Here is a 144179-nt window from a genome sequence, read left to right as displayed (position 1 = left end):
GTTCTTAAGTTCAGTCAATAAGGAGAGTTTTAGATTCGTTTTGAAAACCGTTATTCTCATAATGAGATTAGTAACGTTATGTTATGTTACAGCATATGTTTAAAAAGACAATACAACAAAAAAGGTTTCATGGTGCTGAAAACACAAAAGCAAGAGACACTCAAACCTTAGCCATACTTCTTTCTAAAGAACCAGGCTTTTAACAACCTAAAACTCATATAGGAAGTCGTGGCTCTGATTTTAGGGGGAAAGGAATTTCAGACACCTGGGGCAAACACAGACAAGCATTGGCATTGCCAATAGGTCTCGCTTGTGGGACCTTATAAGTATTTAGTTTTGCAGCACAATATCCTTGGTGCAACAAGGATATTGTGCTGCAAAACTAAATACTTATAAGGTCCCACAAGCGAGACCTATTGGCAATGCCAATGCTTGTTTTAGAATAAGGGTGTTTTACGGGCGCACCTATGCGGCCTCGAAAGATGAATTGCTTCGTGTAGTTTAATGTTAATTAAGTGGTAAAGTGTTTGACTGATATAACCAGAAATTCGTGTGGGACTCTGTTGTAATATTTACAACACTTAATTCAACCTACTAGCCTAACAAAGTCAGTACATGACGTGCCATTTTAGATGACAGGGAAGAACTGTAAGACTGCATAATGCGCTGCACCGATGTACACCATAACAAGTGTTTTTCAACCGAGTGCATGCAACGCGCACGCAGCCACTTTGCATTACCCTTCAATTGGGAATAAGATGTTAAAGAATGAAAAAAACAAGAAGACAGAAAGTCTGGTACACTGTGAAGTGTCAGCTTGATGTACCAGCTGAGAAACGAAACCAGGCCATGATAATTAAGTGCTTGAAGATCGGCACTAAAGATAGTAATCTCTTCGTTCCCAGCATCAATGAGATGCGAATAATCAAACAGCATGACGCGAAAACTCTTTGTTTCATTCGTTAAAAAAACAAGGAGGGCGTGGGAGAATGGAGGGGGGAGTGAGAGCAGAGATCGGGGTGGAGGAACATGGAGAGAGACAACAATGAAAACATTAAAGCATGGCGCTCGTGAAAGGGCTTCATGCTGATATTGTATGTATGCGTGTAAATTAAATAAAGAAGCATTTGCAAAAAATTACTGGTGGCACGCAATGTAAAAAAATAAGAGTGTCAGGGAAACTGAATATTTAATTGTTGTTGATGGTCCCAAGGCAACAGCGTGAGCAAGGAAGTCACCGCAGCTGCGGCCGGGAAACTGAAAGTACGGGAATGGAGGGGGGAGTGAGAGCAGAGATCGGGGTGGAGGAACATGGAGAGAGACAACAATGAAAACATTAAAGCATGGCGCTCGTGAAAGGGCTTCATGCTGATATTGTATGTATGCGTGTTAACTAAATAAAGAAGCATTTGCAAAAAATTACTGGTGGCACGTAATGTAAAAAAATAAGAGTGTCAGGGATACTGAATATTTAATTGTTGTTGATGGTCCCAAGGCAACAGCGTGAGCAAGGAAGTCACCGCAGCTGCGGCCGGGAAACTGAAAGTACGGCTGGCCGGCCAGCCATGATTAATTAGTTAGGGGAGGAGAAGCCGCAGAGCGCACGCTGGGCGAAGCCCTTTGATGTGCTCTGCGGCCGTGAATGCGCGTGCTTGTTTGCTCACGTGATTCACGTGAACTTAATGGAAACCGCAGCGCAAGAAGCCCTTGGTTTCACTAGGATTTCGAGCACTTGAATTCTCGCTCCGCTCGATGCGCTTGCGCGCATCGATAGGTCGCGAGACCTAAAAAACTAGCTGAAACAATAAATAATAAATTGACTTCTGTAGTTTAGTATATTGTTTTGAGATTCAAATCGTAGAAATTGCTTAGGCCAGGCCCCAGACATCCAGTTTTGATTCAATGATGGTCAATAGGAGTCAAAAGTTTAAGAACCGCTGTTCTAGCTCACTTGAAACGTGACAAAGGCACTGAGCAGTCATGTTATTTTTACCCTCACTGACCCATAGTTGCCAACTGTCAGTGTCCTGGCAAGTTGGATACTGTCCCGGGTAATATTGTTGTAGAAACTGTTCCTATGTATTACACACAGGTACGCAAAGAAGAATTTTCTTTCTGCATCAGGCCTGTGTCACAAACTGTCCCAGTAAATTGTTTTCAAATGTTGGCTACTATGCTGACCAAGACATGCATATACATCCACGGGTATAACACGGTTCTACCAACAGTACGTATCTCAGGAGAAGTCCCGAGCTTTACTGAAGAAGTGTCATTGGCACATGACATATTCCAAAACACGCCATTTGCATGCAAAGTTCGATGCATTGGCATATTTAATTATTATGATGGGCCCTAACACATCGAGCTATGGAAGGTTCTGCCAAGTTGGAAATGTTTGGCTTAGGTGAAACTGGGTCTGGGAGAAGGAGTGAGAGGGAGTTTGTGGTCCATGATTTACAAGGAAGGATGGGGACTTTTCACAAATAGTTACACTGTGATGATTGATAATATTGTGTGTTAAAAATGTTGTTTATAATATATTGCTCATGTTTTGTTGCTGTTCGTAGGTTTGGCCAAATGTTTATTTTGTTCTGTTTTTATTGTGTATAATGGGGGAGAAGTGTGATGTATCGACATGTTTAAATAATATGGTGGGTGGTTACACATGCAGCTATGTAAAGTTCTGCCAAACTTGACATGTTTGGATTTAAGCTGTGGGGGCTGTTGGAGATGGAGCCTGGATGGACGGGGTGATACATAAAGTGCTCTAAATTACATTATCTTATGATGAAATTTGGTGGCGAACCCAACACTACCCGAGCCCTTTCCATCTCACATTACACTGTATCAACTCAAAACTTTCCTTGGTCTCCCTATCACCTGCCAGCTGTTAAATGTAACGTTGCAGGCATGGGCGAAATGACCCACCAATCATAATGTCAGCACATGGAGGGAGGCCACAAAGTATCTGTAGCATGACAATTCTAATATGGGGACTTTAAATGATTGAGTTTGCAGGGCATTGGCTGAACATATGGGAAAACAGGATGTCATGCAAGAGGTGGACTCCAGCAAGAGGGCCAGGAGCCGGCTGCGGAGGAGCAGCACACAGGCATCCATGGCCCTTTTGAGGAAGCACTGTGCCTAGTGGTCAAGGTGTGAAGGCAGGGGCCACAGAAGCTCTAGATGTGGATGAAGGCATAAAGAGTGATGGCATGCCAGCACGCCCTAGAAGAGTGTGTGGAACTAAGCAAAGGGGTAGATTCAAAGAAAATGCTGAATACTGTTACACCCATGTCCATGTGTACCACATGTTTGTCTCAAATTGGCAGGGAGGTCAAAAGAAGCAGAATATGCACCATTTCATGAGAGAGATACATCAGATTGGCATGCAAGGAAGTGAAGGTTTAGGGCATGAGTAATGGCCATGACGTTGCCAGTGCAACATCATGGCTGTGTTGGAGGAGCTCTATGATGCCATATGTAGTTGCATTTATATGGTGCTTATTTTTCCTGATGAGGAGCCAAAGTACTTTATGCTGGGCAGCACTCTCCTCCAGAACCCAAAGGCTAGTGGTTAGTCCAATGTTGTCAGTTATGATGTGTTATTGGAATTAATATTGTACTCTCAAGGAAACAATTCCATGTTTTTACTTAAGTTTCTTTGTGGTAGATGAAATTAATATGACTTGGCTGTAACCATTTGTAGGTGGTTTGTGAACTCATGCAGATGGTCGGTGGCACTGGCGTAATGGAACTTGAGGGGGGCCCCCTGCAAGGTACGTGTAGGGCCCCCCTCTGGACTCATTCAGGAGCTCTCTGGCCAGTGTACTGTGCTGAGGGGCCCCGGTATCTTGGGGGCCCCACACCGCAGGTTGGTGGAATTAGAAAGTGAGCTAGAGGGGATTCAAAGGTATTACTTACAAAGTAGTTTGTTATGATCTTTAAAAGACGGTGTGAACAATTTGCAGAAATGCAATAATAGAGATTAAGGCAAGCACACATGACAGAGTAGGCTGTGTTCTGAGAGAGGAGGTGTGCAAGTATGTAAAGTAGGAACGTGTCATTGAAGGAAAAAAGAAATGTGATTTTCAGATGTTTTGAGAGAAGATCAGTTTTCATGCTGTTTTTTAGGAGTATAGAAGGTTTTTTTCAGATAGCATGCAATCTGATGATGTAACATTGTAGAAAGAAATACAATTGTTTACATGTAATGTAGTGATCTTTTAGCTACTTTGACTGCCACTACATTTAAACGAACAGTATGATCACTGCTCAAATACCACTGCACCTACTGCTTCAGCAAGTGTAGGGGTTGGAAGTGTAAAGTAATGACTGGATGTATATATTGGGAAATATCAGGAGATTTAGTCAGGCTTGAAAAAGTTGGCACCTCGAGGGTGGAGCCATGTGAGAACATAAAGGGGTACATAATGCACATTTTGAAAGTAGTCTCACATGTTGAATCAGATGTATTTAAATGTTCACCCTTATAATTAGGCTCACTATTAAAGGGTATACATTTGGATGCCCCTATGTTAGCATAGCACAAGATGAGTGCGAGAAGAGACCTCTCAGTCATGGAAGTGTATTGCCTGCATTCCTGTGGGTGGGAGGTGGCGCTCAAGACACTGAATAGTTTGGCGAAGCCACATGGGCAGAAGTGAGTAAGGTCTTATGCAATTGTTAGGAGACATGTCTCCATGAAATCGATGGTCAAGGCGCAAGTAGAGGCAGGATTGTTTGTGGGTCTGTTCTATCTCCCTCAAGAAAAATATGACTAGTCTCTCTGACTTAGGGCCTGAAAAGAGTATGGTTGTGACACTGATAGCAAGTACCCTGACCTTCTAACCTGGCATCTACAGTTGTATCGGTTCCTGTTAGTCAGAGCTGTCCTGTACCTATTGTATCTCCCTTTGTCCTCCTTCCCATCCCTGTTCATGTTGAACTGAGTGTGAATATGTTTTGTGATAGTGTGTTAGAAGCGGTAGGTTGCACTTTCACATGACAGCACTCCAACAATACACAGTCAATGGCATGGGCACGGGCATATTCTAGTGGCTGAAGTCTCCAAATTAGCATTTTCAGCATTTCATCATAGTTATTGTTGTCAATATAATTGAGTAATGAATCTATTGACATGTTTTGCAGTCTGTACTGATCATCAGAGGAGCGGAAATATACCTTTGACAAGATGTGCGCAAAAAAGCAACTTTGAACACTACTTTGCCTGATTCACAAACGTACAACTGCACTATTAGATTTACACATGAGTAAATCTACATATGTAAACCTACTACAAGGCATAAATCTACACTTAATTGTTACTACCGCATTTCTGAGTGTAGATTTAATTAAATAATTAACATATATATTTATGATTTTTGTTTTCAATGAAAAATTCGAAAACAAATCCCACCTACAGTAACAAAGTTATATTTTTTATTTCTTATTGTTCAATTTTGTTAAAATGTTATGCTGTGGAAATGGTAAAAGACTATGTCCATTTCTATATTGGCGTGGCTGGCATTGTGCTATTCCTACGCTTAAAGACATTGATAGAAAAGCTGACATTTGAGGTGAACAAATTTAGTGTGTCGCTGGTGTTGAGAGTGCTCTATACTGGAACTGCTTTCCACCTAAACTTGAGAACTACCCAGAGTTCTCTGCTTCTTTTTTTGCATAATTTATGTGTCACTCTATGCCTCAAAGTGTATTCTTTTTACTTATACTTGGTGCTCCCTTGTGACTATACAATGCTAAACCTCCCTGAAGAGCTCTAACTAGAGTAAAACACGTGTCAGGAGTTGTTTTATTCATTTCAGGTTGGCTTGCATGGTATTTTACCAATCCAAAGCTATAATACAGTGCCCGGAGTGGTAAAAGGCATCTGCCATTTTACAGCTCGGCATGGATAGCACTGTGCTAATCCTATGCTTAAAGACTTTGCTGTGGAAATGGTAAAAGACTTTGTCCCTTTCTATCTCGGTGTGGATGGCACAGTGCTAATCTAATGCTTAAAGAGGGATATTCTCAAGAACGTGTGATAACCATCGCAAAAGTAACATAACGCAAAATTCAACATCACAGTCTATTGCGGGAACATTATGCATTGTTAACTAAGTATTCATAACAAGGCGGTACCATGTGATAGTCTCACAAGAACGCGTCAAATGACCGCGTTAAAACCAACGCGACGCCGCCAAAATGCGAGACATGAACGCAAAAAAAGCTGCAATGAGGTCAATCGCGATATAAAAATCTGCGAAAACCAGTGACAGGCCTGTAATTCACATGCGTCAGGTGGGAAAAATCACCATAAAATTAGGAAAAAAACCCAGACAAACAAATACCAAACAACAACGAAGCACAATGGATGTTGCTGGAGCAAGAACGGAGGAGAACCAGAACCCCACAAGCCCCACGGAGGACCTGCCTGGGACCTAGGGGTCAGGGAAGGGCAAGGAGAAGAAGAGTAGGAAGAAGCGGTTCAGTCCGCAGGAAAACAGGATCCTGATAACGGAGGTGGTAGAACACCATCAACAACTGTTCATCACCTCCACTGTGTCATTGACAACTAAAAATGGACTATGGGAGTCCATTGTGGACAAGGTGAATGGAGTGGGAGTACTGAAGAAAACAGTGGAAGAGGTCAAGAGACGCTGGAATTATGTCAACAGCAAAACCAAGCTGAAACTCGCCAACAACCGGAAGGCAGCAATGCAGACTGGAGGTGGGAGTCCTGCGCCACAGGAGGAGCTGGACGATATGGAGGAAACGGTGTCCACAGTCATCAGTGGGGAGATGGTGGCAGGAGTTGGGGGACCGGACACTGCTCAACATGACCAGACACAACAGCAACAGGGTGAGTAACGACCAGGGACTGGGGCGACGGGGGGGAGATGGGCACAATGGCACAGATGTACACTTAGGTCGAGCACATCTGTGGACAAACCATGCCCCAGCGCCCAACTCCCACCAGGAGACCAATGCACCCAAGTATACAACATCGCAGCACTGCATCAGCACAGAAGTCAAAGGCACTTAGCATAAATAGAGAAGGGCCAGCAAAATCAGAGCTGCAGGGGCGACTCCCCCAAAATGCAGCACACACACATAACATGCAGCGCAAATTAACAGTGACAACAATGTGGTACAAACCGCAGCACGTCCACAACAGAACACAAGACACAACTGGTGCCGACTGGGTGTAGACACTGGCCAATCATATTTGGCATTGTAGGGAAATGTGAGTTGATAATGTACAAGTACAAACACACACACACGCCATGTTGTCGAAATGTCCACTGTCTCCCATCAAATAAGCAGCTCCTCCCAAACAACCACAATGTACATGGTCATGCAGTCTGTATGAAAACATGTACAATGCAACAACATACATGTGAACACATTGTTTAACTGCATCTCCTCTTCACATTGCAGAGGGAGAATCAACACCTCCTGCAGAGCAGCCTGACCCTCTCTTCTCTGATGACGAAGAGGACCACCACAGCTTCGACTCAGATGCCCTCCAACAGCTAGTGGACAGCCTCCGCAACCCACTTCCAGGATCTGGGCAGCCCAGCTGCATCGAGGGGGACCCCACCCCCTGCACAGACCACACAGCAGGTAGCACCCACCACCACGCTGCCTCCCAGGACCTCCGCCTAGAGCACATGGCCTTCAAACGCTGTGTGTTGGGATGCCAGGAGAATCGGGCTGAACAGGTGCAGGTGGGCTACGACTGCATGGCAGACAAAGTAGATGCCATACGTGGGTGTCTAAGTCCCATCAGGGACCACTCGCGGTCCCTAATGGACACCCACAGTCCGCTTCATGCTCTCCAATGGACAATGGCTGATATCGCTGGAGCCCTGACTCAGAGAATAGAACAAATGTCCAGTCAGAGTGAATCTAGAGTTGTAACACAGGAGTTGGGAAACATGCAGAGGTTAATGGAGACCATGGAGCGGGCGAATGCGGAAAGAGCGGCTGCACACCAGCAAGTGGTAGTTGGGTTCCTCAATGACCTCAAGACCATCCTCATGGCATTGCTGCAACAAGGCCTGGGGCTGATGCATGCTGCTGCTACGACTAAATCCACATCTCCATACCCTGAAGTGTCAGTACCACACAGTGCGGCGGACATTCCACCTCCGACCCCTGAGGTGTCACTGCCACACAGTGCAGGAGACAGAACACCTCCACCCACACGTGAGGCACATGCAACAGCAGTGGACGAAGATGCAGATGAACCTGCCTGCGTGGTACAGAGTGCAAAAACAACAATTGATGGACAGAATGCAGAACAATGTCGTAAATTCACCTCAGTACAAAGATCTGGGCCTTAATCCATCGTTTTTTTGCTCACCATGCCATTTCAGTTTGGACCTAGCCATTTGCAAATCAGTCTTGACTCTGCTCCAAATTGGAACAGACCAGCCCGAACTGCCTGTCCAAGTCCTCCCTGGACTGGAAACAAGCATCCTAGGACCAGTTTCAGGCTTTCAGCCCTCACCAGCCAGAATAGCTTGACTCCAGTGCCATGGAGAGCCCGGGGCCCACATCTGGGCATACCCGCCCCACTCTGGGTGACAAATGCAAAAACAACAATTGATGGATAGAATGCAGAACAATGACGTACAATCACCCCAGTACAGAGATCTGGGCCTTAATCCATCGTTTTTTTGCTCACCGTGCCATTCCAGTTTGGACCCGGCCATTTGCAAATCAGTCTTGACCCTGCTCCCAATGGGAACAGTCCAGCCTGAACTGCCAGGCCAGGTCCTCCCTGGACTGGAAACAAGCAACCTAGGACCGGTTTCAGGCTTTCAGCCCTCATCAGCCAGGATAGCTTGACTCCAGTGGCATGGAGAACCCGGGACCCACATCTGGGCAAACCTGTCCCACTCGGGGTGACAAATGCAAAAACAACAATTTATGGACAGAATGCACAACAATGTCGTACATTCACCCCAGTACAGAGTTCTGGGCCTCAATCCATCATTTTTTGGTACGGAGGACGCAGTAGCATTCTTCTCCGCAACATGTCTGGTTTCTGCTTGGTTCTGCCCTCTGCATCATCACCTTCCACTGTCCCCCGATGCCATCTGCGACACTCACCTTCGACCTCGACATGGACTGCCATATTCTCTTTGATTCCCAATGACACAGCAATCAGACTGCGCACTGAACTTTTCCCTTTTCCTTTGGGCTTGTCATTCCTTGAAGGACTGTGGCTGGCCCTCCACGGGCCAACTTCGTCATGTGGGGTTTGCACGGCCCTGTATTGCTCCAGATGCACTACTCCAATGAATGTGCATTAAACATTCCTAATCACACAGATGTGTCATGTCTATGGTCTTTGAAGTGTGGAAGTATGGATGAATGTAGGCTCAGTGAATTGCTCTTAAGTCCATGTGGCTCATGTCGTTGGACTTGGGTCACAGGGTGACACATTGCTGAATGAGGTCCGGGTGGCGTAGATACAACAACAGGGACACACGCATTAGTAACTTCCATGTCCAGCCCCATACGGAACCACTCCCAGAGCCCCGGGGTCACTGTTCACACCCTTACACTGGACTGGCATACGCCAGGCCAGCACACTCCCCTTATGCTCACAGGGGGGGAAGGCAACGCTACATGTCCCAGGTCTACCCTGTAGTGATCTGCTGATCACAGGTCTAGTTGTCAGCATGCCACAGCCACTCCCTCACGGCTGGTTTACACCCACACCACACCCATCCAGCACATGCGTCACAGGACATGTGACCCTGCCAATAAAAAGGGCCGGGCGCACGTGCTCGACGCCATTTCCAACACCTCTCTGGGTGTATCCATGTGGTGTTCATGTAGGCATGAGGTCTCAGGGCCCTGCAACATCATATTCCCCCGGCCCGGAGGTGACATGATGGCGTCCGCACCACGATACCCAATCATACAGGGTCCATGACGTACGGGCCACAGACTTGGTGGCACCGGATACACTGTGGCCAGCACAGGCACACCGCCACGGGACGGTGACTTTCGGTGCACTGAGGTAGTAGCACCTTAAGTGCTGAGTGGGTGTGCAGCCTGATATGATGCCCCGTCCCGGCAGTCCGACTGCTCAGGATTTGGGTACCCTGCTGTAGCACAATGTAGGCCAGAGCCAGCGGGCAGCGCGGGCCTACCGCCTCGTGGCATTGTCTCCTGGATCACAGAGTTAGCGGCACCTCAAGAGCTGAGTGGGTGTGCAGCCTGCGATGATGCCGGGTGCACTGGTATGTCATCTTCCATCTCTTCCTTGGCGAAATCAAGACCCAGAATCAAATGTGAGATCTGGTGGCCTGTGGAGCAGGGCAGCATGATGTGGAGGGTGCCCCAGGCTTGCACCGGCACGTGGTGTGCCCTCACTGCGACATGCTGGTGGTGGAAGGTGAGCAATGAGTCCTGGGTGCGCAGGGGCGGCATGCACTGCTGGGCGGCGGGACGGGCTGGGGTGCATCTGCCTAGGTGCACAGGGGCGGGCATGCACCGCTAGGCGGCGGGAGGGGCTGGGTTGCATCTGCATGGGTGCACAGGGGCGGCAGACGATGATGTTCTGTGTAATTGTATGTACTTTGCCATTCATGTATCTGGACTCTGTTTCAGATGACGGATCTGTTGCAGATGTGGGACGTGGTAAACTGCACTACATACCGGCATATGGTTGGAGACACACCAGTGTCAGCAGGTGAGCAGTGAGGCCTGGGTGCCCAGTGTTGTCACTCTCTCTCCCTGTCCATGGCTTCTGTTATCTGTGTCTCTCTCCACCTCTCTGTCAGTCTTTCTCGCTCTCCCCTTCTCTGTCCATCTTTCTTTCTTTCCCCCTCTCTGTCCATCTTTCTCTCTCCCCCTCTCTATCCATCCGTCTCTCTCTCCGCCTCTCTGTCCGTTTTTCTCTCTCTCCCCCCTCTCTGTCCGTCTTTCTCTTTCTCTCTCTCTGTATCTCTCTCTCCTTCGCTCTCTCTCTGTCCTTTGATAAGCACAAATCACATCTTCTCATCTGGATTTTTGTCTTGCAGGCTGTGACCTTCAGATTGTCCAGAGGAGAGCCGCCATGTGTCTTCATTTCTGTTCTGTGTTTATTTGAATAAATTTTCGATTGTTAATTTGAAGGTGAATCTGTGATGCTCATTTTTGTGATGACACATGCATGTCACCAAATGTGATTGTGCAACATCAGGCTGATTATTTGGTACGTGTTTCATGTAGTTGATTTGGCATGTCTTTGCCCGGGGGAGGTGAAGGCCCAGGGAGGGGGGATCCTGGGGGTGGTGGCGGTAGGTGTTGTGGCCCTGTAGGGGCTCCCAGCTGCATGATCGTTTGCTCCATGGCATCTGTTGCCCATCAGGTGTGGCTCTGGGCTGGGCTCCCTTTTGTGGTGCAGGCTGCCATTCGACTTTACACCAGGTCAGAGCAGGTGTTAGTTTCCTGCTGATAACGCGCCTTATCACCTGTTTTGGGTTCTTATCGCCAATCTGGCTGGTGCTGAGAATGTTGCGGAGTGGTGTTGTTGCGTCATTTGGCACAGGAATGCCTACTCTGCAATTCATTAGCGATAGTTGTGGGAGTCATCTGTGGTGATGTTTATTGCGGTTGCCATCGCAGGTAAACTGGTGATATGGGCTGTTAACACCAGCTTGTGAATGGGGCGATACATTTATCGGCACTTTGGCTGCGATAAAATGCCGTTAACTCAGCGATAAGTCCTTGAGAATATGTCCAAAAGACGTTGATAGAAAAGCAGACATTTGGGGTGAGCAAATTTAGAGTGTCGCTTGTGTTGAGAGTGCTCTGTACTGGAGCTGCTTTCCACCTAAATTTGAGAACTACCCACAGTTCTCTGCTTCTTTTTTTGCATAATGTATGCGTCACTCCATGCCTGATAGGGTATTCTTTTGACTTATACTGGGTGCTCCCTTGTGTCTGGACAAAGCTATACCTCTCTGAAGTGCTATAATGAGAGTAAAACACATGTCAGGGGTTGCTTTTATTCATTTCAGGATGGCTTGGATGGTACTTTACCAATCCATAGCTATAATACTGTGCCTGGAGTGGTAAAAGGCTTTGGTAATTTTACAGCTTGGCATGGATAGCACTGTGGTAATCCTATGCTTAAAGACTTTGCTTTTGAAATGGTAAAAGACTTCGTCCCTTTCTATCTCCTCGTGGATGGCCCGGTGCTAATCCTACTCTTAAAGACTTTGATAGAAAAGCATACATTTGAGGTGAGTGAATTTAGGGTGTCGCTGGTGTTGAGAGTGCTCTATACTGGAGCTGCTTTCCACCTAAACTTGAGAACTACCCAGAGTTCTCTGCTTCTTTTTTTGCATATATTTATTTTCAAATCTCACATAGATGAAATTTCAGAGAAATGGAAAAATTGGGAAAATGTGATATGTGCATTTCTCTGTTTAAATTGATTATAGCATATATTTATGTGGATGTGAGTTATACGTTTGAGTAATTTATTATGTGGAACTGGCTTGTGCCTGATTTGTGTAAATAAAGTTTTTGTTGAGGTATGGGTGTGGACTTTTTCCCCTTTAAAAGGTACACTCTTTCTGACTTCTTTATGGTCCTGTCGGAGTCTATGGCCGAAACGCGTAGGCAATTTCACCTTGGCTCTGTCCATGTGTAAATAAATCACGTTTTTTTCTGAAGAATTACCTCCTTGTTGGTGCCATGTCCTTTTGTGCGTGATGGAGTGGATGCTGTGTGTAGAGCTCTGATCACTGTCTCAAGGGACGTTTTCTACAGATGATATGCGATTTTTGCATCGCATGAACGAGCACCGGAAGAGAGGCTAAGAGGTTTTTCCGGGATCATGGAATGAGTTTGGCGTTATCTCGGGCCTCTGCCCTCCACCCGACTGAACTATTTACTGCCGTATGGGTCAAGAAACTACAGAGTTCAGCTGGAGTGCCAAGAATTGGAATACAATGCATTACACAAACATGACGGTGAGTGAATGCTGGCAGTGGGAGGAGGAGGTTTTGACCGCCGTGAGTGTCTCGGAGGAGGCGGGTGGGCAGATCGTAAATCCCTCCCGGATTTTCCCTGCTGACACCACTTATTGTTTGGGTGCGGAACACGGAGGCACACTGTTTTAATGTATGGTATTTTCCACTGAAGACTAGTTCACCATCCGATTCAGGGCTGTATACGGCTATCAGCATTAGCCCCTGGGCATTACAAGTGAACAATTCTGAAGTAAACGGGGTAATTTGAGGATAGGGGTCATTTGATTGGAATAATACAGCACCAAGATTTTAGGACAATAACAAGCCAGATAATCTAACGGAATAAATAAGAGAAAGAAATAATTTTATAACTCGCCATCTGTGCAGTTTGTAACACATGCCTTTGGAGGGTCTACAATCCCCGTATGGGGAAACTTATCAAAGAAATAGTGAGGAATTGAAACAGTAATTCTGAGATCCATTATTCCAGTTTGTAAAAAATTTGGCAGTTCATTTTGTGAATAAATCAAGCTGGAATTGGATTTCACTTTGATTAGCAGTATATCAATGAATGTGTCATTTTGGATTGGATTATGCAACATATAAACTTCTAGTAAGCAACATAATATTTTAACTTCGAACTGAATACACACAGTTATCATCTCTGCGGTCCACTTTGAGTGTATAATCACCCAAAAAGAAACTTTGAATCATGCTAATCATTTTAGTAAACGGGAACAAACAGCGAATTAAATGTTTAGAGGAAGGGAGACATATGAACAAACAAGAAGTGTGTCACATGATTTTAGAAGGGAACATGAAAGTGGTAAAAGAATTAGAAAAATTAAGAGTTGCAGAAACAAACAAATGGTGGAAGAGTGCAACACTAAAGAGATACATAGAATGCCAGTAAGTACCCAAGGGCCTGCGAATATTAGTCCTACCTACTTTGATTGAAATGGATCCAGACCTGCTGGCACAATAGCAAAGGTATACAACAGAATGTTCAACAAAACTTATGAAAACACTTACAATACATGCAGAGAGGAAATTGTCAAATATATTGGACAAAGTGAAAGAACTTGAGAAAATATTGAAGAAATTTGCTGATACTGAAGAAGGGAAGAAATAGTTTTATGAGTAAGAAGGAAAATGGATAAACATGAGAAAGATTTGCAGATGAAAAAACATACGAAGTTCAACAGAGATAAAACTGACTATGCAGTAGGAAGGGTATATACATTTGCAAGACAATATGATGCCCCCCACACAAGACAAAGAATGGATCAAATCAGGGAAAGAGTGGACCCCTGTCCTGTGTGAAAAGCTGGGAAGTGAGCTCCAGAGAGGAGGGTCCATCTGGAAACTTACCAAAATTGGGTTTTCCCCGGGGAACTTGATTACTCCAAATGACAACGAGGGGAGAGGCAGAGGTCCAAATGAAACAAATACAAAAGTACAAATTCCAACATGGACCTTGCCAATGGTAGGATCGACCTTTATAAGTTCTGCCGTAAGTTGAAACTGAGGAAGTACTTTGCAACTACAACAAAAACGCTTTGTAAACCTGTAAGGAAAAAATAACTGGAATCATCCCTTTTAACAGCAAGAGATCTACCACACCTACAAACTCACACGAGCTTGGATAAACAATCAGCCAATAAAAATGAGCTAAGTGACAGGGAATTGTGTGTGACCTTCAATATTGCTACTGATATGTCAATAAGTAGTGGGATACGAACAGCTCCAAGTTTTGTCCCCAATTGCCATCTGGAAACAAAGTGGATCTTTTTCAAGAATTGGGTACGGATGGTTTGAGGAAATTAGCAATGAAGCCTGTAAAAGGCCAATCCAGGAGGAGCAGTGACAATATGTTTCAGGTGATTGGGCAGCACTGAATGAACTACAAGAGAATAATGACATAATCATCAAACCTTATGATAAGGGGGGAATATTGTAATCATGGACAGAAGTAAGTATTTATTGGAAGCAAGGAGACAACTGAATATTCGGACCCACTATGAAAGGCTGCCAGCGGATCCTTCAAAATAAGTAATGAGGACCTTTCATAACAAAATGAAGGAATGGCGAGACCAGGAATTATTGGATGACAATTAATTCTTCTATTTAAAAAAGGATTGTCCAATTCTGCCAACTATTTACTTTTTACCAAAGGTTCATAAACATTTAGATAATCCCCCAGGACAGCCAATTGTGAGTTCCTGTGATTCCCTCCTAGAGAATGCCTCAAGATTTGTTGACATTTTCCTCTTTCCATGTGTCTCCAGCATCCCCCCTTACATTAAGGATTCTACAGATTTTTCATTTAGAATTAATGACATTCCCTGGAAACACAACTACATCATGGCTACAGTGGATGTTGTTTCCCTATACACGACAATAGAACATGAGGTTGGCCAAGCAGAAAGTAAACATTACTTAAGGTCCATATCGCTGAGTCTGCTGAGCCACACTGATATGCAGTCAGAGATGATGGAATTTCGTTTGCTGAACAACATCTTCATTTTTGATGGAAAATGTTTGTACAGAAGCAAGGGACAGTAATGGGGGCTTCTTTTGCCATAACATATGCAAATTTTGAAATGGGTTTCTGGGAGACGGAAACAGTGGGGGCAGGAGAACATGCTGAGAGCTTGAAAAATGTTGTAATGTGGCTGTTTCACTTATGATCTGTTTTTGCTGTGGGAAGGAAGGAAGCTGAACTAACCACTTTCTGTGACACATTGAACACTAATTCCCAAGGTTTTAAATTCACCTACACTATTAGCAAGACAGAGCTAACTTTTCTTGGTATCTAACTCTACAAATCCAAAGACAACATTTGCACTAAAGTCTTTAGAAAACCCAACAGCTGGAACCATTTATTGTTCGCAAATAGTGCACACCCAAAAGCTCTAAAATGGAGCATTTCATCTGGCCTGCTCCTCAAAGTGAAAAGGAACTGCTCAGAGGAAGTCGTTTTTGAGGAATAAACATCCAAGATGATACAGAGGTTTTCGAGACGTGGATATCCAGCATCAGTTTTGAAGGATGCCCTAATGAGGTCACAAGAAAAGAAAAGGAGTGACCTCTTATTGTCAAAGAGAAAGAGTCGAGTGGATGGGGATGGATAGAGTATAATCAGATATATTATGGACTTCAGTAAATCTGAGAAAGAAGTAAAGATGCTCATTAAAGATAACTGGAAGATCTTGGAGCAAGATGGAGATCTGAGAAGGTATTGTACAAAATCATCCGAGCATTACCTATCTAAAAATGTACTCTCTTGGTGATCATTTGCTTCGAAGTTTTATGCCAAAAGGAGAAAAATCTAGTGGTTGGACACTCCCTAAAAATGTGGGTTTCATAAATGTAGCAAGTGCAAAGCCTGTAAATGGGGAGATAACAGGACAGAAGTCAAATTGGTTGATGGAAGATTGAAGAGGATCAAAGAACATATCCACTGTGAAAGCACCCATGTTGTGTATGCACATGGAATGCGAATGTGGCGTGATGCATGTGGGAAGTACAATCAACAAACTTAAGCTACAAGACTTCCAGCATATCCGGGCTGTCAAAAAGAAAAATTTCAAATAAGTCATTGCAAAACACATTTGAGGGCATCAAAATGGTGATATTGAAAAATGTGTATATTATTGAATCCAACAGATATATGTTAATCCAAGAGGAGGTGACAGGGAGCTGAAATTATGGAGAGCTGAATCAAAATGAATACTCTCCATGGAGTTTGAACACAGATGCAGAGTTATATGTACATCTTGACTGAATTTTTGGTGGACATATGGAACATTATGCAATGTAATATAAGGAATCATATTCTTCCCTTTCCTCTATCTTCCCGCATAATGTGTATTTGAGAAACAGAAAAGGCTTTCTGTTATGAGGTTAATGTTCACCCTTGCACACAAAAGAGGAGTATCCTGATCTCCGCGAGTGAATGATGGCAGCAATGAGCTCTTTGAACATTTTGTTGTTTCTTTTTAGAATATTGGTGCAATGCAAAGTTATTTCTTTCAAAGTATATATTGCTTTACACTTTTTTGATTCTGCTGGTTTACCTTTTGGACATTGCACTTTGTATTGTGGAAGTCGATATTTAAGGTCTAAAAAAGGCCTGAGCATTATGCACTTTAGTGAGATATTTCAGAATGCATTTTATTAAACTTCAAGAGCAGCTCATGTATGGAAGAACATGTAGTTCGGATTGGGCAATATGCAATGACTGCATTGTAAAAATTGGTATTCAATGTCTAAGAATGGTCTGAGCATTATGCACTTTAGTGAAATATTTCAGAAAGCACTTTATATACCTTAAGGAGAGCTACACCAGATTTTGGTAGCAATCATCTGCTTACTAAAAGTGATGCTCCAAGGTAATAGAGATCGATCTTTCCGGGCTCCTAGCTGTGAGGAGTTTAAAATTCAAATGTAGAGAATTTAGGTATGAATATTAATGCACTTTGAATTAAGAGAGGAACGTTGAAAATATTGAAAAAATTGTTGAAGAAATTATGAATGAGCATGACGGACGAGAATGATCTGTCACTCTTTAAAGGACTAGGTTACTTCACCATTTCCTTGCTCAAATCTTTTCTTCTTTCCTTTTTTTCCTTTTTTCTTGACTCAACTCTGCTGTGTCTGGACAAAGCTATACCTCTCTGAAGAGCTCTAATGAGAGCGAAACTGATGTCAGGGGTTGCTTTTATTCATTTGAGGATGGCTTGGATGGTATTTTATCAATCCAAAGCTATAATACTGTGCCTGGAGTGGTAAAAGGCTTTGGTCATTTTACAGCTTGGCATGGATAGCACTGTGGTAATCCTATGCTTAAAGACTTTGCTTTGGAAATGGTAAAAGACATTGTCCCTTTCTATCTCGGCGTGGATGGCACTCTGCTAATTCTATGCTTAAAGACTTTCATAGAAAAGCAGACATTTAGTGCTTTATACTGGATCTACTTTCCACCTAAACTTGAGAACTACCCAGAGTTCTCTGTTTCTTTTTTTGCAAATATATATTTTCAACTCTCACATAGATGAAATTTCATAAAAATGAAAAAGATTATTGCATATATTTATGTGGATGTGAGTTATAAGTTTGAATAATTTATTATGTGGAAGTGGCTTGTGTCTCATTTGTGTAAATGAAGTTTTTGTTGAGGTATGGATGGGGGCTACTGCCCCTTTAAAAAGTACACTCTTTAGGACTTCTCTATGGTCCTGTCGACGGCTACGGCCGAAACGCGTAGGCCATTTTACCTTGGTGCTATCCATGTGTAAATAAATCACTTTTTTTCTGAAGAATTACCTCCTTGGTGGTGCTGTGTCCTTTTGTGAGTGACGGAGTGGATGCTGTGTGAGGAGCTCCGACTGCTTGCCTCAAGGGACGTTTTCTACACACACACACACATATATATATATACATATATATTTTTTATCTGCGACCAAAATGGCATTAGCTGATATGTAATGAATTATAGTATATATTTATATGCACGTAACATGGTTTATTTTTAAACTATATTTACATTGTTACTATGACTAAATTACCAATTTAAAAAGTCTGTTGTCAATTTCCAATAATCCAATTATGTGCACTGTCACTTTAAAAGAGGCGATCTGTAGAGCCAGCGATGTCATGTGATCAAGGCCGGCAACAGCCGAACCGCGTTATGGAGGACAGAGATAAATAAAAATGTATATACCTGCACAGAACTGTGGTCCACACTTGTGTTTCTCCATCAAGGAGTCAAATTGGCGAGTAGTTTTGCGATATATATATATATATATATATATATATATACATATATAAAATCCCTCCCGCTGATGATTCCTTCACCTGCTTGTAAAGGCGACCGTGATGGGGTGGCAACCCCTAAATCAAAGAATAGTCTTTGTCCTCATTTACGAAAGAGACAGCCAGGGCACGAATTCCATAAAGCTTGAAAGTGTTAATTAAATCAGGACAAAGACTGTTGTGTTATAATATAGATATATATAGGTAAAACAAAGTCCTGACCCTCCGATCCCAAGGAGGGAATACAAACAGGTAGAGACCTCAGCAGAGTCGATTTCCAAAATGACAAGAAGACGGGTTTCATTTTCAATGCTTGTGCTTTATTCACCGATAGTGATTCAGACAAGCGTCCGCCTCAGACGCGTTTCGATCGCCTCCGCGATCTTGTTCACATGACGCGCTGATGCCGGACCACCATTTTTAAATTATGTGCATCCAATCAAACAAAGGGAAATGATAATTGTCTAAAATAGACATAAAAGAAACACATATCATTGCGAGAGCACTAAGTTATAAACCAGACTTATGTAAAACAAACAAAATGGAATGTTTGTCTAAAAAGCAGCCCCTAAATTTAGTTTTGAAAAAGTAGGCAACTAGATCCATATGAGTGTTGTTTTTTTCCTTCTTCTCCCTCTGAAATGGCAGGTTGGTAAGAGTAAAGATGTTGCAAGACTAATGTGTATGGGTTAGTCAAGGTTAAAAATAATGGCAAGTACCTAATTAAACCATATGACGGTTCACCCGTGGCTAATATAAATATGCAATAGTATAAACTGATACCAATAATGGCCAACTACAAAAACATTTAAACGTTGATATATATTGGGCAGCTTATATATAAATAGGTACAACAAATGCTCCTTAAAGACAAGTGTCAAGTACTGTGCAAATAGTGATACATAAAAACACCCCAATAAATAGAGATAAAAAACACATACAAGTGGTGGGGCAAGTGCAAAAAGTAGCTGAATTGTGTAAACAATTTGCAATAAAGTGCCAATATTTAGGGGGCGTGGCTTAGCCAGCGAACATGGCGGTCGTGTAGAGCCGGAGCTCCGACCAGCCGATCATCATCCTTGCTTAAATATCCTAGCCCTGGTCGATTAACGAGGCTCCCTACGCTTTGTCCTCATCCCGAATCCCGGGACACTTGAAATCCGCAGCCGGGGCCTCCTGCGTTGTATCCTGTGGTGGTGAGGCGCCCCGGAGAAGAACCGCGAGCCGAGCTGGTCGGTGCGGCCTGTGACGCCGGGGCCTCGATTTTTGGAGTGTCCCGCCGGGCAGGAGGGGCCGCGCAGAGAGTTGCTGAGGTGCCTGGGCCAAGTGCTGCTGGAGTGCCGGTACTACTGAGGATCGACGGCTCCGGGCCCCTGGGGTGGCGATCCCCGCCGGACGACGCTGCGGGCGGCTGCGGCGGAGTGGGCTCGGCGGATCCCTGCAGTGAGGAGAACCGGGGAGCGCAGCCGCCATTTTCGCTGCGAGGAGAGCCGCCATTGACATGGAGAGAGCTGCGCTACTCTGACGGGTGACTGTCTTGGGCCCGGCGAGGGATTGCTGCAGAGCCACGTCAGAGTGGTGCCCGGGGGAAGGTGTGCGGGGAGATCGCAGTGCCACATTGCCCTGTCGGGGGTCGGGTCGGGCCCCGGGCTCTCCTCCGCCCGTATTCCTGAACGGTCCGCCGCGAGGCCCAGGCCCACCTAGGAGGAAGGCGCTACCGGAGCCTGCAGGCCGCCGCGGAGGGTCTTGTGTGACCCGGGGTCCACATATCGCTGATTGGAGCTCCTAGGGAGCTGGCTTGGGGACGAGGCTGTTCTTCACGAATCGCAGAGAGTGAACTATTCCCGTGAGTCGCCATTTTATCGAGAGGTACCCGGTGGCGTGTGGCACCGTCTGAGTGGCCTCAACCGAAAGCGGCAGGCGACAGGCCCCGCGTCACGCCACCATGACACGGGGTGGAAGTGGGAGCCAGGGCAAACAGGGCCCCATCGACAAGTTTACTGAAGCCGCTGGCGCGAAGGGGGCGCCATCTCCAGTGCCGGACAATGCTGCACTCTTAGCCGCGATCACACAGTCCAGGGACGTCCTAGATGCCAAGATTGGGGCGGTGGGCTCCGATGTTATGCTCCTTCGGCAGGACCTGCGAAACGCCGTGGAACGCATAACGGGCGCGGAAACGCGCATTTCAGCCGTAGAAGACGACATGACTGCCATAAAGAAGAGGGTTGTTGCCCTTGAGAGGACGCAGAAAGGGTTGGTGGCGAGAGCGGAGGAGGCGGAGGGTCGTGCCAGGCGCAGTAACCTTCGCTTCCTGGGATTTCCTGAGGACTGTGAACAGGGTAATGCTGAACGTTTCCTAACACAATGGCTGGAGGGGTGGATGCCGGCCTACACTCTCTCACGCTGCTTTGTGGTAGAGAGGGCCCATCGGGCCTTGACCCAGAAACCTCCAGTGGGAGAACGCCCTCGCCCCATGATCGCCAAACTGCTGAACTATGCTGACAGGGACGCTATCCTGAAACAGGCGAGGTTGAAAGGCCAACTTATGTTTGAGAACTCTCATATCCTTATCTTTCCAGATTACACGAAGTTGGTGCAGCAGCAGAGACAATCCTTCGCCGCGGCAAAGGCCCGCCTTCGGGGCCTGAAACTACCCTATGCATTGCTATACCCGGCTCGATTGCGGGTTGTCTTCCAGTCCCGAACTTTCTTCTTTGACACCCCGGAAGCCGTTTTTCAGTGGACGGACGAGACTGTCAGAGTGCGGGTCAACACGGCAAGAGGCGGAGAATCTGACTCCTTGACCGGGGGCCCCTCGGGTACGGGTCCTGAAGACCAGCGTAGGCGCCGAGGCAGATCCCGATCGACTCGCAGTTCACAATCGCGGTCCAAAACACGCAAGAACAAGGAGTCGCAGGAGGCTACCGACGATGTGCCCTGACTGTGGGGGGAAGTGCCCTGACTGTGGGGGGAAAGGAACAATTGCCCATCCATTTGACTGTTATCGTTGACTAGGGCGCTTTAGCTTGGCTGGGAGCCACGCTTGCTCTGGGTTGGGAGGGGGTCACAGCCTAGTTTGGCATGGGTTGTGCTAAGGGGATCCATTGGAGGGGGTGCTCCCAGTTGGGGCCGGGAGCACACCGCGACCACGACAGGTGCTTCCATGTTTGGGAGGTGCGTCGTGGGGGGGGTGGAGGGGGGATTGTTGGGATTAGGGGTTGTTCTGGTTCAAGGGAAGGGTCTGTGCCTATTGTACTGCTTCCAATCTGTGATGAGTGCTGTTGTTGTTGCCAGTGACGCACCAGGCCTAAGCTATATGCCTTTACACAAATGTCATCTGATACTGGGGGTTCACGACTAGGTCCCTGCGGGACACGCATACTGAGCTGGAATGTACGAGGAATGTTGGACAAGGTGAAGAGAGGGGCTGTTTTTGCCTGGGCTAAGAGAAGGGGAACTGGCATACTACTACTTCAGGAAACCCACCTGTTGGGCACTAGGGCCTTATGCCTTCAGCGCAAAGGCTTCACGCAGGCCTTCCATTCAGGCTTTACTAGGGGGTCGCGAGGGGTGGCCATTCTGATACATCGTAGAGTCCCCTTTACTCATAGACGTACGTGGCTGGATGCGCAGGGCAGGTATGTGTTTGTGCAGGGTGAGATTGGAGGTGAGGTGGTAATCATAGGTAGTGTATATGCGCCGCCCCCACTGCAATGGGCCCTAGTGGAGAATCTGATGTCCCTATGGGTGGATATGCCTACAGCTTTATCTATTGTGGGGGGGGACTGGAATGACGTCATGGACGTATCGAGGGATAGATGGCGGAGCGCTACAGGCGAGGCGACTGGGAGGGAGGGGCAGGTGTCTCGACTGAAAGCTATGGTCATGGGATTGGATTGGATTGACTCCTGGAGATACAAACGAGGGGCGAGCAGGGAATTCACTTATTTTTCCTCTGCGCGAGACTCGTTCTCGCCCCTGGACTACATCTTCCTTCCGCGGGCAATGGCCAATAGGATCATGTCAGCGGAGATCTTGCCCCGGGCACTGTCAGACCACTCTCCGATCTCTGTCTTGATCGACACGGGGCGCTCCAGGCAGCCATTTAGGTGGCACCTGTCGCCTTGGCAGTTAATGCAGCCCTCCTATCGCGCCCACATTACATGCGAACTCACGCACTTCCTATCCACTAATGTGGGTTCGGTGGCATCCCCGGCAGTACTGTGGGAGGCTATGAAGCCCACTATGCGGGGCATTGACATGTCGTGGTGCTCAGCGGCTCGAAGGGAGAAGCGTAGAGACCTGGTGCGGCGGGAGGCGGAATTGGTGGATCTTGAGCGTAGGAGTCGGGGGGCGGACGGCGAACGAGAGAGACGCCAGCTAGTGTTGGCGCAACAGCAATATACCTCGATACTGCTGGACGAGGCCCGCCAGGCTTGGCTAGCCACGCGAAGCCGCATATACCAATGGGGCGACAAGTCCTGTAAAATGCTTCATCGCCTGTGCCAGGGCATTATGCACGCACAACCACTACCCCAGATTGTTGCCCCGGACGGGGAGTCGCTGTTGGAACCCAGTGCGATAGCAGGTAGCTTTGCCTCCTACTATTAGAATTTGTATGCGCCCCGGGAGTGCCTGGATGCCGAAATGGTACAACGGTTCATAGATAATCTTCCATCGAGGGCCGTTACGGATGAGGTTTGCGATATACTGGACCGGCCGCTGACGGACGACGAGCTGGCCACGGCCCTGGGCGAACTGAACCCGGGCAAGGCACCGGGTCCGAACGGGTTTCCGAGCGAATTCTTTCGGCAATATGCGACACAGTTGACACCACACTTTCGAGCAGTTATCGAAGAGGCACGCAAGAGGGGTAAGCTGCCTCCGGACTGGAGACATGCGGAGGTAGTAGTCTTTTTGAAGCCAGGGCGGCCTCCGGAGAGACACGAGTCCTACCGACCTATTTCGCTGCTTAATACCGTGGCCAAGATACTGGCTCAAGCACCATATCACGGACCTGGTCCACCCTGACCAGGCCGGCTTTATGCCCCAGCGAGCCACTCGGCATAACATTAGGCGAGCTCAAGTTGCGATTTCAGCCTGGCGGGGTCTAGAGGAACGAGCTGCGCTGCTGCTGGCGGACATGGATAGGGCGTTCGACTCTTTGAGCTGGACGTATTTATTCGCCCTTTTGGGCCGTCTGAACTTGGGCCCCCGCTTCCTGGCATATATACGGCTCCTGTACACGGATCTAACAGCAGCGGTACGTGTGGGCGGAGGAATCTCCTGTTCTTTTAGTATTCAGCGGGGAACTAGGCAGGGGTGCCCCCTCTCCCCGTACCTTTTTGCACTCGCAATGGAACCCCTCGCGGCATGGGTGCGGATCGATGCCCAATTGAGGGGTTTTCAGTGGTCGACTGGTGTGGCGGATAGGATAGCCCTATATGCCGATGATGTGCTATTTTTTCTCACCGACTTGGATCGATCAGGGCCTCGCATTCTGCGGATCCTCCAAATTTTTGGAGAAACATCTGGGCTTTACATGAAACCCGGGAAGTCCACCCTCTGGACTCTGGGGGGCCCGCAACCAATTGGTTAGTGGGCCGACGGGATTCCAGTGGCTGTAGATGGAGTGAAATATCTGGGGGTGTACCTCACGGAGGATGCATCCGTGGCCATGGAGCGTAATATTGCCCCTGTCTGGGAACGCACACGAGAAGATTTTAAAGCATGGGCCAGGATGCCGCTCTCCATTCAGGGCCGATCTGCCATTTTTAAGATGGTCGCGCTCCCGCGCCTGTTATATCAATTTCAGAATCACCCGGCGTTGGTTCCACAATCTTGGTTCCGGCGCCTGAACGTGGCATTGAGTGGCTTTCTGTGGGAGGGGGGCGCGGTGCGGGTCGCGCTGCGGACCTGCTTTCGCTCCACTTATACCGGAGGCCTTGCTACGTCGGACATATTGTCCTACTACCAGGCATCCCACCTTCTGGTACTGAACGACTGGTGGTACGCGGACAGGGGAGATCCTGCTTATGCGGTAGAACGAGCCCTCATGGGCTCTGCTTCCTTACACATGCTGTTATACTCTGCATCTCTTCGGAGAGCCCTGCCATCCGTCACACAGGTGGTCTTTCAGATATGGCGACAGGCCCTGCACAGGGTAGGTTGGTGGAATGTCCTGACGCTGGAGACCCCTTGTGGCAAAATGGTAGGTTACCTCAACTAGCGACCCTGGGTGGCTTCCGGGGTTGGGGTGCGATGGGCATCTCCACACTGGGTGATGTCATATCGGGGGGTGTGCTCAAGTCCTTTGCCATGTTGCGGTAGGAGTTTGAAATGCCACACACTCAATTCTATAGATACCTCCAATTCCGTCACGCTCTGGCCCCGTATCTCCAGGGAGTGGAAGACATACCAGAATTTAGTCCTATTGAGGCCAAAGTCTTTATGGGAGCACTGCCAGATAAAAAGATATCTCGCATATACCAAACCCTTGTACGACACAGTGCTTCAGACCTTGCCCATCTCAGGACCCAGTGGGAGCAGGATGTCGGGGAGCTAGACAAGGAGGATTGGGTGGAGGCGTTGAAGGGACCCAGGGGAGCGGCCATCTCCACGCGCTTGCGACTGATACAATTCAGGTACCTTCATCGCACCTACTACACTAGACAGCGCTTGTGGAGGGCGGGATTGATAGCATCTCCCGATTGTATTAGATGCAGCACAGAGGTGGGGACGCTATTGCATACAGTATGGGACTGCAGGGTTATCCAGAGGTTCTGGGACAGAGTGTTTCGATGTTTGAATGAGGTTCTGGCCTGGGAGTTACAGAAAGACCCTAAATTGGCTCTCCTTCATGTGCTGGCTGGAGTGGGGGGTAATCGATATAAGCGCCACTTGCTGCTGTTGGGGCTGACCTTGGCCAAAAGGGACATTGCGAGATCTTGGAAGGCGCCCCGTGCCCCTTCTTTCATTGCTTGGCAGAACGGCCTGGACTTTTGCATGGGCCTGGAACAGCCTGTGTATGTAGCAAGGGGGTGCCCGCTCAAACACTACAAAATATGGAAGCGGTGGGCGGACTATCGGGGCCTGGACCTGGACCCGCCTCCAGAGGAGGATGTATCACAACTACTCTAACAGCCGAATGGCCTATGGTATAGCGGACGTTGCAATGCGCCTTGCACGACACGGACGGAGTGAGCAGCGGCACGGGCGGGAGGGAGGGGGGAGTTGAGGGTAGGTGGGGGAGGGCGGGGGGGGTTGTACAATACTGTATTTCTTTGTTTCTTAACTCGACTGACTATTTGCATATGGAAATGTCTGCATGTCAAAGCCCGTGATAACTTGTTCTAGTGATTGCCTCTGGATGTCAGAGGATTACTTGATGTGTTCCTATCATGCGACAAATAAAATCTGTTTTCAAAAAATAAAGTGCCAATATTTATAATGAAGCTGCCAAAGTGCAAAAATATATATATATTCCCAAACGTGACCTCCACTGCACTTGGTCTCAAATCAAGGCGCACACCAGAGATATTACTTTTTAAATATTTATTACACCACACACTTACTCGGACAGACGCGTTTCGGCTTGCATGCCTTTCTCAATGTCCCAAAAATTGTTTAAAAAAAAAATATATATATATACACACACATATATATATATACATACATATATATATATATATATATACATACATATATATATATATATATATATATATATATATATATATATATAAATTCAAAATATATATACATAAGCTGGTGTGAATAACGATGAAAGTTTATTCACTCATCAAAATGGTCCAACATGACGCGTTTCGGCTGCCAGACTTGTAGCCTTGATCACATAATATATATATATCAGTAAAAATGGTTTTATTAAACATGATTTCAATTGGAGGTGTTATTGAAATGAGAGTGCAACAACCATTGTTAGAAGACAGTATCTCGGACATATCCAAGATGAGGTAATGTGCCATTCTACATATGGTTTGAGTGTATTCCTGATTTGCCATGGTGACTTAAAGATGGATGGTTGTGGTTGGCTAATTGTACCTCTGCGAACCTTTTGAACCAATAATGAGTGTTCTGGGGGCATCATAGGCAGCCTCAGACTGGTTGATTTTGCGTACACATTTTTTATACTAGAGTTATTGTCAGTAATGCAATCTGAGCACATTGCCCACTGCATTTCTTTAGAGCGCCTACCCTAATAGTAAAATCCTTTACTTTAATAAATCATAAATAGAAGTTTCAGCAGCTTATGCTTATGGATACTGCTCTTACTTTAGTAGCAAACAATACTTCTTCTCCGATGTATACTTGGAAACTGCAAAATAACAGTCAAAAGTGGGTGTGCTGCAGAGGGGTTGGGCCTACTTGTCCTGTGAACAAAAAAAACATGGCAACTCTTTGACCCTATACAAAATGTGTTGGGTGCTTAGAATTCCACACCTCTGGAGACCACTGTAGGTAGTACCTTTTCTCATGCCTTTAGGCAGGGTTCTTACGTTTTAGTTAGCCAAAGAGAAAAGTTGTCCATTCACTAAAGTCTTAAAATATGAGGTTATTCCTCGCCAATGAGTGCCAATATCCAGCTAGTCCATGTGCTATCAATTGGCCTAAATCCCGATCAAGAAAAGCTAACCACAGTTTCAAATCAGTTGTAGAAGGTTTATTGCTAAGGAGTCTTCCTCATCTTCAAAATGCCACCATTTTGGTTTCTTTTGTGTGCACAGTGATTCTTGGGTTTCCTCATCTTGAACCACAGTAGATGTTTTAGATAAGAGTGGGCTAAGTTATGTAATTTTGTCCCCGTGTAAAACACACTATTTTGCACAAAAGGTATGAATTTTCCCCAAATCATTATTGGACGACTGTCTGCCTGAAAATTGTACGCGAAGTATGACCTCAAGTACAAAATGCATGTGACATACCAACTTAGTGCACGGAGTGCTTGTGTGCATGAAAATTCTACAAATGCCATGTAAGATACCTGCTCAATAAATTGGGTTGTCAAATGCATTACATTTTAAACTCAAACCAGATTCCTGCATGTAAAAAAAGAGACAAATAGCATAAAGGTAAGAAAAAACAAAACTATATGCAAAAACACAAGAAACCAACCATCAAGATTCGTGTGAGATTGCCTTTACATAAAAATGTTTCACCAATGCCTAGTTTTAGTGTCAATGCGCAATCAAATTGGCATCGCCTGTATTTTTACGAGTAACAATCATCAGTCGAACATATATCTACCATGATCACATGCTCAATTATAAATGTATTTACTTAGCTATCTGTAGTCTCTATTGGTTACTTTCCTCGTTTACCGTGTTACCTGTGCAATGTATGAGGAGTGCAGAATTCTCATGCATGGTATTTGCTGCAGACACAAAAGCATGTCATGACCCCACCATAACCTATTGAGATCCAAGCACAATCCCAATAGCGCTGACCACAGGAAGGAGTGGCAGAAGAGTTTAAGCATCAATACACTGGTGAGGGAACAAATATGGCATAGTACTATGTATGTTATTTGTTGGTAGCACACAAACTTGCATGTGTTATATTGCATGACGATATTATTGTACCCATGTCATCAACCATAGTACTACATCACAGGGTGAGTAGATATGAGGTAAAGCATAGTAAGTATAAACTTAGACTGTAATAAAGTATTTAAGTCTATGTAGGGGATGTAATATTATTATGTCAATATTATCCATCTCGAACTATGTCCCTATATCTTGGTACCATCCACTATTGTGAACAGACATATTTAACTACTGGTACACACTGCAATCATACCAAAGAAATGAAAAATAAAACTTGCTTTCCACTGCGTATGATGTAACAATGGTCACTGTCTATGCACAGCTTTAGGATTAATTTATTCTATTGGATGATTGTGGGAACCACATTCAACAAAAACGTTTTATGTGTGTAACTGTGAATGAAGGGAAATTTTTCAACCTTGGGGTTTCGAGTGACATTATGAATAACATAGGCTTCACTTTAGCTGTCTATTTCATGTCACTCAGAATATCCACAGTATTCACAGTTACCTATCTATAAATCTACATATTGTGTGATGTCAATTGTTGACGCTCAGATATTGCTGTTTATTCTGCTGTGGAATTATTTTCATTTCACGTTGCATTTGCTTATGTTTTATTGGAAATGTTACTTCTACGTGGGGCAGTTAGAGTCATTGACTGCCAGGGCTAGCTTTGTATGGTAATATACAATGTGGGCCTGATTGACAAAGGTAAACTTACACTTTTGTGGAAGCTTACAATTGTCTGCTGTTCACATCGATACTTTACAAGTTGTATTTTCACGACTACGGAGTCTCTGCACATAAAACAGATATGGCTGTCCTACCTTTTTATGTGCGTAGACTCCATAGTCCTTAAGATACCACTAGTAAAATACTTTTCAGAATAGCAAACAGTTTGTGTTTACCTTTGTGAATCGGGCCCTTTGTAAGTAAAATCTTCCATCATATAGGCCCAATTATTTGGAAACAATTGCTTGCGAGTATGCTTGGAACACTAATGGCTTAATGCCTTTTGATATTAAACATGTGGATAACATAGTATCACATTAGGCCTGATATTTCAGTGGAGGGTGCATATTCAGGCCCTCACTACGAGTGTCTAGGTATGTGGGCCAACGTTTCCGGGACCTGATAAAATCTGAATCTGGCACCCGGCCTTTATGGACCTATCTTCCACATTTGATTGCGTTAATCGGAGCAAACTGTGGTTGAGTTTAATTAATCTAGGGGTTGTCCCCCTAGTTAATTGCCTACACTCCCTGCATGAAAACCTAGGAGCTAGTGTACATTATGGCCGGTCAGGTGAACTCTCTGATGTTTTTCCATTAGCTAGCTGGGTGTGTTTTGGCACCCTTGTTGGTCATCCTCTTCATTAACGATCTCAGTATCCATTTGTTCATTTCTACAAGGGACATGCCTAAAATTGCTAACTCCTTTGTTCTGGCACTATTATATTCAGATAGCGCCGTCCAAATGGCAAAGACAACCCGTGCCCTATGCACTCTGGTTGAATCTTTTGTAGCTTTTATAAGTAATCTGGATATGATGTTTAATTTTGTGAAATCACACGTAATGGCATGTGGACCCTGTAGAAAATCCCTGTAGTCCCTGGAGCTACATCTGAGTGAATTCGGTACAGAATATGTGTTACTTGGGTGTTACTTTTGAAGCTGGCAACTCATGGCAAACCCAAGAGAATGCAGCACATCTAAAATTGGGAAGGACAGCAGGATCTTTGTTTAACCTAGTCCAGAAGGACGGAAGGGGTACTATCTCTTCCTACCTTACGATTTATAGACTGCAGTGTGTCCCTACAGCAATCAACGATGTGGGGTTATCACAGTGCCTCTCCCATGCAGGTAGAGGAAAATTGAATTTTTAGGAGGCTGTTGAATCTTCTGCCCTCCAGACCCAAATTTATTCTGCATTCTGAACTCAATCTGGAATATGTCACAGGTACCATTAAGCTGGCCCCCCCTCTTGCTCTGGGTGAGCATGTGGACCAATAACAAATCAAGTTTTAATAAAGATGTTATTTTAGATTGTCTCAGTCAGGACAAGGGTCTTTCCATCCCCTGGCTCAAATACATCAGTAAGTCATTCTCTGACATTATTTATTTATTTTTGGAGGTATGATATAGCACTGGCTAGACCCGGAGGTATCAGAGCGCTTTACATAGCTGAGAGCGAGGAAGTTGCCCAAGATACAAATAAGTAAAAACAGACATCAATGTACAATAAGTAAGGAGAAGCAACGGAGCAATGGGCATACACCAAATAAACGTAACATAGTAACGTAACATAGAGTAGAGGGGGATAGGAGATTGGGCAGACAGCCAATTAGATCAAAATACAAATCCCGCAGACTGGCACCAACTAATGTAGAACACAAGGCCAGTCCATCACCACCGGTGCGAAACAAAGGCAGGCCCAGTTCGAGTCAGGAGTAAAGCCCGCAGCCGGGGTGGGGTCGCAGCGCCGAGAGTAGCGGGAACGACTTTGCTCAAAGACCATTAGACTAGCAAACAGCCGAGAAGATCAGGGGGTAAGATCGCCGCCTCAAAACCGCCATCTTCAAAGGACCGGATGTAGACTGGAGGCAATTGGGGAGCAGGAGAGAAACTTGGTAGTCCGTCGCAATGCACATAACCGGTTGCCGAAACAAAGTGCCATGGACAGGACAGTTTGCAAATGGTGATACCGCCAAAGACCACCCACCGCATAGGATGGAGGACTCCATCCGTGGATGCCAATCCCAAGAACCTCAGCCAATTCCAATGTGGAGTGGAGACCCCTTGGACCCCAAACATCTCACCAGTGGAATAAGGCAGTCCCGACTCCTGGATCACAAGAGGGGCAGTCCTGGGGAAAGAGAGGGCCGCAGACAGAGAATCAGTGCTCTCACTCCATTCCGACCGTGAAAAACATCTAGGGGCCAGGGCAGCCGCAACAGGAAACAAGCAGGCAGTCACCTCAAGGTAATCCGTTTATTTTTGCCAGAGAGAAGTTGATTGTAACGGGATGCAGAGTAGTAGTGGCAGTGTCCGGAAGGTTGGTGAAGGCAGAAGGTTGACACCCACAGGGCGAACCCGAGCCTGTCTCCTCTCAGCTGCATTAAGCAGCTACACCATGCAATCGGCAATTTTCCTCGGATTCCCTAGGCGGTGGATTATTGTTGCTGTGAAAGGATTATTCTCTACTGGAGATCGAATGGGAAGAAGTCCTAGAGGATCGCTGAATAATTGCTTTCAATCCACAGGGTATGGCTGGTTCGATGGGGGGGAGATTTCCAAGGATTTTTGCCAAGACGGCGATCCTCGGCGAACCATCTGCCATCACAGTCATCATCTTGATCATCGCCCTGTCCATGTCGTTTTCTTGAGTCATCCTCCACTCTCCCCCCGAAGTGCCTGGTAAGACCCGGACAGCCATAAGGGGGTTGGGGGCTAACAGAGCACATACACAAGTAGAGCTGTGCCCTGACACAGAGAAGTCAGGGAGAGTGAAGAGGAAAGTGGGAAGTGTCCTGCTCTGGACATTGGTCTCCCTGAAATGTTTTTCACTCTAGATACTATTAGCAAGTCTGATAAGAGGCTAGTCAAGTTCTGTCATGCAGAGTTCACCTCCTCTCAAAGAACTGAGGAAATGTTTAGAAAACTCTCCACTTGTAACTACTTTCTTTCATTATCAGCAGGAGACCTACACCTCTATCTAACAGTGGAGCTTACACTCTAGGAAAGTCACTTCTTTTTAGATTTAGGGAGGCTTTGTGTGGCACTTAATGTGCTTCTCTGAAGGAGGAAAGGTATAGGATAGTAATTCACCTGCTTGTCCCTGTGATGGGATGGCAGAGCAACACTTACTGCGCTTCATTTTTTCTGTAAAGTCTTGTAATGTTGTCTTAAGCACATCATGGAATTATTGGCTATGAAGTAGTGCACAGAGGCTCATAACCAACACATCAGTTTCAGTGTTTGTTACTTTCTTAAAATGTCTATTCATATCAGGAAAACTATGGAGGGGTAATGAAGGCAAAGTCAGTTTAATATTTTGTAAATGCACTTTATTTATGCCTTTTTTTGCACTGATTTTTGTCTATTATTGAACATACATTGATGTTTTAAAGTTACTTATAACCTTGATATGTACAGTGTGTATGTGATGTACTGTATTTTATGTATTCGTATGCACTGAGCTGGATACTCAGAGAAATGTATTGATGGCGACGGCAGGCATAAAATATGTCAATGCAATATGATGGTGCTGCCTTCTTTGTATCAACATCTTGTTCTCATTTATAAGTGTGCCATTTTTAAAATGTTACTTCGAATTTTGCAGCAATGTCTTCACTTTGTACTTTTATCATCTTTATCTAAAGGTCAAATAAAGATTTTGAAACTGAAACTATTAATAAGTCTGCAAAAGTAATATCTATGAACAAGACCTAATTCTGAAAGACTTTACTCTTCACCACCCGATTTCCTTTAAATGAAAGGAGAGTCTAGTTTGCAAGATGTCTTTTAATGAAAAATACTTTTGAATTTGTGATACTAACAATAAAAACAATATATAAAAGCAAATACAAGTATTTAAAAATATTTCTTTCCAAGGGGTTCAAACAGTCAATTCTCACTATATGTCTTGTTGCATAGTTCCCAAAGTGCAACACGCGAAGAGTGCAATTCTCGATTCTCCCATTTCCAGTGTACTACACTGGGCAATGAAGTCAATTCACTTTTCAACCAAAGGCCATACAATATTTCCTACTGAGAACAGGAGTTACATTGAAATGTTCTTTTTGTCCTGTTCCACTTTTCTTATTTGATAGTCCATTGTCAACATACTGTAAACATTTCACAATCTCTACATCACGATTTGCTATGTGAACCAGCTACCATACTTCATTAAAACACATACATTTTTCACCTACTATGTCTCAGTCTCTGCTTGCATTCTTCAGCAACACTTGGAAAAAAACGTACTGTGTTACATTCCAGTTTCAAAAAGGAAAAAAATGAGTTCCATTTAAAATCACACTTAAGCAAAAGTAGGCACCTTGAGCTGAATACAAATATTGTTTTTAAGAATGAATATAACAAGCCTGACATTCACACAAAAAAGACCTGATACTTGTAAAAAATATAGCCGTCAACGTTTCATGTCTTCATTTTAAATAATGAATCTAATATGAGCCAATAAAAAGTTGTTTACTCATGTTAAAAAGTTTGCAAGAGTGCAAAGAGTTTACTAATGTTAAAAAGAGCATAAACACTATGCAACTCTGTTTCAATAGGTTCAGTCTTCTAGAGTGCAAGATCTGGCAGTCCTTTCTTTTTGTCAGTAGAAAGTGTTTCAGGTATGCACAAACTAAGGAAACTAAACTGAAAAAACAGACAACATATCATCTAGTCAAAAATATAAACCTTGACTTTATATAAATAACTATCACTAAACAAAAAAATGACATTCACCCAAATCACTATCAAGCACTTGTCACCAAACATAGAATAAGTGGAATTAGAATAGTGAAAACAATTCCATGCTACATTATGTAGGAAGAGAGCTTGGATGAATTTAGTAGCTTAAAACATGTCAAATAGTCTGCAGGGAGATGTTTAAGTAAAGTCAAGATTTAGGTAGTTTTTTTAGTAGATGTTTTTACAAATTCTGCAGTTTTAGTGTACATTTTTACATGAAGTATTTTCAAGCACAAAGAAAGTAAAATATATATACTAATTGCCTGTAGAGAGCTAAACATTATTCTTTCAGTTTCTCTCTCTCTGGGTTTGATTCACAAGTATTTTTCATACTTAAGAGTCACATTAGTTCCAAGAAAAAGTTGTTTGCATTTGTCAGTGCTACATTCACAGTAACATAACAACAAATGGGAAGGATTAGTAGAATTTTAAGAAAAAAATTGTACTGACAATGGCAGAACATCTGACGGTAGTGCAGATGTTAATCCATTAGACAGAGTGTGAGAGGTGGCCATGCAAATATTTAGGGATGTTTGGAGAACATTTGAGGGCCCACTGAACATTAGCAGGTAGTTTCCCACTCTCACATGTGCAGACCACATTACATAAATAAGAAAGAATATTAAAAGTACTGAAATACATCAGTTATGGTGCTTTGTAAAAACATGACATCGAGTGCAATCCGAAAACTTTAACTCACCTTGAACAGTGCAGTAACTCATGATTTGGGTTAGTGTGCTCATAATTGTTCTGGGTTTTTGGATAGTGCTCTAACGTGATTTCTCTTTAGAGCAGACCGTAACTGATATGTTACATGATTGAGACTTCATCACATTTTACATTTTGTCGGCTGCAACCATTGCAGACTTAAATTTCATTTAAAAATTGTATTCTCACATAGTTTCACATTCATGAAAGTGAGAGAAAATGATTGAGTACAGTTTATGAGGTTTTGTGAGATCAACAATCAACTAAGTATATTTAATGAGTATTTATACATACAGATGCATACATAGTTATGTATGTAGAATATCTGCAGATGTACAGAATGCAATATTCTTTTCACTACTATTGTTGATTCAGGGGAGTTGGGCATGATCCATGAGAGCTGTAGGTTTAAGTGGATCATGTTGCCTCTCCCTCATCAGGCTCAGTGAATAATTAGCTGGAGGGAAGGGCCTCAGAATGAATATAGGTCTCCCATTGGAAATTGGATGAATTCCATATTTTACTGGAATTATGTCATATCCTAAAAACAAAATCTCTGTCTTCATGGGTTTTTTCATCATGACGCCCCTTAGCCACACTACAGAGCTCTCCCATGTTGGGCCTCTATGATGATGTGTAAAAGTGATTTATATGACACTTTATATAAATAAGAAACATGAAAAGGCAAATTAAGTGGCACATTCTCTGGCACTTTTTTTATTTGAAATCACTGAAGTAAAAAAGCAATTGTTTCTATTGAAATCTCAAAATGATGTGGCACGTTGTGTGCTAAGTGTGGAAAATACAAAATTAAACGGTACATGCTGCAACTACAGAATAGCATATTTACACTATCCATGACTATTGTCCATTGATTTAGTAACAATCTATCGATAACGTTAACAGTTACTAAACATTAAAATTCCAATGAGTGGTCACTGTTAACTGTCCCTGCAAGAGAACACGTTCAATAATGTATAATATGGACCTTTTTTGTCATAATCGGATTCTGGTGAAATTTGCAAACCACTCATCATTCAGCCTTGTGGTTTATGATTTCATCAGAAGATCGCAATGGCAACACTGGACAATATTATATGGTTAACCGTTATGTATCCTATGCGTATCCTATATAGAACCATTATGTGTAATATGTTCTCAACCCCAATGAGGCACTTAGCACCTAACAACAGCTCTGAATCTACCTCAGTAAATGCTGGCTTGAAAAATATTATTCTATTTTGTTTGTGCCTTATTAAATTCAGCGAGATCATAGGCCTCTAGGGCGTAACTGCATGCTCCCGATATTAAAATAGACTTAAGAATCTAATTTGAAAAATTATTTTAAAATAATGGCTTATTGCATTGATAATGTGAGTGTTAGTGTAATGCTTAATGTAAGAAAGAATTCCCAAAACTTTACATCACTTGCTCTTGACTCCCTCTCTCATACCTGTTCAAAGTACTTTTGTATTATGTACAACAACATTAAAGCACAAGAGTGCAGATTGAAAAATATCTTTACAAGCAGCAGTGGAAATGCTTTTAAGCAGAAACTTAATTAGATAAACACGAAAGAAAATCTATATGTCATTAGGCTGGTTGAGTTTTCATAAAGTGAGGTACACATTCCCTTCAACATCTGCATTCATAGCTCCTCTTAAGTTGTCTCCCCTGAGAAATACAATACTGCACCAAACATTTTGTCATTCATTACAGGTTTGTTTTTCAGTTACAGAAATAGGCAATCTGAATACAATAGACACAAAAGCTGCTTCTTCTTAGGACATTGTAAAACCTGCAAACCCTGAGAGAGTTCATTGTGCAAACCAACAGTTTGTAAACTTTAACATGAACCTCCTCTCGGAGTAGTAAAATAGTCAAACACGTACAGTATCTCATTACTATATTTTACACAGATGCCAATAAAATGTATGCACCATACACTTGCATTCATTAAATGGCCATAACAACATTTCTTTGGTGCTTATGTCATCCTACAGTTCAATGCACGTATCATAAAAAAGAGAACACATATTTATTCCACACTCAAAATTGAACAAAAAATTAAAAAAACAATTGTTGTTCAGTAATAAATTTAACAGAAAAGCGAGTATTTGTCCAATTCTAAAATAGTACATTTAAGGAGGAATACATATGACAAGCAATCACCAGCTCTTCATCAAGAAGTATGAGATGTTGGTGCATACGTAAATGAAAAAGAATTCTTCCATCCAGTTCCGAAGAAGGTGAGTCAGTCATAAAAAAGTAAAAACACACATTGAACATAATTATAGCTGTATACTTGCAGTGCACTTAATCTTGAGGATATCTGAATCTGCACCTGTAACAGAACACATTCTAGTCAATCACACATTTCAAATGTACATACAGCTGTACATGAACAAAGTCAAAATAAAATTCACACCACATGCTTTGACATCGTTTACCCTAAACATGTTGATTCCTGCCTTTCTTTTTAATGTTAAAAGTACTTAAGAAAACAGTGGTAAATAAGAATTACAGTTGCTGTCCTCGCTATTGGTTTTTATTTTGAGGTAGAACTGTATGTTCTGGAGAGACCAAACAGCCACTTCACTACTCTAATATGATCAGCTATATTTGTATTTGAAAAATTTGCAATACACTTTTTATTAATTTCAAAAACATCACATAATACAAAGAAAAAGTGAGATCTGCATAAAGAACCCAGAGCAGATCAGAAGCAATACAAAACCCTATATTCATGTTTTGCAATTGTAAAACGAAAGCTAAATTGTACTAGAAAGAGCTCTCAGACTCGTACCAAATCTCCAAGTGTTCAGTGAGCTATGGAAGTCTCCCCCTAACTGATTGATCAGGTTTTTAATATTGATCTGATTACTTACCGATAAATCTTCATTTCAATGAGGCTTTTTCCTCAACCCAGTCCTTATAAATTAGGGTGATAAACCCTTGGAGATATGCACGTTGTTGCTATAAAATACAAAAGAGTGCATTTTCCCTCTCCTCGTCTCAGAAATAGCATAAACGGCAGCATCCTGCCACCAAAAAAATATACGAAGGTGGTGAGATTCAAGCAACAATGGATGTCTAGAGTTTCCAATAGCTCTCAGAGCTGCCAACTGTTTCGACAGGTAAATAGTTACCCCCAGCCTTGATTTGCTGGAGTTGTGGAGACAACCATGAGGCTTCAGAAGGCGCTACGCTTTCCACTTCACCAATAACATCTGATAAAGACTTTCCAAATTCACCAGCCAGTCATCCAAGTAAAGGTGACTAAAAAAAGTAGCAACTGAAAATGGTTGCCTAGGAGAGTGAAGAACTGGTAACTCTTGTGGATGACATGATCCTAATGTGAAAGGACGCATGTGAATGAAGGAAAGATACAAAGCTCAATAATGGGATGATTCTATTTCAAGGTCTTTATTTTGAACCTGGTAGAAGTAACATACATGTTCACACTACTCCAAGTTTCCAATGGAGCAAAATTCAGTGGACTGCTTTTGCAACAAACAAAAAAGCTACTGCAGATTATCTTCTCCATCTCATTCTAGGAAACTGGAATGAGTGTCCCTTTGCTTCGATGGTCTTTAATACCTACTCCAACATTTCACTGGGTCACCTGGTTAAAGGTTGGTCTGCTTTTAAGAGGCAGGAGAACACGATCGAGTAACTCCTGAAGTTCACATCCAAGAACCAGACATATGTCATCCTTCTCCCACAATTTAAGGACATTGTTCAGCTTGATCGCTGATGCTCTTTTTAGCTTGTGAGTCGATTGCAAAGGAGTGGAGTAGTCAGGGGTGCTTCAGGGGGTGTAGGAATATGACTTGACTGACCTCGAGTAGAGAAAATAAAAGCAATGTGAGGCCTAAGTCCACCTTTTTGTCCCCTGAATAAGAAACAAAGTCTGGTGAATTTGTAAAAAACAGCAGATAATTAGGCACCTATGTACATCAGGAGGCTATCAGGTGCCCGGCCCTCAACCTGACTGGCAATGTATTGCCCACTGCTGCTTTTTTCATTAACTCTCCGAAAAATAGTCTATAAAGCCATTGTCCAGTGAAGGGTATATTTTTTTAACCATAACACTCTGTGATTGATTGGCATTCCAAGAAAACAGCCAAAAATGAAGAGTGACTGTTCTTCATCCCAGATCCCAGCCAAAGTAGAAGGTGGAAGGAAAGTAGAGGCTCCATGAGTTTAGAATAGTACTTCAATTATAAATCAATATTGTCTCTAAGGATAGGCATTCTCCTTAGTCACTACAATGTATACCAAGAAGGCAGGGAGGAGCGTAACCTCTTTGAAGGGAGCCTAGAATTTTGTTTTGAAGCCCTAGAGGGACACATTTTCTGCCAGTAGCAAGAAATTAAGAAACTCCGTCCTTGAGAGACCACTTTTTGGATACTTTGGGGAAACTGAGTCTGACCTGGAGGAAGAATTATAGTGACCTAAAATATACATCTCTCTCTAAGTCCAATCAGAGATGGTCAGAAGGTCATGGACTCAGAAGCCCATGTTGTCAAGAAAACGGTTAATCCATTTACCAAGCCTCTCGCTCTTAAAGCACTGTTCCTGTTTTTCCAAATTTGGCTCTGGTATAAAGTCAAACATGGACTCCATATATTGCTGTTGGTGTGGGCCCTTAGACTCAATTTCCAAAGTAAAGCACCTACTGAATACAGTCAACACAACCTCCTGACTCATAGTTCGTAGCTGTTTCCTAGATAATGCCTGGCTTGACATTAGGATTAATATCTTATGACAGACTAGCAGGTGCCTTGAGCAGAGTCACAGGCATTACAACCAACGAGGCTGGTGATATGTGCACTTACAAAGATTTCTGTTGGGTAGCACAATTCTTTGAGAATCGTGAAGAATGTTGAACTTTCAACATCAGTGACAAAGGCTCAAGAAACGATCCCTTTAGAAAAAACAAATAGAGGGGTGAATTGTTTCCCGTTCTACAAATGAGATACCACAAGTACTAACTTGTTGTGAAAACAAATAAAACCAGCATTTGCAATGCAATAGGTATCTCATTTACGCGAGTCTGAGCTATTGACATTGCAAATAAAAACGCCTTTTATTTTTGTATTCATTTTTAAAACGTAAATAAAAGGCATTGTCATTTACAATGCCAGTAGCTTAAACTTGCGTAAATGCGAGACCAAAGAGTAGGCAGTGGACCGTGGGACTACTGCCTGCTCTTAAAAAATATTATTGCATACATTCACAAAGGGGAAGGGGTCACATGGGGACCCCTTCCCATTTGCCAGTGGCTTACCACCTACTTCAAGTAGGTGGTAAACTGTGAGTGTTTTGTGGACACGATTGCGGCCTCAAAACTATTTTACATTGAAGTGCAAGTCGCTATTAGGAAGGGACGCCCCGTGACACACCCCTTCCTAATAGCGAGTCGCAAACCCTATTTTGCGAGTCAGTGATAGGTTACCGACTCTCAAAATAGGGTTTGTACAAGGGGCAGACCTATTTTGTGGTCAACGGGCCGATTTCCCGTTTGTGCCGCAAAAAAAGGTCGTACATTTGGCCCCTAGTCCCTAACCCACCTCCTGTGAGTAAGCCTTGTCTGCTCACCCACAGTTGCCGAAGGAGAGTCAAGGTATTGTATTGTATTGTATTGTAATTACATTTATATAGCGCTTACTACCCCCGACAAGGTGTTTTAGTGCTTTGTCGGCGAGTAGCCCGCTACTCCGGAACCCATAGAGGATTAGTGTTGAATTAGTATAGTGAAATATTAAAGTAATTTTAATTGGTGGATAGGTTAGTTAGTTATTTGGATTCTGAAGGATAGCAGGAGGATAGAGGAGGGAAAAAAGGTTTGTATTTATATAGCGCTTGTAACCCTGATGGGTTGTTGAAACGCTTTATGGGTGAGTAGCACGCTACTCTGGAACACATAGAGGATTAGCGGTGAATTAGTATAGTGGAATATGGAATTTGAGAAGTGACCATGTTAGTCTATTATTTTAACGACTAGTGGAAACCTGTGCATAGAATCGCACATTAAATAGAATGTAGAGTAAAATTGCTCACAAAGATCACTCTGGTGCATTATTCCCCTTGCACAGGGTGAAATTCGTAACTAGGTGCAGAAAAATGACCCAATATCATATGCAAATAGTATTTCCAGAAGTGTTTTTTGTACCCAATTTTTGCGCGCACTCAGAATGTGGCCATATGTGCTTTACATCTGGAACTGAAGTGAACGAATAACACTTGTCAGAACTAAAAACAAGAACGGATGCATATCAATAAACACTAGTGTTGATTTGAAGACTTTGATCTTTGATGTAACGTCTACAAGTATATCTTATTTGCAGTTTATAGCGGGTCAAACTTGAAAAGATGTCAACAGTCAACTCATGGCGAACAGAAGGAGCCTTGCCTCTTAGTCACTTTTTCTCCCTGGAATTGCGCCCTGGAGTTAGGGAGGTTAGACCCACACATCAAGAAGGATGGACTAAAGGGGAGACGGGGAGATGTACATTTACAGGTCTCTATCAAATGGAGAAGTTAGTACATGCCTGCACTAAAAATAATGAATTACCAACATATCAGAGCAGGGCAGTGCTCCTCTTACCCCTACTGGGTTCAGTATTTGTCTGGGTGTTTCGACCAAACAAAATGACAGTAGCAAACAAATAATTTGCAAGTATGTAGACAACGACAGCTCAAAGCTGTAAAACACACCATCTACAAGGTGAACAGATTATCAACGAGTATCCAAGAAGCATTTTACACCATTTTCTCGCTATTTCCCCAATGCCAGAAGGGAAATACAGGCTACATATATTATGGTATTTTATTTTATGGTATTTTATCATTGCCTCGCCCGTCCTTCCACACTATGACAGTACGGCCTGGAAGGAGCAACACTAGAGGTTTATCAGTGCCAGTTGCATCTGGTTTCTCCTTGTGATATCAAGAATTTGAGAGGACATGCTTGGTCTCAAAGGCAGAACGAAGGAGTAGGTAGAGCTACTTGGACCTTTACCCTTCAGCCTGCCGACTCACCTCTACAGTCGTCACTATATAAGGAGCTATCATCCCATTGGGGGTGTGCACTTCAAATAGCAGGGTCATCGGTCCCTCTGCCAATCACCATTCCCTCAACAACAGGATAGAAAAGACCCAGCTCCTGTCTCCTCGCTCAACTCCAGTCCATCACTTACCGGTGTATGTGTGGCATTCCCTTCATGGTCGAAGTGACGCTCAACGTAGCAACAGCAAATGGTGGTTTCAATGAAGGTAGCCACGAAAACTTTTGCTAGCCATTTCAGGCAACAGTTGTGTGTCTGTGAGAGCGACGAGAAGCAGCTGCAAATGGATTGCACAATACGAATTGATGCTTCAAACACTCCTATCCCTACGGGGGCCCTAATTAAGCATCACACAGGGGCTCTCACACTTTCAGAAGGGTTAATGCACAGTCTCACTGGCTGAATGCAAGAGCAAACACATACACCTGCTGTCTGACACAGACTACAGGCACCAACACACTACCAGCCTGCATACTGACAGTGACATACGCACACAAACACATCTGTATACAAACAGACACACACACACAAACACATCTGTATCCATACACACGCACACAAACACATCTGTATATGGACACAGACACGCTCACACGGATTAACACTCATGCGTACATCAACACGTGCACTCTGACATTTAAGCACATCTGCAACATTTCCAAACCAGCATCCACGGACAATCATATCTAGACACCTACAATCTGACAGACACGCGCCGAAAAACACACGTAGAAACGAAGCACTCCTTGACGCTGATACCTTGACAAAAACACGTGTGCACAGTCACTGAGAATCACAGTGTCAAAAAGACACACACACTCATATGCACAGAGACACACACACATCTGTTTGGACACAGACACTCACATAACTCCAAGCACTGACACACCACATAGTTCTCCGAGGGCACACAGAAACACATTGACAAACATGCCCTGGCACTAACAGGCATTTGCAGCCTGTCACAATTCTGTTCACACACACGCTCACAATCGTCCCTACAGACACGTGTGCTCAACTCAGGCTGCACGGTGTCTGCTCTCTGTCGGCATCCATGCTAATGGGAACTGCTCCCTGGCAGCTTCAGACAGCTAGTCCCGCACTGCATGCACTACACAGAGGCTCCCGCGAAGGAGGCACACATGCATGTCTCAGGGGATACCTCCAGTACTGGGCACCCATGGGGGCTCTCCCAGCCCTGCTACTGTGATTCCTCCTGAGCACACCTATGTGCCCCGCAGCCGAGAGGAGGGACTTCGGGGCGCAGGCAGGTGAGTGCTGCTGCGCCTAGAATCCTCGGAGATTCCGCAACATATTCAATGTAAAAGGACCTGGTGGCGGGAGTCCGCGTGTGAGGAAGTGCACCCCAGTCAGTTTTTCATGGAATGTGCGGGGTAGTGTGTGTGCAGGAAAACGGCACGCGATCTCAGAGTGTAGGAAACTGAACAGTAATTGGTGTTTGTTAATACCACGGCAGTGTATGAGTGAGTGTCAGGAGTGTATGGGGACTGTAATAAACTACATTAAGTGTGTCATACTATGAGAGACGTTAATCAGTGCATGAGGTGTACCTGCAAGCAGAATCAGTACATTTATAAGAACGGCTAGGGCGGTCGACCTCGAATCTGGGGAACTAGTTTCGAGTCTCTGCAATGACGCTGAACATCCTGTGATTCTAGGCAAATCACTTAATCTCCCAAACAAGCTGTCACCATTGTGTGAATGGAAAAAAAGTGCCTACAGACTAAATGAAGGAGACCGTGTAACGCCGCAAGTAAAAGATCCCGTACTAATGGAAGGCCACAAAAGGAGACAGGGCGGTAACAAGGAGGGACTAAGAAGCCGCCGTATCAATCGGAAGCCAGCGTTTACCATGGACGATGACACCCGCCAATGAAAAATATGGACGGGGCTTCCACTCCACTTCTAAAACATGCCCTAATACAATATGGCTCGCAAAGTGAGCAATGAATACGCTGCAACGCTAGGCGAGACCTAAAAACCCATGAATGAAAACCCAGACATGACACAAAGGACTCTTTCTAATTTGGTCTAGTCTGCATCACATATCAAATCCTACATCTAGTAAAATAATTTTTCACTTTTTGTTTTTTTACAATACGTTGCCCATAATATATTCAAAACATACAGTAAATCAAAAAACTTGACACAGTGAAACTGTGATACATGGTGAAAAAGCACAGTAAAAAGTGAATAAACACCCCTCTCTTTCTTTTTTCTAAAGGGATTGTGTGTTGGCCCTTTGTCACTGATGTTGAATGTTCAACATTCTTCACAATTCTCAAAGAATTGTGCTACCCAACAGTACTCTTTGTAGGTGCAAATATCACCAGCCTCGTTGGCTGTATACCCAGGTTCTGAGGGACACAGGACAACCCCATTATATTTAATGTACCAGCAAATGTGCAAACAGAATCAGAACTTGGATGATAAGTCGTGCCCTGGAGGTGTAGTATAGCAATAACTCATGTGGTACCTAGAATTCTAGTACTCGTGCCTGCTCCAGCTCAAGGGTGAAGAGATGGATCAAGAACCAGTCCGCTTTAGTCATACTGTTATCAATAGGGCAGTTTGACAGCTGAGCGGCCAAAAGCTATACCTAAAATAATCTTTTCAGTCTCGTCTCCTCTATCTGCTTATGGCTCGACGATTAAAAAGTGTGTTAAATACCTTCCATATTGTCACAGCGCAATCAGGATATTGTTAAATACTTCAACGGCGAAGGTAAGATATTTAAAAGTCATATAAAAATGTAATATTTACATACAACTGTGAAAGCCCCATTGCACAAGGCAAAGTGAAAAGTTAGAATATCTTCATAGTAAAAAAATAAGTATCTTGTACGGGAAACATCCTTTACAACGCAACTTTTACCACGCAGTGCCTTTACGACGCAACTTTTACAACGCAAACCATTACAACGCATTGCGCTGGGGGGCGCTCTAGGATAGGGAATAAGTTTAATTTACTGCCCAACACCTTCCCTAGTGTCCACAGGGACTGGAGTTGGAATAGTAAATTAAACTATTCACTATCAAGCACCCCAAAGCGCTATGCGTTGTAAAGGTTTGCGATGTAAAAACCACGTTGTAAAGGCATGCGATGTAAAAGCATGCGTTGTAATGTCATACATCCATCTTGTACAGAAATGATATTTCGTGGATAGTTAACTGCTAAGCCATTCGTAAGGGTAGAGTGTGAATGTCAGTAAAGCTGGGATATTAGTACTGACGCTGCAACACTGCTCTTGTAAATGAGGGCACAGGGCATTGGAGCGAGCAGAACCAGTGTACAAAAGAAACGTACTCTCATGATAGGAAGGCAGTACCATTTCTACCCTATTCGGTTCTCTATTGCTTTATCTAATTCTGTCCAAGGCAGTGGATTCGTTAAGTACGAGGGACTATAGAACTCTGTTTATAGCAAAGCTCATTATCATGCATGTGTATATTTTATGACGAAATATATTTACTAGGAAAGATTATATGCTCGGTTTTCTGGATGGACTCGCATTCAGCTTATAAAAAAAAATGCAGGCATTGCATGACTTGACTGGGGTGCCTGGATGACACGTACCCTAACCTTTCTGCCCTTTCCTGTCCATTGTGCCTCAGTACATTTGAAATTCCAACTTTGTGTAGCAGCCATACATTTTAGGACTGGATGTAGAAATTGAGCAGAGGTCAGAATTCCCAGAATTGTCAGGATGGAATCGCCTTGTTGAACTTGGCAGTTTCAATATTCAGCTAAGGAAGGTGATCTCAAACATCAAACTAGAGGTTGAAAGACAGAGATTAAACCATCTTTGTCAAAATTAAGAGGGAGAAAAACTCCAGTGATCGCAAACCAATTGCATGACCAACTCCGCCCATTAACGCGATCTCAGTAAAGTAGCAAAAGTGAAAACTGACATTAGTGATAATAAGTTCATTGCAGGTGCACACGTCAATATCTGAACATCCTGAAATGTTGAACACACGCACCCACGAAGTACAAACGTATTGTAATTTACAGCATATCAAGCGAACAACAAACAAGAATCCAAGGCTCAAAATTATTCATTCATTCAGGTCAAAGCCATTGCAGAAAGAAACAAATATAACACTAATTGAAGGCTACATAATTGCTAAAAGCAGGTCCACAACCAATATGCTGGATGATACCCAACTAACATTACACAAGAACAAACCATACAAAAGTGCTAGCATCAACATCTGCCCTCAAACCTTCCAACTTATGGATGAGCTATAGACTGTGCGAGACAGTCATGCAGGCAACCTCAGTGAAGAGCACAAACTCACACACACACAGCCAACCTGGCATTAAAATCCAAGCAACATCCCAAGAAGAGGATCAGGGCATGGACAACAACAAACTTTAATGACATAAAAAGCATATAGCAAGCCAGGCACAATAAGGACCTGATCAATGTCCTGCTACTTTTCACCACACCCTAAGTCATCACAAGAAGAGCACTCCTGATGCTATGACATCTGAGACAAAGCTCCTATGTGCACTATGGCATCAATTCATTGGACCTGAACCACAGCAAATGTGTGATGCCTCCTCGTCTCCTACCCTCACCCCCACATACACATGTAGATACAGTAAATGTAGAGGGACTTCTTCGATATTGCCCTCTCTCCTCCTTCAAATGCACCCACCGGGACTTTAAGAACACCCACATGGGCCCCTACGCCTACTTCCATGGTAAAGAATACATCGCCCTCAACATCAAGTTGGTAAGTGATGTTAATCAGCCCTTTTCTGTATACTCAATTGCTCCTCAAGTTCATGGCACGAGGCATTCATCCTGAAGCAAGCGTTTTAAAAACACTGCGTCAGATTTGTGAACTGCAGTGCAGATTGCCAACACAGTCAAACAACACACCTTTATTTATTTATTTATTTATGGTTTTTGTAGAGCGCGACACTCATCCCGAGGGATATCACGGCGCTTATACCAAGTGAACACTACTGAAGACTGAGGCAATAGGACCTAACAGTGAATAGGAAAGAGGTGGGTCTTCAGCTTTTTCCGAAACAATAGATAATTTGTGGTGTGTCTGAGGTCATCCGGGAGCTCATTCCACCTCCTAGCTGCCAGATAAGAGAAGCAGCGGCCACCTGTTCTAGCTTTATAAATGCGTTTCATCCTGGCTAATGCTGATTGAGCTTCAAGATACTAAATCACTTATCCCTTTCTTCCACAGGCAATGCAAATAATAAAATTGCTCATGGCACGCTACACTTAACAGTGCTTAATTTGTAAAAGAATAAGTGCCGGGGCACGAAGATTTGCTCAGTAGTCTGCGGCCTGTGCAATCTTAGTCTCAGATTGTAGAATACCAAGGCAACATAGTGTTGATTCCACCTGATGCCTCACTAACCCAACACCAGACACACCCTGCTTCTTTATCTCACTCTTCCAGGTTTTTTTCATCCCTGCTTTCTCCCTTTCTCACTGTTTTTCCATCTTGCTCCTACTCCTTCTTTCCGCCTTTTGTGTGTTTCTCTCTTTTGCTCTGGGTCAAAGTCTGATGAGAAAAAATAAGTGCTGGTCGCCACAAATGAGGGCTAGCAGGTCCCACCGGCAACTGCCAGTTTAAATTAAGCATTGGCTATGCGTAGATGACATCATGCGTAGTGTAGGGAATATAACTGTGGCCTTCTATTGTTCCAAACCAAATCTAAAACTAAAGTTAAAAAACACAATCAACACACAATAACTCGAAGGGGCGTGGGTAACGCCCAAGGAGCATGGGGGCGGTTCCGCGACACGGAGACGGAAGGGCATTGGGGCACCCTTCCTCACCACAAGCAGCTGAAAATGGACATATGGATATTGAAACTCCAGCGGAGGACAGGAATGTAAATTTCCTGCTATGCGGAGCCTTTTTCAGCTTATGCTCCCTCGTTGCTGAAACAAGCGGCTCGGTGGGTATGACGGCCGCCATTTTAATTACACACACGCACTGGGAAGAGTCATTCTCCTGCGCTCATTTCTATCAGAGACCTTTGTATTCTGCAATGCGGGTACCGGCTGATTAACTCAAACCATTCTATTTTTTGGTTATTTCTTTACTCCTGAAGTGTAAAATATTCACTTCAATGCTCCCTATTACTTGAGATCGTTCAAGTTTCTGCAGTTTGGGTGACAGAAGCCTGTTTCCGTTATTCTATACAAAGCTGCATAAACTTTGCCTGAGCTTTCCACATCTTATACTACACTGGAGTGTGTCTGGTCATTTTAAGGATTTTGAAGGTAAAATATTTATCTCAATACTCCTCATGTCCTGCAGCTATTTAAGACTCTGCCGCTTAGGTAACAGTAGCCTGCTCTCTATATTGATCTGCGTGAACTTTGCCTGAGCTTTCTACCTTTTGCATTATACTGGAATATGTAATACACCATAAAGTGACTTCCTTCCTGTATGTTCTAAAGAGAAATTACAGGAGCTGTGCAATAATTAGTCTTCACAGGACTGCTCACTCGCTGTTTGCTCTGCGAAATCTCAGGGACCTCCTCCGCATTATCTTCCAGGGTATACAGTCAAAATATCGAGTTTTTAATATCGATTTGCATTAATATCGATTAAAAAATATAGAATGGACACGATATCAACTGGACAGAATATAGACTACAAAAATATCGAATAGGATAGCATTAATATCGAATTAAAAAACTATAGAATGGACATAATATCGAATGGACAGAATATAGACTACAAAAATATAGAATGGACAGAATATAGACTACAAAAATATTGAATTTGAGGTAAGTAAGATAATATCAATTTTTAAAGGGTTTTTTCTGTTAGTATATGTTTGAAAAGTGTATATTTATTTTATTATTTATATTAATTAATTATCTTTATGGTATTTAATTTTTGCGTAATATAATTCTGTAGCGGGTTGTGGGTTTATAGGGGAGTAGGGTGGGAAGTAATTTAATTATAATTAATTAAATATGTTAATTTATTTATTGGTATTTATTTTGAATTAATTGCTAATTAATTAAAATATAATTGGTAATTATTTTTAATTAATGGATTAATTGATAATTATGTTAATTTTAGTAATTTATTTTCTGTAGCGGGTTGTGGGTTTCTAGGGGAATTTAGTGGGAAGTAATTTAATTATAATTAATTAAATATGTAAATGTATTTATTGGTATTTATTTTTAATTAATTGTTAACTAATTATTAATTGGTAATTAATTAAAATATAATTGGTAATTAATTTAAATTATTAGATTAATTGATAAATATGTTAATTTTAGTAATTTATTTTCTGTAGCGGGTTGTGGGTTTATAGGGGAATAGGGTGGGAAGTTATTTAATTATAAATAATTGAATATGTTAATGTATTTATTTGTATTTATTTTGAATTAATTGTTAATTAATTATTAATTAATTAAAATATAATGGGTAAATAATATTAATTAATTTATTAATTGATAATTATATTAATTTTATTAATTTAGTTTCTGTAGTGGGTTGTGGGTTTATAGGGTAATAGGGTGGGGAGTAATTTAATTGTAAGTAATTCTATTTTAAATTTCTTTTTTATTTTATCAAATTTTTTATTATTTTTTAATTGTTAATTAATTTATTGTTCATTGGTAAATAATTTGTATTAGTAGGTAGTTATTTTATTAATTATTTTTTATTTTTAATTGATTAATTAATATATTATATAAAAGTGTTAAGTATTTTAATTAATTTGTAATTGGTATTAATATTTATTTTATTTTTATTTATATATGAAGTATTTACTTTCCCTACTGTTGCACTCACTGGAGTGGGAATAGTAATTTTTACCCTCCTGCTATCCAATGCTTTCTCTACTGTTGCACTCACTGGAGTGGGAATATAAATTTTTACCCCTACGCTATCCAACGCTTTCCCTACTGTTGCACTCTCTGGAGTGGGAATAGTAATTTTTACCCCTACGATATCCAACGCGTTCCATATTGTTGCACTCTCTGGAGTGGGAATAGTCATTTTTACCCCTATGCTATCCAACGCTTTCCCTACTGTTGCGCTCTCTGGAGTGGGAATAGTCATTTTTACCTCTACGCTATCCAACGCTTTCCCTACTGTTGCACTCTCTGGAGTGGGAATAGTAATTTTTACCCCTACGCTATGCAACGCTTTCCCTACTGTTGCACTCTCTGGAGTGGGAATAGTAATTTTTACCCCTACGCTATCCAGCGCTTTCCCTACTGTTGCACTCTCTGGAGTGGGAATAGTAATTGTTACCCCTACGCTATCCAACGCTTTCTCTACTGTTGCACTCTCTGGAGTGGGAATAGTAATTTTTACCTCTACGCTATCCAACGCTTTCCCTACTGTTGTACTCTCTGGAGTGGGAATAGTAATTTTTACCCCTACGCTATCCAGCGCTTTCCCTACTGTTGCACTCTCTGGAGTTGGAATAGTAATTTTTACCCCTACGCTATCCAACGCTTTCTCTAGTGTTGCACTCTCTGGAGTTGGAATAGTAATTTTTACCCCTACGCTATCCAACGCTTTCCCTACTGTTGCACTCTCTGGAGTGGGAATAGTAATGTTTACCTCTACGCTATCCAACGCTTTCTCTACTGTTGCACTCTCTGGAGTGGGAATAGTAATTTTTACCCCTACGCTATCCAACGCTTTCCCTACTGTTGCACTCTCTGGAGTGGGAATAGTAATTTTTACCCCTACGCTATTCAGCGCTTTCCCTACTGTTGTACTCTCTGGAGTTGGAATAGTAATTTTTACCCCTACGCTATCCAACGCTTTCCCTACTGTTGCACTCTCTGGAGTGGTAATAGTACATTTTACCCTTTGTGCTATCCTACGGTAAAAATATTGTAATTTTTTTATTAATATTACGTTTATATATATCTATACTACTATTATAAGGAGAGAACTTTTAACCTTTGAGGCGGGTAAACTCAGGAACCACAGCACCAATTCAAACACCCGATACATCGTTGTAATTGTCAGGGTCTGCAGATGGACATAGGCTATATAAAAAAATAAAATATACGTTCTTTAAAATATTTACGATTAAAAAAAAGTAGTCCCTTGGAAGTAGCCCCGGCCGTAGATTGCTCTGAAAGCTGTCAAGGAGCGAGCAGTGAAATGGATGCAAATGAACGTGCTGATCTGAACTTCGTGTGGCTTTGCTTTAATTTGGGGCTTCCTGTTTAGACTATATGGATATCGGCTGTTTGCCCAGTCGAGAAGCGAGGCCCACCTTACGAAGGGTTCGTGCAGGCTCTGAGAAGGGGCTTGCAAAGATGGAACGAAGACAAGAGCAGCTCCAATGCAGGTGGTGCTGCCTTGAGCACGAATTCAATGCTGCAAAGCGCAATCTGAGGGCTTACAGCACTTTACTTTACTCCACTTGGTGAATACTTGGTTCAAATTGCAAGGACTGTTGAGTGGCCCCACTGTGGGAAGAGGGCCAGCGTACTACAAGGCACAGAAGGCTTTGCGATTTAGCCACGCCCACTGTGGCAGGTGCCAGTGATTATATGAGCAGACGCGGCCAAAAACTGCTCTTCCAGCCCTTCGTGAACAATGCCTCTGAAGAAAGGATTATTTCCTGAAACGCGTCAGGCTTTACATGTTCAAAGATTGCTCTGAAAGCTGTCAAGGAGCGAGCAGTGAAATGGATGCAAATAAACGTGCTGATCTGAACTTCGTGTGGCTTTGCTTTAATTTGGGGCTTCCTGTTTAGACTTTATGGATATCGGCTGTTTGCCCAGTCGAGAAGCGAGGCCCACCTTACGAAGGGTTCGTGCAGGCTCTGAGAAGGGGCTTGCAAAGACGGAACGAAGACAAGAGCAGCTCCAATGCAGGTGGTGCTGCCTTGAGCACGAATTCACTGCTGCAAAGCGCAATCTGAGGGCTTACAGCGCTTTACTTTACTCCACTTGGTGAATACTTGGTTCAAATTGCAAGGACTGTTGAGTGGCCCCACTGTGGGAAGAGGGCCAGCGTACTACAAGGCACAGAAGGCTTTGCGATTTAGCCACGCCCACTGTGGCAGGTGCCAGTGATTATATGAGCAGACGCGGCCAAAAACTGCTCTTCCAGCCCTTCATGAACAATGCCTCTGAAGAAAGGAATATTTCCTGAAACGCGTCAGGCTTTACATGTTCAAAGATTGCTCTGAAAGCTGTCAAGGAGCGGGCAGTGAAATGGATGCAAATAAACGTGCTGATCTGAACTTCGTGTGGCTTTGCTTTAATTTGGGGCTTCCTGTTTAGACTTTATATATATATATATTCACTGAAAAAACCATAGGTTATACACCATATATAGTTAGGAATTAGCATTTATAAAACCTTATTTTACTCACACAAAACCAATGAAATTCCATATATAGTTAGTGGTACTAACTATATATCACGCACCCGCAATCCACTGCTGATCATGTCACATATGACATCATTCATGACATGGTCAGTGACATCACTGATGACATCACTGATGACATCTCAAATGACATCACTGATGACATCACTGATGACATCTCAAATGACATCACTGATGACAACATCCAGTGACTGTATTTTTCTGTAAAGTTAAAATATGTCTTACATATTTAAGAATGAGTGGATGTATAAGTGTCTGGATGAAGGATTTAGTAGGTACATGACTGACTGTATGAGTGAGTGGTTAAATTTGTCTCACTGAGTGCATGGGTTAGTGACTAAACTGTCTTAATTTGTGCATCATTATGTCTGTTGTTCTGTAAACTGCTGCATGTGTTGATCATTAGCTATATGAGTAACTATATGGGTTATTGATTGGTTGCCCAAGCATTTGTATGGGAGACTGAGAGTGTGTGTGGGTGGCTGGGAGGTGTATGACTCTGTGCATAGATGTATGGGTTCAAAAGTGCATGTGGAAACAGCTGTATGGGCGGTTGACTGTGTGCATGACTGTATTGGTGAGTGAATACATATCTCAGTGCTACATGTCAAAGTAAGTACATATGTAAAATACAGTACATGTGAGAGTTGACATATATAAATAACTGTGCATAAGAGCCAGTGAATGTGTGAGTGGCTATATGGATCATTGTGCTCTTGTATCCAGGATTGTATAAGTGAGTAAATATGTTTTAGTATATGTTTGAATAAATAAGGTGTGTATAACTGTATAGTTGTGAAAATGGAGCTGTGATTGATTCTTTGCATGACTGACTAGGTGTGTAAGTAACTCCATGGATGAGTGACAGTCTGTGAATGTCTGTTTACACTGAGTGTATCTAAGGTTATATTAGAGTCTGAAGAGGTTCATCGTATTATCACATGAATGATGTCATCAGTGATGTGATCATTAATGTCAAATGAGATTTTATCAGTGATGTCATCAGTGATGTCATTTGAGATGTCATCAGTGATGTCATCAGTGATGTCATTTGAGATGTCATCAGTGATGTCATCAGTGATGTCACTGACCATGTCATGAATGATGTCATATGTGACATGATCAGCAGTGGATTGCGGGTGCGTGATATATAGTTAGTACCACTAACTATATATGGAATTTCATTGGTTTTGTGTGAGTAAAATAAGGTTTTATAAATGCTAATTCCTAACTATATATGGTGTATAACCTATGGTTTTTTCAGTGAATTTTCAAGGTTTTGTAAATGCAAATTCCTAACTATATATGGTCTATAACCTATGGTTTTTTCAATGAATTTCATTGGTTTTTTAAAAGCTAATATCTATAGCTGTAAAATGTATTCTTCTTTAAATATAAAAATATATTTTATATGTTTATTAATAATTTTTTTTAAATATTTTTTTTGTTTCGCTCTCGGTCCGCGAACCGGGAAGCTTTCCGTTAGCTCAAATAGATGCCGCGACCCGGTCCGCGAACCAGTAAGAAATCAACATAGTGACGGTATCGCGTTGCCGCGAAATGCGTCTTGTGACGTATCGCGTTAGCGCACCCGGAAGTGCCCCGGGGCGCGGACCGAGGCGCGAAGCGCAGCGACCCGGAAGCGATCCGCGGCGCGTCGCGAAAGCGCGACGTATCGCGTTGCCGCGTAATGCGTCTTGTGACGTATCGCGTTAGCGCACCCGGAAGTGTCCCGGGGCGAGGACCGAGGCGCGAAGCGCAGCGAACCGGAAGCTAACCGGGGAGCGTTCCGCAGCGCGTAACATGAGCGTGAGAGGTCATGTGACTTGGTAATAAAACTTTTCATTGGTTCATTTCACTTTTGGTTTCATAATAATGGAAGGCTAGGTCAGGTGACCTAAAAATAACACTTTTCATTGGTTGAGAACTTTTGCTTTTCCCAAATGATGAAAACCCCTCCTTCTTTCCTCACTCTGACTTTCATCTTGGTGAGAGAAAGACCCTTTTACTTTATAGAGAAATGGCTTCCATTGTTGCTTCAGGTAGTGTTCCCCCACCACCACCCCCACCTCCTCAAGGGAAGAAAGGACCACCTGCTCAACCAATGTTTGAGGAAGATCAAGAAGAGGAGGAAGAGGAGGAAGAGCCTGAGTTTTTGCCAGAGGAGCCCAGGAGGTACAATAGAAAAGAAAATTACATCTGGCAATTTTTTACATTTCCAGCAGGGCAAAAAAAAGTTAACGCAAGATATGTGTTTTGCCGTATTTGCAAAGATCGACTGTCAAGGGGCACTGACAAGAAGTACAGCTTCGGCAATTATACGATGCACAGGCATATGAGTAGGTGGCACCCAAATAATTATAGTGCTGCCCAGCTTCGTGATGAACAACAAAATCCCCTGGCAATGGTGAGAACATCTGCTGTGAAAGAAATATCGGGACCAGAGGCGAGGGAGGTGATCCCGAACATTCAAATAGACATGGGGGAAGTAAGGCAAGTGTGCGTGTGGTGCGGCCAAACACTTTGCAACGGAGAAAGAAGCATTATTCTTATAATGAGAGCTATCAGAAATCATGATTGCCCGAAACGCCCCAAAAAATAAATTCTTCTTTTTTTCGTTGCTCCTGTTGAGCCCTTCTCAATGAATCATTTTTGTTTCCCCCCTCCCCCCCAAAAAAACAAAAAAATTACAAAATGTTCAGAAAAAACAAAAAAAATATAAAAAATGTTCAGAAAAATAATAAAAAAAATTTAAAACAACAAAAACCAAAAAAAAAGTTCTTTTCAGAACTACCTCCCCATTATAAAAAAAATTGGTAGAATTTTTGAAACTCTGCCAATCTCTATTTCTTATAGTTCGCTTCCAGTTCGCACTCCGGTACGCGAACCAGGAGCGAACCAAAAAAATTTTTTTTTAAAAAGAACAGTAAGTATAAGGGAAGGAAACAGACAGTTATGTTAAAAGAAAGACAGCTACAGGGAGTAAAGAAAACATACTGTTACCCGCAATCCACTTCTGATCATGTCACATATTATATCATTCTTGACATGGTCAGTGACATCATCAGCAGTGGATTGCAAGTAACAGTATCTTTTTTTTACTTCCTATAGCTGTCTTTCTTGTAACATAAATGTCTGTTTCCTATCCTTATACTTACAGTTCTTGTTTTAAAATTTTTTTGAGATCATTCAGAAACAGTAACATTAATAGAGACAGAATGAGTGAATAATAATGAAGAAGTATGAGAAGAGAGGGACTGAGAAAAATACTGGAAGGAGTAGAATAATTAAGTAATAGAGAAAGGAATGAGAGAAGTAGCAAACGCAGGAAAGTAAGGATTAAAGAAATGAAGCAGTAGAACTAATAGATGTTAAATGTGATAGATTAAATGATTGATTCAGTATGACGATAAGGTGTGTCCTCTCCAAAATTTTGTTTAAGATGAGGCCTACTTAGGGTTGCATATCAAATTTATGCTTGTTTGAGAATACAGAGGAGATAATACATGTGAAGGCCTACCATTGAAGTAAAACATGTCCACTTCACTCTTGAACAACGGCCAGACCTCTTCTGTGTCCATAGACAGACCTAAAGTTCATCTGCACAATGTCATCCGTAAACTTAGAAAACACAAGTAATGTAATTGAAAAACGTGGAGTTTCTTTTGCTCATTTCAAAATCACATCACCTGTGTTGCCTTTGCTTAGGTATCTCATAGTGCAGATGTAGTTCAGCATATGAAACAGTACACAGAAGTGCAGCAGTGTATGCATTAATACATGTGAAGGCCTACCAATGAAGTAAGTCATGTCCACTTATTACATCATTCATGACATAGTCAATGACATCATCAGCAGTGGATTGCGAGTTAAAAGAGTAGAAAACATTTACCTTATAATTCTTGTTAACTTTTTCAAATATTTTTTCATACGTTCAATCTGTAAAAGAGAGAAGAAACATTTCAAAAATATTAAAACATGTATTTAAAAATTTGAAAAGACAAGGGAAAAGGTTCAAGAAGAAACAGTTTTTCAAAAACTTTGAGATTTACAGAAGCCTCTGCTGCTATACGTCCCCTACACAATGCTAAAGATATATATTTTAAACAAACAGTATCTTGATGCTGATGAAGTGAGGCCTATTTTGGAACATGGTGCATCTTTTGCACTGCTGATGTCTCACAATAGTGATGCAATAGCAGCGCAAAAAAGATGTAAAGCCATCATAAAATTGTGTCTAACATTTTAAATGATTCTTTCAGGATACAAATAAGATGTGTCCTTTCAAGAGGTTTCTTTAAGGTGAGGCCTATTCAGTTTTCAACAAAAAAAAAAAGTACCCAGAAGTGCAGCACTGTAAGCATTAACTTTGACACTTACAGAAGCCTCAGTTTCTCCATATCTACCTCACATTTCTAAATGTATATCATAAGTACAAAAAGTAGAACATTAATTATACATGTTAAATGGTTTATTTTTGCTGTTCTCAGAATGTATCAAATTTCACTAAAAACAGTGACTTGAAGGTATTCATCATGTAACAGCGGGGAAAAAAAAACACAATCAAAATGATTGTGTTTAAAAAACCCATACAACATCTGAAATCAAAATTCAGAACTCCTTAAAGTTAACTTACTTTCCATGACGTCCAAGGATGTCCTATGAACAGCTTACACTCTTTTGTGCTGTTATTACTTTCAGCCCGCCACTTTCTGAAAGAAAATCTCCATCGTTTTTAAAAACACGTTACATGCAATAAATGATTTCTTGCTCTCTACCACAATTTTCCACAAGGCCAAATCTGGTCAGAGCCATTTATAACTCTTGGATTTCTTGTAAGCCAATCCCGTCATTTGGCATTTCCGCAACTTTCAGAATTAAAATGTTGAAGATAATTTTCACAATCCTGGAATAGTAATATCTTCCCCTTCTTGCTCAGTCATGTTCTACATTTCCTATGACACTGATACTGCTTACTATGAAGCAGACTTACACTACCTCTATGACTACTACAATTATTTAATTCTCTACATCACTTTTAATCACAAAGCAATGTAAAACAGTAGACAGCATTGCAGACTTACATTCCCTCTACTCCATGTTTTGATTGGCTGCTTCAATTAGCTTATAAAAAGAAACAGTTTTTCTGAACTCATTGAAGGTGCACATATTTCTTCATGACATCCAGTCCTATGGTTAGAAGTTATGTCTCTGAACTACACTTATCCTCAAGGCCAAATTGTGTAGGAGCCATTAGAACTTCTTGAAATTCCACAGAGCACATCCCGAGATTATTTCCCTAAAATGTTGGTTTTAAAAACACCAGGTAAGAGTTTTTAAGGTCATACGGCAATTTTTTTTTGAAAATTAAAACAGAATCATTGCAGAATGACCAGCCATTTCTACACTTTAAATAAGCTGTGTAATGTCCTGATGTTATTGAAGGGCCGTCATGATATATAATTGCTGCAGTTACAAAAGTCCTTCCTGATATTGACAACTGCGAAGCTACAAATTTTTTTATTAAAGTTGTCAATTTTGTTCCATCAGGCCTACATCGTTGGAACATTAAAATGACATACTGGCCATATGTTCGTATAAATAATGTGGACATCATTTCAGATTTACATTGGCTACACTCCATGTTGTGATCAGCTGCTTTTACTAGCTTATTAAAGGAGACTGATTTACTGTCTGGCAAAGTTAAATATATAAATCTTTCTGAGTCTACACTAGTAGTACTTGATACCATACAGTTTTCGCAGTCATGCTGCCATTGATAAGAAAGCCCAAACAGGTGATCTACATCTACACCTTCAGCATGCAATACATCAAGCATATACATTAAAAACTCCTGACAATCTTGCTGAATATTTTGAGAGAATTGTGTTTGGCCTGAACATCTGTCTAACAGATTTCGAATTTCAGACACACTTTCTATGTTTCTTCTATCAGTGCTACATTTCTCTAACACAGAATTTAACAAACTGCAAAATCTTTGATCAGAATTGACCACAATCTCTTCTTTTACATTTTTTAGAGAAAACAAAACATTAGCATAGCAGTTGACACCAGAACTGTTTTCAAACTGAAAACCAACAACATCTTCAACAGAATCCTTTTTGTTTCTGCTTGTAATTTTAGGTTCATTGACTTTTTGTCTTTTTGCTACAACCTCCCCAGTATTGTTCTCATTTCTTCGTTTACGGCCTACCACACGTTTCTCAAACAAAGGATACTGAGGCAAATGTGGCGCATACTCTCTTCTTAACCTATTGTATTCCTTAACACAATCTAGATCCGCACAAATGTTTGTGACATCACACTCAATCAAGTACAATCCCGATAAAGTTCTAACTCGTGACAATGCCACATATGCCATACCCTCCTTGAACACAGAACTGCCAATATTCACCAATGCACTGTCTACACTTAAACCTTGCGATTTATGGATTGTCACCACATATGCCAAGCAAACAGGAAACTGCTTACGGCGAACATATAAGTCTTTTACAAGCAAAAATCTAGCAGAACAACGACCAATTAGCTGTACTTCCTCAATGCCATCAAATTTAATTTTTAAAAATTCAATTCCATCTCTATTTCTGTATTTCACAAAATCAACAACATTACCCATTGATCCATTTACCAGACCTCTTTCAACATGTAAATTCCTTCTTAAAATTATACGGCAGTTCAAGCACACATTCAGAGTCTTTTCAAAACCTGCAGTTTTAGATATACTCTTCTCTAATGAATCCAATTTTGTTTTCAGATTCTCAGACAAAATAATTGTTGATCCCATATGCTCTACTCTATCAATAGCTTCCAGTTTCACAATCTCTTGCTTTTCTAAATGCAACATTTTGTTGTTAAATTTGGCACATTCTGCAAGAGTTGGCATCAAACATATTCCAGATTTCTTCTCAGTAATTTTCTGAAAAATATTCTCAGGCACAACATCTTGTTCTGGATATAAATTTGACAGTAATCGTGCATGTAAAGCTTCTTTCCCATGCTCGGTCACTTTTCCAATTCTAACATCTTGTAGAATAGTCTTGTAAACTTCATCCTTCGCCTGACGCATATTTTCATGCAGTTCAGCATAATTGAAGTTTAACCATATATTGACGTTGCCAATGCTGCCTAGGCACTTCCTGGTATCTTCATGCGTGAGCATTTTGAACACAGGTTGCCCTTTCACTGGTGTCAGCTGCAGAAGATCTCCGAAAACAATGATGTGTTTGCCACCAAATAACACATCATACTCTGTTTTGAGAACTTCTTGCATCCTCAAATGCACAAAGGCAAGCATGACATTGGAAACCATGCTTACTTCGTCAATGATAAGAAGGTTCATTTTCCTCAAGATTCTTGAAACTTCAAAACAAGCATCTCCAGATAGCTTGTGATATTGTAATTTGTTGTCATGCTCCACTGGCAGCATCAGTAAACGATGTAAAGTAATCCCTTTAATATTATGTGCTGCCAGTCCAGTTGGAGCAGTGACAACACAAGACAGCGATGACTCTGTCCTTTCCTGCAAATAGCATGAAATTGCTTTAATGAGGAAACTTTTTCCAGTTCCCGCTTCTCCACTCACGTACAGTCGGACAGGCTTCAACGACGTACATGAGCACTCTTTCTTATCATGACTTAATCCATGATCAATTTGCATGGTAACTTCGTCATATATTTTCCTCTGCTCAACGTTGAGTTGTCTTTCCAACTCTTCTAAGTTAACCGCATCCTCTTGAGCATGTGCCATGGCTCTTTCCACTTCATTCATAGCAGTGGCAGCTTCATTTTCGATAACAGGTCCTCCTAGTGGATCCTGACTCAATGAAGCAGAACTCTGACTGTCCTGAGAACTGTCTCTGGCAATCTCGGCTGCAATCGTTGCTTCCTGCTCAATTTCCGCATTCAACATTTCTACATATTTGGGAAAAGCAGGACATTCTATGGTCTCCTTGGCGGCATTGAAAGAGTCTTCGTAACAGAGGAAATCTCCAAGCAGTTCCTCTTCTGCACGCCAAGGCTTGAAAAGTTGCAAAAGTGCTAAATAGAAAAACTCCTTTTTTTCAGGAGATTCGCCACTCAATTTTCGATGGTTTACCAAGTGGCATTTTCTTTGCTTGACCAGACATCCCTCACTTCCTATTACAGCATACACTCCTTTCTCAGTATCTTCTTTGATGTTCCTCTTGAATATGTAATTTTGCAGAACCTCATAAAGACAAACATTCTCGAGGTGACTGCTTCGATTTGGATAATATGTATCCAACATGTTTGTCTTCAAAATGTCGGTACTGTTTGGCTCCTTTTCCGCCAAATACTCAATTTCCCGCACAGGTTTGAGAACTCGATTACGCGTTGCTGCAAGACCAAGACTCGCCCAAATAATACTCCTGGACTTGGCATAAAGACTTGCTGAAGACAACCGGTCAGAACATTCGTACGCTCCGATTTCTCGATGCGACAACATCTTCAGACTGAAACTGTACAACTTCTTGCTGAGGCTCTTTTCATGGGAAATGTCCTCCCACATATCCTTCAATTCTGTCTTCTCTTTTTTGGTGATGTAAGACGTCACATACCGAGCCACAGCCATACAGTTATCAGCCACAAACTGTATATCCATGTTAGCATTCCACATGGACAAAATCACCGGTTTGTAGTCGTTGATGTACTTGGACTCTTCGTTCCTCTTCAAATTGTAAGTGTTTTTAGGTGATTTCTTCATGACATTGTGTCGCAGCGAAGACATCAAACTGTTTACTCTTCCTTTAGAAATCACCGGTCGTGGAAAGCCGAAACGACATTTAGTGTAGAACTTGTCCTTGTTTCGGAATTTACGACGGCAGTACTTTCCACATCGATGGCTTTGGAAACGCAGAACTTTTTCTCTTTGGCTTTTCTTCTCCTTTGCGTTTGGAACAGCACACGTAGAATACTGTTGGATGAAACTCATCACTGAGTCTTCTGGATCCGTTCCAAATTTAGGTGCATCCTTGATCCACAGCAACATATGTATATGAGGAGCACCTCTTGCTTGGTACTCCTTTCTCCAGAAGAAATCCAACACCTCTCCAAGAGGTGGATTCTTCTTATTCATGATGAAAGACATCATAGCTTCAAATCTATGATTGAAGTACCTACATACATTGACTGGATCCAAAGAGCACAGTTCTCCGGGTGTCTTGAATTCGATGTTATCTACGTTAGCATTTGCCTCTCGTAGAAATTCAAGTAAGTCTTCCCAGCCATACTCGGCACAGCTCAGAGTGAGGAACCATGTGGGAGTACCTAAGTTCCTCAGCATACATTTTAAATCACCATGACGACGGTACCAGTACTCATTAGTACCACGCTGACACGCCATGAGATTAATCAGGTGAGAATCCAAAATACTGTCTTGGACATTGACTTTATCCATAAAGTCACTTGCCGAGATGTTTTGCATGTGTATACCACTTTTCAAGATGTGGTTCACTGCATATGACAGTCCAGACAGATCGCTTTCAAACAGGAGATGAAACAAATAGGGAATGCATTGTCGAAACCTAGCATCTCCTGCATACAATCGCAAAGTCCGGTATTCAGAAGCAGGAATTTGATGAGGTCGCTCATCATATCTTCCTCCCTGACCTATTGGAAAAAGCTGTGGGAAACACCGAGCTTCCAAACTTTCCTCCCAAACACTAATGGGACTCCCTTTGGCTTGTTTCATTTGAAACAACTCAATAGCATTCCCCATGACTTCCTTGGAATGCAAAGGATGAACACTATAATGTTCATATATTTCTTCACTAGTAGAGGGTTCTACTTTCTCAATTTGACCAGCACACAAATCGCTATCCTCTTCCTCACTTACTTCCTCTTCTGCAACATATACATTCTTATAGTATTTATTATTTTTTTTCAAATACAATGTTGCCTTTTTAACTTTCCTAACATCTACTAAATCTTGCCATATTTTCTTATTCTTTGTCGGAACCCCATTAACTAAGATAACCAGAGGTTCCTCTTCCACTTTTTCTACTCCAATTGTGTTAATGTTTTTCTTCAAATCTAGAGGCAAATAAACAACTCTTCCCTTTAATCCTCTCTGTAAATCTGATGGAGGCAATTTCCCTGTCTTTGGCTCCATTCTTACAATAGCCTGAAAGGGATGGATACTTTGAATCAAAATAGATTCATAAGTATTTAAATCCTTCAATTCAGAAGGAATCTCAACCAATTCCAGATTATTATGAACTGCTCTAGCAGGCATCTGGTTTTGATTTAATTTGCAACAACAATAAGTACACACACGTTGATCCAATCCCAAATCAAAACAATTTTCTACCATCAAGTATGTTGCAAAATCCTTCCATTCACTATTATTTTCCCTTTCACTTTTTGCATATAAATCCACTAACTTAGTCTGATTCTTATAATAAGTGCGTCGACAACACACACAAGTGAAATTAGGCCTCTCACTTGATTTCACCTCAAATGTCGCAATTTCCCTCTGGAAATTATCTGTACTGGAAACCTGTACACTATCTTCCACATGACCCTCTTCTTCTTGCTCAATTTCAACATTCTCCTCTTTACTTCCAAAGTAACAAAACTCAATTTCTTCACATATATTCTTCACATCTATTTCAGAACCATGCAAAAGAGCAGCGCATACTTTTTTAAGCATAATTGCTGGACTCTTAGCATAATACAACATTCTAACTAATTTCCTCACTTTATTATGATGCACTGCTAGCATCCTGAAATGATGAAAAACACTCTGGCATACTCTCCTGGAAAGACAAGCCAGTGAATGACCATGCAAACCTGTCACTTCTCTCACTCTGCAAGGATCTAATTCTTGCAACAACCTTATTTTCTGCTTCAAACTTTTCTTATTAAATGACCGTACAAAATCACAAAGCAAATTGATGGAATCCTGTCGCACACTGCAAATACTACTACACTTCCAGGTGTACACAGGACCCTTAGCACGTCTTCCTAAAACCTCATTACCTAACACCTCTTCTGCCTCTGTTGTCACAAGTTTTTCTTTTTCAACTGGACAACCATCTTTCACTTCATAAGCACGACCACTGGTGTCAACTGCATGCACCAAATCATTATCCTGGAAATAACTCTCCTCATTAAAAAATGCCTCACAGCTTGAACTATGCATCCATTCTCCAGAAAAAACTTCACAAAAATTACTACGATTAACTATTCTCTTCCATCTACTATTTCTTTTGAAATCATAAATTGCCTTGTTTAGCTTCCTAATTCTATTGATTATCAAAATAAATAACTTACGTTTAATTTCAAATGCCTGATCAATAACTTTCTCAACTTTTTTTTTTCTCTTATAAAAAACCAGTTTCTGTTGACGTTTCTTAATATTTTTTAACAAATTGCCAATTATCCTGTTGCGGAACATTCGTTTACGAATCTCCCTAAACTGTTGTTTCCTTCTACTATCATGCACAGAGTTATCTCTTGCTCTAGCAGTAACATTTTTCATTGGTCTTTCCTTTCCATTTGATTTCCTTCTCGTTTTATGGACTGAAACATTTTCTGTAGTAATATTTTTTTTACTACACATATTTCTTATGAATTGTTTTGTGCTCTTACCCGGTGCTTTCTTCGTGACTTGACAAATCTTTTTGTTAGAGGACTGCTGCTTATTTTTTTTCACCTGCTGTCTTTGACGTTTTGCAGCCTTTCTCTGTCTTTCTATTGTAGGCATGGTGAAATCTTGAAATAATCTGCAGTTGAATCTGTGGTAAAATATATTAAAAAATGTTATTAACCATTATTACCAAACAGTAAAACAATAACAGTGATCTTCAAAATATTTTGCATTTCCTAAATAGCGAATTTTAAGGAATAAATAGCGATTCTTTACCATTCCTAATTTGCAATGAGCAAATTGCTAATTGCAAGTTACCCATTCATTTCCATGGGCTAGGAGGCTCATAGGAATGAAGGTTTAATTTGCGATTAGCAATTTGCTCATCACAAATTAGGAATTTTTCCAAGGGTGCAGGGGTGTCTCAAGAACACCCTGCTGCACCCCTGAAAAAGAAATTTGGGGGCATATGGCACACATACATGCCCTAAGGGCATGTGTTGGCGTCATATGGGACCTTTTGTTTTTTTAAAAAAAAGCTTTTTGAAAAGAATTCACAAATTACCACCAATTTACCACAATAGTTTCCAAATCCTTAATGTCATTTTTACATATTTTTTGTTTGATACATTGCATTTAAGTAGTCACAAAATTTGCAAATCCTTCAGTGCAATTGCAAAATAAGGAATAGCAAATTTTGCTACTCCTTATTTTGCATCAAACTTGTTTGATACATACCATTTGTCTAATTTACATTTGCAAAGGCCGAAATTCGTAGAATTTTGATCTTTGCGAATGCTAATTAGCTTGATACATATGGCCCCAAGTGAGGCCTGTCTTGCGACATGGTGCATCTTTTGCATCACTGCTGCATCGGTTTCATGTGGTACGTTTTTTTTACACCATGACATATCTGCCTAAATGCATCAATTTGTAATGTTGTCGCCTCATAGCAAATCTTTTCCACCGCCGCTGCATCATAAAAGTGACGCACAGTGGCAGAAAAGAGGCATACACCTATCATAAATCTGTCCCTAGCATTTTAAATGATTAATCCAGGATGACAATAAGGTGTGGCCTATCCAAAGGTTTGTTTAAGTTGAGGCCTACTCAGGATTGCAGATTAAAGTTACGCTTGATGAAGAATACAGAGGAGATAATACATGTAAAGGCCTACCAATGAAGTAAGTAATGTCCACTTTATTGCACCAGTCATCATAAATGTATCCCTAAGCTTCTTATCTTGTTACAGATGAACCACCATATGTACCATCAAACTATTTTGCATTTCCTAAATAGCAAATTTTAAGGAATAAATAGCAATTCTTTACCATTCCTAATTTGCAATGAGCAAATTGCTAATTGCAAATTACCCATTCATTTCCATGGGCTAGGAGGCTCATAGGAATGAAGGTTGCAATTTGCGATTAGCAATTAGCTCATCACAAAATAGGAATTTTTTCAAGCGTGCAGGGGTATCTCAAGAACACCCTGCTGCACCCCTGAAAAAGAAATTTGGGGGCATATGGCACACATACATGCCCTAAGGACATGTATGGGCGTCATATGGGACCTTTTGTTTTTTAGAAAAAAATGCTTTTTGAACAGAATTCGCAAATTACCACAAACTAGAAGTTGGTGGTAGTTTCCAAATCCTTAATATCATTTTTTACATATTTTTTGTTTAATACATTGCATTTAAGGAATCGTAAAATTTGCAAATCCTTCAGTGCAATCGCAAAATAAGGAATAGCAAATTTTGAATTAAGGACATTTTAAGTCATTTCCATATGTGCAGTGTTTTGAAATTATGATTTGAAAATCGTTTTTGGGGAAAAGTAATGGTTTGCAAATTAAGACAAGGACATAATGGTGTATGCTTCTCTATAAGGCATTTCAGTGTCTCTGATGTCATTTTTCCCATATTACATTATAAGACCTTTCCCCATGGAGCACATTCCTTGTAAATATGCTCCCACCTGAGCATGGCGAATTTAGATTTTGACTGTTTGAGTCACATAACCATGTTAAAAGTGACCCAAAAAAATTGCAAACGTTTTAAAAAAACACATTCATGTGTCTTAAGGACATTTTAAGTCATTTCCCCATGGACAGTGTTTTCTAAGTGGCGCAAAAGAGGCATACACCTATCATAAATCTGTCCCTAGCATTTTAAATGATTAATTCAGGATGACAATAAGATGTGGCCTATCCAGAGGTTTGTTTAAGGTGAGGCCTACTCAGGATTGCAGATTAAAGTTACGCTTGATGAAGAATACAGAGGACATAATACATGTAAAGCTCTACCAATGAAGTAAGTGATGTCAACTTCATTGCGCCAGTCATCATAAATGTATCCCTAAGCTTCTTATCTTCTTAGACATCAACCGCCATATGTATCATATAACTATTTTGCATTTCCAAAATAGCGAATTTTAAGGAATAAATAGCGATTCTTTACCATTCCAAATTTGCGATGAGCAAATTGCTAATTGCAAATTACCCATTCATTTCCATGGGCTAGGAGGCTCATATAAATGAAGGTGCAATTTGCGATTAACAATTTGCTCATCGCAAATTAGGAATTTTTCCAAAGCTGCAGGGGTGTCTCAATAACACCCTGCTGCACCCCTGAAAAAGAAATTTGGGGGCATATGGCGCACATAAATTTTAACAACATTCCTTTACCTCAAAAACGATTTTCAAATCATAATTTCAAAACACTGCACATGGGAAAATTACTTAAAATGTCCTTAAGACACATAAAAGCGTTTTTTGATTGCCTTTGCAGCATGTTTGTATCACTTTTAACATGGCTATGTAACACAAACATTCAAAATCTAAATTAGCCATGCACAGGTGGGAGCATATTTACAAGCAATTTGCGCCACAGACAAAGGTCTTACACTAAAATGGGAAAAATAACATCAGGGACAGTCAATTGCCTTATAAAGAAGCATACACCATTATGTCCTTGTCATAAATTTAAAAACAATTCCTTTTCCCCAAAAACGATTTTCAAATCATAATTTCAAAACACTGCACATGGGAAAATGACTTAAAATGTCCTTAAGACACATGAAAGCGTTTTTTGATTGCCTTTCCAGCATGGTTGGGTCACTTTTAACATGGCTATGTAACACAAACATTTAAAATCTAAATTTACCATGCACAGGTGGGAGCATATTTACAAGCAATTTGCGCCACAGAGAAAAGTCTTACATTAAAATGGGAAAAATAACATCAGGGACAGTCAATTGCCTTATAAAGAAGCATACACCATTATGTCCTTGTCATAAATTTAAAAACAATTCCTTTACCTCAAAAACGATTTTCAAATCATAATTTCAAAACACTGCACATGGGAAAATTACTTAAAATGTCCTTAAGACACATAAAAGCGTTTTTTGATTGCCTTTCCTGCATGGTTGGGTCACTTTTAACATGGCTATGTAACACAAACATTCAAAATCTAAATTTTCCATGCACAGGTGGGAGCATATTTACAAGCAATTTGCGCCACATAATTCATAATTTTCTCCTTAAAGCACACTATTCTCTATCTAAATTAAAGAAATATTTTCTCACCTTAGCAAATACTTTGAGTTTGAAAACAGTCTCAGAAACACACCAATTTGTCTTCAGCAGAGCAAAAGGTATGCACTCCAGAGTCTGCAGCTATCAAAAGCACAGAAATGCTGTAATTCTTCACACATATTTCTCATGTCACCCAATCAAAACTCTTCCCTCACTTTTTTTCAAATGAAAACCCTTCCCCCCTCTGCCCTTTCTGTCTTTTCTGCATGGCAACCACCTCTTGGAAGACTTCTGGTGTTTGCAAGTTCACACAACTTTGTTGCAATTGAACTCTGAACTCTCAGTGCACCTGCATATCCAGTGCATTCTTTCATTTAATGATTTTTTATTGACCATTCAAAATACATCTTTCAAAGAACACATCCGTGCACCCTAACTTTCTGTTTTCAGCAATCAAAATCCACCAATCACTGTTACTGCTTCATGAACACAGAAACTCCAGTTTTTTTCATTTTAAACTCTCATTTTTTCAACTGCCATTTCATTGCCACACTTCATCTGACTGCAGGAGAACCTTCTCTCACCATGTTTTCTGTCTGGATTGTTGGACATAGTTATATTCACTGGGCTCAAAGGTACGTTGAAAACAGGAAATTACCTAACCTCAATTTACAAGATGTGGAAATTAAGTGGTTTGGCCACAGAGGATTAAAATGTCACCAATTGATACCATTGGTGAAAACCTTTATGCATTTGCCCAAACCTGACCTGTTAATTGTGCACTGTGGAGGTAATGACTTGGGCACTTTGACTGGTGTAGGTCTGGAAATGCTTTTAAAGGACACCTTTGAGCAATTAATGGCACTTTTTCCTCAGACTGCCTTGGTATATTCAAATATATGCCAAAGACAGAAATGGAGGTGGTCAAACCAATTTTGTCCACAAATTGAGAAGTCGAGGAAGCATGTAAACAAATCTGTTTCAGCTTACATGAGAGATCATGGAATGGGCTCCCTGTACAACAATAACTTGCGTTACTACATGCAAGATATCTACAGAGGAGATGGAGTTCACTTCTCAGATGAGGGCAACAGAGTTTTCACTCTGAATTTAAGAATGTGCATTGGTACCTACTTATAAGTACCTAAATGTACCATAAACCCAAAAGCTCTTCTCAGAGCTACCCTACATCTGATCACTCACAATTATTATTTTACTCTAACATTTTTCACTAATTTCCAACAAAGTACGCTCCCTGGGGCGCTACCCGGTACGCGAACCGGGAGCTAACCTCGCGAAATTTTTTTTTTAAATGTTTTTTTTTCGCACATATAAGCCTCCTCACCCACCCTCAGAAAACCTAGGGGGTCAAGATAACTCTACCGTGCCCCCTTCTACCCATTCTGAACATTATTCGCCCTCCATCTTGTATCTTAATTCAACCGAAACACAAAATGGTGGACTCCCGGAACGCTTAAGGTTCGCGAACCGGGGCGCTCAACGGTTCGCGTACCGGGTCGCTCTCTGGGAAGCGCACCATCAAAAAAGGTGGGAAAGTAGTTCACAGAAAAGCCACTGGAGACAATTTCACCAAATATAGATTAGCTCATACTACATACCAATCCCTACCATTTTCACAAATTTGATTGGAATTCCATTTAGTCATTTAGCCTGTAGACCTCTCTAAATACCCTGAGGTAAATTACTTCACAAAACACATCTGAAGTGTTGGAATTGACAACCAATGAAAATGTTACTTTCATTTTCTATTTTTTTTACCTGACATTTCATTGGTTATATACCTGAATATATATAAAGGAAGAGAAGAAAACACAGCCATTTTGACTACTACTTCTTGCTGTACATTTCAATAGTATTTTCACTAATTCCTTCAACTTCTTTCTAAAGGTAAGTTTTTATTTTTAAAACTGAAGTATATTGTGCACTATAAGTTAATATGGTAAACTTTTTCTGATAGATATATACTATCCCTCTGTAGTAGTTATAGATTTAGAGAGACTTCTCTGTTATAGTTATGGATGGAGTTAGGCTTCTCTTGTATAATTATGAATTTACTTACGTTAAATCACATACACTTTTTTATATTCCTACTTCCACTCTGATACTATACACTGCCCAAAGATAAATTCACTGATAAAAAATGCCTATCTAAAATTATTCCCAACATTGCCCTATCTCTACTAATATATATTTTTTTAATCCAAATTTCAGGCAAAATGGAAGGCGAAAACCAAGTTTCTTTTGAAATGGACCTGCAAGAGAGCAGCCAAGAATTGATTGATACAATTGATCAAATTGACATTGAATTTTTCGATGAAACTTGGGACAATGAACTACTGCAATGTGTACAAGCAGTAGATAACCTCCTTGCAAATGAGGACATTTTACACCCTCAGAGACTACAATGTATATTCCATGATAATTATGAAATTTCTGACAATGAAATGTTAGAAAGTTTAATAAATTATGAAACACAATCACATTAAAAAAAAATGCTTAAAAAATAAAGAAAATAAAAAATAATCAACAAAAACAACAATCAATTAACATACAGCATTTGAAAAGTCTATCATTCATTTTTCATTGCAGTACGCTGCCCAGAACGCTTCCCGGTTCGCGGACCGGGCGCTCCCCACGCAAAAAAAACAAAAAAATGGTTTTGTTTTTTTTGCCCCGCGGGGCCCTTTTAAAACCTCCACATTAAACCTAGGGGGTCAGGGAGGATCTAGTATGCCCCCTTATGGTCATTTTCGCCTTTGTTTTGGCCTCCTCTTGTCTCTCAATCCTACCGAGAGACAAGATGGCGGCCGCTCCGGACTGTTTAGAATGTTGACAGACACCGGAGAGCCAATCAGCTTAGCTACGCGAAGTTCCGGTACGCTTAAGGTCCGCGGACCGGAGCGCTGCCCGGAGCGCGCTTACAGATATATATCTTTTTTTAAACGTTAATTTCTCAAAATCCACTGGAGCACATATATTGAGACCTAGAAAAGGCACATCGGGCTACCAGTCCCTACAATTTTGCCAAGTTTCATGGAAATCCATTCAGCCGTTCGGGCTAAAAGTGAGGCCAACCGCCCTATGGAAAACTCAATGTTAAAAACACGTTTTGGGACCCCCCTTTTTTCTCGGCCCCCCCTTGACGAAACCCCCCCAAATTTCCAAGGGCTGCTCAGAAACAAAATGTTCCATTTTCCAGAAAATTTCAGCCAATTCCGTCCACAAACGCCAAAGTTATTAGACATAGAATTTTCAAAAATCCCATAGGGAAAAAATCCTAACTATATATACCTACTGGCGACCGCCAGTAGGTAATATATATGTACATATACATATATATATATATATATATATATATACTATGATAAAGGGAGAACTTTGAACCTTTGAGGCGGGTAAACTCAGGAACCACAGCACCAATCCAAACACCCGATACATCGTTGTAATTGTCAGGGTCTGCAGATGGACATAGGCTATATAAAAAAATAAAATATACGTTCTTTAAAATATTTATGATTAAAAAAAATTAGTCCCTTGGAAGTAGCGCCGGCCGCGACGTGCGTGCTGACATCAGGAGCGTGGGGAGGAGTGGCGTACAGGAGCGCGAGGAGGAGCGGCGGACATGAGAGCGGGGAGGAGCGGCGGACAGGCGGGGAGGAGCGGCGAGGAGCGGCGGACAGGCGGTGAGGAGCGGCGGACAGGCGGGGAGGAGCGGCGGCTGAGGTAGGTGAAGCGGCCCGTGTGCGGCTCATTGGGGGCCTTGAAAGTGGCGGGTGCGCTCCGGGGGACCCGCGGACAACGTCGGGGCGGGCGGGGGCCCTGAAGCCTGAGACAACGTCGGGGCGGGCGGGGGCCCAGAAGCCTGATTGCTCCCGGACAACGTCGGGACGGGCTGCTAGTATATATATATATGTATTAACAAATCAATTTGTATGTTTTTTTTTACTTACATTAATTATTTATTAATGTTAAGGTTATTTAAGTATGTTTAAGTTAATTATATTTATTATTTCATTCATTTTTTATTAATTTAAAGCATTTTAAAAAATTCGATATTTTGACTAACTATATTTTTTACATCGATATTTTTGATTCGATATTTTTGTACTTACCTGTTTGGAGATAGGAGGTCGATATTTTGGTATTCTATATTTTTACCTCGATATTTTGGTAGGTCGATATTTTGGCATTCTATATTATGTCAGTGATCCATCTTCCAGTGTCCTTTGCTAGGCTGCCTTCTCGTATGGGCAGACTGAAAAAGACAAAATCTTTGCTGGCACTTACAACTCGAAAATGTATGATTCGTTCGAATTACAGCACCCTTCTTGCCTCAATGGAGGACACTTTGAACTCGACGCTCAAAGGCGCTTCTTCATCCGGCCTTCACATTCCTTCTACAGAGCACAAAGCAGCATCCAAGAGGCTGGAAAAAGACCCTCCATCCCCGCATAAGCGGACTTCGACTGTATCGATGGACCTTCACTTTGAAGAGATTTGCGCTCTTAGTCCTTTCATAGAGGAGACAAATTCTAAACTACGGACGCAAGATTGCAGGTGTGCGGGAACACTAGCTGCGGCGCTTTTTAAATTGATTACTTTTCCTTTTCCTGGCATATTGTTTTAAATTGAATCCAGCACTTTTCTCTACCAGTTCTCTTGCTGCTTTCTCCCCGGTCCACCACGGGCTTGCCCGATTGTTGTGGAGGAAGAAGCGGTGTGTGTCATCTTTGGGAGGAGACAGGGGGAGGCGGAGCACTGACGTCAGCAGACAGCTGACTCGGAGGCCTTATCTACATGCCTCTCACTTCGCGCAGCGGGCGCGAGACTGCAGGCGTGCGGGAACGCTAGCTGCGGCGCTTTTTAAATTGATTACTTTTCCTTTTCCTGGCATATTGTTTTAAATTGAATCTAGCACTTTTCCCTACATGTTCTCTTGCCGCTTTCTCCCCGGTCCACCACGGGCTTGCCCGATTGTTGTGGAGGGAGAAGCGGTGTTTGTCATCTTTGGGAGGAAACAGGGGGAGACGGAGCACTGACGTCCGCAGACAGCTGACTCGGAGGCCTTATCTACATGCCTCTCAGTTCGCGCAGCGGGCGCGCCGAAGGCGCGCCGAAGGCGCACCAAAGGCAAGCCCATCTGCGCCCGTCTGCGCCTGTTCGTCGCCAGGAGCCAGGACCCCTGGTAGTTTATAGTAGTTTATACCCAGATACCTTACCTACTATCAATCGTAGGCGCTCATATACTAGAGACATATTGCTCAGGATCAGACCGACCACTTGTGGGTTCTCGGTATACTCTGGCTGTATACCTGAAGGACCTTTCCCATGTAAAATATGCAATTATCAAGCATGCTACCAACATATGGGATCTTCTAAGCGATAAAAACCCAGATATTGGATTTCTCACAGAGACCTGGATTAAACCCTCAGCTATCCCGGCGATCGCTTTGGCTCTTCCACCTGGCGTCCGCATCCAAAGACTTGATAGGCTGGAATGAGCTGACGAAGGTGTTGCCTTAGTCCATAAGGACTCTATATCCGTTACTATTCTTGACCAGCTATCTAATGACCTATTTGAATGCCTCATTTTCAGGCTTGATCTCCACCCCCAACGTAGCTGGAAAGGGGCCCTTGTGTACAGACCCACGGGCCCGCTACATGACTTTAATAGCCGTCTACTAGAATTTATCTCTCCTCATATAATTGCCACCCGCAATTTCCTACTTCTAGGGGATTTCAACATTTATAGTGAGGATTTCTACAACCATGACGCTGCGGTCTGCCTAACGGACCTGGTCTCTTCAGGTCTCCTTAAAATTAATAATGAACCCACCCATATGGCTGGCCACACCTTTAGATCTCATCCTTTCCATCTCCCAGAACATCTCATGTGGGGAAACACTCCCTCTGATTTGGTCTGACCACTCCCTGATTAACTTTCATCTGATGAGTCCTAATACCTCCCCGACTCCCACATCCTACACGGACAGATGGTATAGCCCTTGGCACAAAATCAGGGCCAACCACTTTATGTCTCCTTTTGGACACATACACTCTTAACTACGGTGTAGAATACCAAGTATTTCGTTTTAATTCTATCATCACCAACATCCTTGATGAGGCAGCTCCATTGAAACCACTCACCCCACTCCCCTAAATCCATTCCTTCCGACTGGTATTCCCCTGCCTTACGCACTGAAAAGAGTCAGTCCAAGAAATTAGAACGGATATGGCGACTCTCCCACAGAGAACAAGATAAATCGAGTTACAAAACCGCTTTAGCATCCTATCATAAAAACATTAAAAATGCGTGCAAAATCCATATTGCACATCAATTGGAGCAAGCTGGAACCAACTCTAGGACTCTTTTCCAAATAGTTAAGTCCTACACCAACCCTAGAGCCTGTGATACCGCGGAATCTCCGTCGCAGTTGCTGTGCAATAGTGTTGCATCTTATCTCACTCAAAAAATTGATACCATATATCAGAATATCATTTCTGTCAATACTATCTCCTCCCCTATCACAATTGGCCCCACTGACCATCACAATATCCCCTCACAGTTACTCTCCTTCCCCCCTCTCAGTCCTACAGAAGTCATATCCCTCCTCGCGACAATTAAATCTGGCTCCCCTTTGGACATCATCCCCGCCAAAATTTCGGCCAAATTTGCTGACCAGCTCGCCAGTCCTATCTGCTCTATCCTTAATAGCTCTCTGAGTTCTGGCAGTCTTCCCTCAGTATAGAAAAATGCACAAGTAGTACCCATACGGACAAAAAACAAGATCTCTACTACTGAACTATCTAACTACCGACCTATATCATTACTACCCCTGCAGACCAAGCTCATTGAAAAACATATCAACAAACACCTGTTCGAGTTCATAGAAACCTCTCACCATCTAGACGCCTCACAGTCCGGTTTTCGGGCCAAACATAGGGGCCGATTATGATATCGGTTTTCCCGCATCCTCCGGGCTGGCGGAAGCCACCGCCGGCCCGGAGGATGCGGGAAAACCGCTGCGGACTGAAAAAAGTCCCCCGCTAGATTAGGATGGCTGGGGGATCTTTTTTCCGTCCGCAGCTTTTCCGCCGCGGTCGGCTCCCGTCCGCGGCGGAAAAGCACTAACATGGCTGGCGGTGTCTATCAGACACCGCCAGCCATATTAGGATGTCTGGAGTACTATGCCGCCGTGCAAAGGCATACGGATTTTTGTTTGGGGGCCCGTTGCGGGCCCCCAGGGGTGAAGGGGGGGGGGGGTTGGGGGTGCACATGGGGGGTACCTGTGGTACCCCCCTGCATTTGCGTGCACAAAGCGGCAGGCACCGCGCGGTGCCTGCCGCTTTGTGCATGCAAATGCACAGCTTACATTTTTAACATTGCGGCGGGTGCAGCTTCAAGCAACACCCACCGCAATGTTAAAAATACAGGATGTGACCGCCAGGGTGGCGGTCACATCCTAATTTGCACGGAGGGACCGCCGCTGCTCCTGCGGACGGTCCCCTCCTACTCCGGGGTGGCGGACGGACTCAGGTCAGTCCGCCATCATAATCGGCCCCATAGTACCGAATCAGCTCTTATCGAGGTTACTGATAATATCAGAGTGGCTCTGGACAAGGGTCAAGCAGCACTCTTAGTGCTGCTTGACCTGTCAGCTGCATTCGATACCATTTCTCACCAGATTCTACTAGATAGACTCCAAGATTTAGGTGTTCAAGGGCTGGCCCTGAAGTGGGTGACTGACTTCCTAACTGACAGAACTCAGACTGTCACTCTGGGAACTTTTAAATCTACTACTACTAAAGTTACCAAGAGGGTTCCGCAGGGCTCCTGCCTGAGCCCGACCCTTTTTAATATTTATGTTACCCCTCTGGCCAGACTCATGAGATCCTTAGGATTCACCCCCATCTCATATGCAGACGACACACAGCTCCTCCTCGCATTTGATAAAAACAGACCAGATATTCAGCTTATTTTCTCAGAAGGCATGAAATCCATCACTGCCTGGATGCGTGGCTAACTTTTTACAACTTAATGCTGGGAAATCTGAAATCATGTTGTTTGGAGGAGCTGTTACACGCTGGTCGCCTACCTGGTGGCCGGAGGAACTTGGTCCTGCCCCTACCCCTAAAGAAGTGGTCAAGAACCTAGGTTTCAGAATTGATCACAAACTAACTCTTGAGGCTCATGCTAATAACACTGCTGGCTCATGCTTCTATAACACTGCTGGCTCATGCTTCTACATCCTCAGTCTACTTAGAAGGATTTTTCCCCTCTTACCCTCGCCTACCAAGAAAACGTTAATGCAAGCCTTGGTATTAAGTAGACTTGACTACTGTAATGCCCTTTTATTTTCAGCTAACGAAGGCTCCCTCAATAAACATCAGGTTGTGCAGAATACTGCCGCCCGTCTTGTTGCCGACGCCCCAGCCAGAACACCCTCTGAACCCCTCCTTAACTACCTCCACTGGCTTACGGTGAGAAAGCGGGTCAAATTCAAATTAGGCTGCACTATCTTCAAAGCCCTCAATGGCCAAGGCCGCTCGTATCTTACTAGCAAACTAGCTATACACACCCCGCCACGAGTGCTTAAATCAGGCTCTGAACTCTTGCTTTGCACCCCCAGAGTTAAAAAAGCATGCAGCGGAGGCAAAGCATTCTCCTACCTCACCCCTGTATTTTGGAATAATTTACCTTTTCATCTACGTAATTGTCAGAATCTGCCTCAGTTCAGAAAGCTGCTGAAAACGTACCTTTTCTAGTTCTTTACCTTGTCTGTTCTCTGCCGTCCTAAGCGCCGAGATACCCTCATGGGTGATTCAGCGCTATACAAACCAATAAACTTCAAACTTCAAACAAGTCCTAACTGATGGTTGGACAAAGATGGAGGAAAGAATCACAAACGTTGAACATAGCGTGGAATCTCTACATTTATTCTGCTTTAAAGTGGAAGCTCATCAAACCCAGGTCACGATTTAAAATCTTAAAAACAGGAGCAGGTGAAATAACCTTAGAATTTATGGTTTAACAGGGGGATCAGAAGGTTCTGATCCTATACATTTTTTCAAATCATTTCTGCCGACCGTCTTGAATCTACCAGAGGGCACTACCCTAAACATTCAGTGTGCTCATAGATTGAGCCCTCCATATGCAGCATCTTCCAACACGAAAAAGCCAAGAGGAGTTATTCTGTATTTTCTTGAATACACTGATCTACTTAAAGTATTAGCAGCAGTTAGATCCGCAAAACGAATTTCATCATCGGGAAACCATCTCTTCTTTTCATAAGACTATGCAAAATCTACAGCAGACATATGCAGAGAGTTTCTCACTATGAGACCGGCTCTGCGCTCTGTTGGAGCACTTTTTGGACTATTTCAACATTGCCTGTTCAAATTAACTTTTAACAATAATACTACTACATATGAGGATCCAGCCAGACTAAAAATTTTCCTTAATTCATGTAGTCCATAAATTATGGACACTTCAAGTTCACGTTCTAAACAATATGTTTTTCTAATTTTGAGTCTTCAAGTTCTCCACTGTCTGTGACGACTGTTAGTTGAAATAATAGAATATGTTCTACTTAGCAAAATGTTTAGATAGCTCTAACCAATTTTTCTCTTTGCAGGTTCCATCTCCGTATTGTCCGATATTTTCGTCTTGCATGTCGTTTGTCCAGAAGTCTTCCCTGCCTCACCTCATGGAGTATGGGCGGGCCATCGTTCCATGTGGCCTCACCCCCTTCCCCCCTTATATGTTTTGGACGTTATGTAGGTACAGTCTTTTTTCTTCTAGTATTTCTAATAGCAAGTTTTCTTTTTTCTGTGCCTATCTGTTTTTATTGTCCTTAAACTAATTACTTATAATTGTTCTTTTTATCAATGTTCCTCTTCTTGCCTTTTTTTCTCTTCCTCTTTGTATCTATTGGTTTACATTGATATCACTTTCGTACTTATCGCAAGGTTTACTTTTTCATGTGTGTTTCCTCTTATGATATTCTTAAGCTTTTTTCCCTTTCCCTAGTATTGTGCCTTCTTTCTTTTCGTCATCTCTCCTTTGTTCTTTCTCTTTTTCTGTTTTCTGTCCCTTCCCCTTTCTTGCTCTTTTTGTTTTTTTGTCTCACGTTTGTGCTTGAATTATTTCCTCCTAAGATTTGCATATAAACCTATCACAATTAAACATGACTTGGTTAATGTTACGATTGGTTTATGTTTTTGGTTGGCTTGCCTAATTCATTACCCTTCCTTTGCATTCATGTCGCTATTTCCATGGCTCTGAAAATTGTCTCATGGAATGTCAGTGGTTTTAATTCTCTCATTAAACGACAATGTGTTTTAACACATTTATCTAAATTAGAGGCTGATATAGCTCTTATACAGGAGTCTCAGTTAACGACAGCTGAGTCTTTAAAATGAAAAAGAAATTGGGTAGGAGAGGTTTTCTTTTTACCAGGGGATGGTAAACAAAATGGTGTAGTGACACTTTGTCACAAATTGATTTCTGTTAAATTACTTTCTCAATTATCTGATGGCGATGGAAGATGGTTATATACTACATTGCAAATTGGAAGTGCTCCGGTTTCTTTGCTCATTGTATATGCTCCCACTAACGGTGACCCTTCTTTTAGGTCCTCTCTATCCCAACAATTTGCGTCTCGCATTTACGACAATTTCATACTCCCTGGAGATTGCAATCAAATTGTTGACCCTTTCATAGATTGTAATTTATTTGTCTCCTTCAAATCACATAAATCTCATAAAATATTTCTTGATGTCATACAACAATATAAGCTTATAGATGCTTGGAGAATCTGTAATCCTGGAATATACTTTTTATTCTCCGACGCACCAATCACAATCTCGAATAGACCACTTTCTCATATCACATAATGTAGCTCAATCTTTGAGAGACCCGGATATCGGGACAATTTAAATATCTGATCATGACCCCATCTCTATCAAATTGGATATACTGTCAAAATATAATATACCCAGGAGATGGTGTTTTAATAACTCTCTCCTTCTGGATTCTTCCATTAATTCCTCTATTACCTGCTTTTTAATGAATATTTATTTTTAAATCAGAATGATCTGTGCCATTTTCTGTTATTTGGGAGGCATTTAAAGCATCAGCGAGAGGTTTTATTATTGGTTTTGTATCTAAAAAGCATAGAATTCCAAGGGAAACCACTAAAGATCTCTTGGCAAAAGTAAAGAAACTGGAGCACTCATATTATTCCTCGAAATCCAAGGATTGTTTATCTCAAAACATTGAGGCTAAGCTCCAATTCAATAAGGACTCAACTGATAACGCGTCACTCTATTTGTTAAAGTCGAGTGCAAAATTTGATGGTGGCCAAAACAGGGCTGGTAAGCTTTTGGCAAAATATTTAAAGGTTAAAAATAACAAGCTTGACATCAAATCAATTCTGGATAAACCGGACACACTAAGGTTTAAAGATTCAAAAATATTAGATTCATTTCTCCTATTTTTACAAAGAGTTATACACGCCAGAATCCACACCCTTAGAATTTGATATTTCTATGTTCCTTTCAGGCATTCAACGCTCCTATGATTCCCAGATAGATTACACTCTTTTAGAATGTGACATCTCACAACAAGAACTCCTCAGTGCATAACAAACACTGAAGAAGGACAAGCCTCCAGGTCCAGGCGGGTTTACAGTGGAATTTGCCACACATTTCGCACTACTGCTTCCCCCCCAAATACACTCCCTTTTTAATTATTTGCTGCAGTCTGGCAAATCCTCTGTCTCTCTTTTAGAAGTACTAATATGTTTCATTCCAAAAGACAGAAAGGATCCAAAACATTGCAAAAACTATAGACCTATTTCTTTGGTCAATATTGACTACAAACTTTTTTCTAAAACCTTAGCAATACGTCTAGAACCCAATCTCCCTCAATTATTAGGTGTAGAGCAATCTGGTTTTATAAAGGGACGCCTCATTTTAGACAATACTCGCCTATTCTTTGACATTATATCTAAGTCTTCTCATGTACCTCATTCATTAGCAGCTGTGGCCCTAGACGCAGAGAAGGCATTCGACTGTGTCAATTGGTCATATCTCTTTCAAGTGCTTAAATGGTTCGGTTTTGGTCCAAAGATTATATCTCAGATTTCGCTCTTATACTCTAATCCTTGAGCTGCGGTCTTTGTGAACGGTAACACGTCTTCTTATTTTGACTTGTGAAGAGGTGTGCGTCAAGGCGGCCCACTGTCTTCATCTCTTTTTAATTTAGCTTTAGAACCCTTCCTGTGTCCAGAATCTATCAAAACAAAGATATCCAGGGGTTTAAAGTTAAATAAACAAATTACATTGCCAGCTTACGCTGATGATATATTACTATTTATATCTAATCCACAATCCTCTATTCCTGTCTTCTTAAATGAGGTGGAGTTATTTGCTTCCGTCTCTGGCTATAAACTAAATAAAGATAAGTGTAAATATTACCTTTGACTAAATATACATTCAAATTATACTTGGAACTCTAAACATATAAAATATCTGGGATTGCTTTTTGCTCCTTCAACACTGTCTTTATTCATGGAAAAGGGTATACAGAGAATCTCCACATTAATTTCCAAATGGCACCCCTTATATTTGTCATGGTGGGGGTGTCTTGTTACCATTAAAATGAAGCTCTCTCCTATAGTATTGTACACAATTTTTAATATTCCAGGTCCTATCCCCTCAAAAAATTTCACGAAAATGTATTCCATATTGACATCCTTTTGATGGAACACTAGAAAACCTCCTATGTCATTATTAAGACACACAAAACCAAAGTTAGAAGGTGGGTTACTTTTCCTGATTTCCTCAATTATCATAAATCTTTCCTACTTCGCCAAGCCTCAAGATGGCTTTCTGAACCTCAATTGGATTGTCCTTTGTGGGTGGAACTTGAAAGTTCATCTCTCTCTCCTTTCTCTTTTAAAGAATATCTTTCATTCACCCGCAAACCACAATCTGTTTCCACTTCTATTCAAAAACATACCTGTAAGTGTCTGGAAGATTCAACTTCTTTACTTAACTCCACATTATGGCATAATAATTTTATACTGCTCCATTGCAAAACTTTTTATTGGAAGTCATAGAGACACAAAGGTTTAATTTGGACACACCAACTTTTTCTTCAGAATAAAATTATGTATTTTTCACAGGCTAGCCAACTTTTTGATTTTCCACCCTCTTATCAACCTAAATACACGCTCCTAAAACAAGCCCACTCTGCTGCTTATACTCAAGTTTTATCTTTCAGCCATCCCACCACTCATACAGTCACTAGGTTACATACTTTTTATACTCATGTCCTAGAGCGTCCACTATTTATACTTACCTTCGTAATCTATATATCCATAGAGAGAAAACCAAAGTAGAATTATCTTGGGAGGGGGATTTAGAGGTGGTTTGACCAATTTCTTTTTGGAACAAAATATAGCCTAAAATTAGGAAATCATCCAGGGCAGCAAATACCACACAAATACTATTTTTTATTTACAATAGACTTTTACTACATCCAGTCACTTTGCATAAGAGGCATCCTAATGTCCCCGATAACTGTTGGACATGTTCATCCTCTTCTGCTGATTTGAAACATTTGCTCTTCCCATGCCCACATGTGCATACTTTCTGGGAAAACGTCTGGTCTCAAATTAACTTCATTTTTGGTTCTAAAATCCCTTTTTCTGTTGTTCACCTATTTTTAGGAGGTCTATCACCTGTTTGGGACAATTATATTTTTAATATCAAGATTGTAGATTTGGTGATAGCAGTTGCCTTTCAACAGATTACCAAACACTGGAATGATTTTACCAAGTTATCCTTTCAGGCCTGGTGGCATGCTGTATGTTATAACCATAGACTGAATAGGGCTCTTGTTCATCCTATTCATTTAGCTACAAAACTCTTAAATGTATGGTCACCTGTTACAAGACATGTTGAGGCTAGTGCTTGACAATCTTTCTCTGAAACTCCCATGCAGCAAGAAGTTGCACAACCTCCGTGACATTATACTATTTTAAACCTATTTACGTAATTTCTGTATATTTTCAGACAAGATTACAGTAATTTATTAATGATATTTTTATCTTTCTTTCTTTGTTCAGGCATTTCATTCCAGCCATGTATACTTCATATTTTCATTTAAATAAGGTTTTATCTAGTGTTTAATTATTCACTCATATGATTATATGCTGACTATTGCATTATTGTATATTTTCAATTTTTGTTTTCTCAATAAACATTTTTTTTACTTAGAAAACACACAATAACTCCAAGAAAAGATGTGAAGTGCACCACTGACGTTAAAAAACTGTAAGAACTGCCACAACAGAGGGGTGTACCTACCACTGGTGCAGACGGTGCAATGCACCTGGGTTCAGGGGCGGGAGGGGGCGAGTCTGCCCTGCACGAACTGAAGTTATTTCAAAGGCTCCCTGATATGACTTTTTTTTTTAGACACAGTTCATGCCAGGAGCTTGGCTGCAGTGCTTAATCTGAGCTGGTGGTTTTCAGTTCTCGGCACCGGCACTTAATTGTTTACACCGGCACTTATGACAGTTTGCCACATGGTGGCACTGCCTATCTATCTAATTTAGAGATGAGAACAACAGTAATTGTTTATTAATTCTATATACATTAAAATGACATATGTGCCACCAAAGTCATCCTTATAGCTTAGGGGGCCTAGAATAGTCTGAAATGTCACACCTGTAACAGCGTGTTGGTTAGTGGTTTTCACCTGCAGTGCTGGCAGGAGCAATGGGAAGTGCAAAATGTCCTAACGAGGGCACTTCCCTTTTTACAATTTAGGTACGGCTTGGCTGTGTTCACTTTTTGTGGGGAATGATGCAGAGGGAGTTGAGGATAAAGGAAAAATAAAGAAGGGAGAGAACGGGGTGAAAGAAAAGGAGAGGCTGGAAGAATGGGGAGAAAAACAGTGATAGAAAGGGAGAAAGCCATAAGGTTGAGCGAGAAAGAGAAAGGAGATAAGAATTAGCAAAGTAGGCAAGGGAAAAAGAAAAGGAAGGAACCAGAAATAATGAGAGAAGGGAGGAAGGAAATGAGGATGAGTCGGAGACAGGAGAGAAGAGAGCATTACATGAAAGAAGTTGGTCAGAGAAGCGTCGGGGTGGAGTTACGGAGGCGAGAAGGAAAGACAAGTAGAGGGAACCCTATAAATTACGTTAGTGTAGCAAGTGCAGGGACACCAGGGTGCGGGGTATAATGAGCACAGTATAGCAGAATTTCAATATCAGCTGAGGGGGGATATAAGTTTCATTGCTAGCAAAAGGGCCCATGACCCTCCAGGCTACCACTGAGCAAACTGCATGGACCTTTACAAAGGAGGATTGGTGGCTGGTGTCACAGGTAAGAGCGGTAGGGCGAGGTAGGGGAAGGGTCCTGGGGGGAGTCGACAGACAAAGGGATAGGTAAAGTTAAATAAAAGCATTGACCTTGCGCTCGCTGCATAGCCGAGCACAAGGTAAGTGGTTTTATTTATTTTTTAATTTAATTTTACCTATCCTGTCGTCTGTCGACTTCCCCCTCACCCTGCCCCACCCATCCTTCTTACCTGTGCCGGCCGCCACTGAGTAGGATACACAACAATATGTTCCCTTGAACGTACATATTAATAAAGATGAGGTGTTTCGTCTGTACATTTTACAAACATTATTTTTCATAAAAGTTTCACGTGTGCCTTTTACTGAACCTTGAAGTTAGCTCGTTCAGCATTACAAAAAACTGGTGAGATATGCTTGGTCGCATTATACCACATGTTAGTTGTTTTATAGGTGGACAATGTTTGTAGAAAAACACAAACTTACGCATTATGTATGCAGAACACGAGCCCAAAAAAGTAGAAAATGTTGAAGTTTGAAGATTGACGATAGAGAATTGCATAATTGTTTGCTGATTCGTTTTACTTGCATCTGTAAAATAAATTAAGGACACACATTGAATCTTCATGTTTCCCGCACATGTAAAATTGTGCTGACAGTGAATACTGCATCTTGATTGAGCAATTATAATAGTAAAATAGCAACCATTTAAATCATAATACACACAGAAAGAAAGAGTCTAATGCTACAATCATAAAAGGTTAATGGTGCAGTACTACCATTAATGGTATGTTCAATTTTTTGGACGTCAGTGGTCATGTGTGATGGGCACGTGAAACCAAAACAATCAATAATACTTTTTGTAACCATATAGGCTTGCATAGTAATAATCCTACATTTCTATTTTGCTGCCAAAAAGTGTAAGTTAGATGTCAGCCCTCATACACTCACCAGCTACATGGAACATCTCACATTCAAGATACACATCACAGACAATTTGTCCCAGGGCGTATCAGAGCCAATATTCCCCTGAGCAGAACCCTTGTATAGAGACCACCAGGACCACTCACTAGTTTTGCCAGTGACATCACTGACTTTGTTGCACCCCTCGTCATCAAAAGATATGGAGCACTAAGCACACAGCTCTTGCAATTCGTATTGAGGCCAGCACTAACAGCAGCAAGAAAATCTTAGGAATCTATAAAGATTTCATCACACCTCCTGCCGCCTCGAGCAAGGTCTCCCCTTACAAGACCTTTCTAACAAACTCTCAGAATTCTTCTGTAACAAAATCACCTCCATACACAGTAAGTTTGGCCCTCAACTGGACCCCGTCACCGTCGCAGCTCAACTTCATATCACAACCGAAGAACCTCCTTGCCTGCCGTCACCATTGTTGAAATTGCTCCTACCATGAAGATCATCCACACAGGGGCCCCATGGGACCCTTGCCCCCACCACTCCTTCACCAAAGAGCTCCTACTGATCAGATAAGAACAAACACCCATCCTCAATGCCTCCATCAACTCAGCCACATTCCTGGACACCTCGAAACATGCCACCATCACACCCCTGTTCAAGGAACCATCCCCTGACAAGCCACGCTTTCCAACTACATCCCCCTCTTAAAATAACTGGAAAAGGACTTAGAGAAACTAATCAGCCAACGCTTCACCAAACATCTCGGCAACTACCACCTTCGCTATGCCATGCAGTCCAGATTTAGGCCTCAACGCAGCACATAAACGTGCCTCTGTCACGGCCTCCCTGCGCAACTGTCATTGGCTGCCCATTGCTAGCCCCATTACTTTTAAAGCCTTAACACTCGCCTATAGAGCAAATGAGCATAAAGGCCCCAGTTGTCTGAGGAAGAGATTAATTCCCTATCATCACCACCACAGCCATCGTTCTCCTGGATCTCTCTGCATCATTTGACAATGTCTCACACCCCATCCTCATCAGGCGCCTGCATGAGATTTACATGATATGAACCCACACTATGCTGGGTTACTCCTTCTTAACAGATATAGAATATGCTGGCAGCAGCCTGGTATCTTACTCTGCGGAAGCCTAGAAACCCATCTGTGCAGTGCCTCAAGGATCATTGCTCAGCCCCACCCTCTTTAATGCATCCATGATCCCTCTAGCCAATGTCATCTATGCACATGACATCACCTACACCAATGACATGCAACTCATACTCTGTCTCTCCGGTAAGCCCACCAACACAAGAAACTAGTTCATCGATTGCAGGACCGAAGTAGCAAACTCTCTCAAGCTCAACACATTCAGGACAGAAGTGGTGATATGCGGCACCTCACCGTGGCCAGATGAACTCAGAATATTTATGCCCCACCCCGCACCCACACCAGGAACCTCAGAATAATTATCAATAGCAAACTGGACATGATCACACAAGTCAACACCATCACTAGCTTCCACACCATGAAGATGATGAGGTAGATCTTCAAATGGCTCCCAAGAAACACTAGAAAACTGTCACTAATGACCTAGTCGGCAGCAACTTTGACTACGGGAACACTCTTTATGCCGGGATCACAAATCAACTCACTAGAAAACCACAAACAATCCAGAACTCCGCAGTCAGACTTATACTCAACCTCCCACACAGAATTCACATCACACCACACCTCAGGGAGTACCACTGGCTCCCAATATACAAACGAGCTCATTACATTCTCCTTACTCACACATTCAAGTCTGTTTACGCGTGGGATGTGTGTGAATAGGAGTCCTATAGAGCAGACGTGTTGATGAAAGGTGAAGTTACTGTTCAGGTACAAGGGGACTAAGTTGTGGAGTACAACTTAGTCCCCTTGTACCTGAACAGTAACTTCACCTTTCATCAACACGTCTGCTCTATAGGACTCCTACTCACACACATCCCACGCGTAAACAGAACCAGATCAGGAGTACAGGAGTTCTCTTACATCGCCCCTAAAATGTGGAACGGCATCCCACTCCACATCAGAACCTCATCCTCTCTTCTTTAATTCCACAATAAGCTAAAGACCTGACTTTTCAATTAACCAGACTACTATAGGCACGGCTAATCAAAGGTACCTGCTCAGTGTCAGGATACCCTTGAGGGTGATAGTGTTCTTTACAAATGCACATAACGTGATATAACATAATGATGCAAGCAAAATCATGTGGAATGAACCTGAATCACTAGCAAACATTTGATGTGGTCTATAAAAAGCGATTTAAAAATCTCACATTTAAGTTTCTCCTATGTAAAACAGGCTACAAATAATTCAAGGTATGAAAAACAAATTTCGCCAGTAACACAGCAGGTTTTCAGGCTTGACAATGTATTTCTTTGATTGATATTCTGAGGTCTTGAATTCAGTGGGAGCAATTAAGAAGGAGGAAATTGTCACAATGTACATCACTAGTCAATCCAGGACCTCTTACTAGGTGATCTGCAAAGATCAGGGTGTCCTCAAGTTATTGAATCGATTCATTAATATATCATAAGTTGTGGGGATATTATTCAATCTTTGTTCTACCTCTCTGTTATTGCTTAATGTTAGTAGTGACAGTCTATGTTACATTTCTACAAAGTCTTGTAAGGCCTCCAGAAAGAATGAGATATTAGTGGTTCGAAAGTTCACTAAGATGTCAATTCAGAAGGAAGTGTACGTTGAGTATGTAGTACTCTTTGGGCCACACACCTCCTTATACTGGTCTTTCCTGTATTTGGCTTTTCCAGCTTATCTGCCCCACTTCTTACAGATCATTCAGAATGCGGCAGCAAGGTTGATCCTGAAGTTACCTGCCCGTTCCTCTGTCACGGCCTCCCTGTGCAACTTTCATTGGCTGCCCATTGCTAGCCGCATTACATACAAAGCCCTAACACTCGCCTATAGAGCATGTGAGCATAAAGGCCCCCGCTGTCTGAGGAAGAGATTAATTCCCTATCATTAGACGAGAGCACTCCAGTCCAAAGAACAAAAACTTTCATTTGTCCTGATGATTAACAAGACAAGAAGAGGTGGACGGTCCCTTTCTTACCTGACCGCCAAACTCTAAAACTCCTTACCGCCAACCGTCTGTAAATTGCTGAAAACATACCTATTTGATAAGTAAGCCCAATGCTATGGTTCGGACTAATCAGCAGTAACCCTCAGAACCGCTAGTGCTGAGACGCCTCCTCGGAGACAGCCATGCACTTTATACATTTTATTGGATTATTGCATTTCCTCTGGGTGTTTTACAGAGTAAGTGAAACAAACTTACCCATCAACATTCAACATTCTTCATTCAGTTACTTAACAGTAGATAGGGAAATGGATTCCTGAGATGGTGGAATCGATCTTCCGGCAATTGTTGAAGTGGGACCTGTGAAGCCATGCAAGACACAATGAGCTCTTCTACACTATAGACCTATGTATCGAGGCTGGAAATGCACTACCTTAGCCATAGCTGAGAGAAGTAAAGGGTTTATTTTGTAATGTTGTCCACTGAAGAGATGAATTGGAAGAAATAAATTGAAGATAATAAATTCTTTGCACTTTCTGGTATTAGATATACGCTGAGGACTGTGAACACGCCCAATGAAACCTAAATCGGAGCGCCTGGCAAAGGGCTCCTGCGACCTCTTTCATGCGCTCTCACGCTACCAAGTAATCGCCATTGCCACAAGATAGTTGCTTTAAAAATTGCACATTACTGTTTTTAAGCCTGTTTTAATAATTGTTTTTACCTGTACTTTGATCGCGTACATCCCCGGTCCACCGCTGATTTGGGTCAGATTGAGTGGAGGGAAGCTGACGCACCCACCAGAAGTGAATACTACTTCTGCTTTGAAACTGCACACAGGTGAGCAGTCTAGCTGTTCTCCTCTCCCCCACCATAAAAGCCCCATGCCGGTCGCTACGTGCAGAGGACACGCTGAGGACTGGTGAAATACGCCCACTGAAACCTAAATCGGAGCGCCTGGCAAAGGGCTCCTGTGACCTCTTTCTTGCTCTCTCACGCTACCAAGTAATTGCCACTGCCACAAGATAGTTGCTTTAAAAATTGCCCATTACTGTTTTTAAGGCTGTTTTAATAATTGTTATTACCTGCACTTTGTTCGCGCACTTCCCCGGTCCACCGCTGATTTGGGTCAGATTGAGTGGAGGGAAGCTGACGTACCCACCGGAAGTGAATACTACTTCCGCTTTGAAATTGCACGCAGGTGAGCAGTCTAGCTGTTCTCTCCCCTACCATAAAAGTCACATGCCTGTCACTACACGCAGCGGACGCGCGGAGCGGGCGCACCAAAGGCAAGCCCATCTGCGCCCATCCGCGCCTGGACCGGGGCAGGGCCATGTCCCCTGGCTGTTTTGATAGAGAGTCTCATAGTAAGACAATAACTTACACCAGTAGACAGCTCAAAGGTATACTCAGCACCAGCAAACACATACAGGGCTGCCCCCGTTTCAACCTTGAGGCCACAGCCACTCAGCTCACCACTCATTGCCCGAATTGCCCATTCTCATTAGATAACCTACACACACCGCCACCCACACGCTCCAAATTACAGTCCATACACCAAGGAAAAATGTGCTCCACTCTCATAAACGCTCGCTCCCTCCCCGAACACAAATACGAAATACTGAACCTCTTAGAAGACTACAAGCTCAACCGTCTTTTGATAACAGAAACCTGGGGTGACCCCTCCTGTGGTCCAGACTTCTCCACAGCAACGCCTGAAGGCTACTCCTCCTGCAGATTCGATAGAACTCTCACAAAAGGAGGAGGCCTTGCACTATCTACCGAGAAAAATACTCAGTTAGGACCCCATCAATCCCCTCCAGGATCTGTGAAGCCTTTACCTTCACTATCATGGTCACCCACTCCCTCCTGTTTAAAGGTATTCTCCTTTACCGCCCACCAGGCTCTTGAATGGAATTCCTCGCAGCCATGGGCTGCCTACTAGAGTTAGTAGCAGGAGAATGTGATTTCTCCATCCTCTGAGACTTCAATTTCCATCTAGAAGCCCTTGATGACCCAGACACGTCAGCCCTTTTAGCCCAATTAGAGGCTGTAGGCCTATCGCAACTAGTGACCTCCCCCACACACTCCGCTGGCCACACACTGGACGGACTGTTCTCCAACAATCAACAAATCTCCTTAGAAAATGTCCTCCCGTTGCCATGGATAGACTACTGCGCAGTCTTTTTCAACATCCAAACTAAAACGAACACCCCTTCCTATACCAAAATCTTTCCCCCCAGGCAGTTCAAAGAATGGGGTAACATTGCACCACTAGACTTCAAATCCCACCTGCTTTTCACCCAGCAAGACCTGCCACACGACCCCGAACTCGCAGCCATCACCTACACACAATGGCTCCAGAACGCAGTTACCATGGTGGTTCCCCTCAAAAATGTTTCCAACAATAGAAAGGCCCCATTCACCCCCTGGTTCTCAGAGACACTAAGACTTGAGAAACAAAAATGCAGCTATCAAGAATGGCATTGGCGCCGAAACTATGATCCAGCCCATAAAATCCCCTCTAGAGAGGCACTATCCAAATACAAATGCCTCCTATTCACAGAGAAAAGCAAGTATTACTTCAAACAAGTTGAATCAGCACAAGATTCCACCAAACAGAAGTTCCAGTTAGTTACCAAGCTATCATGACAAGCAACCAACACCCCCATAACCTCCTCCCAAACACTCTGTAATTCGCTGGCCAGCTACTTCCAAGAAAAAGTCAGTAACATCTACGCCAACTTCGCAGCCCACATTTCAATTGACAACCCACAGGATCTCCCAGCAAAGGCATTAAACCCTCCCCACCCCCGCAAAATCACCCCAATCGACGAACAAACCTCTCCTACACTAGAGCAATTTAGTCAGGTCTCCCTTCAACAGACCTCTCACCTAATTACTACAGTTAAATCGGGATCCCCAATGACCCTTGCCCCCCTTCAACCCTCAAACTGACCCCGACATCATATGTCCTAGCCTAGCAAACATTTGCAACTTGATGTTTAGGCCAGGTTTGTACCCTTCCATCTGCAAAAAAGCTATCATCAAGCCCCTATTAAAAAAGAACAACCTCGATCCCACAGATACTAATAGCTACAGACCTATTGCCTGTCTTCCATTCCCAGCAAAAACAGCCGAAAAAATCATGAACATATAGTTAACACAATTCATCGATGCAAACAACCTACTTGACGACACCCTATTCGGTTTCAGAAAGGGCCATGGCACTGAACCAGCTCTCATCAAAGCATCTGATGAAATCAGGAAGATACTTGATGGGGAAGGTGCCGCAGTCCTTGTGCTACTGGACCTCTCAGCTGCATTCGACACGGCCGACCACGTAACTCTGATCGACCATGTCGAAGCCATCGACATCACACACAAAGCCAGGGACCTCCTAGCCTCCTTCCTCTCCAATCGCACCCAATCACTGATGCTCCGTGACTTTGATTCCCCACCATTTGCCCTCTCATGTGGTGTGCCTCAAGGATCCTCGCTAAGTCCAACCTTGTTTAACATCTATGTGTCGGATCTGGCGAGGGTCATCAAATCTTACAACATGGACCTAACGTCGTACGCCGGCGACACACAACTGGTGCTAGTGATCCACAAAAATAGAGGGGCGGTGGCTGCAAATTTCCAAGAGGGAATGCGTTCCATCAGTGCCTGGATGGCAAAAAATTGCCTCAAATTAAATTCAGATAAGACGGAGGTGATGATCTTTGGTAACCACTCCCCCACCTGGTCCCCCTCTTGGTGGCAAGCCAAGTTGGGATCACCTCGGTCCCCCGCCACAAAGGTAAGAAATCTAGGTGTTATCTTCGACGAAAAGCTATCATTCATACACCACACCAATGCAGTCGTCTCAGCATCCTTCTATGTTATCAAGATGATAAAAAAACTTCTACCTTTCCTCCCTACAAGCAAGGCCGGACTGGGAACCACAACCGGCCTCAGCCCCAGCAAAGTGCTCCGCCGGCCTACCCTCCCCCTTCGGGGGGAGGAGAGGGGGGGGTGGGGCTCCGGGGGTCGGGGGGTTGGAGGTGCCGCCGAGCTCTTTTCGGACGATTTTGGCACCGGGCCGATTTTGCAAAAACAGCCCTGTAACAAAAACGGCCCTCAGGGGCCCAAAACCGGCCCCCACATGTGTGGCCCACCGGGGATTGCCCGGTGCCCGCTATGGCCAGTCTGGCCCTGCCTACAAGCGCTGGTAGGACTCTCATTAGCACACTAGTCATGTCCAAGGTCGACTAATGTAACGGCCTATTCATCAATGCCCAAGAAAGAGTCCTAAACAAGCTGCAACTAGTGCAGAATGCTACCACCAGACTTCTGACAGCCTCCCCCCAAATTCAAACCTATATCCAATGTGGTACGACAGCTCCACTGGCTGCCTGTCAGAAGAAGATCCAAGTTCAAGGCGCTATGTATTGCCTACAAGGCGGTCCACGACATCGGACCAGAGTTTCTAAGGAAACCTCTCTGCCCCTACAACCCTGCCAGACCTCTACACTCATTAGCAGCAAACCTACTAATTGTCCCGCGAACCAAAAAAGCTTCCTGGGGTGACAGAACATTTACGGTCGCCACCACCAAACTATGGAACAAGCACCCTCTTCACATCAAGACCAGTCCCACGCTGATCACTTTTTGAAAACAACTAAAGACCTGGCTCTTTAATCAATAACCATCCGTGTCAGCCTTCCTCTGACCTGTCCGCAGCGCTGAGACACCCAAGGGTATTTGCGCGCTTTATAAGTTGCATAAATAAAAATACATTCATGTTCATAAGGATAGGACATTCGGTAGCTTAGACATGTCTAGTCTGAAATCTCATTGCCAGAAAAGAGGAGCTGATTGTGCCACAAAGGTACTGCAAATTTCCCTCCCACAATATTTGCATGTTGCCTTCTGGAATAGAGATTAGAAGTGATTTAGCCAGCATTGAACTGCAATAAAGGAGGGGGAATGGAAGATTGGGTATGAGTACTGTTTGTTTTATGAAGCTACTTATAAAGATGGTTAAAAGTGGTAGTTATTAGCTACTAGAGGACTACAATGCTTACAGGTTCATGTGAAAGTAATTATCTAAAATCCCTTCCTCTGAGATTCGGCAGCAATGCTTTCAATATTTTATTGGATTGTATTTTTCCCGTTTCACTTTTTAAAAAATGAATATGTTTTAAGATTATTTTTTTTACTTCATTTTATGTCAAGGCTGTGGGCTTCATATTATGCGTTACTTTCTTACTTTAATGCTCATAGCGGCCAGTAACAAATAGCTGTATTAACTGAAATAACAGAAAACAATTACACGAACTATTAAATCCCATAAAACACTGGGACTAATAGTGACTTCTATATAATCGAACCATTGTTTATTTGTATTAAGGCATCACAATAGTCCTTTCTCTTTCTTGCTGCTCCTAGCAGTCATAAAGGTACTATTTTTTTTTCATTCAAAAGATATCTTGTTTTCATATGTTTTCATGACACTTTTGATGCACCTAACACATAAAATCCATTTTACATGAATTTTATGTTATACACCATATTCAAGATGAATGTGGTAACATATCAATTCTGTTAAAGTAATTGGATTTTTCTGAAGATTTGCAGTTTCACTGTATCTGATGATACATTATCATGTATACCTACAAATGTAAAAATCTGAATTTCATTACTGAAAATACAAATAAATATTTTAAAGACCATTTAGAAGCATTTCAATGTGCACGAATGTCATATCTGACTTCTTGTACAGATAGTTCACATAATAATGGGGAAGACAAAGTAATTCAATCCATATCCCATTATATACAGTTTTTACTTTCTGTGACAGAATATACTATACTGTGATGTTGACATCAGCTCTGTGGGGTTTTTCATGCAGTGCAGCTTTTGCATGAAAAGTGGCAGACAGAAGTGCTGAACAACAGAATAGAATATGTAAGCAACTAAACCTCCATCACAGAATGAAACTCCCACCACCAACCCACCTACATGGCTCCTCCGTCCAACCATTCACACATTGATGGGGCAGCACCCACTAACCACCCCACCTGAATTCTCCCTCATACTTCTAAAGGTGATATTCGATGTAATGCAAGCATCTCGTGTACCACATCACCCACACTCTCAAAGATCACCAGCAACACCACATCACCTACACTCTCAAAGATCATTAGAGAGTATTAAGTTAAAATACGTCTGTATCAGCTATCACACCACCCATTCCAAGAAAGCAGATCACTTTGCTAAAAAAATCACTCCGGCTGCAAATGCATCTCCCACAGCGCAAACATGTCGAAACAGTTGACCTCCAACAGTAGAAAAGAACAAGCATTTGCAATGCAATAGGTCTCGCATTTCCGAGAGTTAAAGCTATTAGCGTTGTACATTACAATGTATTTTATCTATGTGTTTTTGGTTTGCAGTGTAGTGGATGTATGGGCAGTGGAGTGGAATTATATGGGTTGTATTGGAATTGTTTGTTGTGGAATTGTGTGGGTTGGAATTGTGTGGTGTGGAGTTTATTTGTGTTGTGAAATAATATGGCATGGTGAACAGATAAGGGTGAGAGATGCACATAATAGATAGAGAAGGATAGGTAGTTTGTGCAGGAAGTGGTGAATGAACTGGAGATAGAGGAGCGGATCGATTGTTTGAGAACGATCCGTAAAGTAAATTATCCTGGGTTCTGTGTAGGCCAGGAATTGAAGAGCTATACAATTAGAACACTGGGTCATGTGGTCTGATTGAGGAATACATGTAATGATGTTATACAGTTTCTCGGTGCAAATTAACGCGTCCTGAAGGGAATATCGCAGTATCTACTCTATGGTGAACTGGTTCCCAAGCTGTTAATCTTCAGAAAACAAATGATGACTCTCCTCTTCTTCATCAACCTTCCCTGCTCCTAGTGCCTGCTCCCCAAAGCTTTGGAGCCCTAATCTGTATACAATAATCTGTTTATTTCTATTTGTGCACATTTCTGTTTGCGTTAATGTATTATCTCGTGCCTATGTCAACATCTGTTTTTGCTCCTGCAAAGCACAGGTCTTGACACAAGTCCCTTAACCTAAGCAAAGTGCTCCTCTGCCCTCAAGGCTAAATAGCTGCAATGAGTTTTAAAAATATATCTGTCTTAGATAAGGTGCCGCTTTCAGATAAGGTTCACTTTATCCCTCTGAGCTGCGATACACTCTTAAGTGTGTGAAGTGGGTGCAGATTGGGACAGTGCAGCAGAGGATCTGTTAATAGTGCAGACAGTGGCCTAATGCAAAATAAGGTGGGGGGCTGTAGAATGCGAGAATGGGCCCCTGATTCTCCCATACCTCACAATTATTAATTGGCCTTGAGCTTATATGGGTGCCCCTGATTGTTGTAAGGTCCTCCTATAGGATGAAGGGTCACCAAGCCCTGCAGGGCCGGCTTGAGAGAACTGGACTTGCCTGCAAGGGGATACAACTGGGGTCCCTGGGATGCCTTGGGGTTACACCAGGCGCAGTCCGTGCAGGTAAGAGCGGTGGAGCGGTGGGGACGGGTGGGGGGGGGATTTCAGCAGTCGATGAGAGAAAATTATTAATTTATTTAATTTTCCCTCATGGTCGTCTGTCAAATCCCCCCCCTTCCAACCAGGCCCCACTGCTCTTACCTGCATGGGCCATGGCTGGGTTGCACTGACTGCGGGCCACCTCTATGTGTGCAATTTGCCCCATGTGCAAAAGCAAACAATTCCCTCACTTGTACGGAGCCACCCTCCCATGCAAATAATGGAATGCCCCGGGTCCTGATGGCGCACTTCTAACACTGGCGCGATCAATATTACTGAAAGGACTGAGGAAGCATAGGCACCCACTTCTGTAATAAGAAAGTGGCCCTAGGCTTCAAAAAGCAAGCACACACATCCCTCGGACCCCTGGGCCTTTGGCGTAATACGACCGCACATGTGGAATTGCAAATCTTCTACATTGAGATATACAGAGAAGAGAACTTTGGGACAATTAATGAATTGGGACTCTTATTACCATAGTGCCCAGTTCACATATCGAATTGAGTACAACAATATGTGTAACAGGAGTAACTGTTATTTATAGCGCTTAAATGCGACAGAAGTCCTCTATGAAACGCCGTATAAAAACAGGTTACTATTGCAAAAAACAGAATACAGAAGTTTAGTTTTGAGTAGTCAAACTATATTTAATGTCCAGGTGAAATGCATGCAAAACCCCCTCTCACCACTCTTTTCACAAGTGCCTAGTGAAGAGTTGCTTTATGCTCAGATTAATTTCACTAGCCCCTCCTTTTCTTAATGTGGGTTCCTGTGTCGCTACAATATAAACAAAAGACAATATTTATGGTTCCTGTAGCAAAACTAAATACCACATTCTACTGATCATAGGCGTTTTAATAACAAGAAATATTCCAAAAGACTTACAAAAAGTCGCAAAAAACATAAATATAACATCCGTTGACTTGAAGTCTCCAAAACTACCGAATAACCATGTTAGAAAACTGCATTTAGGACGTTTTGTGACTTCTGTTTCAGGTTACACGTGTGTATGTTGACTTCAACGTTGTTTGTGTAGTGGAAAATGTTATAAATAGTGCTCTAAAGAAAGCTGCTAGGTTTAGCAGGGCTCGGATGTCCATGCTTTGAAAATACTGGGTCGTCTGAGAAAAACCAAAGGTCAGCATTTTACAAAAACTTAGCATCGGCAACACCAACCGTTAACTTTAACCGCTGAATTCAAAAATTAGAGAAACCAACCTGCCACTGTATTTGCTTAATGGCCTCTGACAACATATATTAAATTTTTAATTGATTGAGAAAGATCAACGCGATATTCAAAACATAGCAAAGCAAATACTGGATAATGCTCAAGGCGTAAGTATTTTACGCATAACTCAGCAAGCAATTTAAATGTGTGCTCCTATATATTCCAACTTCATGTATTCACTGTATTGTATCATTACTTTTGCATAGCTGCCAAGGTTTCAGATTGCTATGTGTGACATTTTTATAATTTCAGTGTAATTATGAGTGACATTTCAACGACTATGAGTGACAATTTCTCACGAGCAAAAATCAAGCAACGAAACATATAGAGAAATATATAAATATCAGAAATTACACCCATTTGAGCAACAAGAAACTATAAGAAGTAATTGAACTAAAGTGCACTAACAGGGGCCTGTGAACAGCGCCGGTGAGCTGCTCGGCCAATCAGTGCGCCGTGCTGAGTGGTGGCCTGAGTAAAAGCAACCATGAAACTTAAAAGTAAACCAAACATAGGCAAACAGTCGACTTACAATGTGTGTAGAGATAAGCTCCAATGTGGAAACCAGCAGATTAGCAACATGTGCTAATGTTGGCAGCTTAGCCCCCCACTACACTATCCCTAAAACAAACAAAGTTACCCACCAAGCAAACTGATAGCAAATTCGTGGTAACACAGGTGGAAATAATCCTTTTAAACATGTGGCGCAGTTCATCTACAAACACGTGACCACAAATTGTGCCAAGAAATACGTGACCCTCTGCAGTGAATCATATTGTGCTCACTCCCCATGCCTACTACGTGAAAATGATACCAAGCACTTCTCAGTCAATTATGCAAATGAATAGTGATAATCACAATTGTAAAAAGCACATAATGCTGTGAATGCTGCCTAAATTAACAATAAACTATGACCTTAAACCCGATGATGCAGTCCAGACAAAAGTTTCCATGCATCCGGTCATTGAAAACAAAATGAAAAAGAAAAATTATCCAAAGCTCCATGATTCGCCATTTGCTGTTTAAAGGAGACTCCTGCGTGCACAGTTAGAACTCGATATTTCCAGGAGGCCTCCGATGTGATGTAATATGTAACTGCTATTTCAAAGTCTCAGGGTGCAACATAACCAGGCCGGACAAAATAATATCTAAATGAATGCATGATGGTTGCACTCCATTATTTTCAAAAACTTTTCTTTAGATGATCGAGTGCATGAATTTCAGAAGCGGGACCCCAGCGTGACTGGATAATGTGTACCTCTTTTAACCAACGTGCGAACGTCTTGGCAGGTGAATGCTGCGAGTGTGGGTGGCCCTGGGCCATACACGACTTCAAATTAAAACTAAAACCCACGGCTGCCTCCTACCTCAGTGTCTTGTCCAGCAAAGTCTGAGTGCGACTCCAGCTCGCAAGTGAAGAAAAAGTACTGCTCTGCCAGAGACGGGCGCGCTCTGAAAAACAAAGCTGCCGCCAGGCTCCTGACTGGCTGCCTTGCAGCCTGGGGTGCTAATCACCCTGCACGTGATCACAGGGAAGCGCGCCTTAATAGAAAACGACGACGATGAGCCGCGAAAGACATCTTGGTGTGTTTATTAGTGATTCACCAGGCTGTCCTGCCAGCTCTCGAGTGCACCATTCATCAATCTATTCTATTTAATTTTCAGGCACAGTCACAAGGAGGCTTTCCATAGCGCAATTACCTCGTTGCTGCAGCTCCTTGTTATAGCACGCCTGGGGTGGTCGGAGGTCCCTAATTATGCGTGACTAATGCATTTAGTGCGGTGATGCGGACACCTGCACTGGAATGCGTTAGTGTCACGCCTAATGCGTGATACTTGGCAGGGCTGCTTTTGTGGAACGCCACTGCTCAGATCCATGTCCTGTTAATTACAAATAACTTTCCCCTTAAAGACAAACATTGTTGGAAATTTCGGTTGACGATGTTTTATCATGTCACAGTGGGACAGCTGAGTCATCTTGTACTTTTGCACTTTTTCTTGACTCATCATACCTTCATGTAATGTGCCATACATCTGAGGGCACAGCATGTCACCTGAATTTACTTTTAGTCTTGCTATTTTTTCTATTTCTCTTTTAATATTTCATATGTCTGTATATGCTGCTTGTTTTGTTCTTTCACGTAAAACTGTACTGTATCGCATCTTTTATGATCATTGAATGATTGAATAAAGAATGAATTGACTTGACGTGACTCAGACTATTTTTCCCCTAGAACTCAACAGAGAATCGGATGAGGTGTCTTTTTACGTTTTGGATCTGAATACTGGAAGACTTATCTAATCGACATGACCACACATAACCACTCGACACACAAACGTACACATACAACAAAACACACACAGAAAGGTGCTTTGGGTCATCCTCTTTCTTTCTTCTTCCAGGTGGTGTGCAGTTGACCACTGTGGAGTGGGACCAGGCTCACTGTGTGTGGTGAGTGCTGCTGTCTGCCATGTGATTACCAAAAGACACACAATTGATGGACGGAATGCAGAACAAATATAATCATTCACCCCCAGTCAAGAGATCTGGGTTAAATCCATCATTCTTTTGAACACCATGCCACTCCAGTTCAGACCCGGCCATATGCAAATCAGTCTTGACCATGTGCATCATGGGAACAGTCCAGCCTGAACTGCCAAGCCAGGTCCTCCCTGTATCGGTAACAAGCATCCTAGGACCGGTTTCGGGGTTTCAGCCCTCATCAGCCAGGATAGCTTGAAAACAGTGGCACAGTGAGCCTGGGACCCACATCTGGGAATACCCAGTGCACTTAGGGTGAGGAAGCAAAAGACACACAATTGATAGACAGAATGCAGAACAAATCAAAACATTCACCCGCAGTCAAGAGATCTGGGTTAAATCCATCATTCTTTTGCTCACCATGCCACCCCAGTTTAGACCTGCCCATATGCAAATCAGTCTTGACCCTGTGCCTCATGGGAACAGCCCAGCCAGAACTGCCAAGCCAGGTCCTTCGTGGACTGGAAACAAGCATCCTAGGACTGGTTTTAGGGTTTCACCCCTCATCAGGCAGGAGAGCTTGACACCAGTGGCACATGAGCTCGGGACTCACATCTGGGAATACCCAGTGGACTTAGAGCGAGGAAGCAAAAGACACACAATTGACAGACATAATGCAGAACAAATCAAAACATGCACCCCCACTCAAGAGATCTGGGTTAAATCCATCATTCTTTTGCTCACCATGCCACCCCAGTTTAGACCTCCCCATATGCAAATCAGTCTTGACCGTGTGCCTCTTGGGAACAGTCCAGCCCGAACTGCCAAGTCGGGTTCTCCCTGGACCGGAAACAAGCATCCTAAGACCGGTTTCGGGATTTTACCCCTCATCAGCCAGGATAGATTGAATCCAGTGGCACAGTGAGTCTGGAACTCACGTCTGGGCATACCCGGCACACTTAGGGCGTGGAAGCAAAAGACACAGAATTGATGGACGGAATGTACAATAAATCAAAACATTCACCCCTAGTCAAGAGATCTGGGTTAAATCCATCATTCATTTGCTCACCATGCCACCCCAGTTTAGACCTGGCCATATGCAAATCAGTCTTGACCCAGTGCCTCATGGGAACAGTCCACCCCGAACTGCCAAACCAGGTCCCCCTGGACCAGAAACAATCAGCCTAGCACCGGTTTTGGGTTTCACCCCTCATCGTCCATTGGGCGCAGGGTCAAGACTGATTTGCATATGGCTTGGTTCAACCTGGAATGGCAATGGGGTGCAATAAAACAATGGATTTAGGCCCCTATCTCTGTACTGGGGTGAATGACATTGTTCTGCATTCTGTCCATCAATTGTTCTTTTTGCATTTGTCACCCCGTGTGGGACGGGTGTGCCCAGACGTGGGTCACGTGCTCTCCATGCCACTGGAGTCAAGGTATCCTGGCTGAAGAGGGGTGAAACCCCAAAACCGGACCTAGGATGCTTGTTTCCAGTCCAGGGAGGACTTGGCCTGGCAGGTCAGGATGGACTGTTCCCTTAGGGCGCAGGGTCAAGACTGATTTGCATATGGCTGGGTTCAAACTGGAATGGCATGGGGAGTAAAAAAACAATGGATTTAGGCCCCGATCTCTGTACTGGGGTGAATGTATGACATTGTTTTGCATTCTGTCCATCAATTTTTTTTTTGCATTTGTCACCCCGACTTGGACGGGTATGCCCAGACATGGGTCCTGTGCTCTCCATGCCACTGGAGTCAAGCTATCCTGGCTGATAAAGCGTGAACCCGCGAAACTGGTACTACAATGCTTGTTTCCAGTCCAGGAAGGACCTAGCCTGGCAGTTCGGGTTGGGATGTTCCCATTGGGTGCAGGGCCAAGACTGATTTGCATATGGCTGGGTTAAAACTTGAATGGCATGGGGAGTAAAAAAATAGATGGATTTAGGCCCAGATCTCTGTACTGTGATGAATGTATGACCTTGTTCTGTATTCTGTCCGTCAGTTGTTCTTTTTGCATGTGTTTACCAATGCAAGGGCTCAGGGTGGTCTCAGCATCTCCGGGTGTGCATGCCTATCTATGCTCCTGCACCAGACGCAATCACCCAGCTGAACCAGAAAATGCCAGTCAAGCTGATGGCGCACCATGTTGTGTGTGCTGAGTACTGCTTTATGCAGTGTGTATTTTCTGATGAAAGGGCACAGGGCAAATACAGCAATGCTTACCTTGCAGTGCATGCCCATCTATGCCCATGCGCCCCTAAAAAAGCTACTTCTGTAAAAGATTCAGTTTGAGCCTCACAGGAACAAATGCTTCATGCTGTGTACACTGAGTGGTGGGGTATGGAGTACATTTACATGATGGAATCACTCAGAGTAAGATAAGCTATACATCTCTCTTTCTATGCATGCACACTCCCTCCCATCTACTGCTTTGCACTGGAGGAACCCCAGGAGGTGTGGCTTTGTTGCCATAACCTTCTCCTGCATCTCCCTGAACAGCCTGGATCACATCTACACATGACATGGCAGCCTCCCTAGTACCCAGTCATTGGAGTAAACTCCCAGGGTTTGCACCATGACCACCAGGAGGTGTCCAATTAGCCAAGCCTTGCCCATCACCAATTGGGAGTGTCAAGCATGCACTCCCACCAGACAGGACTCTTGGACACTAACTCAGGGTAAGGGCACAAAAAACCTTCTAAAAAGTCTGGACCATTATCAATGCAGGATCAGCAATGGTCAAGACCTGGTGAGTCTGGGGCGTGTGGTAGGTACATCTTCGACAGCAGCTTTCCCTGTGTACGTAAGTACCTGCACACTGTCACTAGTTATTGGGCTCGCTCTCCACTAATGCCTTCATTCAACATGCATAAACCACCAAATGCCTAATCCTGTCCTCTGGCCTCACCAACACTACCTCCTACAAATTGTCCACCAATAAAACCATATTATCACTCGCTCATCACTATGTACTGCCTCATTCCCTGTCACACATATATTTCTACTACCACCTATCCCCCGCTCACCACTACCCACCTGACGCCCAATAACCACTGCTACTCTCACCTTCAGCCACTAGTACCCCATATCACCTGCTTATCACTGGCCTCCTAAAACCTGTTCACAAGTGTCCTCCCATAAACTATTCACTTCTAATATCATACCATCTGCTTTCCGCTGTGCTTCCTTCCCACTACCTGCTCCCCCCTTGAATACATACCTTTCTATAACCACTCCACACCATCCTCCAACGGCCTTTTCACCACCTCATCCTCCCACCACAACTACCCTCAAATAAACTAAACCCCACTACTGCCCTCCTTCTACCTGCTCACTACTGCTACACTCCTCTCCTAGGACTTGCTTATCTCCAAGTCACCACTGCTACACCCTACACCCTACACATGCTCACTACTGAACCCTTCCTGCCATCATGTTTTGCATGCCTAACACTTGCACACCTCTACTCTCCTACCATCTGCTTACATCTGCTCCCGACAGACATCAGACACGCCCCCTCCCTGAACACCCTCTGGAAGACCCTCAAGACCTGGCTCTTCAGCTGAACAGCACTGCTGCCCCCCCCCACCCCGCCCCCCCACCCCCCAGCGCCTTGAGCCTATCATGGGTGAGTAGCACACTTAAAATTCCCTGATTGATTGATCGACATCTGTGTCCCACTGTTAGCCCTGGCATTCTTGGTTTGGTTTCCCCCTAACATTTTGCCTTCATAACTCTTGTTTTTGCTGACTTTGTTTTTGCGGGCCTTAGGACGCTGCACACTTTACTACTCCTAACCAGTGCTAAAGTGCTTGTGCTCTTCTCAACATTAGCTTATACCCAATAGGCATATTTAATTTACCTACAAATCCTTAGTAAGATGCACTACATATGCCCAGGGCCTGTCAATTAAATGTTTCTTGTGGGCCTGCAGTACTGATTGTGCGATCCACTTAAGCAGCCTTTTAAACATGTCTCAATCTATTGCAGAGCCTATGTGCGCAGTTTTAACTGGCTATGTCAACCTGGGAAAATAAATATTTTGTCCAGGCCCAAACCTTCCTTTTTAATACATGTAGGTCACCCCTTAGGTAGGCCCTAGTCAGCCTCAAGGGCAGGGTGCAGTGTATATAAAAAGTTAGACATTTCACTTTACTTTTTACAAGTCCTTTTGTTGAAAAACTCATACATTTGGTTTTCACCACTGAAAGACCTCTCTCCGCCATTGGATAACATTGAAGTTGCCATATTACATTTTATAAGTGCAATTTCCAAATGGGAAGAGGTTATTGGTTCATGTTTGATGTCTCAGGAATCCTAATTTCAAATCCTAATTTATTGTGAAATCTCATTTTAAAGTACAATTCCACTTTTAGGAAGTTGTCATTTTCCAGCCTTAGCTATTTGGTGCCTGCAGATGGTTCCATATCACATGACTGGGTGTAGTTGGCAGTTGGGCTTTGTGTATTCCTCTCATAGACAGCCACACACAAAGGGAGCTTAGGTAAAACTGGGTGGGCCATCACTTGGAGGATGGGAGGGAGGAGCTGGGCCCTACCTCACACCTGAATAGGCTGTATCCTGTCTCCATACAAAGGGCTGCATACACCCTGTAGTTAGTCTGAAGCTAGGGTAGGGAAAGGCAAGGCATCTGTGCACTTCAAAGGAATGGCTCCAGAAGCTTCTCAACACTTCAAAGATACAACTTTGTATAAAAGAAGGACCCCAGACAATAGCACTTCAGTACACTTCTTGACCTGTAGATACTCTACCAGGAAGGAGGACTGTTGTGCTGCTGAAGGACTGCCACTCTATTGGACTGCATTTTGCAGGACTCGCCCTATGCTGTGCTGACCTGCTGCCTTCTAACCTCTTGCCTGGTTGAGAAAGACTGGACCTGCATCTCTTGAACACAGAACCCTATAGTGACTTGAAGGGCTAGTTCACTTGGCTCCTGATCTGGAGTGTCAGGGACATAACAGGCTTCCAACAACATTGTACCTGCACCTGGACTCCGTCATCTGTGAGTCAACCCTGCCAAGTGGTGCCACCTTGATTCTGGACCCTTGGAAGTGGGCAAAAGGTGTTTTATCAGCCTCTGTGGATCCAGCAGAACAAACACATGTCTTCTGCTGTGTGGCACAACCTTGAGCAAGACTGATGCATCTCGGGAGCTGTGTGGATTCGACACGCTGCAAAGACCCCATCTACGCCACAACATGCAGCGATTTCTGTATCACCCCTGTGCAACACATCTTTGGGGCAGCCCCTCATCCCTTGTCGACTGCAGCCCTGACTACAACAATGGACTCTGCATCACAGCCTCACAGTTCTTCTGAAATGACACATCGCCCCGACTGCGAACCGCATCCTCGATGCCAGATTTCGCATCACAAGCAATGTCGATTGGATCCTTGACAACGTCACAGGCCCTCGCTTCGCAGCCTTGCTGCATCTTGGGACCGGCCATCAGCTGTGCAATGCATCTTCAGTGCGTGTCCTTGCAACGCCCCACAAACCAGAATCTTAGCTACGTGGTTCAGTCGTCCTAAATGGGTCCCTGCAGCTGATCCATGCTCCATCACGGTGGGCCTCAACTTGTGGCTTTGTCCCAGCCTGGCTTGACCAGATATCCACAGTTGGCGCTTTATGATGCTATTTTCACATAAAAATATTAAAATTCAATATCTTCTGTTCTACTAATTGGATTTTTTGTCGTTTTGGTCCTGTTTATTATCTTATGCTTTATTTTTCTAACACCATGTAGGGTCCTTTTTGTGTGGTAGTTTAACTGTTTTACTTTTGAAGTGTTGCACAAATACTTCACGCATTGTCTCTAAGTTAAGCATGTCTGCTCTGTGCCAAGCTACAAGGTGGTGAGCATAGGGTAATTTGGGAAAAGGGGTTCTATCCTGAGCATGTTTCTCAAAATACAGTTCATAATAAATGTTGAAACCAATAGTCTTCGTTTGTCTTCTTTATTTCTTTATGATTCTTCACAAAAAAAGTCCTAGCCACCAACACGTGTTTCGTCTCTATGTGGTGTAAACCACAAACTTCCTCAGGGCCAATGTCTCTTAATTTGGCTTGCAAAGTTTTGTAAACTTTATAAACTTTGGAAAATTGGCAATATTTTGTAACCTTTCTTCGATTGTAAATTAAAACTATTGCAGATGATTTTGTATAAATACTTTTGTGAGCAAATTCTCGAATTATAAGTGTTTAATTTCCTTCCCAAAGGACTTTTTTTTCAGTATTTTGTTCATTGCTGTTTAAACTTTGCCAGCTTGTAAGAACATTTTAGGAAGATTGCCGGGGAAAGAAATTCACAACTTCTAATGCCCGTAATGTGAATCCATATTTTGAAGATTACCAGCGGTGAAACATGTCTTGGTGAATCTTTAGTTTAAAGTAACAATGATTTCAAGTTTCATAGTGAAGTCAGGAATTAGAGGGTTTTTTCCAAAAACCTTACGTGCAGGCAACATTTCCATTTCTTACTGCAAATAGCATGAAACAATACTTAATGTAAAACGTATATAGAAGTTGGATTAAAAAACATTAATCCGATAATGTCGAGTGATGCAAGTCTGCATTTTCAAATCTGGGTTATTACACCATATAATTATGTCTGTAGGGGGATTTTCTAAATGAGCTGTCTACCTCTGTATAATATTAATAGAAAGGGTCCTGTAACAGTTTCGATATAAACTGCTGAAGTGGTAGTAGTTTACTTGTGGATGTCGGTGCAAATTGATTTCCCTGAAACTAAAAAGTAATTCCTTTTAATTGTGAAGTATTTTCCAGAGGTAAAAACTTTACTTTTCGTGAATTTTACACAATGGATGTTTGAAGTAAGTGATGCTTTCTTTCTGTTTTGCTCACCTTATAGCTCCTCTTCAAATCAGATAGCAATAATACCAGCATATGTTCTTGCGGTACAATGATAAGGTCACTGATCTGGACATATTAAGAGAGCAGCACTAAAGGAAGCTTAGAGAGTGTGCCATACCTGCTGTTGAAAGTATTCAGTAAGAAGTCAGTACAACGTGTATCCACTGGGCTCTCTGTAAGCCCCATAGAACGATGACTGAGAGTTGAACATTGCTAAATGTTTGCCATCTGTACAGTGCTATGGTATAAAATTATATTCCGCTACCGAAGGTTACGCTATTAGTGATGGGCTATTTACCTAAGTTAAGGGTCTCAGATACAGGGCCTTAATCGGGAGGGGGGAACACGGAAGATACTGTACAGCCTACAATAGATGACTCTAACGCTATTCAAACATCCCACCCACTGAGAGCAGACTGCTGTAAATAAAACAGGAGGACAAACAAACATTGAAGGACTGAGGTTGTAACAGCAAGTAAATGCATGCTAGTCCACTGTCTTTAGCGGGGTTCCAAACGTTCTTTTTTGATGTGCATTAGTACCCTAAACACAATACAATAATTTGTCTAAAGGTCTAGCTGTAGGTCAAACTGTAAAAACACATAACACCAATAAAACACTACCAATTGTATTTGCAAATGGCAATACCCAAGAGCAAAGACAAAAAGTCTTCCACTAGGAAGCCAGACCCAACTGGCCTCTTGGCTGCATCTAGAGGAGACAGCCTCTGTTCCAATAACCAGCATCTTTCTTCTCTATAAAAATGAAAAAACAGCATTATATGTGGGACAGTGTCTGCTTTCCCTTGTGATTGCAGATCTTGTCACAATGACCTATTATTATTCTCAACTTTATCCGAGCATGGCTAAATACTATAAATTGATCAAATCAAATAAATATTTTTGTGGAAATAGACATAATTCTGGAAGGGCACATGATTAATCAAATATACCCTTAGCATGAGGTCTATTTATATATTGCTTCAAAGTCTCTCTGCGAGCTGATTATTTTTTCATTTTGAGTTAAGTTTATTCATACCAATCAAAATCTGCAATTTGGAGAGTCTCTTATCAGCTGTGCTAGCCACGTCCTGTAACACTCACAGATGGAGCCTCCCCCGCTAATTCCCTCAGTAGTAGGCCTATGCCAAATACAAAAATATTTGATGACTTCCACCTGGCTTGGCAGTTCGGGCTGGACTGTTCCCATGAAGCACAGGGTCAAGACTGATTTGCATATGGCTGGGTCTGAACTGGGGTGGCGAAGTGAGCTAAAGAATGATGATGGTTTCAGCACTCCGTCCATCATCTCTTTGTGTTTGCTTTGCGATGCTATTCCAACCAGCACTTGGTAAAACATGGAATTCAGGAGCCAAGTTTTTCACCTTAGATTCAGTTTTGCAAGCACTACCTTGCTTCTCAAAGTCTTGTGCCCAAGGTCTTGGAGTATAGCTGTGCCTGCAGTAATTAGTCTTTAATTCAACAGTAACTGCAAAGTTTGGCTTCAAACTAATCCAGATCCTGCCAATATCTTGCCTGGCTTTTTTACGTTATTGCGACCCATACCCCTCAGATTCAGTGCTATAAACTGAAACAAGATTAAATTTCTTCATAAAAAATTACCAGAGGGATTAAACCTTTTCAATACATATGGTGAGATTGTAATAAATGGCTATGATACAGGTACTGCCCTCTAACAATGGTATTTTGATACACTGACCTACTGCCCCCCAACTGGTTAGGTGGCCGAGGTAGTTGAATCATTCAATTCCTCCAGCCAGTTCCCAGTTAAGCTCCAACTAGCAAGGAGGTGCTGCTGAATTGATTGTTACCCAGTTAATCCGGTATATGTTTTTGAAGCCGCTTGGACATCCGGTGAAGAAAACTCATACTGTCTCTATATGGCAAGTCTGACAGTCTATTGCCTAAAATATGGCCACCACAGCATTAATTGCCATAAGTGTTTCAGGCAAATGAGAAGAAATATATTAAACAAAAATTATGCCAACAAGCAGCTTTCTTACTGCCCATTACATATATATTTGCCATACATTTGCCTATTCCCTAGAGTTGACATATAGTTGTGTGGAGTTTGAATGCAAGCAGATGAACCATAGGTGGAAGCCAGTTAAAATGAGAATACACACTAACGCGCCTCACTGTGGACTATATTAGAGGATGAAAAGAGCTCTGCGACCCTGGTCAGGATCAGAGGGGAGATAAAGGCGACATCTGTAGTGGTTAAAGTAGCTTGCCACTTGTGTCCTGGGGTCTGTTTGTCTATGGCTTTGCAAACTGGGCCAACTACAACCCTTTCGTTGATTTCCTGGGGATGAGCAGTCCAGGGCTCCTAAGGGAGGATGCATAGGGGCAAGAGCTCAGAACTCAACAGACAACGAACAAACACAATAATTGCTTTGTGCAGCCCAGTGATTATCTCAGCAAAAAGAAATGTGTTATCACAGTAAAATGCAATTCAGCAATATTAAATTGGGCTCAGATGTAAGAATGCAATTGTCACTATGATTCTTAGTAAAGCAACCGACTTGCTATGATCCACTTCCCAGACTAGGAGTTGGCATTGTTACTGCAGCTCTTCGATTTTAGTCAGAGGCACTGATCATGCACATGTTCACTAGGTCTCTACTCAATCAAAGCAGTTTGCAGTTTAGTCAAACGTTTGCACCCAAATTAAATGTATCTTTAGGCGAAAATCACTGTTTCTGCTGCAGGACACGGTCAGTGTATCTGCTTTATTATCTCGTGTGAGGCCCTATTACACGTTCACGTTGTCACAGTCAACTGTCCCCGGTGGGTGCTTCTTGGCCTGCGCCGACAGGTGGCAGTTTTACTTAGAGCGGTACCCACGGTGAGGGAGAAACAAGCAAGTCAGCATGGAGGTTGCCCATGTAGGCAGATGTAGCATCCAGACTGAGAGCTGACAAGTGCTAGTTTATCAGTTGGAGACTCTGGACTGCGCTCACATAAGAGTTGTTCTTTTTTGGCCAGTTGTGGACTTCAGACTGGGATAAGCTCCGGCTTCTGCATATACTTGGGGGTTTAGGCAGCAGCTACATCAAGCTTTCAGTCAGCACACAGGTGCTAGATAGCCTGGGATGACTTCTTGGTTGGATTCTTGCATGGGGTCGACTGAAAGGGCCGCAATGGGATACCAGAAACCCCCTCTTGACAATGGTCAGTTTCCGCTTCACTCCCAAGGACAGTTAGCAACTTCTGGGTGCTCCTTTCACTAGGAACACAGCTTGAACACATAGCTGCCAAGGTTTCAGATGGCTATGTGTGACATTTTCAGAATGTCAGTGGAATTATGAGTGACATTTCAATAACTAGGAGTGACACCTTTGCCCTCGCAAAATCCAGCAATGAAGACGAGGGAAACATATAATGAATTAAATTAGAACAATAAGAAAACTGTAAAACTGCTGCAAAGCACCAGAAATCATTAGGCCTCAGGTTGAGGTACAGAGAAGTCTCAGGCATAGCCAGCAGCTAGGGCACTGTAGTGGTATAATTTTACTAACGAGTCTCTCTCTACACTTACATAGGTGTTTTGAAGTTATTCAAGGAATGGCCGGTTCAACTTGAGGCCGCCTAGCATGAATTAGTTAATATATAGAATGAAAGTTCTGCTCCACGTTCCATCCACATGCTCCAATAACTAAGTATTGTTGATGTGCTTAACTCCAGTTTTAGTTAGACATTTGTGTACGACACGTATACGTCCTGCCACCAAAGCCTCACAAACACAGGCACCACCTTCAAGAGACACTCACCCGCCTCCCCTGATCGACGGATTTAATTGCCTATCATGACTAAAGTAAAGTACAATTAGAGTTTGTTGGCTGGCCCACAGCGAAGGGAAAACTAATTGAAGCAGACTGCAGCATGCACGACGGACATTTGGGGCATGGCAGCCGAGTCGAGCGAGTGGGCAATTATATGGAAGATCATTTGTTGTGAACTGCACAATAAAAAGTGTCATACCGTCCGTTGTGTGTGCGTGCTCAAGTTTCACGGACTACGTGCAAGTTTGTGTGGCTGCGAGTGCGAAGTGTGGCGCGTATTTGCCTTGAACTCGGAGGAGGTCGGAATGCAAAGCGGGGGGGGTACAGATCATTTTGACATTTATTGCCAGCGAGTACTCTATTTACGCACCTCTCTAACTTCAGGGCTAGGAACTGCACACTTACACGAGAGCTGCTGCATTTCAGGCGATTCCGTCCGCCTAGCTCACCTCTCCCTGTTGTGACCGGCCGCCCGAATCACTCAAGCTCGCTCTGGCCGGCCGGCTCAGCTGCACAGGCCTGGTGCTCTGGGGCCGCCGCAGTCTGCCCGGGTGTTCGAAGTGACTCACTCTGCCGCCATCCGGGGGGCGTGGTGAGACAGACTGGGTCGGGCGCGCATGTTGCAGCGGCCGCGGGATTCATTTGACCTCACCAAGACCAGCCTGCCTGGAGCCATTTCTGAGTTCATCTGCTGCTTGCCCATTAACTCACGAAAGTGAAAGTATGGCGCGCTAGCGCGTGGCGATTCACTACAGACTGTTGTTACATTGTAGTAAGCGGTGAACTCAGAACCGAGCCCCCAAGAAGTCTCCCATGCAGCACGGGCTGCCTGCTTATGCCATTGTCACTACTTCTTTATAATAGCAGCGCTTGATAGGCACAGGTCCCTTTATGCGTGACTTTGCATTTCAGTGCGGTGATGCGGACCACCACACTGAAATGCGTTAGTATCACGCCTGATGCGTGATACTTGGCAGGGCTGTGAACAGACTCTCCTCCTGCAGGGCCAGACACTCTCCTTTGGTCTCTGAAATGGCAAAGGGTTCTAGGTGCTGCAAACCTTTCAGTATTATACAGAGCACTCCCTTCCTCTGCCATGAAAAAACTGGAGCTGAAGTAAAGGGGGTGTTTTGAAACCCACTTTGGGACTCATTTTCCAGACAGGAGATGTGGATTCACAAATATCATTGTCTGGCAGTTCCTCAGATACAGCCTTTGTGTAAGGTGATGGCCATCACCGCAGGTAGCAATGGGGCTGGATCCAAGCAAGAGTATCCAAAACATGGGCACAATGACGTGTGAAATCTCTGCACCTTTCTATCATCAGCCTTCCTGAAGCAGCACTCAAGGTCAAATAAGACAGCAGGCATTGCCTACAAACTTCCTCATCCTAAATAACAGAAGCTGCAGTCCCATCACTCGTGCCTACCAACTATCAATCGCCAGTGCTTATTGAGAGCTAAGCAGCAGCTATTTGCTAACAAGGTCCTCGTTTATTTTCTAAGTGAGGCCTTGTCTCCATCCTCCCTCACTTCACTGTATGGGTCTCCACATTCCAGTCATGGGAATGTGGCAATAAATAAATGTACATGAGAGGAGCCAGTAGTCTCACTTCTCCTTGACACACAGATTTACCATGCAAGGGGCATTTCTGCCCCAAAAGAGGTTTAAGAAGCAAAAAAGAAATTCAGTTTTCCCCTGGTATATTTTCAGCTTTCTAAAGAACTAATATACGCAGTGGGTAGTATTATGATTCGTATCACATTCAGTGATGACATATTGTGCAATATTTATTTAGACTGAGCTTGATTCTACACATACAGAAACACTCACCGGCAAGGTTTTTCCTCATCTGTGCTCAACCACAAACCTCATGGTTGTGCCATCAAAAGATGGTGGGGCAATGATCCGGGGTCCAGGTTGCTGCTGGGACATTATACTAATTACAGGCTTTCCTTCCGGGTATACTGCAGGGCCAACGCCTTGTTGATTGGTTTGAGCCGTGGATTTCCCAGTAGGCATATAGTAAGGGCTATCAGCAAAGCCTCTTGTCTCCCCCTGTTGGCCACTCTGGCCTCGAAAGTTCCCCATATCATAACTCTGTTCACTTCCTGAGTGTGAGAGCTGGCTTTGTAGGGTGGGCATCACAGCAGTAGTGGGCACGAAGCTAGGACAGATCATGTATGTTGCACCATATGCACCTGGACTAAGTGCCAGAGGGGACATAGGGAGGTGCATGGGTGTTGCCGATTGCTGGGGTACCGGCACATCCACATACTGTCCAGTTTCTGGATCAAAGAGCCTGCGGCGAGCAGGGGGTGTTGGGGTGTCCAGCATGAAGTACTGCCCAGTGGCCAGGTCCAATAGAAGCCTGCGTTGTCCCCCCTGTGGTTGGAGCAGCTCTGGTGGTACAGCTGTAAGTGGTGGAGAGAAGAGAAGTTGTGTGGGTGGGCCTCCAGGCAGCAGTGGCGTCAGGCAGGGCTGCTGCTGTTGGTAGATGACAGCAGCCGGAGGTGGAGGGTCAGCAGCAGGGGTCCTGGTGGGTGGGTTGCTTTCTTCTCTGCCTCTTGGATCTGAGGTCTGGCCTGGGGGGCTCCTACTTTCGATCTTGTCACTGAAAGGTGGAAGACTGCAGCTGCTTGGTGCTGGGCCATGCTCCACCTTGCTCTTAGTTGGCATACTCAAGTAGTTCCCACAGTCAGCACTATACTGGCGGCTGGGAGGTGGGCCGCGGGTAGGCTGGGGCTTAGACCCCTCATCAAGCGACAGTGATTGGGTGAGCAGAAGGGGTCGCGGCCCTGGAGATTTCCTCATTCTCTGGATGCTAGATGAATCTTGTTGCTGAGTGTTCTTAGCTGTGGCAGGATGTGCTGCCCGTTGGCCTACACTGAAATTGGCAGTGTTCTTGTTCCCTCCATTGCTAGGTGGTTGCTTTTGGTAGGCTCTGCCAGGATCCCTCTCCAACTTGCATGGGGGAATGATGCGACCAGGACTGGCAGGCTCTGACTTTATGCTGGTGGTGGCTTTGCTGCTGCTACTGTCTGCTCCAGGGTGTGAGTTTCTGCGTGGCAGAGGCTTAAGATCAGGTGCACGATTAGTCTGTTGGCCTTTACCTCCATGGGGCCACTGGGTGCCACCACTGGGCTGAACCCTGCCCTCCTCATTGGCAATGATAGAGAGCACATGGCTGCCAACCAGTGCTGGCCCACCTGACTGGGCACCTTCAGCTGGGTCTCCCTCACTGCGGCGACGCCACTCTCTCTTATCAAAAACATACAGCTGTTCCATGGTCTTCACTGCTGCAGTCAGTTTGTCCAGCGCCTGATGTCCTGGGGCTGTGGGGTGTGGTGGAGGTGACTCCTTTGGCTGCTCAACACCAGGCTTGGCAGACTCTGGCTTCTCATCCTGCTGCTGTCGCCACTTGCAGGCCTTTGAGACAATTTTGACCACTGGCATCCGAGGGCCACTCTTGTTGGGTGCAATAGTCGCCACAGGCAGTCTACCTGAGGCACGGTGCACAAGGATAGTGTCCGGGGAAGAGGACCTCACCCTGGCTTGCAATGCATCGTCCTTATTATTCACTGCTTGGCATGTGATAACCATGGGTGACGTTGTGGAGCTGCCCCCCTTGGCACCAGCCTCCTCTGGGTGGTAGGAGCTCTTCATCAGCTTCCTAACATCGCGCACCTGATGCAGCGACCCTGGGGCCTTGTTGGGCTTGCTCTCGCGTACATCCCGTACCAAGAATTGGGGCATCTTCTCCAGCAGCTCCACCTTGGATGGAGAAGCAGGGGTCTGATTCTTCAGCTCCTCGGCTGCCCTGGCTAGACTCGGGGTCAGCAACTTGGCGATGCTGAATGGATTGTTTCCACTACCCCCTTTGCTGTCTGCTCCCACCTTGGCTTTGATTGCTGCCTGAACCACTTGCACCTCAGGAACCATCTTCTGGGTAGTGCGCGCTACTGCTGCGGGACTTGCAAAGTTGTCCTCCTTACTGTCTGCAGCTTGCTTGACGCAGGTTTGGTGTGCATACGTAGAGGCAGAGTATTTGGTGGCCTGCTTCTCAGGCTGATTTTCTTTAGGCAGGGACTGGATCCCCGGCACGTAGAGGCTGGACAGCTTGGTCGTCCGGCCAACCGTGGTGTCCTGGTGTTCAACCCTCCCGTCGTACCCTAGGGGTATCTTGATTTTGCTTTGCACAGCTACTTTTTCTTCCATAATCTTCTGCTCCAGCTTCTGGATTTCCTTCTCCTTCCAGGATCGGAAGGCGCTATGCTGGCTGCGCAGCAAGGTCGCCTTGGCTGCCTCGGCTGCACTCTTGAGGGCCGCCCCTGCGCCTTCAGTATGCGCGGACTGCATAGTGGTCGACTTGTGCGCCTCACCGTCCCCAAGTAAAGAAGCAGCTTGTTTTCCCAAAGTTTCTACTTTCTCTTCTACAAAGTCACCAAAGTCCACCGGGGTGGCCAAGCTGTACTCTGAATCGCACTCCGAATGCCGCGACCTCTGCCTCTGGAAACCCCTCTCCCTGCCTTTTTCCTTCAGTCCCTCAAAGTCCTTCGAGGTCAGGGAGGTAGACAAGGCCTCGTTGGATGTATCCGTGATCTCCCCCCTTTCCATCTTGAACTCCTGCTCCAGCTGCATCTTCTTGGAGATGACATTCTGCAGCAGGTTGGAGGCGAACTTAGACTTGTGCGTGCCTGGCTCCATGCTGTCTGCAGGGTCTGCGGCTGGGCAGGTTGGTTTGCAACTGTTGCCGTTCGGCAGCTCCTTCTCCGGATCTTTTGGAAGCTGACCTTTGTCTTTGCCCTCGCCGGGTGCAGGTGCTTCCTTCCAGGCCAGCAGGGAGCCACTGGCCGCGATGTGGCTGAGGCTCAGGGTCTCGCTCAGGGTCACCACCCGGGCTCCAGCGGAGGTGGCCGCCTTCTCCGCCTGCAGGCCGCTCACCACCAGCTCCAGAGACTGGCTGGTCTGCACCGAGTCTATGTGCACATTGCTCTTCCCTGAGCCACTTTTGCCGCCGGTGCCTTTCTGATGAAGTTCCTTCTGTGCAGCTCCGCCCGCCCAGTCCAGGTACCCGGGCCACTGGCCGAGGCCGGCGCCCTGCTCCGAGGTGGACGAGGCGCTGGAGCTGAAGTTGAGCGCCTCGAAGTAGGGATAGGCGAGGCTGCGGAAAGCGCGGGCGGTCAGGCTGCGGACCTCCCTGTCGGCTTCGTCCAGCTCACTGACGGCGCTGGAGGCTCCGCTGGAGTAGCCGGCCCCCCGCACCGCGATCACCTGTCTCCGGGCTTGGTCGAGCGCCAGGCACTGCGGCTGCCTCCCCAGGCTGCCCTCGGGGGCTCTGAAGGCGCACAGGCTCATGTCTGCTGCCTCTCTCTGGGCAGCGGGGGCGCTGTGCCGCTCCCTCAGCAGAGGGTCATTTATAGCCCAGGGGGCGGCGGTGATTGACAGGCGGAGCTGGCCCGGGCTGCCGCTGCCCCAGCCCCCGGGCCAGCCTTCCTCCGCAGGGGTGTCGCTCTCGGAGTGGGTGCCGCTGTGCGGTTCGGCGCTGCTGCTGGGCATGTCAGTGCTGCTCTCTCGCCAGGGGCAGGGGTCGCTCGCCGTCGTGCTGACGTAGCTGTCGCCCCCCTCGGTCTGGGTGTCCTCCAGGGTGCAGTCGCTGTCGAAGGAGGCGTACTCCAGCAGCGAGCGGCAGGGGGAGCCCTCGCCCAGCGCCCAGCCGCCCGGCTCCGGGCCCGAGTCGCCGTCTGCGTCATGGTCCAGCTCGCAGAGCTGGATTTGGTGGGTGGTGATGTAGTGGGCCTCCTCGGGGTCGCAGAGGAAGCCGGCCGCCTCCGTGGCCGCCTCGTCGCCCTCCTCGGCCGGGCTCATGTCGATGCACTCCGTGTCCTCGTCGCTGGAGCCGCTGTAGGGCGAGTAGCAGGTCCAGGCCCGGGCGGCTCCGTTGCAGGTGGTGTTCGGCCCGTTGGGCAGGGCGTGTGGGACGTCGACTGGCACCGAGGGTCTTGCCGGTGGCCCGTGTCCGTTAGATAGACCTGCCTCGGCCCCGTCCACCGGGCATGTAGCCCCCATGCCACCTTCGCTCTCGGGGGCCCCGCCCGCTGCCTGCTGCGCACTCTTGCTGTGCCAGTCGCCCTCTTGACTGCTGGACGTCCCGGCCACCGACGGGGGTCTCTGCGGCTCCTTCATCTCGAGGGGACGGGAGGTCTGGGGGGTCCTTCAGCGTAGGTCCCTTGGGGCTCTGCTCCCTCGTGTCCGGCCGTGTGGCTTGCCACCGCCGCTCTGGCACCGGGCGCTGTCAGTCTGCGTGCCAGCGGTAACAGAAGGAGCCGCCGACCCCCAGACAGCCGCAAATATAGGGAAAGCATATGGAATCCCTGGCCCGAAGGGGCAGCGCACGTCATGCCACGGGCATCCACCGGGGAAACCCCTGCCCGGAAATGTAGTGGCTGTGCAGCCGTACCAGGGCAGTGGGCAATGGCAGGGCAGCACGGCGGGGGTCAATCCTGCCAGTCTGGCCCCAGTCCACAAGGTGATCCATTCTACTTTACCTGAAATTACTCATACCTGTAGTTGAGGTGCTTTTTGAATAGAAAGACCGTTCTTTGGGATATGTTGAACTGTTCTGTAGTCACCTTTCATACTGACGATATTTTTTATTGTAAAACGCTCACGCTTTTCGTCGACGTTTGCACCATATAAAACTGTGCATCATATTTTACTTGTGTAACAAAGTGCATTTTTGATGTTTTCTATTTCAGTTGCTTAATTAATATAAACGGGGAGAGCTACATGTCACAGGTTACATCGGTGCAGCAAAACTAGCTTCGTTTCGAGAAACTGAATTTATTTGTACAATTTCCGTTTTTTTACTTGGGGATTTTTGTGAATAAAGTCTGACAAGGAAATAACATGATGTTTATTTTTACTGGCTCCAATCCGATCTGGTGCTCTGAATAACTCGGCGGCAAGTTTTGCCCAGTGATGTCGACAGCTATCAGCTATAAATTCCTCCCGGCGGGCAGCCGACACATGGAAGCGTGGCAGTGTCCGCTGAGTCGCGTAAAACACACAGTGAACGGGCGCCTTCCACGCTTTCTGATTCTCTCTTATCACCAAGTTAACCAAAAATCTTCTAATGTTTTTTGCAGAGTGAATTGGTTTGCTTGGAGATTTGAGCGGTGTTTATTCCACCCATGTGATCGTCTTCCTTTGTGTTTTTTTTAAAGAATCCTTTTGTTCACCGAGATCAAGGGTGGAACAGTATGACGTTTCCTAGTACTTTTTATTCCAATCTATCTATCAGGGTTCTTATAAGCGCGGCGAGTCCCCCGTTAGGGTCTCAAGGCGCTAGGGGGTGGGTTCTGCAGTTCAGTTTTTTACCTCCAGCCATTCTCCATTTATATTTTTCTTAAAAGATTAGCAAGCGTCCTCTCTTAAAAATTCCAATGACGCTTTTACTTCAATTTGATAATTTGTGTAATTTTCCTTTTTGTTCTTTTAATGTTCCATTTTAATCTAGTTGGTATGCATATTTACCCTCGAATGAAGTGCAAGTTTTAGACATGTTTACAATTAAGCTTCTCATCAGACCGTCAAGCACGTTTAGCTGGGAATGCATGTATATTGCATGCACTTAAATAGCTGTGTTACCTCAGGTCGTTCGCATTTTTGTAAAAGTCGTTATGCTAAAGCGCTTTGCAGACAGCGTTTTTATTGGTTTGTATAGTTAGCGGTAAAATCGGCCATTGTGCCCCCCCCCCCCCCCGTGAAGCGTTGCCGAGTGTTATTGCCTGCAAGGCGTGGAGCCCCATGCCAGGGTTTAGCAGGACTGTAATAACCACAAAAGAAGGCAAGCCTTGTCAGGTGGCCATGGTCCCTGAAAATGTGTTCTACCTGTGACATTTACGGCGGAATTTCCAGGAAACCTAAAAACTCATTGTTTTCATATGGTTCTGTACGAAAAGTGCCGCCTATTTCTCATCATGGCATCAGTGTGATGCAAAGTAAATTAGCGCCTGGTGTGAAGTGGACTCTCTATTTTAGGAATTCCCAAAAAGATAAAAACGCAACCGAAATGCTGGCCCTATATTTTTTTGTTGCAGTTTTTATTATAAAGCGCGAACTCGACCTGAAGGTATTGGGTCGCTTTACACGAGCAACATTTACGTTACACACGTTGTTCAGCATCACATTGTTTCATTATATAATTCTGAAAAGTAAAAACGAGCAGGGTTTGAAATTACATGGCATCAGCGTAGCTCAGCTTTCATATATTTATCAAGGATAGCCTACAGCTTTTACAAGCAAGATCATGTCAGAAATTAAATAAATGAAAAAATATACAGCAGGCCGTTTTTGTGTAGTCACTCGTGTGCAGTCGTAGTGGAGGATGACGTAAATAATCTAACGAATGCATGGCTTATTATCATACCACTAACATGAATGACACAGCTATGGTTAGAGTATGATCTCAGTGCTGTAATGGAAAGCTGTGGTGTGAAGTTCTCTTATTCATTGTTAGAAATATTGTGCGATCATAAGCATTGCTTGTGATGTGCAAATTACGGTTAACTTGGCCGTTGTGCAAGCTATGGTTTGGGATGCCAGCCATAACTAGGAAATTTCAGTGAGTTTGCAGTTTTATTTGACACCATAGCCGAACTTTAACAGTGTTTTCTTTAGTGAAATTCAGAGTTTTTAAAACTTACATTAAGGTGTTCTGACCAAAGTCTGCTCCCCCTATCTCTTTTGATACAGTTGTTAGTTTCTGTCATTTTGCCCTCCTCCATATGTCTAAAGGCATTAAATGGATGAAATCCTTCTTTGTTTTGATATGCCATTATACAGGTTTCTTGGCGGAACTGAGGCCAAATGGGCACACTTACTCATGTGCTCTGCCCCAAACTTCAGAGATATTATATGGAAGTACTCAAAGACAGGTACGGCTCCTCCTTCATGGAGGAGGCGCATCGCTCCACTGCTTTTAAGCAGTGTGAAGAAGAGAATCATAAAATGATAATAACTTTAAGTTATTACCATTTTATGCTTCGTGACGTGTCCTACTGCTTTGCAGGCAGTTGGGTGAGCGAAGCTGCTCTGCTCAAAGATCAGGGGAGTAGTGGTTTGCAGCCTGCATGGGGATCATGCCCACCCCTCAAGCCCCTAGCTGAGTGCTGTGTCACAGCGCTCAGACCAATCACAACGTTGCATTGGTTATGAAATCAGGTTATGAAACAGTCCAGCCCGAACTGCCAAGCCAGGTTCTCCCTGGACTGGAAACAAGTATTCAAGGACCGGTTTCGGGCTTTCAGCCCTCATCAGCCTAGATAGCTTGATTCCAGTGGCTTGGAGAGCACGGGACTCACGTCTGAGCATACCTGTCCCACTCGGGGTAACAAATGCAAAAACAACAGTTGATGGACAGAATGCAAAACAATGTCATACATTCACCCCAGTACAGAGATCTGGACCTAAATCCATAGTTTTTTTGCTCACCATGCCATTCCAGTTTGAACCCAGCCATATGCAAATCAGTCTTGACCCTGTGCCCCATGGGAACAGTCCAGCCCGAACTGCCAAGCCAGGTTCTCCCTGGACTGGAAACAAGCATCCAAGGACAGGTTTCGGGCTTTCAACCCTCATCAGCCTAGATAGCTTGATTCCAGTGGCATGGAAAGCACGGGACTCACGTCTGAGCATACCTGTCCCACACGGGGTGACAAATGCAAAAACAACAGTTGATGGGCAGAATGCAGAATAATGTCATACATTCACCCTAGTACAGAGATCTGGGCCTAAATCCATCGTTTTTTGCTCACCATGCCATTCCATCTTGAACCCAGCCATGTGCAAATCAGTCTTGACCCTGTTCAGGCTGGACTGTTCCCATGAGGCACAGGGTCAACACTGATTTGCATACGGCCATGTCTGCACTGGGGTGGCTTGGTAAGCAAAACAATGATGGATTAAACCCAGATCTGTGACTGGGGGTGAATGTTTTGCCATTGTGCAACATTCCGTCCATCATCTTGTGTGTTTTTCTTATTTGTGAGCAAGCACAATACTGGGGTAAAAAATAGAGAAAATGGAAAACTAACCAAGCTGGGTTATCTGTCTTTAAAATAACCAATATAAATATAGTTCTTGCATGGGGCATGAGCATCATTTAGAGGTTTACTTAACATACAAGTATAAGGCTTTATTTGGATTCCTAAAATTAAAAATAAATAAAAACCATTGCCCCAGAAACTGTTTTAGATCACAAGGTCATATTTATTTGGCTTGACAAAGCTTTTTTTCCAGTGCTATCGGCAAAAGAGTATTTTGTGCATGGCAGGCAACTTGAGTTATGGCATGCGTTTGGAAGTCACACAAAGTGAGCTGAGGCTTGCCTTGCATATTCTGATGACCCATCACATGGCTGATGGACCTTATTGAGTGGTGGGAAGGGTGCACACTGACACCTGAACATGGCTCTGGCTGTCGTCGCACAAATAAGTCTCCACAAGCCCTCTTGTGTATCTCGAGCCAGGGCAAGGAAGGGCAGGGTCTTGTGCACTGCAAATATCTTCCTTTGAGGTTTGACTACTTCAAAGACTGAAATTGGGTATAAGTACTGGACTTCTGACACCATATACTCATAATACTTCTGGACTGAGGACATTCTGCCAGGACGAAGAACTGGATTGCTGTCAGAAGGGACTGCTCTTTGCTGTTTTCTTTGCTGTGTTGGCCTGCTGCTTGCTGATTCTGTCCTGGGAGTGAAAGGATTGGACTTTGCTTTCTACATTCTACTTCCTATTTTCTCCAAGGGCTTGAGTTAAGCTTGCCTCCTGTTAGGAAGTCTTAGGGCCATCAATGACTTCACCTGTAATCACCTGGACTCTGCTGCTGTGAGTCCTACTCTGACCAGTTGTGCCAAATCCAGATCCTGGGCCCTTGGAAGTGAGTTCTGGTGATACAAAGAAGAAAATACACACATTGACTCCAAGCTTCATTCCGAACAGGTGCATCATCACCAAAACTCAACGCATTGCCAATGCCTGCACAGGAGCACGGTCCCCTCATGATGCAGCGACCGTGGCTTACAACGCGTCACCCAGCTTTTAGTCACAGCGAATCCAAAGAACCGCCACTTCGTGAGTCTTGAGCACCGCATCTCTGAAGTCTGTGAAGAATCGCCCGGACTCCGATGCAGCGCCTGCTTCAAAGATGTGTAATTGATGCAGCACAACTTGACTTGACTTTCGGTGCACGTCCCTGAGTGTCGATTTTTTCACGAACACAACACCGCAGTAAGGAACTGAGGTATTGTGCCCGCAAATGACTCATCACCTCCCCATCTCAACAGTAAGGAACCAATGCATCACTTAATTATTTGCCTCCTCATCTCCCCTGCGCCTCACATCAACTTTGATTCTTGACTCATCTAAGGTACTTTGTCCAGATCAAGCGCAGCCATTGATTTTTAATAACTTAAACTTTATTTAAATCTTTGAAAATTCGGATTTTGATTCGAGCATGTTGGATTTTTATTGTTTTGGTCTTGTTTTAATCAGATAAATATTGGTTATTTTCCTAAACTGGTGTTGAGTCCTTTATAGTTTTTTCAATGTGTTACTGTGTGTGCTTGTATGTGTGTATACCAAACCTTAACACATTGCCTCTGAGATAAGCCTGACAGCTCTGCGCCAGCCTGCTAAGACGATGAGCAGGGGTTATCCGTAGTGTGTAACTTACTTACCCTGAATCCGGTGAGGGTCCCTACTTGGACAGGGTGCAAACCGCTGCGAACTAGAGACCCCATTTCTAAAACAATGAGTTGGTTCATGTACAAAATGTAAGTATCAACAACAGATTCCTACCATGGATGGAGAATCTCCTAAATGGATCTGGAGTTTAGATTGGTAGTTCAACATCAGGATTATTGTTAAGCATTCTGCAAAGGTTGTCTCCAATATTTTGGAGTGGAGATTTCAATTGTGTTCCAGACCTGGTGAAGGACAGGTCCACTCCTCCCGTACCAGGGGGTCCAATCGCATGCCATCACTAGGCTGCTACAACAGAGGGTCCTTAATGTACAAGTGCTAGATGTTTGAAGCACCATGCACCTACGCCAGTGAGAGTATTCACAATAATCTGTCCTACACGTTCTTCACACGAGGATTGATCTGGTGTATAGAAGCGGGGCATTGGAAAATAAATGCAAGCAGGAGGAGTACTTAGGCAGGATATTGTCCGTCCACTGCCCCTCGATGGTGACTTTTCAGTGGGGGAGGTCCAGCCCGTTGATCCTCACCTGGTGCTTACAACCATGGGTATTGGCAGACGTGCTGTTCCGCTCACATGTGGGGGTAACATATCGACAGGTACTTTACGGAACATGAGGGCTCTGCCACGAATGGGGTAATTGAGTGGGATGTATTGAAAGTGATGTAACAAGATGTGTGCATGACTACTCAGTAGGGTGTGAAACAGGAACTTCAGACAGAGGTGTTAGATCTGTGGGGTAGATTGAGAATGTCAGAAAGAGAATGTGTGTCTACCCCTGCTATGTAACCCTTATAAGAAGACATTAAGGCAGATTACAGGGAAGTGTCAAGACGCTTATCTGCCTTTGATAATGAAGAATATATCAAGCATCAACATGAGCTGGGGTACAAGGCCAGTAGCCTATTGGTCTGGTTGCTGAAATCTGAACACCCGTGCACCCCAATTAGAGCCATCCATGTTGAACTATCATTTAGCTATTAATGGGGAATTTGAGGCCCACTACAGTGCGCTATATCGGGCCCCAATGGGTGTGGACAAAGAGGTGATCACGACGTATCTGAGACCTAATGAGATTACCCCTTCTTGATACATTGTTGAGGCAAGAGCTGGACACCCCCTTGAACCCTAAGGAGGTTAAACCGGTCTTTAAAAAAATAGCCAGAGGCAAGACGCCTGGCACCGACTGGCTACCAATAGAATTTTATGCCATGTATCAGGCCCATCTGGCCTCCCGGCTCTTGAGAATGTATGAATAGGCCAAGGAGCGTGGCAGACATTTGGACACCATATGGAAGGCTTTTAATTACAGTACTTTCAAAATCCAGTAGGGACCTGCTTGAGGTGGTCTCCTACAGCCTCCTTTCACTATTCAACCTCGATTACAAGGTACTAGGTATGGTCCTAGAGAACAGAATGCCCCCAATGCTGCACACAGTGATCCACCCAGACCAGAATGGGTTTATCTCTGGTAGGAATACGTTTCTGATTTTCCATCCATTATTCAGTATCATGGACTGGGCACGTAGAATGGACACCCAATGTTGGGTGGCTTTGCTGGACATAGAGAAAACGTTCACCCTAGGGTGGGCCTACGGCAAAAAGTACTGCTGTAATTAGGGCTGGGATCATGGTTTCACAGATGAATAGGGATTCTTTATGAGTCCCCTATGGCCGGGGTGCTTATGGGTGAAATAATTTCTGACAGCTTTGCCATCTAGTGGGGCACTAGGCAGGGTTGCCATCTGTCCCCTTTGCTGTTTGCCTTGGCCATGGAACCACTGGGCTTTCTGCTACAGGGGCTATCCTTCAATGGGGGTGTTGGGTTGCGGGTCGCCCCAGTAAGGTTTCAATGTATGCCAATGACACCCAAATGTATCTAAAGGCAGATCCGTCGATCCTGCCGGCCATTATGACTGTTAAGGATCACTTTGGTGACATCTCGGGACTTCAGATCAATTGGGGAAAGTCATGCTTATTCCCCCTATTGCAAACACTCAAACTGTTACGCCTCTCAGATGAGACAGACTCAGTACAATGGAAACGCAACATCATTACATACTTAGGGGTCCAGATTTACCACTCGGAATATAACTTGATAGAAGTTAATTTGGGTAAAGCACTAATCACAATCTGACAGTCATTACCCTTTTGGACACAGTTACTTACCCCTGTCACCAATGGGTAGAGTGTTGATTGCGAAAATGTTAATTCTCCCCAACTCTTCTACTTTTATACAGCACTCCCGGTGATTCAGAAGAAATCATTCTGCATGGAGTTTCAGGGATTGCTCGCTTCCTTAATCTGGGGAAATAAGAGACACAAGGTAGCAATTATCACTTTATATGCTGCAATGGAGGATAGGGACCTGTAAGACCCAACTATGAGCTCTACTAAGCCACTGCCCAACTCCAGTGGCCATTGAGATGGCTAAGGGATACTTTGAATCCTGAGTAGGACATGTTGGGTTTTGTTTGATTTCAGTGGCAGCCAATTGTTGGAGTGGTTCCTGGAATCTCCCTCCTTTTGTACCATACTGAACGTACCGCAGAAGGTGGCAGTTTGGGGCTGGAGGAGATATATACATAGAGACAAGAGGGGAGTGCCATATGCATCAAGCCTACCGTTATCGGGACCACCACTCAGTAGGCATTCACAGCAACTTATCAGATAGACTGCTGGGCCACAGCGGGGCATACACTTTGGAGAGATGCGATGATGGAGAGGAGACTGTGCATGTTTGAGGATGTGGTGGAGTAGAGTACTCTAGACCTGGGACAATTATTACTGTACTCTGCTCTCTGGGAGGGGTGGGGGCAGGGATGATGTGAGGCCTTGATAGGGACTTATAACAGATTGCTGGGCCACTGGAAATGATGTTAACTTTGGCAAGCATGAGACAGGTTATGTCCAGGACCTATGAAGCTTTTATTCGAGACTCCGCTGGTGCATGCATCCCAGCTCTCACAGGTTGGTGGGAGTAAAGACTGTCGATAAAACTCTTGGACACTGCCTGGCAGAGGTGTTTGGGTTCTGTTTGGAATGCCCAATTCCATTTTATACGGTTCAACTACCTACACCATACATACCTTTCACCGTTCAGGATTGGGAGGATGTACCCAGGCTCCAGGGCGTCATGTCCCAGATGTCAACATGTTGAAGCAGACTTTCTCCATATGATAAGGATATGACCGGCAATAGACCTTTGGCAAAAGGTCACCTCATACATATCAGAAGTCGCAGCTTCTGTCCTACTATGGAACCCTGCCCACTGCATTCTCAATATTGGAGTAGTGACTAATCTTATGAAACACCTGGTTGAGTTCCAGGGCCTGGCACTGACACTTGCCAAGCATAGCATTGCCATGTCCTGGAAGGCTGTGGTGGCCCCTAGTCCCCTGTGGAAGAAAGATGTAGTCTGCTGGGCATCAGCAAAACTCTTGGGTGGATGCCAGGGCTATGGATGGGAGATGCAACCTTATGGACCAGTGAGATGACGTTTTGGTCCGATTGAAGTATATGCTTACTCAAGTTACTCAGGCTATTGATGGCTTGCCCGGGTACTCTATAGAGATACTTTATATGAGGAGATGGCTCCCTGAAAGGAGGTAACATGCATACTTATGTCAAGGGTGGGATAAAGGGGGCATGAGGAGGTGAGGCAGGGTGAGCTGGTGATGTTGTGTTGATTAGAGGCTTGACTATATATATGCGCCTTTCTCTTCTGTATGTGGATGAGGTGACCGCTGTATGCATGCCAATGTTTCTCTTCCTTGGTACTTTCACTTTTGTATTTTTATGCCGGGTTTTCAGGGCAACTCTGCATATACACTGCTGGTAATGTACTCCGATGTTCAATGCAACTGGTATCTTCAAATCAATAAAAATAAATACAAAGAAAAAAGTATTCTGCAAAGGTTTTCAGGTCTCTCATGTTGCAGTATTATGGTCCATAAGTAGAGGTCAAATTCATTAGTATGGTGGTCACATTCAGGCATTCTGGTTCTTTCTGAGTCTTTCTCAAGATGACACTCTTAGATCACTTGACATCTGTTCTATGTGGTCAAATCAGTGAAATAAGGGAAATACTAAAAAATGAAGAAAGAAAGTGCTAAAAGTGAAGTTAAATATGTATTATTTTCCTCTTTAAGAAAAAACCCGCAACAATATTCATGCTGTCATTCTATGCAGTACTTAAAACAATAATCTACATATTGAAATGTTGTAATCATTAGAAAACGAATGCACAAGTAAGTTACTTTGTTAATTTTCTTATGGGAAAGAAGTCCTCTTTATATACGGTTGTATGCGCTTTGGACGAAAAAACAGGATAAAAAGTGGTTCTGACAATATATTTTCGTCAAACCAAGGTGCGTAAAATTTTTTTTATTATCAAGAGTTAGGGATACCAGATTGACAAAACCAACCCGATGAAGGCCTTTCTTGACAAAAAATGTCTTTCTTCAGTCTGGTTTTTTTTCTTTCTCTTTGTTGGCGGTGTTCCTTCTTGGGTGGTCTCTCCCAGGGTAGGGGGGGGGGGGCAGTTCTCTCCCCTTAACTCTCTCCCTTTCTCACTTTTCCTTGCTATCTCATTGTGATACTCTCCTCCCGCTTTACTCCATTTTTTACAAGCTCATTATGCCTTTTACCAAATTTACTCCTTTTTATGTACCCTTTACTCTAACTCCTGACCCTTTATTCCCTTTTGTAAAACGTATTACTATTTCTCCTTACTCATCCACACACTCTCATGTCCTGTATAACCCCCCAATGTTCTATTATTACCTCCTTGTCAGCCTGTTCTTTAAAATGAACATTTACCATTTCCAAAAGACATCATGGGCCTGATTCACAAAGGTAACTTACTCTTTTAAGTTATTTACACTTTTGAGTAAGTTTACTACCTTTTCATTATTCTCAAAATCTGAGTGTAAGTTGATACTAAAAGATATAGTTACAATTCCAGCACTACACACGGCCAACCACTGGTACTGCAACACCTTCCTATATGAAATATTGGAGTTAGGAAATAAAAATAAAATCCTATAGGAAATCATTTTAAATTGAATTATATTACTCAAAACTGTCAAAATATTAATAAATATAATTTAAGTTTACAAAATATTAAGCATGGGCGGATTTTGCGAATTGGCAATCCGCGAACTTGCGTATTTACGGATTCGCAATCCGCAAAATCCGCGAACTTTCGCGAATTTGCGGATTTTTTTTGTGTTCGCAAGGGTTTCTGCCAGTTCGCAAGGGTTGTGTACCAGTTCGCAATTGCGAACTTACTTGTCGGCTCGCAACGGCCGCGACTATGTTGTTTCTACGTCTGGTTCATCATCACAGGTTCACAGCACCCTCTATTTCACCACTGCCACCCTCTGGTACACCCATGCCACCCTCTGGTACATCACTGCCACCCTCTGGTTGGTTTATCACTGTAGATTATGGGGGTGAAAAAAAGCAAGCACACCTGCCCTGCTTCAACTGACATGAATTAATTTGGGGTTGATTAATGTGTCACTGAATTTAAACTTCCAGTCTGGCTGGCACCTGCTTCCTTATCTGTAATTTGCTTTCTGTTGCAGTGCAATTTTTTTTCACAGGACCTTTGCGGCCTACTTGTAGCTATTCTATGAGCCTGCTGTGAGGGTCAGAGCAGGGTCATAGAATAGTTGCAAATAGGCAACTGAACTCTGGAGGGGCTCCTCAGGAAGCACTAGAGGGAATGGTTACTAATGTTAAGATTGAACTTTTGCACCTGCTGAGTGCTTTCAGTTTTGCAAAAATCGTTTTTCTGCAATTTCGCGTGATTCGCGGAACGCGAATTCGTACGAGATCGATTTCGGAAGCCGCAAATTCGTGCGAATACACGATTTGTTTTTTTGTGGCGTGTTTGTTCGCGTGATTTTATGTGTGTTCGCAAGCCGCTTGTAGCGCAACGTTTGCGAAGTTACCCTAGCGGTCGCACATGGGCGCGGCCATCTTGTTTGCGTGACGTATTTCCGTTTCCGGGCGCTATGTGTAATCTCGCAAAGTGTGTGGCTCGCTAGTACAATTTCGCGTGCGATCGCGAGGAAAATCTCGCGCGAACTTACCCACGCGGTCGCGAACGGGCGCGGCCATCTTGTTTCTCATTCTTTTTATGGTTCTGGGCATGCTTTCTGTATCCTCTCTGAATCTCTGCCATCCTTTGCTTGTTTGAAGTTTTTTTAATCTATTTTACTTATTATCTATCCCTCTATTTTTCTAGCTCTATATTTTTGTGTTTTCTGCTACTTTTGGTTAATTTTAAACTACTTTTTTAAACTCTTTTCTTTTCTTCTTCCCTATTATATTTCTTCTTTATTATTTAGCTTCCTTTCTGCCCAGACCATGGTAAAGGGAGCCGGGAAGCATCCTGAGAAGGGGAAGGGTCCCGCACCCCGTGCCCGGCTCCCGTGCGGGCGTTTGAGGGGGGAGAATGTCACAGCCCGGGAGATCTTCAGCGAGGAGGAGGTGGACGCACTAGTTTTTTATGTTCAGCGCCGCCTCCCCAGGACCATCATGGCAGGCGGCAGGATCGCTAGCGGGTACGGGATCCGGGAGCGCCAGAAGCGGTGGGAGAAGGTGTGCCGGGCCATGTACCAACACTCTCGGGTCCGGCGCACCTACAACCAGGCCACCCACCGTTTGACGGATCTCCTGGACCGGGAACGCGATCTGCTGGACCTGCTCGGCCTTGAGATCCCCGGGCTTGGTGAGTAGTAGTAGCTATTTCTTTACTACTCTGTTTTCTCCTGCTCTGTGTGTTATTATATTGCAAATTTTTGTTTTTTACGAAGAGCAATAATGCTGCTGCTTACATTGTAGGTAAATTATATTTCAAAATCTTCTGTGCATTTCAGGTGCACTGCTCTCCTTCTAAGTAGCGTTGCTACTATGCTTATTTGTTTTCGATTTTGTGTTCATTTCATTGGCCTGTGAAATTATGTATGAGTGTAGTTTAAAGAACTGCGTAATGCTAGACACTAAGGGTCAGATTTTTCATTACCTGCGCATCCCTGCAAAGTAGCAGAGATGCGCCAGTAATTGTGCGCCACGCCACCACCGCCCATGGTGCCCGTATTTACAATGTGGCGCACCATGGGCCCAAAACGTCGCCGAAGCATTACGCATCTGTGCCGTAAAGGCGGCGCATTGCTGGAGTTGCGTCGCAATGATGGCGCAGCTCCAGCAATGCTCTGGGGTGCCCTATCTCCCCAATGCTGCGTCAAGCCGTACGTCTGCTTCAAGCAGGCGCAGGGTTTGAGTCACGCATCATTGTCCTCAAAGTGACTGATTGAAATCTTGTAGATTTCCCTCAGCCACTTTTAGGGTGCGTTCCTGCGCAGGAACGCCCTCCCTTGCGCCGGAACGCCCCCTGATGGCGCAGGGCTTTACAACGTGATGCATCTCCCATATGCGTCACGTTGTTAATATACGCCACACCATGGCGCCTCTTTTGTTCTGCCGCTGCGTCACAAAAGTCACGCAACAATGGAGCAAAAGAGCCGCAAGGGGCTACTAAATCAGTCCCTACAGACTCAAGCCCTTCCTTTGTACACCTGGCAATAAGAAGAAATAGTGGTGGTGGATTGATAGTAAGTTTAAGTATTTTAATGACTGGTTAATGTAGTAGGAAACTTTTTAGTGTTGTCGCTAATCTGCAATCACGATGGACTTTGTCTGTCACTTCGCGTGCTGCGGACTGCTGCCTGCCAGTCCTAGGCGAACCTTTTTAGTAGTTTGTTTAGTGAGTTACATAGCTTTCCAAGTCGACGGTCCGCAAATCAAGCAATACTAATATCGTAGTAGACCACATGAGATAGGTCAATATTTCCCGTGGAATACTTGTCCATTTGCTATTTTGCCAAAATATTTTGTTATTGTTCTTTTCAAATGTTTGATTTGGTTGACAAATATCATCCATGTTTTCTGGTCTTTCTTTCTTTCATGTTGTACATCAGCACCCCCCAGGGGCAAGAGGGCATTGGAGGAGGCTGCTGCTGCTGCTGAACAAGGCCAGGATCGGTCAGGCGAGGGCTCCTTTGCTGGCCCCGGTAAGTTTTAATTTTAATATAGAGTACCTATTTTTTCCTACCGTTCCTCATTCGATTTTTTCTAAATCGACTTTGATCTTCTTGTAGACTGTATCTAAATTCTTATCCTGCCTCGACTATGACTCCCTGTGGTATTACTACATTATTCTTATTAGTCTGTCTGTGTAGCTAACTAAGATTGAACATTTGGCAAAAGGTGTAAAACGAAACTCCCATTCTAGTCAGCAATAGCTCTATGCACTAAGTGCAGTCCTCTGGGATTGTCCATAATGTCTTTTCAAGTCTTCTAAATGTTTATGCTTTGACAATTACCAACAATAAAAAGGTGAATGACCACCAAGAAAGAATAAGATACTACTTTACTTTTGGTTTGGATAGGAGGACAATCGATACTACTACTGTCGCAGGGACAAATCTGTACAAACAGAACTATGGACACTAAATAGTGCATTGTTTATCAATTATAATAGGCGCAGGTAGACTTTCCACATACCTCAGTGATATCAGACTTTGAAGAACCCCCAATCTCCTTACTGACTAGATAGTGTGGCAGAGTCATTTAGCTCCCGAATTCATCGATGATTGATCCCCAATGATGATTGTCCAACGCAGGACAAGAGTACGGAGTCAGAGTCCAGAAGTGTCAGAGTTACGGGCTCATGCATTGCAAATTGCAAAACCTTTTGCTCATTCACTCATGACCAAAAACCACAGAGTCTATTTAAGTTTTAAAGCTTTATTAAAAGTAAAAATATTTATTAAAATCAAGCTTGTCATAAAACATAAACAGTTGATTAAAAATGGAAAAGTGCTTATAGTGATTTATTTCATACATTTATTGTGGGCGAGCCGAGCCCTCACCTGGTTTGAACTTTAATTTTCTTTTTGGTGCTGAATCGTTGGTCCCTCCGTCCTAGTGATGATGATTTGTTCTTAGAAGTGAAGCTTCTGTCTGTTATGAGACAAATGGTGCGTGTTAAAAAGCAAGCATTCATCAGTTGTGCCAAAAAGTGCAGCAAGACACCCTTCCCTGGAAAAAGGGACATTTTTACTTTAGAGTAGACAGTCACAAATTATTAGATTGTTTTCTGTATTCACATTTATTCATTCCTAGACAAAATACTAGTGATTGGTGTATGTCTATGACATCTAACATTCTTAAATGTACTTTGTAGGTGGAACATCTGGTGCTGGGCCCAGCGCGGAGGTGGAGGAGGAAAGTTCTGGGGAGGAGGCTGTGCAAGTGCCGGACCAAACTGCTGTGCGGGTTGCCACGGTAGTGGCGGGCAGTGGTAAGCTCTGATATTCCTTACTTATTGAGATTTCAGACTGCATAGTGTGCTCCCCGTGAGAAAACGTAAGGTTTGTCCAGATGAGAGACATGAAGAAGAATGATTGACATATAGTTTGAATGGATGGATGCCTGAAACATGGTACTATCTGACTCTTAGATAGCATATGTGTATCTCGAGAGAGTACACGGTCACTGGATGAACTAAGTGTTACTTTGAAGAGCATGTAACACCGCACTCGCACGTCCGTCCCAGTGTAGGAAAGGCAAGGAAAAGAAGTTGTAATTTTGTCCGAATACTACCATGAATAGCAGCAGTAGTTTGTATTGCAAGCACATCATATATCCGGCTATTACGATGACCACTCACTACCTCTGTTAATAAGTTTAGTAGAACTCGGTCATTCTTGTGTGGATGTATCACTGTTCACTCAATAAAAAGCAAAGCACCTAAAGTCATCCCATATGTAAGGAAATACATACCATGTGCAGTGATAGATAATCAGATTATTTATCTTCTTCATTTTCCTTTTCTAGTATCTATTCATTGGCACTGTAGGGTGAAAGTTAAATTAATTAAGCAGTAGCCCTTGTAACAGAGTATTCTCAGTGCCACCCGTAATAGAAAAGTAAGAGCATCACCACCTGCATGTAGTGGACTGGTACAGTAACGCAAGTCTGTCTCACTCATCATGGCGGGCGTCTGTTTTTCTTGGGTGCAAGTTGACTGCGCTGGCATTATGCCGGCTTGCAGAAGTTAACGTACCAATTTTGCTAAACAAGAGAGAAGAAGAAGAATAAGACTGGTGTACTGTCATAGTCGACTCTAATAGAGTGAGTCCATAGTGCTCGTAGAATTGATTCCTTAAACTCCCACTAATGTTAGAGCAAGGATGAAGAAGTGGGAGGTTAGATAGATACTGGACACAATAGTTATGTACTGCGCTTGCAAGTTGCTACTTCTACTGATACACAACTTTCTGCTGAATCATTTTGTGTTAATCTTAAAGAGCATTGGTTACAGACTATGTCTTTCTTTCTTTATATAGATGCTCCTTCCAAACCAACCCGGAAGGAGCTGGCTTCACGGGCCCGGCAAACGGAGGCTGGAGGCCACTGTCGCTGAATATCGGCGGCTGGTGGCCCAGGAGGAGGGGGACACGCAGTCTACAACAACATCTACCGGCACAGCTGCATCCTCCTCCGCGCTCCCTGGTTCACCGAGTCAGCGCAGAAGGTCTCCAGCGGTACGGAGCCGGGGTACCGCTGCCACAGCCACCCGCCACCGCCGAGCAGCAAAGAAATCAGCTGCCCCCCACAGCAGTTGCAAAAAACGTATGCACCGCCTTTCCCTGAGGGTTTCCTACCTCGAGCAGGAGCTGCTCAACACGAAAACCCTGCTAGAGACCCTCCGCAAGGAGCATTCCGACCTGGCCCGGAAAGTCAACAGCAGTAGCCAGCAGTAGGAGGAGAGACTGTCCCTTGCCCCTTTTTTAAAGACTTCTGGGGGGTGGGAGTTGGGTGTTTTCACTTTTTTGGACTTTTCAAGGACATTCGTTGGGGTTAGGGAGTGGGGGTGGGTTGGGTCTTGTGGGAGATTATTTTTGTCAGGGATATAAATATACTTTAAACTTTATCTTAGCATACGTGTTTTTTTTACTGCTTTTGAGGCTGGTGGGTGGGGGTTTAACAGTAACTTTGTTTTCGTGAAACTGAAGTGGCATCTTGATTCAAGTTGTGTAATTAATTGCCCAAATGTTTTCAAAACTAAGTGCCTCTCACAGAGTAAGTGAATTCAATAGTCCTAGGACTTTACTAGTACTAGCGTCAGTCTCTCGTCTCTCCTAATACTCCATTATACTTCCTCCCCCCAAACGCTTATCTTACCTGTAATTTGTGTTTTGAAATAGGGCTAGGCACAGGGCTGGCTGCACGGCAAATGGCGATTAAGGTTGGCAATCCTGGGCGGATGAAATGTCATCATTGCGTTGGTACTAGTGGTGTTACACAGTGGCAGTTGCAGTATCTGAAAAAAAAAGAAAATGAAACCTTGTTTGTCCTTACCGTAGCATTAGAACGGTATGATAGAGAATATAGCAGGTGACAGTACACTAGAACAGTGCCACAATGTAGCCTAACAAATGGTAAAGTATTGAAAGTATAACTAATACTTGCGTTGAATTTATTTGACATTGGCTACTACTACAAGAAATAGTACCGAAGGTGAAGGACACAGCAGCGTAATAATTTGCCACGTCTAGGAGGATGTTCTAATCTTGATGACCTATCAAGTTGATGGCGCACATGAAAATCTGCTTTTATTTGCCAATAGTGACTGAGTGTCAAGCTGAGTAAGAATAGAATATATATCCTCGGATTCCTTCACCAGCCTGTTGCTATGACTGTATCCTCCCCAGCAAGTGTGTGGAATTATTGCTGTCATTTAGTCACACATCAATCAAAACCACACAGCCCGGGGGAAGAGGGATAGGGTTTGGAAAATGGATGGGAATGTTTTTTTTTTTGGGTAAGTTTTGTTGAGAGAAGAAAAAAAAGCACAGCATGGACAAACAATAATTGAAGATAAAGAAATCTTTGGGTACAAAGCTAACCATAAATCTTTTAAGTGACATTAAGGAAGTGCATGCACGACTGCATGCATGGTTACTGAAAAGTAAGACCAGGTTCGAGGTGGTGTGCTGTCTTAATAGTGAGTGGGAATCACACGGGTGCAAGTGTGAAAAAGAGTGTTGAGTCATGCTTGGCTAGGAAAATCCCATCAGACCACCCATGTGGCGGCATATCATCATGTGGGGGTTGGTAGTCGCTCCAAACACCACTTAAACCATTGAGTAGTGGTGCAAAAATGAAAAAGCGACCCATTTAGCCACAGTCATGCTCAGAGTATGATGTGGAAAAAAGTGCAGTGCTGTAGAAAGAGTGCTTACTAAAATTAGCTACATAGACTAAAGGAATTGCTCATAGAAATTAGTCTGTGTGTCAAGATTAAAAATACGCCTGGTAGTAGGTGAGTAAAACTACATTATGGCGCTGTGCAAAGAATGGTCGACTAGTTCCAGCTAGAAGGAGTATTGCTCCAGCTTTCATCAGGACCTTAAAAGAAAGGGCTACTGCAACTAGATGTAAGGGGTGTATCTACATGTGAAAGAGAAAGAATTTCATCAATATCATGCAGCATACTTAGGAAAGTTATGTCTCCCCTTTGGAACTTGAAACCCCTGTGTCCTCTGACCACAGAAAAGAGGTCTTCTTCCTGTCAAAAAACAAAAAATCGATACAGTGTATTCATTTACACACATGAGTCCACATGACACCCCAAACACCACCAAAACAAACAGCACCTGCAGAACAGTTTGCGTTCTGCACTCCATATAAGCATATTAGCTTCGTCACAAAGAGGCATTTCCTCATCGTGATACTCACCCAGCTTTGTGTGGATGAAGGCCTCACCTCGCCCGGCAACCGCTCGGGAATTGGAGGCCCGCTCTGATGTGTAAAGAAAAGGACACAGTTAGCGCACGATCTTTCTGTGCCCAGCCAAATCGCTATACACATACTAAACCCAGTGGAAGTGTGATAGACTCCTCTCTAATCTGCCAAGGAACTACACCGACGCCTATCCACCACCAAATGACCAATGCTATGTATTTGGGTAATACATGCGTGCTATTGGCATTATGACTCTAGTTCTCCCTTACAGGTCACTTATCTTCTAAAGGTACCCAGTACTTTACACCTTATCAGTTACTGGGAAACATATGGCAGTCATCTTAGGCACTTATCTATTGGGTGCTGTTTGTTTTGGTGGTGTTTGGGGTGTCATGTGGACTCATGTGTGTAAATGAATACACTGTATCGATTTTTTGAAATTCTTTCTCTTTCACATGTAGATACACCCCTTACATCTAGTTGCAGTAGCCCTTTCTTTTAAGGTCCTGATGAAAGCTGGAGCAATACTCCTTCTAGCTGAAACTAGTCGACCATTCTTTGCACAGCGCCATAATGTAGTTTTACTCACCTACTACCAGGCGTATTTTTAATCTTGACACACAGACTAATTTCTATGAGCAATTCCTTTAGTCTATGTAGCTAATTTTAGTAAGCACTCTTTCTACAGCACTGCACTTTTTTCCACATCATACTCTGAGCATGACTGTGGCTAAATGGGTCGCTTTTTCATTTTTGCACCACTACTCAATGGTTTAAGTGGTGTTTGGAGCGACTACCAACCCCCACATGATGATATGCCGCCACATGGGTGGTCTGATGGGATTTTCCTAGCCAAGCATGACTCAACACTCTTTTTCACACTTGCACCCGTGTGATTCCCACTCACTATTAAGACAGCACACCACCTCGAACCTGGTCTTCTCTTCTTTGTTTCTCAATTTGCTTAGGGGTATGAGTGGACAGGTTGTAAAATATTCCCCTTTTGACCCTCCGCACATTTGTTTTCAGTACTGAAAAGTAAGTACTATTTTCGACAACCGTGAATGACAGAATGCGACAGTACAGGGCTGCAGCGTTTTCACTTGCCTATCTCTGCACTCAGGGAAACACTTCTTACATTAAATTAGGTTTAAAAAATAGCAGAAGTAAAACCTATAGAATGGCTGTAGGGATGAATTTAGAAGCAGAGAATGGAGATCCAAGAAATGCAGAGTCACACTCATAGAAGTTCACAGCAATAACATTACTTTGAAGATAATTAGAAAAGAACGGATACTGTATCTGTATGTTGTTGTAGTTGTCCTGTTGAATTTGGTAAGTTGCATGCATCAAACCATTCCTCTTATTAGCGGGACTCCTCTATTCCAGCTGACGCTCCGTCCATCAATGTTGGTGACCAGAAGACACCCTGTCCACTGCCTGCTGCTGAATTGCGGCTCTATAATGTGAAGCCTGACTTCATCCTTTTTTTCCCATTGCACAGACTGAAACCCGGCCTGTAATTATTGATGGAAAAACAGGAATTGATATTAGAACACCACTGACAAATAAATATAAGGTATGTAAGCTGTGTAGTGCAAAAAGTCACACTTTGAGTTTCCTAATAGACAGTACAATATTTTTGAAAGTGCGTACTCTGTCTGAGTCTCCTTTTGAAGGATAAATAAGTATGGGCAAATTAATTTAGCAGATCATTCCCCCTCAAGCTAGGTGTACTGTAAACTGTGTTTTAGAACAAAATTAGACCTTCCCAGCAGTGCTCCCACCCAGACCCTTACTAAAGCCAGTCGCAAAAATGTAGAAGACCCCATATCAGATCTCAAAAAACGAGGCCTAGTAGAAAACTGGTTACAAAACGTACTTTGAAAGTAAAAGTAGGCCCAAATCCCCCCTTACCCACCGTGGATTGTATTCAAAGCACTTGCAAGCAAGCAAAAGTATCCATACCCAGCATCACTCCAAGACTCGCAAACCCCCCCACAAACAGCCCCCCACCCAAACACATGCAATACAAATACTGCTAACCCTAACGAGCCCTAAGTTAAGAATAGTGGCGAACGCTTTCTTTAACTATGCCAAATCCCCCCTTTCCCACCATGGATTTTCTTCAAATCACTTGCAACCAAAATTACACATTCCCACGAGTGCTCTAAGACCCCAGAACTCAGTTGCAAAAATCTAGAACACCCCGAAACACATGCAATCCTGCTGCTAGGGCTAACCCTAACAAACCCTAAGTTACAAAAAGTGCCAAAAGGCTTTTCCGCATGGGTTTTCTCCTAACCAGTTTTATCCGGTATTAGACCTTCCCAGCAATGGCCTCAGAGCCGTCAACCCACCCGCAAAAAAGCACAACACCCCCAAACAGCCAAAATGGAAAATCTTATATTACTTACAATATTTTTCGGCCTTCTGTCCAAACGCGCTGTGCAGCTAGGTCATAACTCCTGTTTTCCACCATGGATTTCCTGAAAAGCAAATGCAATCAAAACTAGACTGTGCCAGCAGTGCTCCCAGACCCCAAAACCCACCCACAAACACCAGGAAACCCCCCAAACAGGCCCCTGAAAACATGATAGTGAGCAGAAAGTCAACAAAGTTTTCAAGTCTGATTTGGTCAAAACCAGTTTTATCCGGTATTAGACCTTCCCAGCAATGTCCCAAGACCCGCCAACTCACCCGCAAAAAGTAGAACACCCCCACAAGTGCAGAGTCTTTCTTCATTGGGCGTAATCCAGCCCTCTGCTTTGAGGGAAATAGGAGTCTGGAGGAGGAGGATAGAGGAGCATGTTCTTGTGAACTTGTGAACCTGAGGAATGCAGACTGCGGCACCTTCAAATCAATAAGCAAATAAGTGAAGACAGTTCTGCTGATGGGCTTGTTTTTGTGATTAGGTGATTAAAGTTTTAATTATATTAACTGTGCAAAACAAAGAAAGACAGACACACAGGAATAAAAGTGAATAAGGACGAAAAAGAAAGTTATTGATTCATTGGCTCATTTTCAGGGCTCGGTGTCAGGGAATAACAGTTCGTCCTCATACTCTGCGAATTCAGGCAGGAGTAGGTCAGTGTCACCTAACACAGAAGAAATTCCCTCATCTAAGTTGCTGTCCTCCTCGTCTTCTTCCGGCGTGTATTCTCGTACTTTGTAAACTGGTGGTATGAGGTGCTGATTCATCTTGTTCATTGTTAACCTCTCCACATTTTTGGGCGAGAGGCGGGTCCGTTTGCAAGTTACAATGCCACCAGCAGCACTGAAAACACGTTCAGAAGACACGCTTGCGAGTGGGCAAGACAAGTAATTTATAGCCAGGTTGGTGATCTCTGGCCACAATTCTTTTTTCCCATGCCAATACGCCAATGGGTCAGCATTAACATAGACCTCTGTTGAGTCATTCAGATAGTCCTGCACCATCTACTGAAGGTTCTCCGCGGTTCCTCCACTTTGCTTACTTTTTGCTGGGACCTTTTGAGAACCAAACCCAAGCTCAGTTAGCCAATCCTCTTCGTCACCCAATGTTTCTGTTGTGTCTGGTGCAGATGATCCGGTTGCCGGTGTCTTTAACGGCTGAGAGGTCACTTCTGCCACAGCCACAGGTGCAGAAGTGGATTCTTTTGACTGGGGATGGCCTGCTAATGCTGATGTACTGTTTTTTCCTTCAATTTTCTGCCGTTCTCTTTCAAACCTCATGGCTGACAAGGCTAGCCAACGTTTGTACTTTGTAACATCTTCATCACCAAAAGGAAATAATGCTCTGCCTGCCAGCGCCTTTTTGTAGCGTGGTTCCAGAATAGTAGCACAAATGTAATGCTGTTCTGAGTGGATCTTTTGAAGACGTTCATCGCCAAGTAGGCGCTCTAATAATTTCTCCGCCAAAACAAAAGCTTCTTGCTTTTCTTCATCTTTTTGGAACTTAGAAGACACCGCCTTCAGTTTGTGCTCCAGCATGCGCAACAATGGGATAGCTTTTCCCAAATTACAGTCCTCCCTGCTGCCTGCACGCGTGAAGACCTCAAAAGGACGAAGCATGTCTGTCAGGCTTTTAACTAGCTTCCATTCCGCCGCATCTAGCCTCAGGTCCTTCTGAGCTGTACCCAGTGTTAAGAAATACCGATCGAGTACCGTAAACTGCTCATACAGACGCTCAAGCATGTAGAAGGTTGAGTTCCAACATGTTGGCACCTCCTGGATGAGTGCTTTCACTGGCATTCGACGTTCATGTAGCAGGCTCCTCAGATGCTTCCGGGCCTTAAAAGAATGGCTGAAATGGTTGCACATTCTTCGGCAGGTGGCCACTAACTCGCACACTGGACTGTCTTCACTAAAGAATTTTTTATCAACCAGGTTTATACAGTGTGCCAAACACGGCACTCTGAAATAGTGACCCAGATCCATGGCCTTAACTACATTGGCGCCATTATCCGTGGAAACATAACCAATCTGGTGTTTTTTTGGGGACAGCCAGTGAAAGACCTTTGTGTTAAACTCGTTCAAAATGTTTTCTGCTGTATGACGTTTCTCCAAGCCAAACATGGCTAGTGTTGCATGTTTCCGAGCAGCTTTAAAAACTTGGTCCAGGTCAACACCTGCGTTTAGCTTTGCTTTAACCCCTGAAAAAGAGACCCAGTGTGCAGTGATGCACATGTAATCAGTGCCTGCGCCACTGGTCCACATGTCTGTTGTCAGATGTATAGTGTGAACAGCACTCTTCTGCAAAGCTGCCCCAATCACCTCCAGCACATCTTCATGTAGTGCTGGAACCGCAACTCTGGCAAAATAGAACCGGCTAGGAACCTTCCATTTAGGGCAGAGCGCTGCCACTAATTCAAGAAAACCAACCCCTTCTACAAAAGAAAAAGGGAGAAGGTCCAGAGATAGCATTTTAGCCAGCTTAGTGTTATACAGACGCGTCAGTGGGTGGTTGCGTTCATATGGCGCGTCTGAAAACAACATGGTTCTAATGTTGGCCTGGACCATTTTACGGTATGATGATGATGACTTCTTCGACCCAGTTACGCTCGCTGATGAACTTTTTCGCATTGGTGTCTCACTCTCTCCCACACTCTTAGTGTGGCTCACAGGGGGTGTGCTGACAGGGGTACTGGGTGTAAGTGAAGTGTGTGACGCTTCTTCCTCCTCGTCATCATCAAATGAAACAACAACATTTTCTTGACTTGCAATTCGGGCTTCCTTGATCTCCTCTAGGTGTGCAAACCATTGGACAGCGTGCTGTCTCTCAAGATGACCTCTCTGGTCCCATAGTTGGTACTAAGCTTACCACGACTAAATGCAAGCTTACAAATGCTACAAATGGCTATGTTTTCCTTTTTTGTGCAAACACTAAAGAAGTCCCAAACTGCGGACTTGAAATGTCTGTGGGGGCCGGAGGAGGCGATACTGGTGGTGGTCATGCTGCTAATGCCAGATGAAGTGGAGGATGTGTGTTGCCGAACTTTACTACGTTGTGCACTTGCATCACCACTAATTGAGGTGGAGGTGGATGGACGTCCCTTCTGGCTAGAAAATATGGAAGCGGTAGGTGGTGGTGTACTAGTTAACTGCATTTGTGGTGGTCCCGTTGTCACGTCGCCATCATCACGCTCAGCAGCATTTCGGGATAGGGTAAAAATGTCTGTTTGCTGCATGCCCGCTGAGGCGGGAGTGACGTCTATGATGACTGCTTGCAGAAAATAAGGAGTTAGGTCCCGGGACACAGGGTCAGCTGGACCATAGAATAATTTATAAAAAGAGAAATGCTGGCCCTGCGATTTTTGATAGCTATATTTTGAGCAACAAACCAAATCCTTGTTATGATTTGTATGGTCGAATTTATTTAAACCATTTACTTTTTCATATAAATCTCATTAAGTTAAAGCATTGATTGCATGAGAAAAACACTACGTACATACAATTTATACAAAAACATTTGACAAAGAATTTTAACAAAAATACATAAATACATATAACAAAATGACATCCAATCATTTAGTGTACATAAATATACAGGAGGAGTGGCTTCCTCATGTGATACCGCGGCTTGAATGTCGATTTCCTGATGTGCCCCTACTTCGGGAGGAACAACTATTGTGGGCACTTGTGCCGCTCCATGCACCTCTGCTTGCGCATCTGCTGGCGCTGCCTCTCCTTCCACATGTACTTGGGCTTGTACTACTTGCACAGGTGGTTGTTGTTGCGGCTGTGTTTGTTGAACACTCGTCAGATGAGTTACAACAACCTGTGTTGATTGTGGGACATTGCTGCTACTTTATTGCGATGAGCCAACATCACTGGTCGATGGTGATTGAACAACTATACTGGCGGCCTCTAAAGCACTCAAGGGCTTGGACCTAAGTTGGCGTGGTGGTGGTGGCACTGAGCCCAATGGAGCGGGGGTGCTGCTCCAGGCAGCTTGATCCCCAGCAGACCCCGCTGCTGCTGCAGGCATACTTATTTTTTTCCCAAAAAATGTGGCGGTCGTCACACCAGTCTCCTTGGTAAGTGGCGCCACTTGCTTCTTCTGCTTCTTACTGGCAACTTTCTTGCTAGAGGAGCTACGGGGAACTTTTTTTGGGGCCATCTTCTTCAGAGGTCAGAACAGCAGGCCGCAGTTGCAGAGTTGTCTTGTCTGTGGCCACACGTGACGTCGCGTGACGTTATGCTGCACACACACCGCTGCAGGACTTCTTCCTGGCACTGGTGGTTCTCTTGTGCACCTAAAAGCAATGGAAGACAGAGGAACATCAGTTATACACCCCAAAGAGTCGAAAAACACACAAAAATCAGCACAATCCCATGCCATCCATGCCCTCAATGATGTTTAAATTCAAGAAGACACCCCACAGAAAGACTAGGCCCATGCACCACTCACTACCCCTGGGCATAATGGATGGAAGCTAAGCAAAATGGGTGCAGGCCTGACAACACTGGCTGCATTCAAAATGGCCCCTGGCACCCCAAGCACATGGCCAGGGCCTGCCTGTACCAGCACTCAAAATGGCCCCCACCCACATGGCCAGTCCCCATCAACAGTACACCCCAAAAAAACAAAAAACACACAAAAATCACCACAAGCCAATGGAATTCATGCCCTCCATGATGCTTACATGAAAGAGCCCCCACAGACAGACTCAGTCCATGCACCACTCACTACCCCTGGGCAAAAGGCCTCAACAGCAGCCCCATAAATCAAAACACACACAAAAATCAGCACAATCCCATGCCATCAATGATGTTTAAATTCAAGAAGACACCCCACAGAAAGACTAGGCCCATGCACCACTCACTACCCCTGGGCATAATGGATGGAAGTTAGGCAAAATGGGTGCAGGCCTGACAACATTGGCTGCATTCAACATGGCCCCTTGCACCCCAAGCACATGGCCAGGGCCTGCCTGTACCAGAACTAAAAATGGCCCCCACCCACATGGCCAGTCGCCATCAACAGTACACCCAAAAAAAACGAAAAACACACAAAAATCACCACAATCCAATGGAATCCATGCCCTCCATGATGCTTACATTAAAGAGACCCCACAGACAGACTCAGTCCATGCACCACTCACTACGCCTGGGCAAAAGGCCTCAACAGCAGCCCCAAAAATCGAAAAACACACACAAATCAGCACAATCCCATGCCATCAATGATGTTTAAATTCAAGAAGACCCCACAGAAAGACTAGGCCCATGCACCACTCACTACCCCAGGGCATAATGGATGGAAGCAAGGCAAAATGGGTGCAGGCCTGACAACACTGGCTGCATTCAAAATGGCCCCTTGCCCCCCAATCACATGGCCAGGGCCTGCCTGTACCAGCACTCAAAATGGCCCCCACCCACATGGCCAGTCCCCATCAACAGTACACCCCAAAAAAACGAAAAACACACAAAAATCACCACAATCCAATGGAATCCATGCCCTCCATGATGCTTACATTAAAGAGACCCCACAGACAGACTCAGTCCATGCATCACTCACTACCCCTGGGCAAAAGGCCTCAACAGCAACCCCAAAAATCGAAAAACACACAAAAATCAGCACAATCCCATGCCATCAATGATTTTTAAATTCAAGAAGACACCCCACAGAAAGACTAGGCCCATGCACCACTCACTACCCCTGGGCATAATGGATGGAAGCTAGGCAAAATGGGTGCAGGCCTGACAACACTGGCTGCATTCAAAATGGCCCCTTGCACCCCAAGCACATGGCCAGGGCCTGCCTGTACCAGCACTCAAAATGGCGAAAAACACACAAAAATCACCACAATCCAATGGAATCCATGCCCTCCATGATGCTTACATTAAAGAGACCCCACAGACAGACTCAGTCCATGCACCACTCACTATCCCTGGGCAAAAGGCCTCAACAGCAGCCCCAAAAATCGAAAAACACACAAAAATCAGCACAATCCCATGCCATCAATGATGTTTAAATTCAAGAAGACACCCCACAGAAAGACTAGGCCCATGCACCACTCACTACCCCTGGGCATAATGGATGGAAGCTAGGCAAAATGGGTACAGGCCTGTCCCCAGCAACAGTACACCCCAAAAAAACAAAAAACACACAACAATCACCACAATCCAATGGAATCCATGCCCTCCATGATGCTTACATTAAAGAGACCCCCAGGCAGACTCAGTCCATGCACCACTCACTACCCCTGGGCAAAAGGCCTCAACAGCAGCCCCAAAAATCGAAAAACACACAAAAATCAGCACAATCCCATGCCATCAATGATGTTTAAATTCAAGAAGACACCCCACAGAAAGACTAGGCCCATGCACCACTCACTACCCCTGGGCATACTGGATGGAAGCTAGGCAAAATGGGTACAGGCCTGACAACACTGGCTGCATTCAAAATGGCCCCTTGCACCCCAAGCACATGGCCAGGGCCTGCCTGTACCAGCACTCAAAATGGCCCCCACCCACATGGCCAGTCCCCATCAACAGTACACCCCAAAAAAATGAAAAACACACAAAAATCACCACAATCCAATGGCATCCATGCCCTCCATGATGCTTACATTAAAGAGACCCCACAGACATACTCAGTCCATGCACCACTCACTACCCCTGGGCAAAAGGCCCCAACAACAGCCAAAAAACACACAAAAATCAGCACAATCCCATGCCATCCATACCCTCAATGATGTTTAAATTCAAGACACCCCACAGAAAGACTAGGCCCATGTACCACTCACTACCCCTGGGCAAAAGGCCCCAACAACAGCCAAAAAATCGAAAAAACAAACAGAAATCAAAACAATCCCATGCCATCCATGCCCTCCATGATGTTTACATTAAAGAGACCACACAGAAAGACTAGGCCCATGCACCACTGAGTACCCCTGGGCAAAAGGCCCCAACAACAGCCAAAAAATCGAAAAACACACAAAAATCAGCACAATCCCATACCATCCATGCCCTCAATGATGTTTAAATTCAACAAAACAGTTGTATCATGCACCCATAACTAACCCTGGTCCTACTGGATACTGTGGCTACCCGCAATATCTTTTATTTAAGGTTCTGAAAAAGTTCCAAAATTGTAGTTGCAGCAACTGTAATGCCCCAAACAAACTTACTTGTGAAAGTTGATTTCTAATCCAAAAGTGATCCAAAGAAAGTCAAAAAGGCCTCAAATCCAAATATCCAGCAGCATCCACAAAAAGTAAGGCCTCCAGGTCAAGATCCAAATGAAAGTGACCAGCACATGAAGAAAGCAGTGGGAGGAGCCTGCTGGACAGGAACAGGAAGTTGGAGACTGTGGGGCACTTCCTTCCTCCCACCCCCCCCCAAAATGGACTCCTTGCAAAAAAAGTGCAGGCAAATGTCAACCGTAGGAGTTATTCTGATAAAAATCATCATTTTAGAAGGTTTATGCTGCTTGCTGGTGGATTCTTGTGCAAAATTGCACATTTTGAAATTTCGCGAGTGCGAGATTGTTGCTGCTCGCCGCATCTACGTGTTCGCAATTGCGAACTCTCGCGATGCGTGCTGTGCAAGGTGGCAAGCCGCGATGACGTAATCGCGGTCGCCAAACTCCCGCGGGATCCCGCAGCAAGATCCAAAATGGCGCAGCACACGCAAAATATGGAAAAAAACAACTCTGCAAACGCTGAATGACGGTAAGTGAATGCCGCGCGCCGCTAAATTGTATCATCAAGCAAAAAAATCCGCTGCGTGCGAATTTGCGGATTTTCGGCAAATTCGCGATAGTTCACGGATTGCGAATTTGCCGAAAATCCGCAAATTCCGCGAGCGGAACGGATTTTACGCCCATGCTTACAAAATATTTACAATAGTAAACATTTATCATTTAATTATAAAATATTTAAATACCCTATTTTGACTTTTAAAATTCATGTAACAATAAATTTAATCACAGCATAAATTACTCAAAAGGGGGAGCTTGTCCTGGCCACACTGCATGATGAATCGGCAAGGGAAGTGGGGACCGGATTTTGCAGTGTATGCTTCTGCTATAATGGAGTACTGCCAGTTTAAAGTGTGTGCATGTATGGCGTGCTTGATGCAGATGGGTGCTGCATGCAGAGGGCCACTAGTCTTCGCTTCAAGCTGTTAGGAAGGAATGGGTGTGGTATGCAGGGGGATTCTTGCCTTACACTGCTGAACGCTGTTAGGAAGGGGGTGCATGCAGGCATGCTTTTGCTGTGAGGAGACTGCATTGGTAGCTGCAAGGGGTGCTCTTGGGGGAGCATACTTCTACTGTAAGTTTGTGAGTCAACATTAGTGTGCTTTGCGTGTTTCTCATTGCTTGAGGTCAGACTGCCCCCGCAAAATCTTGCTGAGTTTTTGGGCAAATCCATGGAATTCTGCAGAGTGAAACTGTGTGAGTTCCACCCAGGCCTACTCAACGGTATGCTACTCCACCATTCTCACTATTCCACTCCTCTATACACCACTCCACTCTATGCTTTTCCACCGTGTATCTCTCCAGTCTTCGCCACTCTACGCTATTCTACTGTATG

General features: G+C 43.7%; 1 protein-coding gene across 2 annotated transcripts; it reads right to left on the bottom strand.

Moving 5' to 3' along the window:
• Window positions 1-32882: 32882 nt before the first annotated feature.
• On the bottom strand, window positions 32883-114750 carry C2_1H4orf54 (chromosome 2_1 C4orf54 homolog). 2 transcript variants are annotated; one of them, XR_013607134.1, is made up of 3 exons: window positions 110398-114750; window positions 83077-83181; window positions 32883-36906 (listed from the first exon to the last, which is right to left on the bottom strand). XR_013607134.1 is itself a non-coding variant. In XM_078676088.1 (2 exons), the coding sequence occupies exon 1, from the start codon at window positions 114748-114750 to the stop codon at window positions 110413-110415; it is 4338 nt and encodes a 1445-aa protein (XP_078532214.1). In that variant the 3' UTR covers window positions 32883-36906; window positions 110398-110412. The 2 variants fall into 2 exon arrangements, 1 of the variants encoding a protein (XP_078532214.1); XM_078676088.1 differs by lacking the exon at window positions 83077-83181.
• Between the last annotated feature and the right edge of the window lie 29429 nt (window positions 114751-144179).

This window comes from Lissotriton helveticus, chromosome 2_1, assembly GCF_964261635.1.
Source record: "Lissotriton helveticus chromosome 2_1, aLisHel1.1, whole genome shotgun sequence".
NCBI lineage: Eukaryota > Metazoa > Chordata > Amphibia > Caudata > Salamandridae > Lissotriton > Lissotriton helveticus.
This window is presented reverse-complemented; position numbering and strand designations above follow the sequence as displayed.

What these genes read in the sequence shown, in the direction of transcription:
- C2_1H4orf54 (XM_078676088.1), bottom strand. Translation starts at nt 114,750, where the DNA reads ATGAAGGAGCCGCAGAGACCCCCGTCGGTGGCCGGGACGTCCAGCAGT.